This window comes from Protomyctophum bolini (assembly GCF_963924005.1).
Source record: "Protomyctophum bolini genome assembly, chromosome: 14".
Classification (NCBI taxonomy): domain Eukaryota; kingdom Metazoa; phylum Chordata; class Actinopteri; order Myctophiformes; family Myctophidae; genus Protomyctophum; species Protomyctophum bolini.
The window spans coordinates 38334969-38479147 of NC_137875.1; the positions used below are offsets into that span (position 1 = coordinate 38334969).

The following is a 144179-nucleotide window of genomic DNA, read 5'->3' on the forward strand; positions in this document are numbered from 1 at the left end:
TTCTTAGTAAGCAATATCAATCAAATAAATCATACTGTGAATTAAATCGACTTCTTTTGATTATAATCAATTCTCCTTTTAAATGTAATAATAATAACAATATGCAATGAGCACATTTGACTGTTATGCAATATAAATATTACACAAATGAACTGTAACCTAAATTAAGTTACAACATTCTTTGTTTCCCTCAAATGATTAAAAGTAGAGGTCATTCTGACAGGCAGGAAAACTTGACAGAAAAAGACTACCGGTGTATATATAGCACTGATGAAGGTCTTAGGACCGAAATATTTGCTACTTTTAATGTACTTTTATGTTATAATAAAAGAAAAAAAAATCTTAAGTCTCGGTCTGTTAGAGTTTTCTTTCATTTTTTATATATTAGTGAGCGAGTCTTTTTCTGTCAAGTTTTCCTCTATGTTTTTGAGACCACTGCTCCTGTAGTCAAGTTGGGGAAAAAAGGACGAAGACAAAAGGCGTAACAGTGCTTTCTCAGTGCTTCAGCATTCAGACAGACAGGCAGCAGTCTATGCTTTGTCGTACAACGGTCAACGGCGTGACGCGGCGGACATGGCAGATCTGGAGGAACTGATAATGCATTTTGAGCTTGTAGATCAGCTATGTTTGCTATATTTTAATTGAAATCCTGATTTATTCATTTATTTTTGCTATTTCTGAATTGGAATCCTGAAAAGTAACCTTTTAATTTAAAAAAGAAAATAGCATTTGAATTGTAGTAATTAGCTGAAATCAATAATATAGGAGTATTCTGCTATTAACCTGCGGGCCGCATTAAGTGAAGGTGGGGGCCGCATGTGGCCCCCGGGCCGCCATTTACCATGTATGGTGTCACGGGGCAACCCATGCCCTATAGACACTAGAAGACTCCACAATGTGAAACTGAACATTACAAACACACACTGCACAGCTGCTTCCATTAATTGACTGTCTTCAAGCTTCTTGGAGGTGTGGCTGTGTGTAGCATCATATACTACTTATCTGTGTTGCCTAATGCTATCATAATTGTTTTGTGTTTGATGTGATGCCATGGAAAACATTCAGACTCTATGAAGGAAATGTGTAATTGTATAGTGGGTCTAACTCATGGGTCATGGTTTACCTTGTTTGAGTAGATTGGTCCAATTACTAATCATTGTGGGTGGGGTCTCACCTGGTATATAAGGGAGGCTTGTGGAAATGTTTGGGAGGGAATCCTGAGTTTTGTTTGAGACTAAACAAAGGAGACAACTCCAGGGGAGAGCTGTCAGTCGTTCTCAAACATTTTCATGTCAAGGACCCCCAAAAATATATGTAACTGGCCGCTGACCCCCATCTGAAAATATGTTGCTCCAGGGACCCCCCCCCCCCCCCCCCAGTAGCAAAGATTTGAGTTAAAAAAACGTTCGTTCTGAAAGAATATATATATTCAAAGATTTGCGCCACATTTTCACTATTAAAAGAAAATAGCAGATCTACAAGCTCGGTGCTGTGCTATATGAGCTTGTAGATCTGCTATTTTTCAACAGCTAAAGAATAACATAATGCTTAATTCACCAAAAGGGGTTCCGGTCCAGAATGGGTTGCATGACACATACAGTATATGTACCCAGGCAGCGCGGCGCAGCGCAGCCGAGAACACAATACAAAATATAACATTAACACTAGTGGCAGTACAGCAGCCTGACCTTCAGAACACAATAGAAGACATAGGTCTATATTAACATTTATAGCAGCCAGCAGCACAACACCAGAATACAATCTGCTGACCTTCCACATTCACGACGTGAACATGTATTCCTTCTCCTCCTCCTCCTATACAACTCGATAACGTTCTCATGTTACTTATTTTCTGACTGAGCCATGAAAATAAACAACAACCCACTCTGACCGGAGAGGGAGAGGTTCATGCGTCCCGTGCGTAAAGCTAAACCAGAAACAGGACAGTCACTGCATCAGCAAGGAGGTGTGTGTGTGGGGGGGGGGGGGTCTATAGTCTGGGGATAAAGTTTGCACGCTTCTATCTGTTACTTCTCTGCCACAGTGCAGTTCAACATCAGCCATTCAGCCAGTCAATATAGGGACTTTAAGCAACGACTGTTTTCAGGACGGACACAGCATAAGAGAGGTGATGGAGCAATCGGCGTAAATGTATGACAGCTATCATTTCAATAAACATGGTTATGACATGGCGTTGTAGTGTAGGTTCTCCCGTAGTAAAAAGGGCTGCGACGGAGAGAAGGTTTATGCACAATTCATCATGACAATTCAATTCAATTCATTATTGGCTTCATTGGCATGAGAAAAGTGAACACTGCAGGATGTTTAAAGGGATATTTCACTTTCAAACATAGGTCTACCCCAGACAGTATTTAACCTATATTTTGATATTTGATGTGCATTTTATCCTTATTACTTCAATAAGATAAAAACAACAATTAATTGTCCCTCTAATTCTAGTTCATGAGGGGCTGTGTTTTTTCAATTATACCTTTTTTATTTATTTATAGAAAGAAAATGCATGGCCCCTGACGTGTTACAGTATTCAGTCACCTGAACCAAGGACGGATGTTTTAGATGAATCCATCATGGTATTCAAATTTGAGTTTGAAATTACAATTAGTGTTTGTAATTATTGAGGGGGCGTGTCTGATAAAATCTAATTATGAATCGAGCATCTCACATGTTTGAAATGCCCCTTTAATGAGTCACTGCTAATGATTTGTGGCCATATTATTGTAAAGTGTCACCAAATAATGTATCTATCGTCACTGTCGGGAATAGTCACAATATCAATTTTGATGAGGCAGTGTGCATTATTTAAAATTGTTTTTTTAATGAACATTTTGGAGTTGGTTTCTCCCCGACAGCAGAGATATCATAATAAATGTCCTATAGATCTAATATCTAGACGTCATGAACATGCGTCCTGCATACCCCAGGGACATGCAGAGAGTGTTATATGTTCAAGTTCAGGAGACTTCGTAAAAGAAAAGCAATTCTCATGCATTCCAGCATGTTGGAAAGGAAAGGAGTTGCACTTCTTTCACCACAGAAATTGCAGTTCTTTTACAGATGCACTGTTTCACACACTTTTCACACATCTAACATTATCTCGCACCGGCATTTTTCTCTTCTTGACTCTTATCTTTTCTGATGTGTTTCTCACATGTGTTCTTTGTTTCCCTCAAATGATTAAAAGTAGAGGTCATTCTGACAGGCAGGAAAACTTGACAGAAAAAGACTACCGGTATATATAGCACTGAGGTCTTAGGACGGAAATATTTGCTACTTTTAATGTACTTTTATGTTATAATAAAAGAAAAAAATGTTTTCTTAAGTCTCGGTCTGTTTTTTTATATATTAGTGAGCGAGTCTTTTTCTGTCAAGTTTTCCTCTATGTATTTGAGACCACTGCTCCTGTAGTCAAGTTGCGGAAAAAAGGACGAAGACAAAAGGCGTAACAGTGCTTTCTCAGTGCTTCAGCATTCTGACAGACAGACAGGCAGCAGTTTATGCTTTGTCGTACAACGGTCAACGGCGTGACGCGGCGGACATGGCAGATCTGGAGGAACTGATAATGCATTTTGAGCTTGTAGATCAGCTATGTTTGCTATATTTTAATTGAAATCCTGATTTATTCATTTATTTTTGCTATTTCTGAATTGGAATCCTGAAAAGTAACCTTTTAATTTAAAAAAGACAATAGCATTTGAATTGTAGTAATTAGCTGAAATCAATAATATAGGAGTATTCTGCTATTAACCTGCGGGCCACATTAAGTGAAGGTGGGGGCCGCATGTGGCCCCCGGGCCGCCATTTACCATGTATGGTTTAGTTAGTAGGACTCCTAATATGACATATTGTCGACTACAACCTATCTCAAACCCTCACCCTAACCCTAACCTCCCACAGGGCAGCACACCTAAACCTAACCTTAACCCATGTCTAACCAATAACTAGTCGCACCCCGACTGACTTTCAGTAATTGGGTCTTATGATAAAAATAAGAACATTATGTGTGTAAAAAGAAAAAAAAACTTTTGCCACTTCTGCTTTAATATAATATTGTAGCACAATTTGCGGAACAAAAGCATTCCACTGCTCCTACAAGTACAAGTTACTGGCAAATAAAAACTTGATTATTGATTCACAACAAATTCACAACAAAATTCAAACTAATTCACAACAAAACACAACAAATCCATGACATGTGGGCTTGTAGATCTGCTACGTTCGTCACGTGACACTGTCTTACGACTAAGTATAAACATGACTTGTGCTGCTGCCTGCAGGCCGCGTAAACTGACCGCTCTGCTTGTTACATCACAATCAAAACATGGGACTCACCAAACCTGGTGAGATATTTTAACATGAACGCATCTAGACTACGACCCTGACAGGAATAAACCTATATATTTCCCAGTACATATACAGGAATGTGTTCAAACTAGTCCTTGATGACAGGACACTTAAGGATTCACAATGTAAAAGCAAGTCAGAGGTATGCATTTTAGCCAAAAACCATTGAGTGAGTTTAGTAATCAATCAACGCATTAAACAAGTTAAAACAGAGTCCTACCTGAGGTCCAGAAAAAGGTGAACAGCATCAATATTTGGTAAAAATTCATATCTGTTTCTAGCTGTCAAAACAGATACATGGACGTTCAATCAGACTTTAGTCTTTAAATGGACATTCAGTCAACAAGAAGCAGTGTGGTCTGGTCTCTTTGGGGTCGGCACTTCGTGTTTTATCATGTTTTCTTCATCAGTCATGTGGTTTCTCTGTGACGTCACGCTGCTCTTACTGACACTCTGACAGGAAATGCTTATCAACGCGGCAGTTGGAAAACCCAACACATCACCATTCAGCATTCACCAGTAAGCCCAGTGCACACTGGGTCAGCGCCATTATTCAGACGCCATGTTGGTCCGACTCGCCCCATTATTAACCCTTTCCCTAAACCTAATCCTAACCCATTACTAACCCTGTTCCTAACCCTAATCCTAACCCATTACTAACCCTGTTCCTAACGCTAACCCTTATTACCCACTTCCTGGTGTCCCTTTTGGGGGGCTTGTCATTATAGGCATGCATGTCATTTATTATATTATTGTCAAAAATAGCTCATGTTACAATGTGATCCATCAGCAATTTTCACTTTTTTTGAGCACTGCTAATGTGTGGCTTTGTGTGTATGTCTGTACTATACTCTCTCCCTCCCTGTTTCCTGTCTGCATGTCTCCACTATACATACAATCGAAAAAAGGCATGAAAGCCCAAAACATTTCTTTAAAAATTGTTTTTGAAATGAGGCCTCTGGTAGACACACAGGACTATAATAGTAAAATGAGGCCTCTGGTAGCCACACCGGACTATTATAGTCTATTTTACGTCATGAATGATGATGCACGATGATGAGAGCGCCCCTCACTTCACACAGGTGTGATTTCTATACTTTTGTACAGCCATTTAAAAGTAACCAGTCATCAAGCTCTATACAAGCACAAGCTGTGAAACAAGAACAAACAAATTGATATAGAAAAAAATGTTATACCAATTATGAATTATTTGGTGATTTTTTACTTTTCACCTGACTGGGCCTCACACTGCTGCAGCTGGAACAGAGCTCACTTATTAATTGAGATATATTAATGAATGCCTTTAAGACAACTGGATGGTGAATATTAGGTCATTCAGGTTGAAGGCTGGCCTTGTGGTGGTAGTGTGCTTCTGTGACGGAGGCTCACAGCGCGCCACAGAGAGACACTAAATCCTGATTGGACAGATTACATTTCTGAAAAAAGGTTAAACTATTCTCAACTTTTAAAAGAACTCTGCTCAGCCTGCAGGAAAAGTGCTCTGAGCAGTGTCTAACTGGTCAACTTTTGTTCATTTCTCAAAGGATTTAATGTTTAAATGACCATAATGTGGATGCTAAGTTTGTGTCACAGACTACATGACACCAAAGAGACATGAAAAAACCTCAGTACACTGACTAAACCTGCACTGCTTAAACAAATTAATGGACGCCAGTCAGTCTTTATAGACACTACAGCGGTGCCCGTTGGGCACTGGACTACTTGGAACGATGCAAGTTGAAAATGGATGCCCCACCCATTATGTCTGCGTCCCTTTTCTGCCCAAATGTGGAGTCTTTGTGGCGGTTCTGGTCAACTGTGGGTAAGACCGACTCAAGGCCGGGTTTCGGTCGTTAGACCTTCATCAGGACGGAGTAAAGAGCAACATTTTTGTCACCAACTGTCACCAACTGTCACCAACCTTATGAGGTGTGCATTGGCCTTTATCTATAGGATCTTCATTTTATTTTTAAATTTAAATGTAATACACTCATTCTATAGATCAGAAGATAACATCTTCACTTTCAGGAAAACGCAAATGCTACACAGCAACAACAACAACAACATTACTGTCAATCTCCAATGAACATAGCCTCGGATTTGTCAATCTTGTTATTCAATCTTTGATATATGGACTCTGGGTCCATATATCACAAACACAATGGCAATGATACAGTCCAGTCTACCATCTCTCTTCTGTAAAACACCTCTATCAGTGTCTATCCCTCTGTCGTCTTCCCTCAGTGTCAGACAGCCTGGCTGGTGTGTGTGTGTGTGTGTGCGTGTGTGTGTGTGTGTGTGTGTGTGTGTGTGTGTGTGTGCGTGCGTGCGTGCGTGAGTGCGTGCGTGCGTGCGTGCGTGCGTGCGTGCGTGCGTGCGTGTGTGTGCTGCGTGCGTGCGTGCGTGCGCGTGAATATGTGTGAATGTTTTTTTTTATTAATCAGATTTTAAATCGACAAATAAAATATGTCAATCCACACCCATCATCTATAGCGGCGGGGGATTTCAATCAAGCTGACTTAAAGACACTCTTTCCATCGTAATGTAAAATGTGCTGCCAGATGGAGCAATATACTTGATCAGGTTTATACCATCATAGCCCATGAGCCCAGGTGTACCCCCATCTAGGTCTCTCTGATCATGTTTCGCTCCTCCTGCACCCTCAGTAGGACTACACACCAAAAATCAGATCTAGTAGGCCCAAACCCCAAAGTCAGGTATGTCAGGACGTGGCCTGAGGACGCTATCCCATGGGCTCCAGGACTGCTTCAGCACCACAGACTGAGATATTTTTAGTGGCCCGGCAGCGCTGACGTGTGGGTCTCTGAATTATTTCACAGACTCAGATCGGATTATATACATTTTTGGGAAGTTGTATTTGTATTTGTATTTATTTATTCAGCACAGTATAAAAACAACACAGTGAACATATAAATATGAGAAGGGTAAGGTGCTATAGGCTGAGGCAAAAAAGCCCAAGGGGCTACCTATAGATTATAATGAAACATTGTACATGAGATATAGAATATCCAGAAAACATGATTGCAGTATTATAAAACATAAACAAAACAACAAAACAAAAACACAACAAGAACATGATTAGAATCTTTGGTTATTTACATGATTAGAGAAAAGAATATAGATACAAAGAAATATAATTAGGTGATCTGGTCAATTAAGTGGGTCCTAAACTTATGTTTGAATTTTTTTAATGAAGTAGAATTTGTATTTGAAGTATAGTTTCGGGAGAAGAGACCTCCTTCCGCTTGACCTTAACCACTCCTCCCTCATTATCAACAACTCCTCCCTCCTCATCAAACTCACCTGCCTTTCATCACCTGGCCAATCCCCGGTGCAATCACCACAGCATAAATACACCTGCGATCTCTCAACCAAGTTGTTTGTTCTACTCCACGACAGACCAAACATGGGTTGTGAGTACTGCACTTGTAGATCGGCTATTTTCACTATTCTTCAAAATCGCCATCGCTTTATTCCTTGCTAGGAACTGTTATTTAACAGCTTATCAAATCATTGTTGTGTGCTTGCAGACCAGCTACTTCTGCTATTCATTGCTTTCAATTCATTGTCCACACTATGCTTATATGAGATTCATTATTTCATCAAGTGCCACTAACACTTGTCATGTTCCAGTCTAACTACCGTGAGTATCATGCTCTCAGTAGTTCCAATCTTACACACGTTTCTTTGAAACGTTCGCTATATTACTAAAGCTGTTGTACAAGTGTTCAAGTGCTCCAGCCATTTTCTAAACGCCTCAAGCAGTTCTCTCTGAGCTCCTCCTCTCTAAATGCCTCTGACGAAAAGCTCTTCTGAACAACAAAGCTCTTCTGCCAAGCGGGCGTACGCCCAGTCCAGAGCCTGCATAGGCGGAGGCCCTGTCCAGAGCCTGGGCAGAGCTAGCCTTTAGTGGCGGTTCTGGAAAACTGTGGGTCAGACCGACTCAAGGCCGTGCACTGCACTCCCCGTGGTGGAGTGGAGGAACGCATGTGTCTAATTTGAAGCATTTATGGATAGATGGTCCACTTTTGACACATTGGGCTGTATTTTGCGTGTCTTAAGTACCAGGTCTTATTCCCTAACTTGAGTAAACTAAAGACATGGAGGCGTGATCAATGCTCTTTGGCCACTCAGAATAGCCAAATGGCATTGATCACGCCTCCAGGTCTTTAGTTTACTCAAGTTAGGGAATAAGACCTGGTAGGCCTACTTAAGACACGCAAAATACAGCCCTTTGTTTGTTGCTCCTTAAACGACGTTTCGGTCGGCAGACCTTCATCAGGACGGAGTAAAGAGCAACATTTTTGCCAAGTTTCCGACAGTGTGCTTTTCTGCTTTTCAAAGATTCCCTAAATGCACTTTTGTCCTACGCAGTACACAACTGCAGTCAACAACCTTATGAGGTGTGCATTGGCCTTTATCTGTAGGATCTTATTATTTTTTTTAGGCCAACACACTCATTCTAGATCAGAAGATAACATCTTCACTTACAGGAAAACACAGCAGATCTATGAGAAATGACGTCTCTAACCACATCCTGCAGTTGACAAGTTTCCATTTTTCCAAAACTACTTTTTAGTTATTTACTAATACTAACATTACTGTCAATCTCCAATGAACATGGAGGGCTCGTCTGAGGACGACCTAGAGAGAGATTATTATGAATCTCCCTCCTAAGTCTTGTAAATATGGCGCTTACCGTCTCCAAGGGAAAAAATACTTAAATTGGAGGCTTAATTACTCTTCGATCTTCCCATTATAAGTCTATGGAGAACTAATTAATTAATATCAATTAAACTATACAACGGATCTCTTAGCGATGCAATGCAAGCATACCATTCCCGATGCAGCCGGTCGATTTGATATATGGCTCGAGTGCGTGCGGCAAAAACTGTGGGAGGAGTAGCGAATCAAAGTATTCCAAAGTAGGGGAACAATAGTATGGTCGCCATAGGCAACCACACTAACTACAAAAAGTACCAAGCAGTGTACAGTATGTGGAGTGTGTATCACACTGAGACAGCGAGAGTGAGCGTGTATGCAGTGCAGGGCTCTATACTGCTCTCTTCTCTCCGTTCTCACATGCACTCTGAAAAGTCTGACCACTGGCAAAGTTCTCTTGAACCCTGTTGGGACCTGTTGGGTAAGTAGTGTGTTATGGTGCTCAGCTGTGCCACGCATCAAAGGCCAATTTGGCCTCAGCACAAACATATCATGCGCAGCAGGGCAACCACATGGTCAGCAGCGTCCCTGAATGAGTGCATTTGGACTGGGGCTTGAGGGCTTCTGACACTTTGAATGTGCCAGGGCCTTTAGTGTTGATTTTCATGGGGATTTGTTGTATGTCTATGTGCAACATTGTGGTTGTGTAGCATATCTCTGCTATCGGGGAAGAAACCACCTAACTCCAAAATGGTCATTTTTCAGGAAATTAAGAAAACCTTATATTTTGAAAACAAAGCAATACTGCCTCATCGATGTTGGTTGTGTGGCTTTATATATTCCAAATGATGTGCATGAGAGGGGGAGAGGTGGTGGAGTTAGCTGTTTTCACTCTTTACTGAGCCAAGACATGGAGTGAGACCAAATGAACTGTGCTGAACATACACACGCGCGCACACACACGCAAGCTCACTGCATGTGGAACACAACACACCACACCGATACTAATACTAAAAGTATACGGTCAGAAATGTGCTCTGTTGCTGTCTCATCACAAACCTGTTTAGAAAAGAATGTTTACTTTAAACCTGAAGAAAAAAAACCCTAAAATAAACCGCACAGGGAGTGCTGATCGACGCAGTTACTGCCTCTGTGGTGTGTGTGTGTGTGTGTGTGTGTGTGTGTGTGTGTGTGTGTGTGTGTGTGTGTGTGTGCTCTCTACCAGTCTAATGGAAGGCGTGAAGCACTTATCTTGTCTTCTGATCTTCACAGCTCGAACAGCGTGTGGTCTCTTCATGCTCATCGGGGTTTGGCTGGTTTGGGCTGCACGGTTAGTGCAGGTAGTGACACCACACCACATGGAAATACAAGTGATTATACTCTGAATTTTGAACTTCTTGCCTGTATGGGGATGAGTGAAAAAAGCAGCCTTAAAAGTATTGCTGCACTGAGCACAATTGCCACAGGGATAGTTTCCCCTAATAAGTGTCAATTTGGGGGTCCTTTCCTTGGCATGAACAAGTTTGGGAACTTGCTATAGTAAATGGTGGGAGACCCTGAAAAAGAAAAGTATAGGCCTTATGCAAAACAAAGTTATTTCAGAAAGAAACAGGAGGAAAATGAACTGAGGGAAAAGCTATCAAGGGAAATTGAAAATGCTGGTAATAATATGAATTACAATGTTAAAACATATTTGAAAATAAAGCCTGAGTTAGATGAATATGAGAAAAACAAGTGTAGCCTATGCATGCAATTGTGAGGAGTAGGGCACAATATGCTGTAGCGGGTGAAACATGTACTTCCTTCTTCCTATAGTGCTTGAACTAAGCAAAAGAGAAATTATATTCATGAATTGTAAAATAAAATAAGAATGGTGAAAAGTAAATGTATTCTAGAAACGGTAGAATCATTTAATAGGGACGTTGACAATGAGTGTGTTGAGAATGCTTTGAACAAGGTGAAAATAAGTGAATCTGAGAAACAGCTACTGTATGTGATGATGATATATTGATTGATGCAGATGATATATTGATTGAAGCAGCTTAGAGAGGCTATATTATTCAGCCTAACAAGAGCCCAGCTGGGTCAGACTGGCTAACAGGGGACTTTTATAAAACCTTTTCAGAGGTGCTGGCACGGTGGCACCTAAGGCTTTACAGGCATATGGAGGATGCAGCTGGTGTCACAATCCATGTCGACTGGTGTAATCACAATTTTGTATAAGAATAAGGGTAGAAAACTGAAAGTAGAGAACTACAGACCAATCAGTCTCTTGAACAATGACTTTATTGCTATAAGATTCTGGCAAATAGGATAAAAAAGGTATTGGGTAGCATTATATCTTCTACACAGGCATACGGAGATATAGAAGATATAATATGCACAATGTGAGATGTGATTCCCCATATGAATAATGATGGAGAAGGTGGTATAATCTTAAATATAAAATATTATATATTATATACTATACAAGCACAAGCTGTGACACAAGAACAAACAAATTCAATTTCAATTCAGCAATGCATTGATATAGAAAAATGTTATACCAATTATGAATTATTTGGTGATTTTTACTTTTCACCTGACTGGGCCTCACACTGCTGCAGCTGGAACAGAGCTCACTTATTAATTGAGATATATTAATGAATGCCTTTAAGGCAACTGGATGGTGAATATTAGGTCATTCAGGTTGAAGGCTGGCCTTGTGGTGGTAGTGTGCTTCTGTGACGGAAGCTCACAGCGCGCCACAGAGAGACACTAAATCCTGATTGGACAGAACACAATTCTGAAAAAAGGTTAAACTATTCTCAACTTTTAAAAGAACTCTGCTCAGCCTGCAGGAAAAGTGCTCTGAGCAGTGTCTAACTGGTCAACTTTTGTTCATTTCTCAAAGGATTTAATGTTTAAATGACCATAATGTGGATGCTAAGTTTGTGTCACAGACTACATGACACCAAAGAGACATGAAAAAACCTCAGTACACTGACTAAACCTGCACTGCTTAAACAAATTAATGGACCTCAGTCAGTCTTTATAGACACTACAGCGGTGCCCGTTGGGCACTGGCCTACTTGGAACGATGCAAGTTGGAAATGGATGCCCCACCCATTATGTCTGCGTCCCTTTTCTGCCCAAATGTGGAGTCTTTATGCACGGTTCTGGTCAACTGTGGTATAAGACCGACTCAAGGCCGGGTTTCGGTCGTTAGACCTTCATCAGAGTAAAGAGCAACATTTTTGTCACCAACTGTCACCAACCATTGGCCTTTATCTATAGGATCTTAATTTTATTTTTAAGCCAATACACTCACTCTAGATCAGAAGATAACAACTTCACTTTCAGGAAAACCCAAATGCTACACAGCAGATCTATGAGAAATGACGTCTCTAACCACATCCTGCGGTTGACAAGTTTCCATTTAAATGCTTTTCTCCAAAACTACTTTTTAGTTATTTACTAATACTAACATTACTGTCAATCTCCAATGAATATAGCCTCGGGTTTGTCAAGACATTTGTTATTCAATCTTTATTTCAGACTCTGGGTCCATACAGTAGGCTATATCACAAACACAATGGCTGCGTGTGTGTGTGTATGTGTGTGTGTGTGTGTGTGTGTGTGTGTGTGTGTGTGTGTGTGTGTGTGTGTGTGTGTGTGTGTGTGTGTGTGTGTGTGCTATAGTCTAATAGAAGGCGTGAAGCACTTATCTTGTCTTCTGATCTTCACAGCTCGAGCAGCGTGTGGTTTCTTAATGCTCATATCTGGATTTGCACGGTTAGTGCAGGTATAGTGACACTTTACTATTATGGAGACTGTATGAACGGTGACCTTGTAGTTGGTCTTCATAAAAATGGCTAATCAAGACTGTTAAAGGATAATCCCATGCTCAAAGGTGTCCAAGTGTTTTTTTGTGCAAAAACTTGTATTGGCTATTTCCCCTAACAATGAAATGAATTGCATTGAATTAAATGGGAAGTGAATGGGGCTATGGGGTGTTGTGCTAATTCGCTTATTTCCATCGAAATAAGTAGTATAAAGTGTGCAGCTTGGGATATTATTAGAGGATATATACAAAAAAATATATCTTGAGCGATGGAAATAAGCGAATTAGCACAACACCCCATAGCCCCATTCAATTCAATGCAATTAATTTAGGGCTTATGGTGGAAATAGCCAATAAGGAGCTTTTGCTCAAAATAACACCTGGACCTCTTTGGTGGGGACGTAACAAGTAACAACTGGCTTACACCTTGTGATTGGTAGGTAAGAATAGATTTGATTCTGTCTGCTTTGCCTTATAATGTGGTTTTGGTAATATTGTCGTAAATCTCAATCGAGAGGAATAGATTACGGTATGTTATTATGTGGGACCTTGAGTGAGTCTGAAATTCCTCGATTCTAAATAGTAACATGGATGGTTAACCTAATTTAATTCTTAATGGCTAATCAACCTTTAACGGTTTGAAAAACATTCTAAATAGTCATATATGTATAGCCAACCTTCCAAGAATAGATACATTTAAACATTTATTCTTACAGTGGAATGTGTATTGTGTTCCAGCCTGGGGCCACAAGAAAGCTCAGAGGGGTCAGATTTGGGGCCACAAGTTGAATATCACTGCCCTAAACCAAAGCTCAACAAACCTCCACAGCTCAACAGCTCCATCTACAGCCTACACAGTAGTATTCCATGTCCAAGTGCTGGAGATGCATATAGGCCTACTACTATTAATTTGAGATCAAAGAGGAGCCCACTTTAATAAAGGAACATTAAAGCAATGGTTCATAACATTTTAATTTCAAGGACCCCTAGTTTGGTTTAGTATTTCCCTCCGTCTCTGAAATCTGAAATTATCTTGTATACAGATGTATTTGATTGTATAGTAGTCGATCTCTATACTAAGAGTACGGTATGTTATAATGTTATATAGAATAACATGAGACTGAGACGGTGACTGCTTAATTAAGTTAATTTAGGTTTTATTTCGTTTTTATTAAACACATTTCTTCCATGTAGCCCATGTTTTGTAATTGCATCATGCATGCTATTATTATGCCCATGGATATACAGAGTGAACTCAACAATAATAAATTAATATGATAATACCTTTTATAATAATCACCAACATTAATTATGTTTGTTATTTACACAGCTAGGTAGACTAGTGAGGCGAGATGGAAAAGGGGCGACCGTACCTGCATCACTTTGAGAACAACTGCCCCGATAGGCTTATTAGCTTTGGAATAAAGTGTGTGCCTGCCCTACTCACGTGGTGCACAAACTGGGTTGGGACCTTGGGACCCCTGGTTGGGATTTTTTACAGTCTATGGTTGGGACCCAGACTTTGGTTGCAGGAGACATGTTTTTGGCCTTTGAATTGTGCAGGAACATGAGCGTGGGCTAAATAATGGAGGGGAAAAAAGCACTAATACACATTTTGTACTACTTTCATTGTTCTGTATCTTTTTATTGTATGTCTACAGGTGCTAGGTATTATTATTTTTGCTTTCTGACTTTTATTATGCAATATTCTTTTTGTTTTGACATTTCTTTTAAATAATGTTGCACTTGCAATGCTGAGTCTCGACCGAGTCGGTTATGCGCTCTAACAACTGTAGAGGGCAGCATCCCGTTGTGTAATCATAGTACATTCGGTATCATTTATTTATCTTCCGGTACTAATCTTCCGGGTTCCGGCACAGTTTCGCTTTTTTTCCTGCCTAAAATACAACATTTAATACGCGTCGAAATGTCTAAAACTGAAATACTGAAAGCATTTGTCAATCAGCGACTGACAGCCACTGCTGTGGAGATATTTGGAGCATTTGAGAGGACCCTAATAGAGTACGAAAATGAGATTTTTCGGTCTAAACAGGAGATTGAACGTCAAAGAAAGCTGCTGTTGATTCAAAGTGCTCTGCAAACAGCAGCAGGTACGTTTACATTTGGCCCATGCAGCAATGTATCACGTAAATTATGATTAAATTGGGGAGTAATGTTTTTATATGCATATTTCAACAAGTGAAAACTTCTACCACTTTTATCCCCTTTTGACCTTTTACGTTGATTTAACTTAGACATATGGACTTTGGCTACAATCTACATTGTTGTGACAACATGCAGACAATATGAAGACATATAGCTCCGTTTGGAACCTCATATCTAAACGGAGCTAATGAAGACATTGATGAATATCGATTTACTGTAATTATGTAGTAACTAAGTGGGTAAATTAAGCAGTCAGTGATGGTGTCACTTCATAGGTCAATTTAATGACTTTTGCAGTAAAAGTAAAACTTAATTGTGACCATCCATTTCATTTCTTAAAGACCTGGATAAAACAATGTCACATTTAGTTCTATACCCCTGCTAGAAGAATAGGGCCATGACACGTGAATATTCATCAGAAAAGTCCACTTTTTGCTATTTCCGCTTATAATAATGCCATGCTTTTTTGTTGTTGTTGTGGTGAGTTACTTGATGGGTCAATTTAATAATGACTTTTGCAGTAAATGTAAAAGTTGTTGTGACAATCCATTTCATGAACAGGACATCCAGCTCCCTGGCTGGCTGCATCCCAGGAGCCACCATAAAAAAAACAAATACTACTAAGTAAGAAAGCTTATAGACCATTAGGTGCATTTAGTAGGTAAGCTAAGCTTATGTACAGCAGGTTGCTCTACAAAGACTTGTGAAGTGGGATATATACAAACAAATTCTGACACAATAACAAGAGGGTGGGCATCTCTTCAATCTGTGGAAAGCAATGGTGACTGTGAGCAAGATCCAACTCCGCTCCTGCAGCAACAAATTCAGAACACAGTAGGTTGAGGGAGACACAGAGCCACAATATCACACAACAGACTAAGTTATTTCCGCAGCAAAGTGTGTGGGAAGTCATTAAAACACAAAGGATCTTTTATAATAGTTCTCCGCCAAACCCACGCAGAAGAGAGAGAGATGGTTTGTGGCATGTCCAGATGCAGGGACAGTTTAATTTCCGTGGCGAGCCTCACAGGCCCGTCTGAATATTCACAATGGAAAGCATGTGCCACATCTTTGGCACTTATTTCACCACACCAGCTAGTGTGGTAGTGCCCACCACCTGCCGGAAAGAGGGCACTAACTGTACAACTACTGTACAACCCTACGCATGCAGGCAGTCAATCACTTTTGTATGTATAGCAGTCAGTAAGACAAAGGTGGAAAAGGTGTTGACAAAAGGCACACAATACAATATGCACACCAGAATGCTGCTGCCATCGTGCACACGACACCCAGTATTCTGGTGTGGTTTTATTTTTCATGTTGAATTTTTGATCCAGGACTTACAGTAGCCCGGAACAGGATGTGTGTGCCTTTTGTCACCTTTGTCTTACTGACTGCGGGTGCAGGTCTTTTTTCCGACATCACAGAAGAAGTAAAGGCGTCTTTATTTTAACCTACGAATCCCTGCGTGAAGCAACACGCAGAGCTTAAAATAGGATGCATTTTGCATTCCCAAAATGCTGTTTATTGTTAAGGGACGCAATAAAACAACAACCTCTGCATCCACGGCGGGATGCACTACTGTACTACTGTACTGTTTTTGATTCTAGTTTATTTTGCTAGCTTTAGTTGTATATAATCATTTCTTCTTCTGTTTTCTACATAAATATAACTACATTATAACCATATGAAATGAATTTAATGAGTTAAATGCTGCAATTTGTAAAAATTGCAAAATATGACTCCTAACGTCGTTGAAGTGGGACGCATAAAATGTCCCTGGGACTCATCTAAAAGACCCTGCATCCCGGGACTCATTACATTGAAAACCTACCGTACTTACATCACTGAACATGTTTGTGAATAACATTTAAGGCAGGTTTCTGAAGCCTTATATCCAAAGGAAGTTGTTTATATTCTTTCTCTCTCTCTCTCTCTCTCTCTCTCTCTCTCTCTCTCTCTCTCTCTCACCAGGCTCCTCTCAGGTCTCCATCTGTAAAGATGAGGTCATCCCTGAACAGCAACATTGTGAGCAGGAGCAGAGCCCCAAATCCCCAGGACCTCCTGACGTGAAAGAGGAACGTCAGGACCTCTGGAGCAGTGAACACGGAGAGCCCCTTCAAGAGGTTAGGGAAGCTACAACCCTCTACCTCTCTGCTTCAGTGAAAACTGAACAAGAAACAACTCAATCTTTGCCACCTCACGTGTCAAACTATGCAAACCAAGGGCAGTTTCATGAGATGCAGGAAACTGAGATGATACGCTACAGACTGCAGCCAATATCTGCTGCTTCTGAACCCCATGTTGAAAACGGTGATTGTGAGATTGAACGCTCGCCATCAAGTCTAAATCGATCTGAATTGGTGCAAGCTCAGATAGTGAATGGACAGAGGTCTCCTGGCACCGCTAGCAAATTGGTGGAGTTGCCCAGTGGAAGGTCAGACACATCTAATCATTGTTGCCATTTGTGCGGGAAGTCTTTCTCCTATAAACGGTACTTGGTAAATCATGTTAATCGCATACATTCAAATTACGGCGAGGTCCTTTGTGGCGTGTGCGGAAACAACTTTGAATCCACGGCCAATCTCGCTGCTCACGTTAAATCTCACATGGACACGAGAAATTGTCAAGTTTGCAACAGACATTTCCTCAGCATCACTGCTTTGACGGATCACATGGCCAGTCATGTAGGAGTAAAATTGCATTGCTGTCCTCTTTGTGGCAAAGAATGTAGCCGGAGCGGGGATCTGAAAATACACATGAGGATACATACAGGGGAGAAACCCTACTGCTGTACTTTGTGCAATAAAGGCTTCACCCACAGCGGGCATTTGAAGAAACACATGAGGACTCACACAGGAGAGAGACCCTACAAGTGTGAAGTCTGTGGCAGAGACTTTATTCAAAGTGTACACCTTAAGTACCATTTAATGACTCACAGTCAAACAAGATGAACATATACAGCATAAAGGGCTGCTTTGTCAAAACGGTTTACCTGAAACTTATCGTTCTCTTCCCCAATGTGTTCCGTGCGTCGAGCTCTTGCTCGGTTTTTGGTAGGCTGGCTGAAAGTTTTTTAACACTGGCACACATTAGGCAGTTTTATTTCAGATCTTTGCAGAATGACAGGATGGTGGTGCGCCCTACAGCTTTTGTGTTAAATGTTAGTTTATACATACCGGTACATCAAAAAAAACCTGTTCTGATTCTGAATAATGAAGTGAAACAAAATGAAAATTCAGTTGTCAGGCTAGTATGACTAGGTAAAAAATGGAAGACGATGCAAATTATTAAAAGAAAATAAGAATCAAATAATCAATTCAAGAATGACATAATAGGCCATTGGGGCTCCGTATTGGGTCTTTAAAACAACTGTATTGCTGAGTTTGAGAATTAGCTGTGGCATTCTAATCAGAGATTGATCTAATGGCTGGTAGCTTCTTTACCGCCGCCTTTTTCAAGAAAATATATTGTGTGGAAAATGTATTGTTACATTTTGTGTCAAATAAAGTTGCATGAATTATTTGCATCTGTCCTTGCTTGCGACAAGGAGCTGACTACGGATAAGTGGTTGAAGATGGATGGATGATGGATAACTTTGTAAAAAAAAATAGATGTCCAGAATCTCTAGGATACTTTGGGCAACAGTTGTTCTGTGCTATTTTCATATATATTTTTCAGGCATAACGCATAAATCAGCTCTTCATATCACCACTTGAACCACTCATTCATGGTCTTGTGAACTGTGTAAGGGGCCCTAAAAAGGGAAAACTATTAGAAGACCCGGGTGGTCTCATTTAAACGGGAGCCTGCCTATAGGAATGTGACAGTTTGGAAACATTCTCATTTTAGTTTGTGAAGCTAAACGGCTAATGATGGCGCTTGACCTTTTGTGAACCTGCAGCCAAAATGCTGAACCAACAATTGTGTTAAATCTGGTTACACAACCATTCCCATAGACACAAGACCACCAAGCACTCTGTTGACCCCCGGGAAGGGTTTTCCACATAATGGCTCAAATCTGGGCTTAGAAAAGACAATAAACTTATTTTAATTAGATGTCTCAATGGTTAAACTAATTTGAAACATAGGTCAAAGATTCAGAACTACTGTAGGCCTATCTCAAGGTCGATAAAAGATCATATCAGTTTATCTATTCTAAGGTATAGCTAAACCTTTCTGGGCTGAACTAGTTTGGGTTATCATTTATGCAACTAGATTATGTACTAACGGGGCATAAGAGGCGTGCTAAGCAGAATGGGTTGACACAGGTCCTAAGTCTGGCCAGACTGCCCCGCTTTCTTTCTGAGAGAAGGACAAAAAAAGGTTAATCTTATGTGAAATGAAGTTACTTGCTAATTATTGAAGTGAATTGAAGGGATTTTCTTCAATTGGGTCAGGCCAGAAACTGTGCTGTGTCACTTTGGATTAAAGGCAGGGGGTGGCAGGTCTGTGTGCATGTTGGAGAGGGAAAGAAAGAAAAAAACCACATGATGACATGTAGAGGAACAGGAATCCTTTTTTGCATTTCAACAATCATCAGGAATTCTGTTGTCACTCTCTTACATAACTCAATATTGAGTTATTCATATACAACACCCTAGGACTCCAAACAAACAGGCCAAGCTCTGAGAAATATTTGAGTGGATTCCAAATGCACTTTGGCTCATGCTTGGGTGTGGTGGTCCAGAGAATTGTGCATAGAGGCGAGGGTCTGGAATCAATCAAATTATTGCTATAGTGGATTTATCCCCTTGCTGAAGTGGGAGGTATGACATCCTCCGCCATGCACATGTCTCTCTGGCGTGGGTGGGAGTTATGGTGAACAAATATGTTTATTTTCTATTTATTTCTTAGCCCATCTATAATGAGTGCATTTTAGCTCATATCTTCTGTCATTTTTTTGACAATGAAGTATAGGCTATAGGGTTTAAGTAAAGTAAGTAGCCGTGACGAGGGCAGGAGCCTATCTCCTGTTTCTGTAGCGTGAGGCAGCTTGATGTACACTCCCTGGACATTTAGTAGCCTAGTATGTCGCAGGGACTTACCCCCAATCCAACCCTTGATGCTGAGTGTCAAGCAGGGAGGCACTGGGTCCCATTTTTAGAGTCTTTGGTATGACCCGGCCGGGGATCGAACCCCGACCTCCCAGTCTCAGGGCGGACACTCTAACCACAAGGCCACTGAGCTGGCCACTAGGGCTTAAGTGGTTAAACTATTTCAGCTAAACCACAAGTGATATGACAAATGTATTGTCTGCATGGCCATGGAACTCGAGCCCATTTGTCATGTCAAGCCTGTTTCTCAAATTTTAAGAGTCAAGGGGCTGTATTTTGCGTGTCTTAAGTACCAGGTCTTATTACCTAACTTGAGTAAACTAAAGACCTGGAGGCGCGATCAATGCCATTTGGCTATTCTGAGTGGCCAAAGAGCATTGGAAAAGTTGTTTTTAAAGTTGGAGCAATTACCAGCACACACATTGTCCTTCAGATACTTTTTTACATATATCTACATTTCTGCACAAAGCCTGTTATACAATAATGACATTATAAAGCACCGAAGAGGGCTTTGTGCTTCAAAAACAAACCAAAAAAACTGGCTCTCCATGGCAGGTTTTCATCATTGCACAACACGACACAAACTTCAAGACCGAGATATGCAGCATATCCATTCGTGACATCATGAACCGGTGGAAGTGTTGCGTGCTCGTGTTCCAGGCAAGAGGATTTAGTTTCTCACTGGTCATTTTCATAAACGCCAAGGCGTGAGCGGAGAACGTGGGGAGGTGGCGACTTGCGGTCGTTTCCATGCAAAGCCTTGTGTTGACGTGACGTTGCAGAATTGATTCCATTGTGTGTGCCTGTCCAGACTTGCCCGCCCGACTGGCCTAATCCGTATCCATCTCCCGCCGCACTGTCAAGTTGTCAGGGACAGATCTGACCAGCCTGTCACCTCTCTGGTCAACACATGCCAGTCAGAACTGCTTTAAACAGGCTTCAAATTGTTATCCAACTCAACCTTAACCCATGTTGACCTGGGAACGATTCTACAAATGTTCTAAATTATGACAGTTTTCTGAAAAACCTATGTTTCTATGTCCGTGGCGCTCTACAATTTCATGCCAAGGACCCCCAGAATTATCTGTATTTGGCCGCCGACCTCCATCTGAAAATATGTTGTTCCAGGGACTTCCCAGAAGCAAAAAAATATATATTCCAAATTTGCGACACATTTTCACGATAAAAAAAAAGAAAAGCAGACCTACAAGCTTGTAGATCTGCTATTTTTCAATAGCTAAATTCTAAAACACCAAAAGGGGTTCCCACCCAAAATGGGTTAATATCCAGTTTGCAGAATAGAACCAGTCAAGCTTGATGAGCGAAACTTTGCGTTGGCAGACACTTGCAGAGCTTGCCTGGGTTAATTGGCCTGTTAATATAACTAAGCTGTAATTTGAGTCATGGTTTTATTGTACTGTACACAACTGGAAGGTGTCAGGTCACCTAATGGATGTGATGCGCTGATGCGTGACAACAATTTCCAGGTCTTTAGTTTACTCAAGTTAGGTAATAAGACCTGGTACTTAAGACACGCAAAATACAGCCCCTAGGTCTCTAGGACTAGGTTAATTGCGACCTCAGGTCGCAGTCAACTATAGAATCTAGCATTTCCTGTCAGTGTGTATTTTGGTTGGTTGGTCATCCCAGGCAAGCCCCCCAGGTCATCGTGACATCAGCCCCTGGTCACCCCAGGCAAGATGGGCCTGGCACTATGACAGTATGACTTCAACTAACTTCAAAGGTTTTTACCTTCAGAATGAGAAGCAAATGATCTTGTCCAAATGGTATTGTCATGTTGGGTATACAAGGATTGAACATTTTAAAGGTATAGTGTAAGTGATATTTTTGGTTTAAAAAAGGTTTTTTATTAGAAGTTTAAATCACTATATTGTGATAGTAATCATTGCTGTTTGTTCAGTAACATGAGTCTCACTGTCAGTGTCTCTCCAGCTCTTTAATAAACAGCGGGGAATAAACATTTTCAGGTAGGTTACAACATTTCAGCCAATCAGGAGAGAGTCGCTATTTATGCTATTTTAATTTTTATGTTCCTGTTCCAATTTTGTCTGACCATTTCTTTGTGTCCTCTCCTCACCTACACTGGTTTAATCTGTGCCCTGACTGACTGTATCCTAATTGGATAAAATTGGTATCCCAGTTTCCGTTACTTATGAATATGCATTTTATGTTTAATAAGCTGGAGAGGAGACTCCTGTTAGGCTGTTACTGCAACAAACACTATATATGCATGCAATAGCTATGCAATGCATAGCTATTATCACAAGAGCTTATTAACACTTATTTTAACCAAAGAAAATCACTTACAGTTACATCAACATGCCAGACTCAACTTCGCAGCAACTCCTTAACCGGTATAATATATTCAATTTATAGACTAAGCCATATTTTATCACCTTTCATGTTATAGGCTATAGCCCTACTGTATTTATTACACAATACATAACCCTAAACCGATTGTCAGCTATTGTAGTTGCAGCCAGCCAGGCCTCAATTGACATGAATGATTAAATAACCCAGACTTGAATTGCGCTTTGTTTTCCAGAAAACTTTGACCTATATAGGCCTACACAATTATGAATGGCTCTGCACATTGTACAATGGCGTAATTCTCGTAGTACGGATTAAATTCCAGGATTTGTAAAAAGCTGGGTGGACTGACTGCACTGCCCTGGCTTCAAAACATCCCACTCCACTGACACATGCCTTCTCTATTTGAGCAACCACATTAAACATGAGGTGGATGCTGGCAAATACTGCGGCATGATCATGCTGGACCGTAAACCACTCCATACTGGTTAACAATCAAAAGCAATTGGTTTTGATAGCACATCAGTGAGCTGGATGCAATCCTACCTGGAGGGGAGAGAACAGATGGTGGAGGTGAATGGAACACTGTCGTCACCCCCCCCCCCCCCCTGAATCCATTCTCTTTGGATCTAATAGTAATCTCAGCAAGGCTTCTTGGTTAGAGTGGGTGACAATGTTATCACACGTAAAGATGAAATTACATCCTGGAGGCCAATCTTTGCGGTGATAAAATGGCCACCAACGTATACAAAAAGGTCAACCAAAGAACAAGATTCCTTTACAGGATCTCCTCACTGGTCAACAAAAACACCTTGAAGACCTTAACAGGAGCCCTCATACAAGGTTTCTTTGACTATGCATGCACCTCCTGGTACCACAGCACCTCAAAGGCCCTTAAAACTAGGCTCCAGACTTCCCAAAACAAACTGGTCAGGCTCCTACTTGGCCTCACCCCTGCCCACTTTGACAGGCTGGGATGGCTTAGGGTCGACGACAGAGTACAGCATCTTGCAATGGGTCTGGTCCACAAGATTCGATACACCACCAAGATACCCATGTACCTGTCTAGATACTTCATTAATGTTAGCGAAGTCCACACCCACAACACCAGAGGGAGTGCAACGAACTATGATGTACAACCCAGATTCGGCACAAACAAGGGACTAAATTATTTTCGCTCCTATGCCACCAAAATGTGGAACGCCCTATACCAACATGCATTAAGACATGCGAATCCCTTGACTTGGCTGCAATTAGAAACTGGCCCCCGTAAAATCTGAATCCCCCCCCATTTTTCCCCTCACTGTATATGTTTCTTTTCCCTTTTGACCTCCTTTATGATGAATTCCTGTTCTGTTCTGTCTATTTGTAGTCTCTAAATGTTTTGATGAATTGAACAAGGTGGACCCTCTTGTAAACAAGTGCAATGCTTAATTGGGTCGTCCACTCACAGTTAACAGTCTATGTATTGAGTTTGTGCTTGAAATGTACTGTAATTCTGCACTGTCAGTGTTAATAAATATTTCAATCAATCAAAAACTCTGAAAGTGTTGAATTTGAGACTGACAGCAGCTCAGTCAGAAGCCCCCCTATAGCTGCCTCTGCAGAGCTGCGCTTGCTGCCCGCTGAATGAATGCAGCATGATGAGTTTTGTCACCAACTGCATCGATAGAGAAGGGAAAATGTTCGCAGCCAGCTTGTTTCTTACGCAATGAAGCGGTGTGGGAAACGCGACGGACATTCCAGGGCAGAGTTTATGTGGGTAAGTCTGTCTGTTTTACGTCGGCGATAAGGAGGGCGGGAGAGCAAATTGTTTTGCGCTATTGCTGTGCTGACACAGCTGCGGTGCGTCGCTCTGCCTCTTCCATGCCAATTGTCAAACACTTTGCTCAGCTCAATATTACGGTTACAGAAACGACGGGGTTATCAGTTTTCAAGAATGTGTCCTACTGTCCTTCCTGATGACGTGATGCGGCAAGCCGCAGCAATATGGCTCAGATAGAAAAAGGTGACACGCTGGACCATATGAAGGTCAAATGGTCACAAAATCGCAGTGCGTTCGTTAAACTTGTTGTGGCCCGTAGTGACAGGTGGTGCGCGACTTGTCTTGTCTGAACCTGGACCAGGGCTAGTGCGTGTGACCATATACGTGTTTGGTGTTGAGCTATTTATCTCTCTCTCTCTCTGCGTCGTTTTGGTGATACAAATAGGCTGCTGCTACATGTTGTGATAGTTGACAGCTGTAGAGGAAGTTGAAAAGATAGTGATCTTGCAGATTGGAGTCAACTTTGCCAGTACGCCAGAAGTTGAAACTCTCGTACAAAATTTGACTGCATGTGTTTCACAGCAGGTTTAGAGTGCTACAACACGTACACGCGCACACACACGCACGCACACACACACACACACACACACACACACACACACACACACACACACACACACACACACACACACACACACACACACACACACACACACACACACACACACACGCACGCACACACCAGGGAATACCATGAAAGAGATCCACGAATAGACCCCACTGAACTATAAACTACTCGTATCATGTAAATAGCTCACATAGGCCTACACCATCTTTAAGTATTTGTGTTATCATTGTCGTATAAGTCTTGGCCTCTTGGGTATTTCATAGCTGCCTGTTTCTCAACCTGTGGGTCACGAGTCACGACCCCTCGGGGGTCACCAAATTATTTCAGTAACTTGTCCAGTAGAGTCTGCTGGACATGTTACCCATATCCTATCAAATATCAATCTCCCTCCTTGCACATTAAACTTGTCACACGCACGCGCGCGCGCACACACACACACACACACACACACACACACACACACACACACACACACACCATCATCATCATCGGCGGTCACTCGTATCCGAGTATGACTGTCCTCCTTATTGGTCCTTGTGGGTCGTCAGGTGGCGATGGAGGCCGATTCTGGACCCACACACACACACACACACACACACACACACACACACACATTGCGGATATTCTCAAGGTGACACACACTGATGATACTGGGCCTGCTGGCTGCTGCAGCATCACGTTACCTAGCTCAGCTCTGCATGGTCCAGAGCCTGTTCTCTAAAACTCACCAATGCTTCGTATTACCTAGATACTACTGTCCCCCTTTTTAAACAAAAAATAAAATATTTGGCTCAGGTTCTTATTATATACTTGAGGACCAGATGCTGTCTCACAGGTGGAGACAAAGGTATTTACAATATTTGAGACATTTGCTGACTGTGAAATGTTGCATCCAGCATTGAAGGTGATAAAAGGTGGTTAAAAGCGGGCAAAGTCGAAATCCAAGGTTGTTTCTATTTTGAGCCCAGACTCTCATGGAGTGAAGTAATGCTTTTTGGAAGGTCTCAACAGCATAGCCGATGGATGCAAGCAAGCCAAGGGAAACATGAGAATGGTGGCACTCTTGTCTTTGGTTGCAACTTGCAAGCCTGTTTGTCGTTAATATTGGACCTGGCCAACAGAATGACAGTTTCTGGAGGAGCCAACAGGATGTGTGAGGCCTCAGTGGGCCGTGGTCAGGAATTCTGATGGGGATCTTTTCCTAGGAGTGGCCAAGACACAAAGTCACAGGCATTGGATCCAGAGTAAGTTTATATTTGAGCCTCCGTCGTGTCCCACCGTGAGTCCATGGCAATTAAATATATAGTTAAAATGCACATAAGATCAACGTCATCATAGCATTTACACAATATGTTGACCATGGCGAAATGACCAAAGCAGTGATTTAAGATGATATGCACATTGCACACACATGCACTGCACACAAATGTACACGTGCACGTGCGTGCGCACACACACGCACGCGCACACACACACACACACACACACACACACACACACACACACACACACACACACACACACACACACACACACACACACACACACACACGTGCGCACACACACACACACACACACACACACACACACACACACACACACACACACACACACACAGTCCCACTCCTTATGTTATTAGCCTGTATGTAGCTGTTAGCCAAGAAGTACTACCAAGGTCAGACTGATACCGATGTGTTACATGAAGCAGGAATCAGCTGACTGGCATACAGATAACAGAAGCCATGATGCATAAATATACCCTGTGAATTCTGAAACGTGCTAAAGTTGATGTCATTCACAACACAGAAGTATTACTAGTCTGTAGATGACTCAATTTAGTCTTAATTTACTGTTAATTTATCAATTTGTTACTTTTGACAGTGTACATATTACATTTGTATGCTCACCCTCAGTGAGTTAAATTAACTGAGGATTGTTTGTGTGTACATGTTCTAGGTCACTGCACTGAAGCTACATAATTTAGTTAGGAGTCAATCATTCAAGCTAGCAAAGACAATAGCTTCTTATATGAGCCTCTGTACGTCTAAATTCATGACCAACATCATAACATGCCCAAGAGCAGAGCAGCATATCACTTTTACCCGATAACCAAGTTTACAATGCCACAAACAAAATACACAACACACATGATGCAATCTTACGAACTAAAAACTAATAGCTCCAGAGGGATTTCTGTGCAGATGTTGCCAGAGGCGAGAGTTGGGGAGAGAATTAAAACCTGCTGAAATGGATTGAAAGACTCATATCCCATCTGTTGCACTTAAAATATTCTGACATGCTTCTCTGGTGATCGATGGGGATTGGAACATAGTCTTATACATTATGTCACACTCACATTGGTTTCAACACGTTTCATTCATGGAAAATATTTTTGCACGTCTTAGATACAGTATAATGTAGTTGACTGCTATGAACATGTGGTTAGAGAGACCACCATGGAACAGAAAGGTTAATCCCCCAAATATTTTTGTATCCTGACCTAAAAGTGTCCTAAACCAAATGGGTGTGTCGTAACAGAAAACATGTGCCTCAGATTGTGCAAAGCATTTTGTATATCCATGATTTCTGTGTTGCTGGGAAGAATGTCCAAATAGCACAACGTGTCCCAATAAATGGGGTAAATCTGATTTTGGGTTCACAGAGTGCACTTTGGTGCCGTCACATATTTTCTGGGATTGAGACCTTGCTCCTGCTGTCCTACAGGTTGGCCTGTAGGAGTCACTATTGGGAGGGATAGTTTGTTCCTCTGCACATGGTATAAGCCGTCCTGGTGAAACTCCTCAGTGGCAGGTGAAAATAAGTGGCTGGTGACTATTAGTCTTACCTTATCTGACTTTCATGCTATAATAAACTGAATTTCCCTTGGGATCGATGATGTGTGATTGAATGTGTGAATCTGTGTATAAGAGGATCATTCCAGTTGTCTACAACCTCCCCAGACCAGCTGTACACCAGTACTGTCAGTACATGGGGGGAATTGGGCAGACCTTTTTTATTATTATTAAGAATTGTGGGTCCATCCAGGGAGACAGACCTGTCCAGTCTTGCAGTCCATTGGGCATTGAAGGGTGTGGTAAACAATAAAGGGGGGGGGGGGGGGGGGGGGATTTCATTCTCACAGACCTCCTTGGCTTGGTGGTGGCTTTTCTCTTTCTCATTTTCGTGTCTGTCAAATGTCAATTTTGAGGTTAATCCTAAAGCTAGAGGAATGACTCTTGGTTCTCCACAAGATTCTTTCTTTCTTTCTTTCTTTCTTTCTCTCTCACAGCTCATTTAGAGGTTAAAGAGGCCATCCATTGGAATTCCTTTCTCTCCCTGTCTTCTTAAATCTCAGTGTGTCGCCACAAAGCCACTTCCACCCCTTTTAATCTTATGCACTCCCCCTTTCCCCCACCACTTGCCTTTTATGCCACATATTTTACAGGATATTCTTGAATTAGACATTTGCTATGTTTATTTGTCTCATTTAGTTCCTTTAGTTATGTAAGAGCTAATTGTATGGGGCTAGCAGGAAGTGTACGGACGGGGTGGCAGCGGTACTGTAGGTACCTTAACAGAGTTATTTAGATGTAGATAACGATAATGTTAACTTAAACTTATATACCTGAAATTCCTGAATGCTAAAACATGACTATGGGAATGATGAGAGATTCTATCCCACAGGTGGCTACAGACTACAGATCGAGCCAAGAAATATTGGTGTCTATAGTTCTTCAGCCTTGGATGAGAGATGTACACTTTGAGATTCACATGTAGTTTCACACGCTGCATCTACCCTCATACTTCTTCTCTCTGGTTTGTTTCAAGTAGAATTAAATAAAAGCCAACTGCAACATTTGACGAGTCACAGCAGTGGTTACTTGTCTCTGTCTGTTGTCTGGCTCGCAGATGGGGAATAACAAGAGGAAGGGATAGGTCAAGTTGTCCGCAACTGTGGAAAACATGCAGCCACAGGTCCCGCTCCCTGCTTCCATCTCTGTCACACACATTGCACACTCTCACTTTCTCTCTCTGCTGCGTCTCTCTTCTATGGAATAACACGTCCAGGGTTGTGTCCTTTTTGTGTTGCCTGGGGTTCCCCTTCTTCAATCCAAGCCAATAAACAAGTCTGGGGAGAGAAAGAGAGCCAGAAACCATAAAGTGAGAGAATGACGTTAAATAGGCTTTAAACCAATTTGAAATCTCCAGTTGTTGTATACAGTAAATAAAGCACGTGTTTTGGTGCTGGCAAGAAGACAGTGGTGCTAAGTTTGCTGTGGTCCAGCTCCGGAAACTGGCTAGCCTCGCGCTCCCTCCGAAAACCACAGCCTTCTTAATATAGTCGGGGAGACAGGGTGTGGGGATTGTAGACCCACCACGGCTGCATGAGCAAGCGGACTTGCCCGACACACTCATAAAGTCATAATCCAGATTTCCATGACCCAGCAGCACAAACCAAAACGTAAACAACGCCTCTGCACCAACCGATTCCACTCACAGTAGTAGTAGTATACATAGAGTAGACTCATTTGAGACATGGATGTGTTTCACTGGCCTACGAGCCAAGTTGGACTTGAGTGTCACTTTTCTCAGCCGTGTACTAAATATAGTAAAGACATATTTATTATTTATATAATTTAATTTCGTTTTTAAGTGGTTGCACCACTTCCTTAAGTGACTATGTGGGTGGGTGGGTCTGAGCACGAAAACAGCATGGTTGTTTTTCACCATGCACCTAACACACACAAACACACGCACCTGTCATTTCTCAACCGTTTCGGACGCGGGGCGGCTCGCCGGAATCGGGCCGGCACCCTGGGTGCGTTCCTGTGGGTCTGGAACCTCCCCCCCTGGGGAACCCCACACGGAGTTGCACCACTTACTTCACACAGGTGTGATTTTTACATGTGAAGTACTTGTTTCCTTCCTTTCCTTCCTTTCAAAACAAAAGTTGTTTTGGGTCTCTCTTCCTTTTTCCTAAACTGGGCACATGATAGCTTAGATATTTGTTTCTCATCCATTGTGTGTTGTGTGTTATTTGGTAGCATTTCATTTTTATAATTCCATTATTACCCTGAAGAAGACTTTGTGTCGAAACTATTGGTGTCTTAGAAGTGAGTTGCGCAACTCCGTGTGGAGGTCATTGGGGGTCCCCGGAAGTTCCAGACCCACAGGAACGTGGCCAGGGTGCCGGCCCGGTTCCGGCGAGCCGCCCTGCATCCGAAGCGGTCTGGAAATGACAGAGTTCCCTCTACTGTACTGTATTGTACTGCCACTGTACTGTACTGTAACACCCCAAATCATCCAGTTAATATGTGTGTGTGTGTGTGTGTGTGTGTGTGTGTGGCTGTGCAACAGTGACACTTGGTTGTGAAAACCAAACAAATGCTATTTTCGTGGTCGGACAGACCTAGCCAGACGCACGCACGCACACACACACACACACACACACACACACACACACACACACACACACACACACACACACACACACACACACACACACACACACTCTCATACTCACTCACTCACTCACTCACTCACTCACTCAATAACTCACTCACTCACTCACTCTCATACTCACTCACTCTCATACTCACTCACTCACACACTCACTCTCTCGTCCTCTCTTCTTATCTTGTTGTCATCTGACAACATGTCTCAGAGTGGTTAATGACCTTTACCCCAAATCAACACGTCTCTGCATTTGGCAATGGCAAGTTGGCAACACAGTGGACAACGTGTAACTAAAATTAATATAGTGCCATGCTAGTCCTCTAGTGTCTGTGATTCTGATTCCTATACTAGAAGTAGACACCATGAAGGGGGTCTATACATGTTGCTTTACAATTTTGTTGTAATTAACCACATGAACCCTATAGTCCCGCCCCCTTTCATGTCGACGACAGGCCCATGCAGGTAAATAATTCCCCATGCATTTTTAATAGCCATGTTTGACGATATTAAGCTTTAAACCCTTAAACCCACATGTATATAGGCTACTTTGTCCTACGACAAATTGCGAAAATGGCCAATCTGCAAGCTCACTACGTGAGCTAAATGCATTTGGTTGGATAAGATTAGGTTGCTTCCTGTAAACCAGGTCATGTGTAGAAGATGCAGGGCATGAAAGGCGGACCTGCTGCTGAGCTATGTGCATGTCTACTCTACGAGTACAACTAGATGTTATCTGGCTAACTTCATTTTGACCTCTACTATCTTTTGCAGTGAACATCACAAGGCAGGCTTGTGACTCGTCGTGCCGAATCGCCTGGGAAATTGTAAAGAGATGGTAGAGATTTAATAGGTTGACAATCCCCCCCCCCCACCAGAGGCATGCACACACACACACGCACGCACACGCACACACACACACACACACACACACACACACACACACACACACACACACACACACACACACACACACACACACACACACACACACTTTTAGTGTGTGCATAAACTTTGTCCTACACAAACATTGAGATTCCCATTGACAATGAATAGAGCATTTTACGTCATAGTGTTGTATATTAGGCTTTTAACTGTCAGAAAGAACGTAGAAGTCTGCGATGATGATGTATGATGATAAGAGTGCCCCTCACTTCACACGGGTGTGATTTTTTTAATACACCAAATTAAAATCTTGGTATATAAATGCAACTACCGGTAATACAAAACAGCACTGATAAAAAAAAATCTCCTTGAATGTAAAGAAATATTACTTACTCACTTATACCTATCTATCTATCTATCTGTCTGTCTGTCTGTCTGTCTGTCTAAATCCAGATCTGCATTTACATGTGTATAGTCAGTCCTTTCAACTCCTTCCTCAACCCTCGTTTTGTTCTCTTCTTAATTTATTCCCTGTCATAAACCACGTCGATGCAGTGCCAACATGACTGTCAAACTCCTCCTCCGTTATTCCTGTGACGAGTAGTAGAAGTTGAAACACTAGTGTGACGATGTGTGTGTGCGCTCCACAGTTCACAGACACAGACAGTACACACACAAGAAGGCAAGGCTTGGGCACACAGACGGAAAGAAACACACTCTGACTTCAGGTAAGCTGCTGCATTGATGGTCAGTTTTAAATTTCATGAACGCGGCTGGATTATACATTTGAGAATTGTGTGTAGTTATTTTGAAAGGTATTTTAGAGAACTGCACAGTTAGTGCGGGAGCAGCTTGGAAGTGATCTTATGAGTTTTGAGTAATTTCTGCGTTTGTAAGCTGCTTTCAAGACTTGTGCGGCGGCAAGTCCGCTTCACAGAATGTATGTAACGTGCGCGTTATGTGGGGTTTTAAAGTTTATCTCGGAGAAACACAGCACGGGGTTATTGGACGTAAGCATGCCGCCTTTGTTTACCGCCTGTCGTAGTCCGCGGAATTAAATTTAGCGCCATCGCATGGTGTGTTACGCGGAAAAGTATGACCAAGGGAAGTTTTCCGAGGTTATCTACTAATGTTATCACATGTTCTGTGCCAATCAGCCTAACTCAGCCAGGTTGATTTAATTAATGAATATTGAATCATAGCAGTAAACGTGATGTATTAAAAGCGAAGATTGCTAAATGTTGTTGTATCACACCCTTAAGTTGTATTACGCAAAAAACAAAAGTGCTGAGCTAGGAAATGAAAGCGAACAACAGTTACATAATTCGATAGGCCACATGTTGTAGTGTAACTATTGAGTCATTTAACCGGGTGCTGCTGCCCAGTAGCCTTCCTTCCCACCGGCTGCTACCGTATGTCAGGTTGTAAAGTATTACCATTACCAAATTTATGACCACGTACGTTGTCCAGTCAAGAAAATGTAAATGGAGATTATGTGAAATTGGCTCCTATTGGAAATCATTCCATTCATGCCATCTCAAGGCAGGCTCCTTTATGAACGGATTCGGTTGTAAAACTTGATAAACTTGATCTTGAACCAACACAATATCCATTATCCTCCGCAATATCTATTAAAGTTATCAAACTACACTATACAACCAGGGCCAGACTAACATTTAACAGTTTTTTTGTATTTACACAACTTAAAAACGTTTGCTTGCATGTAACGTTTAAAAACCCCGGCTGATGAAATGTCCTGTGGCAGAATAGTAAATACTTTGAATGCATTTGCGCCCACGTGTTCAGCTTGCTAGCATGAATGCATTGACTGGCTGGCAGCTGCATGATGTGGCTGATGAGTCAAATGGAAATGACTAATGTCTCAAAATTGTAGTAAGCAAGGCACATTTTCCTTGTATGTGCGGCTTTGTTTTTTAATCGTCCCATCTATTTAATTCTTGTTTTTAGTTGTGGCATTGTTTCTTTGTTGTCAAAAGTACTATACAACTAGGGCATGGTTGTGTATTTCGCTGTATCTAAATTTAAGTATAGGTCAGATGTCTAACATGTTTCACTGTTTGTCCTCCTGGTTGGGATAGCATTTGCATGTGTCTGGGCTATTTGTGTGACTGTTAACCCTGCCCAGGAGAGGAGAGAACTAGAATGGTGGCTTTGTTTTCCATGTCAGCAAACAGTGGGTGTAAATGAACATCTGTCTTTTGTACCACAGGGAGTGTAGTGATTTTTAACACCTGTTGTTGGCTGTTTGTAGAGTACCATTACAGCTGAGCTAATACTACACATTTGTTTTAAAATGTGTACAGGACATTGACCTGTCCATGTCATTTTAGTAATTTCAACCCTGCTTCTGTTTCTCGTTGTGGTAATGGTATATACAGTATAACATTGAACTTCACAGTGATGTGAGTAGTCTTTGTCATGGTGATTGGGGGGGGGGGGGGGTTGCTCATTGCTGCCCAGTTCATCAGGCAGTCATTTACCCAGAGCACTTGAACTGACTTCAGAGGGGAAGCTAGTGCTCTCGGAAATTGGTATTGAGAGCATAATGGATGTGTGTGTCACTTGGAGGACAATGAGTTTGGGAACCACTTTCATCAACCCCTGGTTGTCATTTGGGGTTACTTACTTGAACATGTGATGCCCATTTAACTTGCACTTGTTTCATCCACATCATTTGGTGGATTTTGTCCTGTACTATGGCTGCATTCCTTTGTCTACCCAGTGTCCACCATGTTTTGACAGCCCTCACAGAGCAAATTCTATTTCTAGCACAACATTTCTTAGGCGTAAATCAATGGATTAAACTGTGTAAATGTAATGGTTGGGAGGCAAGCCAGTAGCTACCGACTTGGCGACTTGTCAGGTGCTTTTAGATCTGTTAAAGGCTTAGAGTAGCTATTGAAACAAGTAAAGGGAGGCACAATCTCTATCTGCATGTCACTCATCTGTGCTTCCCGTGACTAAGGATGAGACATCTGCTCTGAATGGGGTTAACTCCACAGAGTGGGCCCTATTCAGGTGTGTTTCGTGAAGAAGATGATGGTTCTATTCAGGTTTTCAGAATAATCCCGTGAGTCTTAAATTTCTGTGATTGTGAGTAGAGCACAGTTTGATCTGCATCTGTTTTGGTAAGACTTGCTCTACGACCACCACATACAGCCTGTTTCTCTGCCGACTCATGGCTATCTACCACTTTTTGAGTGTTGCAAGTGCAACCACTCCTATATACAGCTATGTGTATCCCTGGCTGGCTGTGTCCAAGCACGAAAATAGCGTTTTCACCACCAAGTGTCACTGTTGCACGCGCATGCACACACACACACACACTGTTTATATGATGATTTTGTGCGTGACAGTACAGTACAGTAGAGGGACCCCCTAGGGACCCCCACACTAACTGTAATTTCTCGACAAAAAATAGCTGATCTGCAAGTTAACAATGTATCATAACGTGTTGCAGGGGCCTAGGCTAGTATACAGCCCTCGGGCACTCTGGTCAACTAATTATAGGGTTCAAGTTGTTAATTCAAATGGCAGTTTTTGTGTGCTGATATTGTTATGGCTGTGAAGATATGTCAAGTCTCGGGAAGTCCGTTACGTTTGATCAATGCTGGAGACAATGATAGTGAACATGTGAAACATGTCCCAAATGGGAACTGTTATGTGGTTTATTTGGTTGCAGTCCTGTCCTCCAATGTTGTTGTAAACAAATTGCATTTAACTGTCATAAGTTTTTGATGGTCAATGTTGTCTCTCTGTGATTTAGTCTGGCAGACGGGCAGAGTATCAGAACCCCAACATTGTCACCTAGGCCTGCTGGGTTTGTTTGTTTTGGCTACAAAATGCCCATTGGCAAACCTCTCTCCAGCCATGTGGAAGATATCTGTCTATGTATGGCTATCTGTCTAGAATTTTCATTTGTGGTCTGTTTGTGGGGATACGTTCTAATTTATTATAGCTATTAGTTTGGGTTCATCAAATGTATATTTCAATGTCTCAAGTAAGTCTATCTAGCTCACATTTGTTCGTGTGAGGACAAGGCCAGATGATTGACATGAAGACTAACTCTGATGACAAGCTGTAGTGAGTGATTCAATCTACGAAATGCGGATTATAATTTATGTGATGATAAGTGTGAATGTGCACACATTTCTGGCACACGTCTGGCTTTTGAAATTACGTCATACCAGCCACTATGACGTCATCTTCACCTGTTAACCCACCACAGCTCAATAACCACACACTTCTGATCTCTACCCTTTTTAATCTAAAACTGGTAGAAACACTTTAACTCAATGTCTGCCAACGACCTAATTGACCTCTTTTTTAGCAACTCCCACAGCGCCAACGACGTCTTTATCGTCTTTTTCAGACGGGTATAACATTAGACCAAAAAAAAAAAAAAAATATATATATATATTTTTTTTTTTTAACAAAAAAATGAAAATTTAAATTAAATAAAAAAATGTATAGAGACTGGCGCTTAGGGACTTTTTGGCACTTCTTAAAAGCGATGGATGAGTTTTAAGAATGCTGCTTTTTTTTATTACCATCCCTTACAAAGCATACAGTTTTACAACATTTAACGTATAGTACATATTTCTTTATCAGATAACCATGGTGTAAGCTTTTACTCATTTCTGACTATTAAGTCTGTGATGTAATACTTATAAACTATTACATGTGGACGACATATAGTATTACCCACTGACCCCCCCTCCCCCATCCTCTCCTGGAGCCCAGAGCATTTTTATAAAAAATACTGATCTACATATTCTCCTTTTGGATTCACTCACGGCTTGCAAGAGTAATGGCAGGAGGAGACAAGCTGTGAAGTTGGAATTCAGCATCATAGGACATTGTCCATAAGGAATAAGGATAAATGAATATATTTAATATTATATGTCTTTCTAGGCAAAACAAACTCTACTAGTATACTATCAGGCACAGATGTGAAGGCCACGTGTTACATGCTATAGGAAAATTATACACTGCCATACTTCTGAAGCCTGCCTGCCTCGACCATGAGAGATAATCGGAAACAATCCTCCACAGTATATTGCACGAACATGGGAGAGACTGGCATCTGTAAAGTGCTTGTTTTTATTCAAACAGCCTGGGCCATGATCGCATTCTTGAAAATGTACTCGGGATCACACCAGTGCCTATAGTCACCAGTACATTAGCAAATTCATAAAACAAGAGTTTTTATGCCATGTGTGGTTGTGTACAGTACAGGCTTGCATAATGATCAATGGTCATATTTCAGTGGAGGTCGTGGATGGCAGATACTGTTGTGCATACGTGAAGGACACAGCCAGAGATGAGACCAAAAGAAGCCTGTGCAATTTCACGTCTGGTGTCCGCAGTCAATATACCTGCTGCTAGTGCACTGATGTGTGTAATTGGCTTGTGTGTGACTGTGACTGTCCTGTCCTGTCTTGACTGGGATGGGATCTGTGTATAGCGTCCTCCCAGCCCCAAGATTATTGTTTGCGACTCTCCTACAGATTTAGCCCCTAAACTAAAGGGAACCGGTCCTCTGGCTTCAGTAAATCAGTGTGGTGGCTTCAAGCGTTCACCATGTTCTCTAAATAACATTCTCTTGGTGGTTGTTCTTGTTTATTAACCTGGTGGTGAAGCCTCCTGTCTGTGGCTTAGCCCGTCTAAACTTAAAAGACTAGGTATGTGGTCATGGCAGAACTGAAGTACTGTCTGGTTTGTTTAAAGCTGTGGTACCAACACGCTGTCTCATTTTCTCAGTTTGCTCGTGCTGCTGAACCAACAGAATACCTCTCCCAGTTGTGTCAATATTATATGTCTCAATCTTAACTATACTTCAACCTAATGTCTGCATTTTGGGTGACAAAAGTTTCCGTTTTATTTTATATGATTTATCTCCCCCCCCCCCCGAGCTTTTTTCACATTTTCTATTTAACTACATTGCAAAAGAAGTAGCATTACTTAATTGCAGTTCAAAATTGCCTTCCTTGATGTATTAATGAGCATCACCTGCAGTGATGTAAATAGGTTTTCAATGTAATGAGTCCCGGGATACAGGGATGGTCTTTTAGATGAGTCCCACGACGTTAGGAGTCATATTTTGCCATTTTTACAAATTGCAGCATTTAACTCTAATCTCATTTTATATTGTTATAATGTGGTTATATTCATGTAGACAACAGAAGAAGAAATGATTATTATAACTAAAGCTAGCAAAATAAACTAGAATAAAAAAAAACAGTAGGCTACAGTAGTGCATCCCGTGGATGCAGAGGTCGTTGTTTTAGTTCTATAAACTGCATTTTGGGATGCAAAATGCACCCTATTTTAATCTCTGCACCTGGGCAGTGTGGGCACAGTCACAGACACACAGCTCCCCTCTACAGAACTCCACTGAAAGTGACTGCATGGAGTCTGTCTCATTTCTGTAAAATTACTTAATTTGTAAACATGCATTCTTGTTAATATCGATATACGATATATCGTTACATGCCTAATGCGATACGTACAGTATCTATCGTGAGGTTGTGTATGTAATGTTTTCATTTTTCTGTACATGTAAACATTGTCAATAAACATATCAATCAATCAATACCCAGTTCTAATCAGTTGGGTTCTAATACTGATTTATTTCTGCTTAAGGCTTCAGGAGAAGCTTCTGCTTCAGGTTAAGAGTAGGACACAGATGCAGTTTACAAAGTAGTAAGTACTATAGTGTACATATACACTACAGGACAAGCAGGAATATTTGCTGTTTACTTGTTTGAACTTGTTCACTTATTCAATTGAATGTTTGCTATGCTTAATTCTAAAAGGTGTTGGTGATCTGTGGCAGTGCCTTTTATGACCTGGTGTGTGTCTCTGGTGCTGGGAGTCTGGTGCAACGCACAGGTCCTGCACTGCACCTGGTGAGAGCAGGAGTGGACCTGGTGAGACGTAGGAGGGGCCCGGACAGGAGTCAACCCACAGAGCCTAGTCCTTCCACGTGCCAGACCTCCCAGTCCCGGCAGAGTAGTTCGGGAGAGGCGGACTGTGTGTCTTTCCCTAATGGGACTGATTGTGGGTAGCTAGCCAGTAGCCACTGGGACTTAAGTCAGGACTTTCTCACTCCGGCTGGGTCACCTGAATGAGGGGTATGATGTTGTGAGACCCGAAACCCAGATGACCTTGGGATACATCACTGAGGATGGTTCCCAGACATCTGCTTTACCTCCTGAGCCACTGCTGCCGCTGACACTTAAGTACTTAACGTGTGTGTGTGTGTGTGTGTGTGTGTGTGTGTGTGTTATGTAGGTCAACCTGTTACATATATTCTCTGGCTATGCCCTCATGTCATCTTTAATCAGGACTGAGCCTTGTGATCAAGCTGCTGTAGGCTGAGACCTTTATGTAAAAAAAAAAAAAAAAAAAAAAAAGACGTCTGTGCTCGGCCCTCTTTTGTTGAACTCTATGTAATTTAGTTGAGTTTGGCTTTTTTCCTTCTGAATACTAGTAGTGTGCTAGAAGGAAATGATGAATTACTGTCTGCTGCTTGGTACCATTTTACATTTCTATTGCAGTTCTCAAGCAGTTGGTTTGGTTTTTATGTGCGTGTCGTCAATGTGGACAAACTGCATAATAGAACTGGACCCCTCACTCTCATGCCAGCTGGCATTTACCTGATGGCACGTTTTTAGCAGAGCTAGGACGGATGAACGGCAACTGGTTACTGGACCAGTGGCTGCCGCTGCCAGACGGGGCAGGTCGGCATCCGTCAGCCTTAGGACACACTCTGCGGCATCTCTTAATTCCATTGGCTGTAATAAATGTTGGCCTTATTGGATTGCTCTGCTGGATTGGACTGACTGTCATGAGGGCCAGAGAGGGAGAACTGAGGGCATGTTGAACAATAAAAGTGCTTTATAGGAAAGGGGGAGAGAGGGGACAAAATCCTATCCACTTTGGTAGGCTGACTTAACACAAACTGCTCATGATGGAGCGTTCCGCCAATTAAAATCCAACTGTCCTGCTCCTGGAAGAAAACTCTGTCAAATAAGCTTTATTATTGATATCAGACGGGGTCGCTGTATTTAAAAAAATATCATTTTAGCTTGCTAGCATTGACGCTAAATATTTAGCATCTAAAATGGATGCCAAAAATGATATACATAAATATATTGAGTTGACTATATTATGATATATTTGATTTGATGTTCAATCTTTCAAAAGATTAAAGGAAAATATTTCACCAAAATATCTGTAATTTCTTTATTTGGAAGTATAATTTCAGTAAATAAACATAAAACATTGATTTATGTCATTAAGGAGATTTAGAGAAAAGTTAACATAATACCAGTAAGGGCTAGAAGCAACCTCGCCCGAGAACTGGCCATATATGGAGCGTGTCTTGACTCTTGAGTGTACAGAGTTTGATGAGGTCAGATGATCAACATGGAATGTCAGAACAGGTCAGCTCCATATATGGAGATATAAGGGTGGCAGTGGTGGCAGTGTCTTGAGTGTACATGTTTTGATGAGGGCCCAGGTAAGCGCCGGGCCTTAATTTTCGGGCCTGTTGAGAACTCTAGTTTTCGCTGGCTGCCGGGCGCGGCTTCACTAATAACTTTGGGGGCAGGCCCGTCTAGAGTTTGAATGGACAGGTATCAGTCAAAAGGGAGACATCGAAAAGGAAGGAAGGATGGAGAAGGATCAACACATGGAATGTCAGAACAGGTTCTGACATATCCATATACTAATATTGATGACATCAGGGATCTCCATATATGGGCTTAATTTGCGACAGCAGGTCCCTTTTACTATTATGATCCCTTGCTATATGATCCCTGATTTACTATCATCCCTGATGATGTCACGAGACCTATGTCATAATGATGTCACGACCTGTGCACAAATTCACAATATATGGGAGCTTTCCCCATGTATGGGGATTGTGAGTGACGTGACAAAAACGCAAGGTTTCATAGTTAACACAAAATATACCCATAGATTTATTTAGAATAGATATTTAGCACCCAGCCTTTATTGGACGATTTAAAAAAAAAAAGAAAGAAAAGAAAAATAAATTATTTAATTCAGTTAAAAGAATCCAACAATCCGAATCCAGGCTGGTCAAAAGACAATTTCCATGCTTTCTAAAGTTCCTAGTCACATTAATCTCACAGGGAGGATCATCTGTAGTAGAGAGGTCAGGTGTGCGTCCATGTGACATAGGTAATTGAGTAATTTCCTGCTACACGGGAACCATTTACCATCGAATCATGTGGGGATTCTATTGTACATGAACTGGAAGCCTCTGCTCGGCAGTCTGCACTCCATGGCTTCATTGGCATGCCAGAAGGCATGTATTGTGCAGTAATGTATTCTCTCATGACCTCCTGCCTTTCTGTCTCTCTCTCTCTCTCTCTCTTGCACACAACATAGGCCTCCTCCTGGTCGCCAATGTTGGGCCACCTTCTCAATCGGGCTCCTGTTTTCACAAAATTACACATAGCACAACCCTCCCCCCTCCCCATATACAAACCCACAGACAAAAGTTAAAGCATAATGAAGATAAAAATAAAATGATACAAAAAACAGAAGAGACAAATCTACTGTATAGAAATTAAGTAGTTTGAAGACTGTGAATAACCATGGGTAACTAACCTATAACGTCTCTGATACAGGACAATGTTTATCCATATTATTCAAATAAGGTTGCCAAATCTTCAGAAATGTTCCAAGCCCATTTCTCAAAAGATCTTCTCAAGAGGAACACAAGACAACTGTTCATTTCTGAGAACCGTCTTGCAATAAAAATAAACGTATGAAGAATAAGATTGAAGAATCAACTGGCGGCAGAAAAAGCTAATGTTACTGCCGAATTAGTGAAACATTAGTGAAATGTTCGCCAGAAACTGACTATCTCAAATATGAGTGACTAGAGCCACTAGAGACAATATAGCAGTGTGTTTATTTTTGGACCACGATGCATATATGAGACGATTTTAAGATGATCCAATGTTATTTCTAACCTGACTCCGCCAGATGGGGGCGCTAATATCGATTCAGTAGTTCGAAATACAGCCACCATCTGGACTCGGCGATTGGCGTTGATTGACATCCAATCACCTGCCAAGATGGAAGTACGTTGTGAAGCAAGCGTCTCTTCCATATGGCGGAGTCAGTCAGGTTAATGTTTTTCTCCATGGATGAAAAACCTCCGCGACCCAGTGCTTTCAGGAATCTATTGCCACCCATGGCATGAACAGAGTTGTCACGTTTGCACACATTTCAGGAGTGGGAATGCTCACAATTGTTAGTTTTGTAGTTCGAGTGTATTGTGCAGCACTGCTTAGGCCACGCCACAGACTACAGCAGTGTTTGGAAAGTATCTGGATGGTGCCGTTTCTTGGCGATTGGAAACATGTTGATCCACAGCCTCCACATAGTGTACCCAAACTAAACTTTGCCTGGCCTGACAGGATGCCAAATGGCTGTAAGTGTATTCATCCTTGTGTACAATAAAGGAGATTATTTGTTTAAAAAGGGAGGGAGGGACATTATGAACAGCTATTCTGTTTGGGGAAGTTGTCACTTAACTATCTGAGCGCATGTGTGTTCCATCACAACAAAGCGAGGGGAGGAGAAAGAAAAGGGGATAAAAGTCAGTGATGATGGGTGGTTGTGATGAATTGAGTGAAGAAATTTGGGATGAGAGATGGAGACGAGGCAGGGGAGAAGTTAGCATAAGAAAGAAGAGCTGTGCTGTTGTGCGTACCCGGTGGTTCAGCCATTTGGTGCACAGCCACACAGACCATGCGCTGTGAGCACAAGAACCCAGGTTTGAATCGGGCCCCCTTGTCTCACAATTAACCTCTTGGTTAAACAGTATCTGAAATAAAGCATAAAGAAAATGCTTTTATGCCCCGTCCCTCCGAAAAAAGAGAACTAAAATGTTAGAGGCAAGTTGTGCAGGGAAGGCGATGAGACGACCTGTGACAAGAGCAATATTTATTTAACATGCATGCAGGGGAGAGAAGAAGAGGAAGACGTTTAGGGACTAGGAGAAGAAATGAATGTGGAAAAAAACATGATGAATGTCATGATGGAGAAGAAGGGACTCGAGGGAGCATAATGTGGAGACTGGGATCACGGGTGAGAGGAGGGAGGTTGAAGGAAGGGCAGAAGGGGAAACTGGGATAAGGGGGTGGAACTGGAAGAAGAGAGATGGGTGGAGGGGCAGGTCTGATGCAAGGCTGTGAAGTGGGTTTGCCTCCCATTTAGATCTCTGCAGTATCTAGTATTGAAAAGAAAATCATATAGCTCCCAGACTTTTGGTTTTGGTGGTCTACCCCAGGCAATCCATAGGAATCACTCAGGCCTCCTCCTCCCAAGTAAGTTTACAAAGAATATTGACAAAAGGGGAAAAAAATTGTTTATGAAAGATGTGTTGTTGTAGAGACTGCTTGCAACAAATCTTAATTTTAATTTTGATGTCTCCACTGGAGAGAGTGATGCAATGTTTCATTTGTCTGGATGTTTGAAGGTTGTTTGGTGACTCCACACATGGTGATGCAACGTTACCAGCAAAATGCCAGGATTCATTTGTTTATTTGAGGCTCACTGTCTGCGGTAGTTTTTAATCACATGGGATTTCTTTGTTCACGTTTGTTTCACTCTGAGTAAGATGCATTGAGTTCACCAGTGTTGGAGAGTTTGAGTCCCATGACTGTCAGCATTGTACCTTTTTATGATTTAATCATCTTACCAGTGATAGTATTGCCATTGGGCTGCAAATTAATCATAGTTTAATCTGTGTATTTTTATTGTATTGTAAAATAAGGTGTACATCATTATAGTAAATGTTCATCGGAAGTTATCCAATTCCGGATCTTTACGGATATCTTTATACAATTCTTTACCCAGCAGTCATAAATAACTTTAGGTCTATTTGTAACAAAGAGCATTCAAATTTAATTTCAAGTTGTAAATGTCAATTAATTATTCATTTTTGCATTTCGCCCAGATGAAGATCTCCCAATGTCTAAACGGTTTATTTTAATTAAATAAAGGCGCCCCGTTGTTTTTTCAAATAATTATTCATTCAGTTAATTGTTTCACCCCTAATGGTATCCGCTTGCAAATACAGTTTGCCGATTATAATAAATATCTACAAGTTGCAAGAATATTTCCAATATCCTAATGAGACATTTGTTACTCTGCTGTGATTTCAGACCCGGTGCCAACCTCTGATTGAAGACGTGCCTCACACCGTGCAGGAGAAAACATGACGGCTATCAATGCACAGAGGGACAAGTAAGACGGGCCGTTTTTACAAGCCTAATGGCTTTCCCTTCGCCACTCATTATTGCTACCGTGATGAACGTGCGTTTCTCGTGAAATGCTTACTTTAGGAGAGGACTATTCCTCCTCGTGTGCCTTACTCCTGTTCATTTACCAACTAAACAATGAACTTTTCTTAATCTGTGACCTGGTTAGCATCCAAAACTAGAGTGATACTATTTATACTGTAGCTGGAATCCAATGCGCCGTCACGTTGTTTGCTAGCCTAGTAACTACAGTATGCTGTATGTGATGTGATCCAACGATAACTGTTTAAATCATGACATAGAGGTACTTATGAAATCCTCTTGGTTTGCTTTGTCTTTTCCCTATAGATACCATGCAGTGTGGATCATTTTCTTCATCCTTGGCCTGGGAACTCTGTTGCCATGGAATTTTTTCATGACTGCAACGATGGTAATTATGACAGTGACTGGACAAAAACGAGTTTTCATTTGCATGTTGCTGTTAATTGACTGTTTAAAGGGGCTCCCGTTGGCCTAGCTGTCCAGACGCATACCACACACATAGGCTCTAATCCTGATCCCCTTGCTGCGTGTCTCTCCCCATCTCTCTCCCTGTTTCCTGTCCATCTCGACTGTATAGTCACTATAGCAGTGGTTCCCAAACTTGTTCGTGTCAAGGACCCCCAAAAATAAATGTATTAGGCCACGGACCCCCCATTTGAAAACATATGCCAGTGACCCCGATAAGGGAGGATTTTTACGGCTATAGCTGTTTTTCCGAATCATATTAATTTCATGGACCCCCAGTTTCACACGCATTATGCTACGGACCCCCGCTTTTAATGGCATTTCTATCTCTGGTACCCCAATTTATATTGTAAAACCACTGTTAATTTAACTCTTGAGAGTGTACAAATGTGTTCCATTTGTACACTCTGAGTTACAGACACATAAGGGTCCATTTGTTTCCTAACTATCTCTAGCTAGGTACCCCCTGGAACTCCCTCAAGTACCCCTAGGCGTCCCCGGAACCCATGCACTATAGTGTATCAATAAAGGAAGAAAAGCAAATATATTATTATTATTCTTTACTGTTTTTAAACAGAATAGACCAATGAACCTGGGGTTAGCCATGAGGTTATTGGTAGTTAAAAGCTTAAAAGGTCAGGCTGTATTCGTGGGGCAGGGTCATCTCATTTCAGTTTTTAAAAGGATCAATTGTTTGTTTACGCTCCCACCCAAAACCACCTGGTCCCACTCAGGATCATGGATCTGTCTGGAGAATGTGCCTAGCTTCTCAAATCCACCATTACCCATTCTCCTTCCTCTACAAGCTCATAGCGCGCCACCGAGTTGGACACTACGAGCTTGTAGGTCTGCTATTTTTGAAAAACCGAAGAACGACTGACATAGAAACACAGCTTTTTCAGAAAACTGTCATTTTCAAACAGACATTTTTAGAATCTGATCTCAGGTCAAATTTGGTCAAGTGACTTGTGTCAATCTAAACGTGTCAAACGTCATGAATGACTATATATGTCGATTCTCTGCCCCAGTACTTCACCAGCAGGCTTAAGGACCCGTCCACTGACGGCGTCGACGCCGTCAACGGCACGCTCAACGGGACTGCGGTGGGCGGGGACACGCGGAACGTTCTGGAGTCCAAGTTCAACAATGTGATGACGCTGTGTGCCATGGTGCCCCTGCTCATCTTCACCTGCCTGAACTCTTTCATACACCAAAGGTACTTCTCCATACAGCACACGTACAGTACACACCGGAGATGTGAACGGTCCTCAGCAGGATTCTTTCTTTTATCCTGACATATTAGAGAAGCGTTCCCTATAGTGCAGATCCTGTGTGGTTCTCATCCAGAGATCACAGTGACGTGACGATTGAAGGACTTTTAATACATTTTTAATACCTAAAGAGACGATTACTGCACCAAAAGTAATCGACAAACCACTATAAAATCTGGTCAGATATTACAGTAGGCTATAATGTATACCATTCACTAGCCCCTCTCGGAACCCTATAAAGCTTTTATGAAATTTGATTGTCGCTTTATTGTAGGGTCCCTAAACATTACTTTATTTTAGTGTGTAAATGTTGGAACGCGGACATAAACAAACTCCTCATTAAGTCGGTCTGCGCACTCTGACGATTTTTTTCTTGTGGTGGCTTCTGAATGTGCGAACTATAAGTACCTATACATACCTCTGAGAATATCTCCTGTGTCGCGGAAGCCGTTAAGTATTTTTAATCCATGTTTGATTAAAAATGTCGCTTTGATTCTTCTTGTTTATTTACCGTTTTATTGTACCGCCTCCCGATGTGCGGTTGGCTTTGCAGGCTACGTCCCTGCCTCTGATCTGCTCCGTCATAGCTATAGCGCCACTAGCTAGCCAGATAGGCGGTACAATGAGGTGTCAATAAACAAGGTAGGAAGAAGCGACATTTTTAATCAAACATAGATTAAAAATACTTAACGGCTTCCGCGACACAGGAGATATTCTCAGAGGTATGTTTAGGTAGTTCAAATATGATTATTTTGGGGGTCACGGCCTGAAACGGTTGAGAACCACTGGTGTAGAGCAGTGGTTCTCAAACACACTGGTCTGCTGTGAGACAAGCGCAGGTGTGACTTATTGGCATTGTGTCTGTGACAACCATACATTATTATTATTATTATTATTATTATTATTGCAATATATATTATACTGATAGTTGTGAATTATTTTAAAATGTACTATATCAATACTTAGTGCACACTCATTTTTCAAGTACAGACTGAGGCAACCACACTTAATTAATGAGAGGAAGAGAAACTGCAGAAGCAGGAAACCTGCAACACTCCACATTAGAAGAGTATTCTTGTAGGTGCAAGGCTCAAAGGTACTACAAATGGAACTGAAGGAACAGCCAGCACACAATAAATGTCCTTTTCCCATGGTTTTATTACCTCCGATGAACTCAGCGTTGGCAGCTTAGGCAACCATATCTTAATGTAATTGTTCCGCCCTAATGCTCATTAGATGCCAGCATGCTACGATCTTTGTCTCCCCTCTCTGCGTCTGCATTGCTGTGCTGTGTACACTTCAGAAACCTGCCAATCAATGACAACATTGATGGGCATTCCAAGTGAATATGAAAGTACATCCTTTGTTGTGTAAATGCAAAGATGCCCCTAACTACAATGCATCTAGTGTCCAGTCCGGTGTGCATTATATATATATATTTTGATTAGATTAGATTAAATTTATTGTCGCTGTACAGAGTATACAAATACTTAGACAATGAAATGAAGGGTGTACAAAGAGTGCACTGAGCCGCTGCAACGGAGTGCGCCGCCACTAGTTTCTTCCTTGTGTCTGTTCTAATAACTATTTACAGTGTCCTACCAGAGTCAAGGGTAGGACAGAATTCCTCAATGGGGGGGGAAAAGTATGGAGAAAACCTCCAAACACTGCAGATATGCTAGTATTGAATCAACAATCTACCTTTACTTTATTGGTTGAAATGTTTTTATTTTTATGTAATTAAAATAAAGTAGCTTTAACCACCCTAGAGGGGCCAGGGGTTAAGGATTAAACTCCTGGAGTTACAGTATATGATGTTGCGTTTTGTTGTCTATATTCTGCATCTGTAGGCTTCTGGTATGTTGTCTTTAATTAGAGTTCGATAGAGAGATCGTGGGTGGCAGACCCATCCCTGACCTACCCCAGACCCACATCGCCCCCCCCCCCCTGCACAAACACACCCAGGAATGCTATAAATAATAATAATAATAATAATAATATTAGGAATGCTATTCATCTACTTGCTTTCATCCCCAAAAACCACCTCCTTCTGCGCTTCACTGTTGCTACTCCTTTAGTGTGTTGTAACGGTTAACGGAACTTAATATCTGATACGAGGGTTAGTTTTCATATACATGTGGCGTGATGTTGTGGAGGGGAGCCTCCAATCAGACGGAGAAACTGACTAATCATGTATTTAATTGGTAATGGTTCAGTGACTTTCCCGCTTGATTAATGTTGGCACTGCTCACTTGTTCTGCGAAAGTAAAGCCTTTTTTTCCCCCTCATGCAGCATTGCTCTACACGGCAACATCCTCAGTGTTAAATGAACTCTTGAGAGTGTAGAAACGCAAGGAAGGCAATGTTATTCTTCAGAGTGTATAAATGTATACATTTGTACACTCCTGAGTTATTTAAACACATTGTACTGTGCATTATACATGGTCCCGTCCTTGGTTTGTAGCCCGTCGCCATACAATTGATCAATTGTAAGGCTGCCTGGTGAAGTTGGATCCAAAAAATAAATATCATGCTAGTGGTGCATCTATGAATCCAGTGACTTCTGTCTGCGACTCTGCGTGTCTCTCTCAATTGGCTTCGCTCATTGGTTAAAACACAGTCTTGGGGATATGGGGAAGTGGTTAGCAGCACCCTCTGGCACTCTGACCTTTTGAATTATGCACAATGAATGAATGTATACACGTGTGTGTGTGTGTGTGTCTGTGTCTGTCTGTCTCAATCGGCTAACCATGTGTCTTCTGTCTCTTTCCGTGCATTTCTTTCAGGATCCCTCAGAAGCTGCGCATCTCGGGCAGTCTGACGGTCATCCTGGTCGTGTTCCTGATGACGGCCGTGCTGGTGAAGGTGGACATAGCGCCACTTCCCTTCTTCTCTCTCACCATGATCAAAATAGTCTGCATCAACTGTGAGTGGAGCGACCCCAAAGGGCCCCCTTTTCCGCTGCATTCATTAATTTACGCCAGGGGTTTTCAACTGATTGTGAACCAGGGACCACCACCCTGACTTAGAATCAACCTGGGGACCACCGTTGCGTTGGGTGGGGATCATATGGGCTAAGATTAGTGCTTGTGTAAGTTAACCCTTGCTACGCGTCCCATGTGTATACATCCCAACCGTTGACTACTACTGGTAAAATGTCCCAATTATAATGACTCAACCAGACAATACGGTGCACTTCCCCCTTCTTGAGATTCTGACTCCCTTTTTCTGTTGAATGTCTTGAACTTCCAAGTTGTCAGTAAATGACTACATGGATGGACTCATCATAAGGTCACCAGGTCATTCAGTTCACGGTTTCTCAACTAGTGGAAAGAACATTTAAAACAAATCCTACATTACCAAATGCATGGTCAGGGACCACATGTAATACCTCCACGGACCACCAGTGGTCCACGGACCACCTGTTGAAAACCCATGATTTACGCAGTCACACATGTATGTAGGTGTGTATGCTGCGCTCGCTTCTCATTTTCCCCACTCACAATATTAAGTCGGGAGGAGTGGAACTCTATTCCGCCAGCTTAGTACATAACATGTTTGAACAAAGTTGGTACACCACAAAGCACACACACACACACACTCGCAGACATGTGCCCTCGCGTATCTCCATTTTTACTCACTGTGATCAACTGGGACAGGAAATTCCCATCTTACACATACATGCGCGCGCACACACACACACACACACACACACACACACACACACACACACACACACACACACACACACACACACACACACACACACACACACACACACACACACACACACACACACACACACACACACACACACACAGAGAGAGAGATCTGGCTGTGCCGTACTGAGCTTTAGAACACAGATTCTTCAGTCTTACCACGTTGGTTTATTTGGAGTGACTTACAACGCAGCAGGGATAAACTTTACCTCCCCCCTTCTCTTTTCACCCTCCTGGGCCGGCCCTGACCCACAGATCAGAGCCTAACGGAAAACAGCCCGTTTTGTTTTTAAAGGGGAGGATGCTGTGAGCCCAAAAGCTTTGATATAGATACCAGCACATTTTTTGGAGAGTAGTGTGAGAGCACACGCACACCAACATGACTTCCTGGGCTAATTGAGTACCAAGTATCTCCGTAGACAACGCCCTGGTAAAGTCTGTCCCGACAGCCAGGAACCTTGGTGTTGTCCTGGACAGTCGGCTCTCGTTCAAAACACACATCACCGCTGTCACTCGATCCTGTAGGTTTACGCTCTATAACATACGACGAATCAGACCGTTCCTCACCCAAGAGTCAGCCCAGCTCCTAGTCTTGTCAAAACTTGACTATTGTAACTCCCTCCTTACTGGCCTAACGGGATGTGCACTTAAGCCCCTCCAACTGATCCAAAATGCAGAGGCTCGCTTGGTCTTCAACCAGCCAAAATTCTCACACGTCTCCCCCCTTTTTCCGCTCCCTCCATTGGCTCCCAGTCGCTGCCCGCACAGAATACAAAACTCTGATGCTGGCATTCAAAGCAACCAAAGGCATGGCTCCCCCATATCTCACAAGTATGATCGTACCCTACAAACCCTCCCGCGCACTCAGATCAGCCAGCTGAGGTACCTTCACTAAAAACGCCGGGACAACGCTCCACACGTCCCAAACTCTTCTCCCTTCTGGCTCCAAAACTATGGAATGCACTTCCCATCACAGTCAGAACTGCAGCCTCACTCCCAATCTTCCGCCGTAGTCTGACTCTTCAGACTCCACCATGGCCCGTAGCACTTGCCCTAGCCTAGCCCCTTAGATCATGGGTTTTCAACAGGTGGTCCGTGGACCACTGGTGGTCTCTCTCTGCATTTGGTAATGTAGGATTTGTTTTAAATGTTCTTTCCACTAGTTGAGAAACCGTGAACTGAATGACCTGGTGACCTATGATGAGTCCATCCATGTAGTCATTTACTGACAACTTGGAGTTCAAGAAATTCAACAGAAAAAGGGAGTTGGAATCTCAAGAAGGGGGGAGTGCACCGTATTGTCTGGTTGAGTCATTATAATTAGGACATTTTACCAGTAGTAGTCAACGGTTGGGATGTATACACATGGAACGCGTAGCAAGGGTTAACTTACAAAAGCACTAATCTTAGCCCATATCCCCACCCAACGCAACAGTAGTCCCCAGGTTGATTCTAAGGGCCGATTCATACTCCTATTTTAGAGCCGAATAAAAGTCGGTTCGGCTCTGTAGAGCCTACAATTTGACGTCATTTGAGGTTCGGGGGGGCGGGTACCGTCCTAAAGTCGGCTCTTCGGTGCTACTGAAATTTTCTGACGAGCCGAAATGATTTCGGCACTACAGCGCCGAAACAGCGGTAAAATAGGATTATGAATCGGCCCTTAGTCAGGGTGGTGGTCCCTGGTTCACAATCAGTTGAAAACCCCTGCCTTAGATAGCACTTTATGTAGACATGGATAGTATTTTAGACAGACTTATAGCTCGTTACGTAGACGGCACTAGAATTGCATTTTATGTAGTCATAGCACTTTATAGTACACATAGTGACATGGATACTCCACTGTTACGTTCTTAGTTTATACGTGATTCATGATAACTGCTTTTTATATATGTGATGTATGCCATGCTTTTTGTTTTTGCTTAAATGTAAGTCGCCCTGGATCAAGAGCGTCTGCTAAATGCCTAAATTGTAAATTGTAAATTGCAAGAATAATTTAATCTGTAAAGCTATAATGTTTTTGAATGAATGAATGGTTACGTAACCGTTAAATAAATAAATTACCCGAGGCGGGGGTTGGCGATAGGGCCTTTCTGTGTGGAGTTTGCATGTTCTCCCCGTGTCCCCTAGGGTAGATACCCTCACAAAAACATGCCGTAATCCTGGTCTCTAAAACTACCTCCCCCTGGCCAGCCGGGGCGCCTGATGGAGGGGAAAGGAACTGGTCGGAATAACGTGTCCCTTCCACGCGCTACGTCCGGCCGGGGAAAATTCCCCTCTGTCAGGTGAAAAGAAGCAGCTTGGACTCCTCATGCATAGAAGGAGGCATGAGGTCAGTCCGCTGCCCCCCCAGGTTGGCAGAGGAAGTGTAGCGCCCAGGATTACATTAGATAATTGGCACTGGGTGAAAAGAAAACTGGGTTACAAAATCGTGGGATAAAAATTAAAATATTTAAATAAATTAATTACTGCTTGTTTCCTGTTATGGTGTTGTCCCTTCACAATAAGGCACCTTCTTTTCTCCGTTGTTCCGTGGACAATTTGTCTTTAATTTCACATTGGGGGGGGGGGGAAACTTTCACTCATGACTTTATTTCTTTTCTGTGGGCCTCTTTCCCCAAACATAGAGATTTGATACTAAAGCGGGCATGAAAGTGTTTCCACAAGCTTAGACTAATTCACAGGTCTTCCAAGAGGGATATTTCTTTTGTTTTTTATAGATTTGTTTTTCTTGACTATGAATATTTATGTCCTTAATTAATCTCGTCCGTCCTTCCCTCCAGCGTTTGGTGCGATTCTCCAGAGCAGTCTGTTCGGACTGGCAGGGATGCTGCCTGCGTCTTATACCACACCCATCATGAGTGGACAAGGGCTTGCCGGCACATTCGCCGCCTTCTCCATGATATGTGCACTGGCCAGTACGTCTCTCTCTCTCTCTCTCTCTCACACACACGCACACGTTTGGCTTACTATCAAAGATGGGACCTTAAAATAAAATGTCCATGAAAAAGATCTGAACTTTTTTTTTTGTCAAATATGTTTTTATTGAACAGATAAATTATTAATAAAGACAAAAAAGATAAAGAAATCCCTTAACCCTCCCACCCATACTGCTATAGTGACACTGCATACTATATAATAAGATGATAGAAAGCTCATGGAAAACATCTGAAAAGAAAATGGCGTACAGTCAACCATATCAATGGTATCCTGTCTATTAATCGTTTCTACTCAGGTAATGGACAAGGGGGCAGCCAAATCTTATCAAACTGTCTCTCCCTGTTTCTCAGGAAATACCTTAATCTCTCAAGATGAAGTGTACTAGTCATTTCATTTAACCAGTGCTTAAATGTAGGAGCCTCTTCCTTCTTCCAGTGTGTCAGAATTGGTTTTTTCGCTGTGATCAGACCATATGAGAAGAGTTGTTTCTGTGCTCTCGTCAACATAGGCATGGAGTCTGACAAACCCAGAATTATTAGTACAGGATCGGGGTCAATATGAATACTCAAAATATCAGAGAGCGTCTCAAGATCTGAACTTTGTATAAGACTGTTCTCAGAGACCAGTACACTGTCCCCAGTCGGGACTATCTTTTCTGTCCAAACCAAGGGAGTAAAACTTGGTATACACAGACAAAATGTTTTGTTGGCGTGTCAAATAATTGTCCCTGCAGTTCCTTACATTTGCATGAATGTTGCATGAACATGATGATCAGAATATTGGTCTAAAATGGGAGCACAGACATGCAACACAGGGAAATATGCAGTGCATTATATTCATATATGTCTGTGACCTCACCTGTCTCTTGTTGTCTCTGCAGCTGGCTCAGAACTGCAGGACAGTGCCTTTGGCTACTTCATCACAGCCAGCGTTGTCATCCTGCTGTCCATCGTCTCCTACCTCTTACTGCCCAAGATGGTGAGGTTGCCATATGTCTCCTTTCCTCACAGTGTAGACGTATCCCATACTCATACTGTCTCCTTTCCTCACAGTGTAGACATATCCCATACTCATACTGTCTCCTTTCCTCACAGTGTAGACATATCCCATACTCATACTGTCTCCTTTCCTCACAGTGTAGACATATCCCATACTCATACTGTCTCCTTTCCTCACAGTGTAGACGTATCCCATACTCATACTGTCTCCTTTCCTCACAGTGTAGACATATCCCATACTCATACTGTCTCCTTTCCTCACAGTGTAGACATATCCCATACTCATACTGTCTCCTTTCCTCACAGTGTAGACGTATCCCATACTCATACTGTCTCCTTTCCTCACAGTGTAGACATATCCCATACTCATACTGTCTCCTTTCCTCACAGTGTAGACGTATCCCATACTCATACTGTCTCCTTTCCTCACAGTGTAGACATATCCCATACTCATACTGTCTCCTTTCCTCAGTGTATAAACATGAACACATTGTATTCCTCGCATATATATATATAGTGTGTATATATATATATATATATATATATAATATATTTATTTTTTTTCTTCTTTTTGCTTTGACATTATTATAGCCTATAATTTGGGACCGTCTGGTATTATTTATTTATTTTTACAATTTTATTTTCTGGGCCAGATATTCTCACTGGCGGGGCAATTATAGCCCACAGTCCACCTGTTGCACACCACCGGTCTAATAGCTCACCACAATACAGGGGTTGACTTGCCCGTATATGAAATTATAACTAGAATTACCGTTACATTTAACACTTATTTCTTTTACTTTCTGGGGCTGTGCAAAGGAAAAGTCTCACAGACCAGAAGACAGAGCGTTCTGGCCACATTCAGGTGTTTAGACAGATACCGTATCTCGCGTTGTGTTTATATAACCAACATAACCCTAATTCTGTGTCAAAGATGACATTCAGTCCCCATCCGTGACACATGGGGGGGGGGGGGGGGGAGGTGGAAACACTATATTTTCTTTGGCAAAACCTTTTGTCAAATAGGTATAGGTCCCTTACTGGCTTACTGGAGAGAGTGTTCATGGTAGTTGCTGTTTTATTATGCAGGAGTTTTTCCAGTACTACACGGAGAGCAACGGATCCAGGACACTCACTGATGAGGAGAACAAGCTGGACTTGCTAAAGAAAGGTATACGATTAATGTATTTAGGCCTGACCTAAAAAAAAAAAAAAAAAAAAATCTGAAATAAATATTTTCACGATTCTTCAAAAATAGCAGACCTACAAGCTCGAGTGGCGCGCTACGAGCTTGTATGAGCTTGTACGAGTCTTGTACAGTATTGTGATCTTTGAATGCATGTATTTCATAAATGTTATTGATGATCTAATTGTAATGGAATGCAAAACTGACAATTTGACAATGTTCAACAATAACGATGGACGATATGCATCATTCGCTGCGTCTTAAAACGGCTTCTTATTTTAATAAAAAATGTTATCGTTTCCCCCAAATCAAGGCAACCGATTGTGATTTTGAGCCCACAACATTTAGCATAATAAACACAAAAACGTGGTTCCCGTCGAGACAGTTTTTTTAATCTGCAATAATGTGTGTGTTCCAGAGAAGCGACCAGCGGTCGGTTCGACAGAAGAGGAGGTTAGGCCTGTTGTTTCAGTTTTTGCCATCTTCAAACAGGTAAACGCATGCATCAAGTCTGGCATCGCTATTTTGTGCAAGTTTTCAACATTGCAGGGGGGAAAAAAATCACATTTGAAATTACATTATTTAGTGAAAATGGCTGATCGACATTGTATGTAGATTGTCTTTTTTTTCCGCTGTTATTTGAACAACACGGTATATAGGGCACACGTGGGTTTAGGACGGTCCTCCCTCTGTGCACATTGCAACAACGCTACCTTGAAGTGTGACTTGGATTGTATTTTGTGGTGTCTGCGAGTCGTTTCAGCCCAAGTTTGTTTAGGCATTTTCAGCACCCTCCGAGGGGAAATATTTGTGGGCAGAGTGACAAGCATAGTGCATACGCAGACATGAAAATAGCTGATCTACAAGCTCGAAAGACGGACCTTTATTTTCATGAAACAATTTTTAGACCGTTGTGCTATTTACATGGGACAAGTAGAAGGCAAACGACATCAATGTTTCTCCAGGCCAAGATGTGCTGGGAGACATCACAATGTTGTGATTACCACAGATCCCTTCCCCGGGGGATACAGTTTAATGGCAGCTTTAGGCTATACCTGTACATCCAGGTGTCATGCCCAACATACCTTAACCCATTTAGGCCCCGAAAAAAACGTTTGCTCTGAAAGAATATATATTCAAAGATTTGTGCCGCATTTTTAAGATTTTTCAAAAATAGCAGACCTATACAAGCTCGTAGCGCGCCACTCGGTGGCGCGCTATGAGCTTGTAGAACTGCTATTTTTCAATAGCTAAAGCATAACATAATGCTGGGGTTCCCACCCAAAATGGGTTAAACTCCACCCTCTGTGGACTAATGGGAGGTATAATAGGTTATGGCCTGCTATTTCCCAATATTTATATAGTCTGTCCTTTCAGTCATCTTGGGCAACCTTCCTCTTCCCCAAAACCCACCCTAGTCCGGCAGCCAACAGGGTTCTTTTGTTTTAAAGTGGGAAATGTGGCTGTTTTTAGCCCAAGGGGCTTTTTTTTTTGGCAAAACTAATACTTGGAATGGATTCAGAGCAGATGTTTTTTATAAGTACAAATGTTTGTGTATGTTCACATGCCCTGATGAAGATCAAATAGATGAAAACGTTGTCAGATTGCTCAATAAAGAAAGTATCTTTGTACCTATGGTGTGTGTGCTGGGCTCCATCCATCTACTGGAATGGACTCATCAAATCATCAAAACCTCCTAGTTTGACACGTCCGTCACATGCTACTTAAAGCATAATGACATTTTGACATTCACATTCTACTTGAAGCATAATGAAATGTTGACTTTTTTTCCCTCCCCTATAAAACAAATTGCTCAATAACGACAGCCGGTCAGCAAGTGGATTCATGAATGTATGTACTGTGTATATAGACCATGTTTTAGGCCAATAAACAAAACCCGGCTGCCGGACTACCCTGTGCTCTGTTCAGTATTCGACAGAAAAAGGAGTGTTACTCACCCTCGGTTCAAAAACATGATAAATGGAGTGTTGCTCAACCTCAGCCCAAAACTATGATAAATAGAACGTGTTTGTGTTAAGTATTGCCACACAAGGCAATATTTAACACACATCTGTTACGCACATGGTGAAAGCACTCCTGCCACTAATTACATCACCAAACACGGTTGAGAAGACAAAGAAAATACTCTCTCGCTCACTATCTTTTGCTGTCATCACTCTGGGAAGCACTGCGGATAGCCAATAGTCTTTCTTAAATGACAGCTTTTTCCCCTTTCTGGAACATAGACAGGATTCCCTCACATCCATCCGGCTGGAATCAAACTGGGACATTGTGATTTATGCGGGTGACTCATCTAATCAGCTACCCCAAGACAGATTTGCTCACACTGTTATTTTTGTAACTGCTGCATAAGTAGTATATATAAGGGGTGGAAAATAAAATCGATTGATAGATTAATTGCGATACGGACATGGACAATTATGAATCAATTCACAATCGTCATTTTTGTATGTTACAGATTTTTATTTTATTTTAAAGAATGTCTTTGTTTCTTCGTAGTGTAATGAAAGATAATGGAAGCTGTTTTCATTATGGATCATTAGGCAAGCCCTTTGTTTATTAGTCACAAAGTGACGAGGAACTAAATCATGTTTTGGAGTTGTGATGTATTGGTAATCGATTTTTATAATGGAATCGTAGCCCTTTGAATCGGAAATCGAACCAAGACTACCGTATATTTACTTGTCATTTGTACGTTCACTAAAATCACATCAAACCAATAACATTTTTGTACACTAGATGAGGGCAACTTGCCCCAAATTTCAAGCATGCTTTGGCTCTTGTTATTAATGGTTATTTTAACACCTGTCACCTGTGGGGAAAAAAACTTGATTCAATAATGTTTGTGTTTAGTAGAGCTTTCACAATATTTCTTTATTTTCTGTCTTTATTTTTTTAACTGTTATCTATTTAAACATTATTTTTTTAAATTCATGCGGTATATCCTGTTCCCCTCTAACCAGATCTGGGTGATGGCCGGGTCTGTGTGTTTAATCTTCACCATTACCATTGGAACGTTCCCTGCAGTCACAGTGGATGTCAAGTCCACGCTAGCTAACAACGGGTCCTGGGGTAAGGCTCGCTTCTTACTGGTGTACATCTCTGTACCATGATGAGGCTTAGAAATCTTAAGTTCTAACGTCTTCAATGCATGTCCCATTCTTGGTAACCTAACTATAGATATTCTTTCATTTCTGACTGATATGGTGCATTTTTCATAAATCTAGCTCCTTACAATTATGTCTGACGCGCAGAGCTAAGATTAGCCCATTTTGGGCGGGAACCCCTTTTGGTGTTTTAAACATTGTTATAATTTAGCTATTGAAAAATTGCAGATCTACAAGCTCATCTACAAGCTCGTAGCGCGCCACCGAGTGGGGCGCTACGAGCTTGTAGGTCTGCTATATTTGAAAAATCGTGAAAATGTGGCGCAAATTTGGAATATATATTTTTTAGTTTTTAACTCAAATCTTTGCTTCTGAGGGGTCCCTGGAACAGCATATTTTCAGATGGGGGTCGGAGGCCAATTACATATCATTTTTGGGGTCCTTGACATGAAATATTGAGCACCACTGAAACATGGGTACTTCAGAAAGCTGGAGGATTTAGACGAGACATTTTTTAAATTTCGACGTCGAGCCTAAATGGGTTAAGGCTCACCATGTAACCAGCCTGTCTGTGAACCAGAAATGTTTACTGTGCCTACTGCTCATTTTCTCTAATTGGATGCACATTCTGGAGCACAGTGGCCTGCGGTGCAGTCTCGCTGCCGCTTGATGATGACATTTTTTTTGTTTTGTGTTCCGCCCCATTGCAGACACGTACTTCATCCCTGTCTCATGTTTCCTGCTCTTCAATGTGATGGACTGGGTTGGAAGGAGCCTGACGGCCGTCTGTATGTGGGTCAGTATAGCAATGGCATGACACACCAGAGCACAAACGCTACCAATATAGTAGCAATAGCTAGCGCTGGGCGAGAACACTTGTTGGTGTAAACGCTTACTTACAGACAAAGGCTGTACATATCACTATACAAGAGATGTACTTGATGTACAAGATGCATCTACAGTACGCTCATCCAGCTGTGTCAACAAGTTGACCCCCGACACAGTTATCAAAAAGCAAACAATATCTTTGCTCTTTGAGTTTCAGGCAAAGCCACTTGTCAACCAGTAGGGGTCCTACTATTCACAAGCATACACTATATGCCTGGGTACTATAACAACAGTACTATATGCCTGCCCTGTACTATTGTTTTTATTCATGTGTTATTACTTGCGCAAGCAGAGTGTGCAAGTAATGTTATCAGTCAGGTGCTACGATGCGTATGTCCCTTAGCAGCATGTGATATGACGTCATATGCTGGCACGAAGCTGACCGTGCAGGTTTGTTTTCCGTCATGCTACGAAGCATATGTCCCATGACGTGATGAAGATTATGTACCAATGCCAGGGTTTAATTGGTTTACGATGGTGACGTAATGATGATATGTTTCAGTGTCAGGTGGGTCATGTATGTAATCTGACACCACTGCCATAACGGGCATATGTAATCATTACCATACTTAAAAATACTACTTTTTCTCCTCCAAAAGCATGAAGGTACGTAGCTAAACCTAATAATTCAATATTGCAAACGTTCTTTCACAGAGAGAGGCTGAGATTTGAAGTTTGTAGCGGTCTACAGTACTTGCACGCTCTGCTTGCGCACTAGTTGGCCATTTATGGCCTACTTGTGTGCAACAAGCAAGTAGGCACTCGACAGAGTGTTCTAGTTGTGTCTGTTGTTAACCACTGCACAAATTAAGTTCCGAAAGTAAAATAATGTAATTTGTAGTTTGAAATTGGTACCCAATCGCAGCTAGTTGTATTGTATTAACATACATCTACCGTACAGATTAGGCAAATTGGTGTGCTAGATAACAATATGTAAGCTGATTCTGCCATAGAGGTTCTTCTTCATATTTATCTTCATATACACATGCAGTCAACTTTGTGCAGTCAACTGGCTCTGGCAGTTGCAGGATTACGGTAGTTATGTCACTGGGAGGAACGCTGGAATCATGGAAAAATGTGTACACATGCAGTCTCTGGAGAAGAACAACAAGCAAACCACAAGTGTAGGCCAGAGATTTGTTTTGGAAAGAGGATGCAACAGAACTGCTTTGTGAAGGAGTGACTGGTCAAGGAAGTGGTTTTTGTATGGGATGTTTGTGTATGGGGAGAGAGTAGAGCTTTCACACATGATAGTGTTTTCTTTTCTTTTAGCAAAGCATAACATTCCAGAAATGGTACAAATAAAATGTCATGGTTTCAAATCAATTCATCATTTAATTATCCATGTCTTGCTGCTGTCCGCTAGAGTTTCGAGACCATTTAATTAATTCCCGACCAGTTATGTTCTGGAGCAAGGATGAATGAAGGATTTTCAAGGTCTCTGGTCAGAACGACCTTGCTGACTGATGACCTTTCGCTCAGTTGATCTCTCTGTTGCTTTGTGTGGGAATTGAACACTCAATGTATTCCACTCTTGCTATAAATATAGGCTACCATTCTCCAGTTTTGGGAAACATTTGATTAAACACTGAAAGTTCTTACAGTAGTTTCCCCATAACCTAACTGTGGAATTAAAAATAAACCCATGACGTTGGGTCTGTTGAGAACGTCTGCCTCAAAGTGGGTAGTTTGTTAGCCTAGCCTACTCTTCATTGTGCAGGAGTAGAGAGGATTAATATTAAGGCAGTTACTGAGTTGGTAGTTGAAGTCCAGGGCAGAGCTGTTCTCTACTGAGGCATCTCGGTCTACAAGTGCAGACAACAAAATGCCAACAGTCAGCTGTTCCACATCCATTGTGAGCTGATTTAAATCCTCAGTCTTTTTTTAAAAATAATATTTATTTAATTTGGAAAAAGCAGTACAGTATAGACGGCATTTCTATATATACTGTACATAGGACACAAGTGCAATTCCCAATTCCAAGTGGCTCCATCTCCAAAGTCTCTGCATAATCCTCGCTTTCTTCAGATGGACTACTGTGTATGGCATCAAGTCAACACTTAACAGGGGCAACATTTCAGAAGGAGAGTGTACATTTCAGAAGGAGAAAAAGAAAGACAAAAAAAACCAAGAAACGAAAGTATTTACATTTTCTACAAAGATCATAAAGCAGGCAATTAGGACCAGTGAGATCACACAAAGTCTGCTCTCAGGGGGGCAATGTGTACTATCCAGTTGTTCCAAATTTGGTAGAAATTGTCTAGTCTAGTTCTGAGGACGTTAATGTAAATTTTTCCATTTTGAAAATATTCAGGACTATTCCGTGCCAATCGTCCATTGTGGGTGTGATTGGGGTTAGCCATCTTCTTGTTATTGATTTTTTGCTGGCCGCCAAGAGCACCTGCAGTAGCTTTGTGTATCTTGTCTGGTTAAGACATTCAATGTGGCCCAGGTACAAGGTTGTGAAGTTAAAAGGTATTGGAGTATTAAATACTGAGCACGGTGATTTGTGAATATTGTTCCAAAACACCCTTCACTTGGGGCACCCCCAGAAAATGTGAAAGTGGTTGGCTTTCTTTTCCCCACACTGCCTCCAGCACGGCCTATAATCACCTTTGTATTTTTCCTGATACGGGGTCTTAAAATATCTAATAATATTTTTCCAACAATGCTCTCTCCAGTCCATAGAACAGGTTGAGGTAGACCGGAACTCCCAGATCCCTCCCCATACTTCCTCTGAGAGTACAATTCCCGCATCCCTCTCCCATCTCTCTTTGGTGTACAACGTGCTTTCATTTTTAGCATCTGAAATGGCACTATATAACTCAGAGATGACTTTACTTGGCTCCACCCTAAGGGCTGACTTCAGCATGAGAAAGAACTCTGATTCAACTGCAGAAAACTCTTTGAATTTACATTCTTGATTGATATAGTGCGTAAATCCTCACTCTTATCGCTTAATTGGTAAATGCATGGGTGTCCGTGGTGTTAAAAGATAGGCCTACAATTTCACAAGAGATGGATATATTTATTGTCGTTCAGCAGATACATAAAATGCATAAGTGAATGGAATTTCGTGTGGCTTCACCGCGTAATGTTGCGACATATTGCATGTTTGTATAATATACAAACATGCAATATGTATAGTCTTTCACTCTACACCAACAATATTATTGTTGGTGTAGAGTGAAAGACTAGAGTATTTAGTAGAGATCCCTGGAGGACCCCAGTCAATGAAGTAGGTAGGGTTTTAGTGGTTAAAAGCAATGCAGTTATATTTATTTTCCTACATGGAAAGAGAAAGAATTGCATTTGCATGGATCATTGTTATCTCAGACACCTCTTTCAAAAGACACTTTAAATCTAAGAAATATTAACAAACCTGTGTATAGACAGAATGAGTCTCTAAAACACCAATTTGTAGATTTTGGTGTTTTCACATTTTCTTTTGAAATAACTGAAAAACGGCACAGCAATGAAAACCTAACCTTTTCTATCGCTGTCTCTCTTTCCAGCCGGGTAAGGACAGTATCTGGCTACCCATCCTGGTCGCTCTTCGGGTGGTCTTTGTACCTCTGTTCATGCTGTGTAACGTGCAGCCTCGTCACTACCTGCCTGTGTGGTTTGGCCACGACGCCTGGTACATCATCTTCATCATCGTGTTCGCCTTTTCCAATGGATACCTGGCCAGCCTATGCATGTGCTTTGGACCCAAGTAAGTGCAAAACAAACTTTGCCAGAATTGAGCCCGATTTTATAAACATTTGTGGATTTATTTAATCACTGGAATAATATGCAGTTTAGATGATCACTGGCAAATGTGTGCGGCAAGGGGAATTATATAATTTACAGACTGTAACAAGTTTATCTGTAATGTTGCTTTAAGCCATTTCCTCACTCTCACATACGTACATGACTGTTAAAGTCAACAGAAAATATCAAATGGCTGAATAACAGTAAATGGCGCATGGCAGGGATGGATCCCAACCCAGACTGACTTCTTCGCGCACCATATGAGATTCATGAAATCCACTAGAGGATGCTTTGTCAGATTTATTTTTGTCATATTTAGATGGCATGTTATGTAGACAGATGCCAGGTCGTTATTCTATTTCTATAGCATTCTACAGTGTTTCTGTTTATAGTTTCAATGTACATACATATATTCTTTTGCTAGATGGATGATAGGTTCTTAGTTTACTCATGATCCTCTATGCATTTGATGTATTACATCGTGGTGCTTATTGTAAAAGTCGCTCTGGATTAAGAAAAATGCCTGGCCCTAAATTGTAGATGATACCGTCCACTGATCATTATATTATCTAAGCTTGTTTAAAAACCTCAGGCCCACCGAGGTCTTTCCAGGCCCAGTCATTAAACACGTTGTGTATTCGCCAATGACGGGCAGATACGGAACCGTGGTGTAATGTTAACGTTGGCAGCGGTGCAAAAAGGACTGCTACCAAAAAAAAGGGTGCAGACTAAAATTAAATGGGGTTTCACGATGCCGTCTTGATGCCATCTTGACAAAATGCTCTAGGAAACTTCTGCTTCAAGTGTTTGCATAGAAGGTGTACCACTTCGATACGCCAGTTTACCGTCCCCCACTCCCCCCCTCCCTTTTCTTCTCCCTTTCTGAAAAACGACAAAATGATGGATCTTGCACCAAAAAAACGAAAAAACGTCTTTAACCAGTGATGTGACAATATAGTATGAATTGCCCAGGCCTAATGAGTTTGTCCCTCTTGTGGTACAGGAAGGTGGCGCAGCACGAAGCAGAGACTGCAGGGGCCATCATGGCCTTCTTCCTGTCCCTTGGATTGGCACTGGGTGCGGCACTGTCATTTGCCTTTAGGACCATGATCTAGAGAACAATTACAACCCAATCGGAGAGCTCTGCCCAACATTTTGTGATCTCACACACGCACACACGCGCACACACACACACACACACACACACACACACACACACACACACACACACCTAAAAGGACAAGCTTGAAATGATTTTAAGTAAAGGTCCACGGCCACAATCTAAACTCACAGTAACTATTTAATTCAGACCCCATGGAACTGACATAAGTTGAACTTTGTTTTTGTTTTATATTTTTTTTATGCACTCACACACGCTTCCTACTATGGCTGCACACAGAATATCGGCTGTAAAGCGGCAAAAGGAACCATCAGTATTTGCTTTCCATTTTAGGAGAGCTGCAGAGTTTCAGCCGTTCCCCGGCTGCCTGATGTTATGCTTATGTTTAGTTTTTAGTTTTTTAATGGAGAAACTGGAGATGGTAATGCAGCACAGGTGTTTTTTTTAATGGAGAAACTGGAGAGGGTAATGCAGCACAGGTGTGGCATGAAATATTTGTGGTAGTTTTGTCACATTAACAGTGGTTGGAATTCTTGATGTGTGTTGGATAAAGTTCACCAGCTGCAAAACAAATCAGCAAAAATAGATCTTCAAGCTCTCAATGCATCGCAAAACACACTGTGAGCTTGTAGATTGGCTATTTTCGGAGCACGCAACTAAGTATAAATCACAAAATGTGCGCAAAGCTTCTGTTAAAGTATTGGACTGAATTGAAACTAAAGCGGTTTCTAATATCAACCTTTTTTATTTATTTTTTTTGCAACTAGTACAGTGATACCAAAAATGTAAACTCCATTTAAAGGTGCAGCAACTTGTATTTTAATGTTCAATAGAATAACTATATTTTGATAGTAATCAATTGCAATAGACTGTTCAGTTACATTCTCCCTGTCTCTCCAGCTCTTTAGCAAACATGATAAACAAGTCAAATTGGAAGTGGTGGCACAAAACTGGCACTCGAAACCTATACAATGTAACCTCACAAAGAAATCTTTAAAAAAAAGGAAAAAAAAGAACTCACGGAAATGCATGTCCATTAAGGCACTTTATTCGTTATTATAAATGGGCATAGTATGCTGCAGAGCAGACGGCACAACGTACACGTTTCGGCTTATCGCCTTCGTTGGGGAGACCCCTGTTACCGAACAAACTATATAGCAATGATTACTATCGGAATATAAACTTATTGTTTTAACCTTGAAATATTACCGGTACTTAAACCTTTTTTCCTTTCTTTTTTTTTTTTTTTTAATATCATAAATATGTGCTAGTTCAAGAAAACTTCATCGGTTATGTGGCAGACATTTAACATTTTGTGGTGAGGAATACATTTTAACAAGGCTTCGTGATGCAACAGGGAGAACCAAACCTCTGTACTATTGATATTTATGCTCGGTAATACCATTACAATGGAAACCAAGCGCTCTCAAACGGTTTAATTTCAAGGACCCCCAATTTGACATGCATTAGTAACCTTGGGAGGGTCCATTGGTTTCCATTTGTACGTGCTCAGAACTACACACACTCCTGTAGGAACCGCGTCTACCCTGTAAAAACCTTAGTGAACTCTAGTTGAGTACAAATAGAGTTCCAGACCCATAAGGGTTAATTTGGTTCTTACCTATCAATTTGTTGGGGACTCTCTGGAATGCCCTCAGAGACCCCTTGGGGGCCCCAGGCCCCACTTTTGAGAACCACTAATTCAAACTTAAATCCACCAATGATTTTGCATGTAAAAAAATCTGATCAAATATAAATGCGTCTCTCCCTTTTAGTAGTCACCGAATGCAAACCTCATACATGTACAGTATGTGTGTCTTTGTTGCCTGGAGGTAGAGGACACTGCCTTTTTCTTGCCACTTCTTCTCAGTGTTTTCTCAGAGTGGAAGGTTGTGTCAGTTCAGTTTCACAGATGGCTTCCCACCGAAAGACGAGGTTTCCGGTGTCTTACCCCTTGGGGGTTGTCATGTTTGTACCTATCGTGTCTGTTCTGTTAGTCGTTTGTAGTTTTAGCTGAAGCTTCGCCACTTTCTGTCTGGAATTGTTCTGTGTTTAATATTCCTTTTGATTTGGAAGGAAGTAAGGAACGCTGATGAGGGTACAGGTATTGAAGAGAGGTCATGTTTTCTGTCTAGTGAATCTGATTCCAGTCCTTGTGTCAGTTGCAATGTTCTATAGTCAAGTGTCTTCCTGATAGATATTTAGTATCAGACAATTGTCTTTGTAAATGGTAAACAAAACAAGAGCAGCTGTTGACATGAATTGTGCCAGTGAAGTTGTTCATTGCAAACTGTTGGTGCCATATCCTATCGAAAAGAAAGTTGAAGTAGATTTTTTTTTAAAGACTGTTTTCAATATGTTTTTTTAGTAAAAGATTTGCCACTTATCACTTGATTAGTTTGAGTCCATTTTAGTTGTTTGTATGAATAGAAATGTATGACACCTGTCAGTGTTACGTATTTTATTTTTTTATTTTGTGCATTTGAATGCCTTTTTAAAGGCTGCTTTTGTTGTATACTATATTATGCTTTATATCAGCTGTATATACTCTTAACATTGCAAGCACAACTTTGGTCCTGTTGTTTTTTGTTTTTTTCTCCATCCTGTGATTTGGGGTGGTGTAATACGAGGTTGGCTCAGACCAATGAAATGTTACTGATATTGCATAAAACAGTTTAATGAGGAGGAAATAAACCTTGTGTATTTGTAATAATCTGTCTTCCTCTGTTGGTCATTTTTGGTAATGCAACTTTCGTTTATGGGTATGTTCCAACTTTTTAATTGAGTTATGCCACCCGTTGCCAATGCAAAACTAGCTGTTATGAATGCAGTACTTTTCAGCACACTGTAACAAACGCTCCTGTCTTTGGTAGTGTCCTGCTAGTCTCATTCCCCCTGTTGCTATTTTCTAGTTCAACCTTGGCATTCCATCATACAGTCAAAACACTAGACTTATCTTGTGTTGTTAACTGGTTTCGCTTGCTGGACCACTACAGCATGGCGTCAAATGCACATTATATGGAGCATTGGAGATCAATATGCACTCGTGTCAGACACAACATAAACTGTCTGACTGTGTCAAATGGAAATGCACATAAATAGAGATTCCAACATGCACTGATGTCTGACACGTCAAACCATTCTACATGCACTTATGTCAGAAGGGCCCAGACCGGTGTGTGTGTGTGTGTGTGTGTGTGTGTGTGTGTGTGTGTGTGTGTGTGTTTTGGGATGCACATTGAGTTTATCTGAAATGTGCTACTGTACGTTTACTCTTCAGGCTGAAATGATCCCTCTCCTACACCTTGCCATCTGCTTGAAGGATGCTCTGCTCCATTCGCAGCATGTGAGCAGGGCCAAATTAGCCATTGGGCCAGTGGGGCCGTGGCCCAGGGGCCCTTGGATCTCAGGGGTCCTTTGGGGCAATAGGACCGCACAGTACTGGGTTTATGGCCCTGAAAAGAGCTCCTGAGACCTTCATTGGCCATTGATTGTGTTAAATTTAGGTCCAAAATGTGATAAAAACATGAAAATTCCGCGCACACACGGGCTATGGGGGCCCCAGAAAATGTACCGGCCCCGGGGCCCTCATGGGGATTAATCCGTCCCTGCATGTGAGACTGTTTCATTCTCAGCATGTGACCCAGACATCTCAAACATCTGTGTGTAATCTTCTTGGTGTTGTTGGTCTGGCTAACTCTTATCTTGTACAGTTTGGTGTTTGGAAGTTGCATCATATTCATCTGAGGCCTCCAATTGTAGAAAACATCTAATTTACTATAGTTTTCCTTGATTTTATGTATAAATTGTATTCATTGTATCCATTGCATTGTATGAATGGATCTCATTGTTCTTTTAATTTGTAATTGTTTAATCCGTTATATTTCAGAAGATATTGTGTCTGATGTATTGTTATTTCACTTTGAATCCACTAGATGGCACACTTTAAATATACAATGACCTCTTTCTGGTGTCACTGGGAAGCCAACCAAAGGTTCAAGCGTGTTTAAATGGCTCTTATTTGGGCCATGACAAAGCCAAAAAAACATTGTCACAGGTATTAATGTTATAATAAAAATCACAGTGAAGGGGAGAAGAACTAGGCAAAAATAATTATAGAAAGGCTGCAATTAAGACATATAAAATACTCCCTAAAAAACGTATAAGAACCCAGGTACAACTCAGCAAGCACGGTCAGGACCTGGACGAATTTAATAGTGACGTCTCGATTGGGGCCAGATCAAGTCAAACCGAGACTAGTCACCCAGAATATCACCTGATTTCAACCAACATACATTTGACCCACTATAAGACGGACGTCCCTGGATGAATCAGAGAGAGTCTGATCGAGGCCAGATCGACTTAAGTCATATCATAACTAGTCAGATCTGGCCCAGAATAAGCTATATTATTTCAACCGGTGAAGACGTCCTGGAAATGACGTAAAGATCATCCCCCTATGTGCTGTGATCTGGCCTATAGTTCGGAACGTCACCGGAGGACGTCATCATGACGTCATTTGGCCTGCTGGGAAGGTTCAATGTTTTTGGAGAGGAAACGATCGCAATGATGCAGGTGAGTGCTTTAATAGCGCACATGAACACCCCAAACCCCCCCCCAAACACACACACACACACACACACACACACACACACACACACACGTGTACAGTACACACACACACACACACACACACACACACCTGTCTTTTTCACTTGTTCTTCCCCAACCATCTATTTAGAAAGGCACACCTGGTCACAGGGCTAGATTTGGGGATTTTGTCACTGTTCTCTCACCCTTCTAAATTTATCCCAGCTTGTTGCTGTCCTCGTGTCTCTCATATTTCTTCTAGCTACTGGGACAAGCTAAGAATAGAGGAGCTGTGACATAGATTAGCCCAACCTCTCACACCGATACTGTAACCCCCCCCCCCCCCCCTCCCCCTTTCCCTCTCTTTCTCTGTCAAACTTACAACCCATTTAATTATCTAGATAAGAGATAGATTTTGCATATCATTAAAAATCTATTCCTCAAACAAATATTAGTATTCGCATCTGGTGCCATTTGTGTCCCCATGACATAGTACAGTATAGTAAATTCACAAGATACACATAACAAAAACACAAATTGCAAAAAGCTTATCTTGTACTATTAATATTAAAACTTCTCTACCATAGAACACAATGATTTTTTTTTACCTCAGGGTGAAATAAATATAAAATAATCCCTTTGATTTGAGGTATGCTAAAATGCTATGTCCCCATCATGTTTATTCAGCTTTAGTTACAAATATAAAGTAATCAAATTCTATATAGTTCTAATGTTTCTTACCAAATGTTATTCATTGTGAATTTTTATTTTTAATGCTTAAAATCTGACTTGAATTTCACACTGTCCCCTGTTACACTGACACAAATCCACCTGTAAATGTCCCCCAATCTGTCACTCCCCCCACCCCCCCCCCCCCCCCTTTAAAAAAATAAAGAGTGACAGGAAACATGCAGTGTGACATGCAGTAAAGGCTGCCAGGTTTGGGAATCGAACCTGAGACTTGCACATCTCTCTGCCTTTTGTTTGCAACATCATAGTGTTTTGAAAGATGCACAAAGTGAGGAGCCGTTCTGTGCATGTTTTTACTCCCTGTTTATTATGTTTGTCTTTCTGGACAATGGTCAGGTATACATGCTGAATTTAGTCCATCATAGCGGGGTGGCATGCCCTTTTGTATGCTCATATACACAGTTCCCTGACCCCATGGGCCTTCATCCTCTCATACTCCTCTCCCCCTGTGTCCTCTGCAGGAAAGTCAAAACATTGCCATATTTGGATTACTGAAGAATAGTTTCTGTTCGTTTCATTAGACAAGTGTGATTTAACGGAAAGGATTTCAAACTATATTACTTGGACCTAAAAGAGTACCCTCTGCAAAAGCATCGGACCCATGTGCCAATTCTTCCAAAGTCCAAATGAAAACAATTATTTTATATATTTTATTTTCACCAAGTCTTTGGAAACAAATCAGGTCCAATTAGAAAATGCACTGATGCACACAATTCAATAAAACTACTCACTAGCAGAACTAGGGCACTACTGCCCTCTATTCCTAAAAGAAATGTTCTATGATCACTGAGTATGACTCTAAATGTAGCACAGATACTTTATAAATGTCATATCTAATCCCAGGATGGAGTATGATGCCCGGGATATGTGTGTGGGCTGTGGGGCAGCCCCTCACTCGTGAGTGAGTGTGATCCACACTGTCCATTAGGGTCCAGTAAAACAGTCAGACCTACAGCACATAATTATTAATTATGGGCTACAGACTAGTATGATGCTATTTGGGGGCAATTGTGTGAGTCTGTATTACCGACCTGTGTATGTGTGCATCATGCAAGTTTGGGTCATGTTTTTATGGTACGTCATTTTATTTAACTTGTTTTGTTGCTGTGTTATGTGTTCTTATAATTGTGCCTGCATTATACGCAGTGCCTTTGTTTATATTTGTATTTGTTCAACACCATGACATGAAGTTAGTTAGTTAGTTAGTTAGTTGCTGCGAGAGTGAGGTCTAGCCAACACCAACTCAGGATTCCTGGATCGCTGCCCTCCACAATTTCCTATCCAACATCAGGTTCTTGACATGACATCAAGTATAAAATAAGTAGTGTAGGCTATATGAAATTACCATTAAGTTGAATTTAATTTAATTGAAAATCTGCATAAACGTTAGGGTTGGGATTATTGAAATAAAAAAAGAAAACATGCAGAGCGACAAAAACAAAACCTTTGTTTCCAGGGACTAAAATAATAAAAGGGATCTACTTCCTTTGTTTTCTTACTTGTTCTTGGGGGCGGGCCAACTTTCCAGCATGGTGGGAAAGTGACAGACTGGGTTCATCCTGTCAAGAGTGAACCACCCCTCTGCTCGTTCATTTTAAGTTATTCCAGATAAAAGCACCAACAACAACAACTAAAAAGCCAAGCGAACAGAATACTTAAATATTAGTATTAGAAATACATTCACCTACCTGCTCCACCACACATCAGGTAGTCTTTTCAGCAGATTTGTAAACATCATTATGTCATGTCACGGGTTCACATGGGTTGTTTGAGGGTAGTAAAACACTATAAAGTGATTAGATGAAGCTGACCTTATCTCTTTGATACAGCTATTTAGCAATGGACAGGACAACGTTTTATTCAATAGAGCTACATGCCAGTAGTTTTCATTGTCAAAATTTTGAAGAAACACGGATTATGATTTAGAAGATAACAGTAACCCCATGATGAGTCAATAAAGAAAGCCCATGTTTTTTAATGAACCATCACATAGTTTTGAAAGGTTCATGTGCAATGAACCTCAGTGTTACATAATGATAAGTTCAAATGTTTCTTCATTTAAGCCCCCAACCTCACCATCTCTCTCTCTCTCTCTCTCTCTCTCTCTCTCTCTCTCTCTCTCTCTCTCTCTCTGTCTCTCTCTCTCTCAGAATAGAATAGAATAATCAAAATACATCAAAGCTAGACATAAACATGGAGGAGGAAATGTCTAATTTCCTCTCCCATTCCTGCATGCCACACATGTTTGGCCAGGGTTAGGCCTACTGGACAGAGGAGACTTTATAAAATCCCTCAATGATGCAAGGGTTGATAGATTACATTTATTGCATGACATCTAATAGTTTCCTATCCTGTTTATGATTTTGCCAATGATGCCTGTGTGGCAGTAAAGTACAATTTTCTCCAGCATCCCAGCATCTGTTGAAATAATTCCCTAGATGATAATAAGATGTTATTAACACACTATCACGCTGTTATTAATATTCTATCAAAATCATATAAAAATCACATGTTCATTATTTGCTCTTCTTGAATGTATTTCATCATTCAGTGAAGGTATTGCATGCTGCCCCTGGCTGCTGACCATGCATTTAGTAATGTAGCAAAGTGAATAGCCTATTTTGTATTTTCTTCCATGGAACGGTGCACTAAACCTTTTGTGCACTGTTCCGTGGAAGTGCGTCAAGTTTGTCAGTTACTGGGAAGTCTGAGGTTAAGACATTTCACAGAAAAGAGTTAGAATCTCAGGAAGGTATAAGTGTGCCGGCTTGCCTGATTGAGTCATCATTGTTAGGAAAGGTGCCCATAATATAATGATGTCATCATGTGTCTAGACGCTCTATCAGTTAATAGTATTAGTATTAGTTAACCTGAGTTTAATGGAAGGTTGGATAAAGTAAGAGAATGGAATAAGGGTAACACTGTGGGATAGGAATAAGTCTTGCATTTACAGACTGTTGCCTCTCACAGATTGTGGAATACTTGTCTGGCTACGCAAGACTATAGATAGGAATTGAAAAGTGGTTCTAAAAAATAAGAAGAAGAAGAAAGAAAGACAAAAAGGCTCTAAGGACCACTCATATATTTCAGTTAAATAAGGCCCGGGCTTGATTGATATAATATGTTGCATGTAGTATCGTGCAATGACTGAAATCAAGCCCTTAACAGTCATGATTTAATTTCAATCTTTTTATAGGTATTAATTCAAATATCTTTGCGACCGAAGGTCGCAGTTAACTATGGAATCGCGCATTTCCCGTCAGTTTGTGTGTCGGGCACGTGACATCATCAGGGATGGAGCATGTGACATGCCGTGACATCATCAGGGATGGAGCATGTGACATGACGTGACATCATCAGGGATGGAGCATGTGACATGACGTGACATCATCAGGGATGGAGCACTTGACATCATGTGACATCATCAGGGATGTACAGTAGATCCCATATATGGAAAATAATTAATCTTTTGGGCGACATCGACCGGCGATATAGTGGGCGATTAGGCGATAGCCATTGAAATTCAAGTGTCGCTCGCCGCTCTACCGCTGTTAAAACGCACTGTTAAATCTCCATATATGGAGCTGACCTGTTCTAACATTCCATATGTTGATCCTTCCCCATCCATCCTTCCTCTTCGATGTCTCCCTTTTGACTGATACCTGTCCATTCAAACTCTAAATGGGCCTGGCCCAAAGTAATTAGTGCAGTTGCGCCCGGCAGCCGTTCTCAACAGGCCCAGAAATTAAAAAAGATCTTACCCCCATGCCAAAGCACCAGCGCTCGCCCAGCAGTCTGCTGTCACCCAGGCGGATATGTTGATCTGACCCCCCATTCCAAAGCGCCAGCGCTCGCCCAGCAGTCTGCTGTCAGCCAGGCGGATGTGTGCACGCCCTAAAGGGCGAGGTCGCTTCTCGCCCTCAGGCGTCTTACTGGTCTTACATTGATTGACTTTTGAAATACTGTATTATTTCAACATATTTAATTACATTTAACAAAGGCATTTTATTTATATTTTAAAACATTTCCCCCTGGACCACCTGCAGGCCTATTATTCCATGTACGGTACCAGTAGTCAGTGGACCATCGGTTGAGAAACAGTGTAAATTGTATCCATGCATTACTAGCAAGTGTTATGAAAGCCCTAATCTTAGCCCATATCGATATCCCATCCCAACACAAGCACTGGTGACTCCCCAGAGTGGTGGTCCCTGCGGGTAGCCTAGTCCCTGATTCACAATGAGTAGGCTTGAAAACCCCTGATATAAAGTAAACGTTTAGAAAAATAAATAAATAAATATGTGCAGTAAGATACAGCATAAACAAGAGAAATTGGAAGTGACGAAGAAGAAAAAACTAGCAGACAATTTTTGAATTAGCACGCTATCAAATTTAAACTAATAAAAGGGTTCTCTCTCTCTCCTGATTGGATGACATTTGTGACCCATCTGAAAATGTTTCACTCTGTTTATAAGAGCTCTAGAGACGGGGGATCTTCTTTAACTTAACAAACACACCAGGCTACCATCGCTAACATTTTAACAAAATATTGATATTGCTGCGATATTAAAAGATATTACTGTTTTATTTCGGAGCAGCTATGTGAACTTGAGCCAGGAGGAGGGTAAAAAGAAATTATCTCTGACGTCAGCCACGTTCAATTTCAGTTACAGCAAGATGGCGGAGGTAAGCGGGCTGAGAAACCGAAATCACTTCGAACCAAAAAGCAAAAGCCGCGTCTTCAAAGAAGGTGAGTTGAACATTTCATTGACTGAAATAATCTACGTTATTGTGTTGCGAAAAATTTGGAATCGACTACAGTCGTCGTAGTTGTGTCAGTGGCAAATTGTCGCTATTTCGTTAGCCTATGTTTTCACTAGTAAGACACTCTGCGGTACACATTCGGGTACACCGAATTTAGTGCCCTATCAAATCCAGTGACTCTGGTTCTTGTTTACCTTTTCAACAAAGCGATGCTTTTCCGTTACACAAATATCCCGATGGTTGTTACGAAACGGGGCGAAAGGGACTCAATCTAGCTCTCGATTGTTTGACGAATTTCGACAGATTCTCTGCTAATCTGTGGAAAAAAGCGACCCCTGCCGTCACAGAACCCGATGGGTCAAACTTTCTGGTGTAATACACACCGTCAGCTGACTGAACGATTCGTTGTATTTTTCTGTTACAATGTTGTAGCTTCGACAGTCACTTTTGTTTTCACCCTCGGTCCACTGGCGGATGACGGACCATCCACATGCTTCAGCTCACCTCGGTCTCTATCTGAACTAACCTCTACTAGTTTACACTACAGTAGCTGTTTTCTTTAGACCAACGGTCTTCTTGACTTTGCTCCAGTAAAGCCTGAGCTCAAGCTCATCCTGGTAATGACCTGGTTTATTTTTATGTGCTCTATTATTGGTGGTCCTGCTTATCGACTTTAAAGCTAATTTACAAGCTAGTTTGGTCCAAAGGATGCAGCCTAAAGCAGCCTCTTTTGGGAGTCCTTGTTTGTTATTTGTTGGCATAAAATTATCGTGTGCGACTGTGCGTGCCGTGACTGTGTTGGTTGATGCTGTAGATTCTGTCAGAGAGAGGGCACATTCAACCAGATGCTCATTTCGCCTGCTGAAGTGCATTATAGGCCTGCTCCAAATCCTAAATGATAAACATGAAGTTCAACTGTTCAATATCAAGTATTGATATAAAACAATACATTGTATCAGCCAATGTTGTAAAGGAATAAAGGGTTCACACTAAGCATCTCTAACCTGCTGTTGCTCCCCCCTGTATTAGTCAGAAGCCTGGTTTCAGTAAATAAAGACATAAAAACCGTTGTTGAATAATTGTGTAATTTATGAAGGCTAGAGAACGTTAATTGCACATCAAATATTGATCGTTGCAATATAAAATACCAAGATTCTGCACTATAATTTTTATTTTAATCTATTTACATGGTTTCATTGCATGCACAAATGTAAAAGGGAATGGATTTGAATCATGTGCCTCTATTTTCCAGTTAAGCTGAACTTGAAACATTAATCTACTCACACTCATAATCGGCTTTTATGTTATGTTTCATTTCAGTTGCAAACAGGCTAGGAAATGAACACTAGCCACCAGCCAAATGCTGATACATTTTAACTGTGGCTACTTGGCTCGTAGGCTGCTATGCTAGTCTATCAGCCATCATGGCTGAAAAGCTAGTATAATGCAACAATCTACGTAAACCTATTTGTGTGGCTGCTGTATGTCGGAATCATTCATAAAAAATTAAAAATAAGTTTCTTATGATAATTGCATGATGGCCATTCTGTTCAAATCTCGCCCCTAGCATCCCTTTTACGGGGGAAACATTTGCCAAAGATGGCAGATCTAACGGCTAACAATGTGTTGTATGTTTTGCGATGTGAGCTTGTAGATCAGCTATTTTCTCCATGGAGATTTAGTGTAGATCAGCTATTTTCTCCAAGGAGATTGGTGTAGATCAGCTATTTTCTCCAAGGAGATTTGGTGTAGAGGGGGGAAAAAAGGAGCAGACCTAGTACAGAGCTTGGGGGGAGGGGGGGCCCCTAATGAACCATTATGTATAGGGTTTAAGTGGTTAGTTGGCATACAATGGTGAATTGATTAAATTCATTCCTGAGCTTAGTGCCTCCTTAATACGTAGTCTGCTATTGACATATACCCGTTTACATGTTTTAATAGCCATCTGTTGTCTGCAATTGACGTGCATATATACATGTTGTGTCGCTTTATATGGATCTGAAATGGCACCGCTGAAAAAAACCCAACTTTTTGCCCTGAACCGGTTGCTAGGCAACGGCTTGCTCTCCCTGGCACACGTGGGACGTGCTCACCATGCGTAGACTACTGTTCTAATTAGGATCTTCTATGGCTCTCTTTTTTCAAACTACGTCACTTCTCCGTTGTGCAGATCAGACATCTGAAGGTTGGATCTGATTTCTGGTTTTTCATCGCATCGCGATCGAAATATAAACATTTCTCGAGAAATGCTAACATTAGCCTTTTCTTACGATGAGCCAGGAAATGGAAGTCGTTGAGTAGTGATCTCCTGGCCCCGTGCAAGCTACTGTATTTACCACAGTGGCCACCAGGCTGCAGTCACTGGAAGACGGTTTCTAAACTACCCACAGCCGTCCGATGAGACACAGACTGAGTAGAAAAAAATCGTGCCATTTTATCATGATTATTAGTGAGGACCTATTATATGAAGATATGTTGAAAAGTGGTGAAGTGGTCCTTTAGGAGGTGATAACTGAGAAAACATTATCTGCAGGATACCAATCAGCATTTATGACAATGCATTGTTTATGTAGGCGCAGAGTTGTCCATTATATTCTAACCGCGTAATTGTCTCGTGGTATTAATATTGAAGTTGCACAGTAGGTTTGCTATATAACCATTTGGAAATGGCTAATCTCTAACTCCAGACTGTTATGGAAAGAGTTGATAAACAATCTCTACCCTACCGTGCATATCACTGAGATATGATCCTGAGTCCCATATCTAAGGTTGAGTACCGAACTTGGTACCTTTACTGAGAGTCAGAAATCAGAGAGTTAGGCCTGGGCCGTGGCTCAGCGGTCCAGGCACCTTGGCTGGTAATCCAGTCTGGCAGTGTGCCGCGGGTTCGACTCCCGATCCCGACGGCCTTTACTGCATGTCTTCCCCCCCCCACCATCTCTCTCCCCATTTCCTGTCGGCCTACTGTCTGTCCCTCCATAAAATATATAAAATAAAGGCGAAAGCCACAAAAAAAAAAATTAAAAAAAAGAAAATAAAAATAAATCAGAATTGCCCCTGTAGACTCGGTACTACAGAGTACCTATTCACATATTATATTAATAATAGGCTCTGTGCATAACTGTAGTCCCAGGTTACATTTTCCAATAGCTTCTTCTGATTGGCTCAGCAGCAGGTTCGAACGGGAAACAAAGGATGTGGGACTTTACATCATTATGGCTCGAGCTGCTCAATTAATCAATTATTTTCAGGTATTCTGGCTTTCAATGATTATGAAAACATGATAATGAAGACAGGATGTTTGCGCTTTATTATGTTTGGCAATGATGCTCTCATTTTGTCTTGTTAAATCCATTACATACACCCCCCCCCCCCCCCCCCCCCAACCCCGGTTTAATTTACAGTGGTTTGTTTGAACCACTCTCTAAATCCAAATAGACTGGGATGTATTGTTTAGTCCAGTTTGAGCCAAAAAAGGTAAAACCAATTCAGTTGTTTGCGTTTGGGCCACTGGCCACTGTGGGAAAAACAACAAATATTGTTAATCCAGCAGCCCTAATCTGTGCTTCATTTTCGTACCTCGAGAATTCTCTGAATTTGGGTTTCAAGGAGTCTGACAAATCTTGTTATTGTTACATGGTGTGTGTCTGGAGTCACCTCAAGGCAATACGAAGAAAAAACAGTTTACATGTACTCATATTAAATAATCATGGTCTCAGTATTTACCAAAATAATACTGTGATATATATATATATATTTGTTTTCTTTAATTCCATTAGCTCTAATCTGTGCTTAATTGTGGTACCTCGAAAATGTGTTAAAACAAATTTCTCTGAATGGCTGTACGTGATGCTCAACACTGTCTTGCAATTGCATCACTCTCTTAACCTGAAATCAAAAGTTTACCCCATAAAGGAATGTGTATAAATTGACAGAGGGTAATGGTGTTGGAAAACGCACAGTTTGACACCATTTGGGTCCTTGAGCAAAGCTATGTGCTTCCACCATCGTTTGTTTGGATAAATAGTGTAATTCCAAGTGAAAATTATTTCCATACAGGCGTGTTACAATAGAATTTACATTTGAAATAACTATATTTAATTGATTTGCCCATATATATATATATGTATATTAAAAAACTGAAAATTACGTTTTAGAGGGGTGCTAGCCCCTCCTTATCCAGCTTTTGGTAGTGTGTCCACAAACTTTGTACCAGGAAAAGCTACTGTTGTTGCGTACTGGTACCAAATCCCAAGTACCATATTGTTTCAACAACAGTACCCCATAACCCTGCCCATATCGTAATACCACTTTTGTCTTGTTTTGTACAGGCCTGCTGGCTCTGTCGTAACAGCCACTGTAACACACACTCACTCTGGCCGTTCTTAATTTGCACTTTGTCCTCTGAGCACAGACTCAAATCTCTCTTAGCTTGGCGCAGTTGAAGTTTGCCCTGCTTGACTTGCATCCAGAGAAGCCGAATCAAGTCGACCACGTGTGTGTGTGTGTGTGTGGGGCAAGGAATTGTGTGCCTGCATCTCAATAGGCTGTAGTTGCTCCCTTGCGCTCTTTCACAACCTCATTCTCCAGAGGCCTGTGGCTAAGTAAAAGTAGCCTTGAAAACATCCATATGATTTGCTTTCAGCCTGTTGTTCAAATGAGTTTAACTTGACAATCCATGAGGCTGCAGGAGCCCAGTTAATGGAAACCCTTTGATTTAGCATTGATCTTCATCTGCAACAGAGGAGGGGGCCAGTGCATGAGCAGAAGAAGCAGTTGATTGTTTTTTGCTTAATGGCAGTGTTCTCTTTACCTACAAAATTGCCAGACTACCCCTGTTTTGAATAGCAATGAAAACGTGAAACGAGGTCTGGTGTCGTGTCGTCAGTCATGCATACTATATTTTATGTTTTCCTAGAATAACTTGAGTACTGAGAATCTGCATCCTCACAACAGTTGATGAGTGCACATTTTAAATTCACCTACAAAAATCTAATGACTGGTGAATTATTGTACCAACCTAGCCTCATACAAATCAGTGGAAAAGTACCCTTAAAACTGGTGGAACATAACATATTTAGATAGCTGACTTAACAGTGGTGGGTGGACCTGGCCTTCAACAAGATCTGCCTCAGATATAGTGCACGAGTCTGGGGAGGAGAGCTGTTTTGGGATACAGAGCTGAGATGTAGGCTAGCTTGCCCAGTCGCTCTCTCACTCTACTTGGCCTGCATAGTTAAAGATAGACACTGCTTAGAAAAGGAAGGGACAATGCAAGATAGATTGTAGCACAGGGTCCACTCCTGTAGTAGTGTACCCATCCCTGATAATGTAGGGCTCCAGTCTATGGATTCTATTTTTACTTTTTGAGGGGCACTAGCGCCTCCTATATACAGCTTTAATGTTTGTCTTTCAAGTTCAACGATGCTTGTTTAAGAAAACGCCATAGACAATAAAGAGAAATGTAGTGTTTGTTTTGAGGACTAAAACAAACATTAGCACGCGTTGCTTAAACAAACATTATGTTGTAATTGCTGTTGTAAGATGATAAGAGTGCCCCTCACTTCACACGGGTGTGATATTTTCCTCCCCCATTTTTATCTGAGTGATTCAGATAATTACATTTCTAAACTGTATTAGATCAAACCTCACGTCATAGGTTTGTTTTCTTACTCTTTATTAAAGTGTATTTAATAGTATATATTATATATATATATATATTTTTTAAGATTAGTTTTTTGACTTTTGTGCCTTCATTGATAGTTACAGTGAAGACGGACAGGAAAGGGGGAGAGACATGCAGCAAAGGTTGTGATGAACGGGACTCGAACACGCGACACGCTGCCAGGCCAGAGCCTATATGTGGCATCCGCCTGGACCACTAAGCCAGCGGGTGTGGCATGGGCGCCCATTTAATAGTATTTCAATAAATAATAAAACGGGTTTAATATTGTTAACTGAACCTCTCAACCTTAAGATGACTTGAGGTGCACTATTCAGTATTTGTAGACTGGTGTAAAGAGTGCAGGCCTATCGTGAACGGGCCTTCTCTGATTTAAGCCCCCAAACCTTTGAGCAAGTTGCCCACCCACATCAGGCTGGCCTCCACCACTTTTTAAAACACATTTGTATTCCACTTTTAACCCATGTTTGTAACTCAGTATTTTTGTTTATTGTGCTTCACCGGGCTTTTATTGTTGGTACAGCGCTTTGCTTTTGTGTTTTTTGCTCGACACCAAATCTCTTCATTGAGAATAACCAATCTACAAGCCCACATTATGTAGCAAAGCCACTGATGGTGACGAGTTTCACCGGCTGTCCCACAGCCTTGTATCATTCCCTTGACCTGTGTGTGTGTGTGTGTGTGTGTGTGTGTGTGGAACTTCTGTTGCGTTCACATGGGCAGATGCATTCAATGTAAGTGGAAGCCAGCGACGTGTAGCTACGAAGAAAATCGACATTTGTAGCTGCTGCAAAAGATACAAATTGAAGCTGAGCTGGGTTCAACTTCCGGATGCAAAGCTACATGCTTGATGTTGTTTTTTTTTCTTCTTCTCAACTCCCCCGCCAGCTGCCGAGCCTCCGACACACGTCACTACGGACGCACGCTTGATGCCGTTGGCGACCGCGTGAGCAGTGATATACGAACGAAAGCGACAAATATTCTGTCTTCTGTGATCTTTGCATCTTTGCATATGCCTCGTGTGAACGCACCATTAGGGCAGCCAGGAAAAACATCTGCTCAATGCTTCAACAAGATAAGAAATGAAGCATCTAATTTTAACTTGTAGCCCAAATTAGTACAAGCTGACGGATAGGACAGTCATAGCCTTGCGCTCGATATATCACACATGAGTTCAATGAGTAGGTATTGGGGGGGGAAAAACTAATAGTCGTTTATGATTTAGAGGGGTGGAGTTTATAGCTAACATACTGGCTTGTATACTCAACTGGCTTGTATCGCGCTCACTCTGTCTCTCTCTCTCTCTCTCTCTCTCTCTCTCTCTCTCTCTCTGCTGCTGCAATACAGAATGCTTGCAATCCCAGCAGAATGGTGTCTTTGTGTTTATCCTCTCTGTGGCTACAGTGCCACTTCATCATGCTGAGGGTTGCTCTGGCCATGACGGCAACCTGTGACATGCTGCCTCACACTCGGGGAAATGTCCAGGCCTAATTGGTGTGCTGAGCAGAATAGTCATGCTGTTTTTGTAGGTGCAGACCACAGACCACAGGCAGCATTGCTTTGCCTGTCCGGCTTTGTGCTTTTATAGCACCAGCACATTTTCCAGCACATTCAATTTGTTAAAATGAATCAAATTTAGGTAATGGTGGACTACTTTAGTGTGTGTGTGTGTGTGTGTGTGTGTGTGTGTACACACACTCCAGAGACCCTCAGAACAAGATTATATTTTCTTCATTTAAAAAATAATAATTGCACGACACGTTTCGCTGTGTAGGCTTCGTCAAAATGCTTTATATATATACTCACTATTTCTATCTTTCTAAATCACAATCTATTTAGAACTGATCATAAGTAATGATTGCTACTACTTTTTCAAGGTGGTGCATGCTGCCTAATAAGCTACAATGCAAAAGAAACTGCTTAAAATTGCAATATTATGTTAAGCCCTATTAATCTTACAGATGGGATCAGGGCGTCCCTAATTGTCCATATTTTGGAGAGACACCTTGTTTAACTTTGGATATCGGATTCTAATGTCTCGTTTTCTATATGAGACTAATGCCTAAAAGTCAGAAGTCGTGAAGCCTAATTTATGTTCTGAGCAGGCTTGTAGAACAAGCATACCTGCCTTGGGCGACATTATCAGTTGACAGACCGATGGGCTGTTTATGTCTGACTTGCTTTATAATTAATGACAATTATGTTTGCCAGAGGGTTGCGATATAATATTTCAGGTATATCAGGGGTGGAAAACTAGATGGCCACTATAGTTCCACACTCACTCCAGAGTGCATAAACCTAATAATATGTCATAGCACTGCGACACGTTTTGAGCTTGTAGATCAGCTATTTTTGCTATTTAATTGAAATCCTGAATTTGTTTTTGCTATTTTTTTTTAATTGGAATCCTGAAAAGTAAAAATTCTTTAATTTCAAATGCATTTAGTTATAATGGTTAACTTTATGAACTAAATGCTGAATACATTGGATATAAAAAAAGACTAACATTTTAATACTAGTCATTAAGCTACATATAGACTTAACCGTCTTGCCGCAAATCGCGTATTGCCAAGGTTTTATCGCCCGCAACACTTATTTTGAAGAGCCAAATATCCGTAATGTTACAATGACAAAAAAAAGAATATTGGTATCACAGCGCCTGCTGTCGGCAAAACCTTGTTTTCACGACATTACAGGCATTTGAACGCGGACCATTGAATGCAAGTGAATGTGCGCGCATCTTCAAAATGGCTGCAGGCTAGACGATTAATTTAACGGGCTGCATGTTAAGTAATTAAAGCGGGTCATGTTTGCATATTTGGAATTGTAACCGCTGAAATCGATAATATATCGGTATTCTGATATTAACCTGCGGGTCGCATTAAGTGATGGTTGGGTCACATGGGCCGTATGAGGTATATGAACACTTCAGTGATGCTAATGGGGTGCATTTTGCATCAACTGGACCCATCTGTGGACCTTTCTGGGGGTTCCATCATGCACTACTGTACTCAATAGGTCTTAAGATTATCTAAAATGGTTTTAGCCTAACTTTTTGTGCAGTTGTGCTTGTGCATGACATCACAGGGAGTGGCGTGTCAAACTCAACATACTGTGTACAGGCACTCGCCAATCCAGCCACTCCCACTCTGTGGAGCTGTGGTTTGCGACAGGTGGTGTTTTTGTTTGTGTGTCATCCTGATATCTGTCCAGGATCACAGCACCCTTTTGGCCCTATAGGCCCGGTTAGAACTGGCAGAGAGGGAAAATAACATCAACAGCAGAAGGTGTCCCACTCTGCGTGAAGTGAACATTACTGTAGCCTTGTCTCCAGAATGGACTAGGGGCCTGTGGACGAAACCACTGACTTTGTAAACCACTAAAAACGAGTCCGGACCGTCCGCGAGCCATTTTGCCATCCATTTGCCCATCAGTGATTTTAAGGACACACAACCAGACTGTGTGGGGTTTTGACCCCTAAGTTCTCTTTCACTTACTAGGCCGATGAGCTTTGGAATGAGACCGGTGCCTGTGGAATGAATGCACCGTCTGGTTATGCAACAATCAATCGTTGTACCCGTTGTACTTCCAAGTCTGACATCGGTACTATGATGTCGTATTGACGTCCTACCATGAATATTAAAATGTATATTGCCCATTGATCTCAGGTTTCTGTTGTATTAAAAAAGGTCGATTAAAAAATTTAAAAAGGCTTCTAAATCCTAAAATAAATCTGAAAAAAAAAATTCTATCTCAGTTGTGCTCAACCTTTTTCATGTCAAGGACCTATTTGGCCACGGACCCCCATCTCAAAATATGTAGTTTCAGGGACCCCCCAGAAGCAAATATTTTAGTTAAAAATGTTCTGAAATATATATTCAATGATTTGCGCCACATTTGAGAGATTTTTCAAAAATGGCATACCTACAAGCTGCGCTATGAGCTTGTAGATCTGCCATTTTTCAATGGCTAAATTATAATGCTTATAATGGTTAAGGATGTCTTGGTACTTGGTCATATAAACACCACAGTAAAGGGCGCTGTTTTTATACTTTGTTTAGCAGAAGCTGAGTTTTTGGGTTGGTTGGTAGTGGTGCCACCCCACACATTGCTACAATCACACACGCTCGAGTGCCAGTGTGTGGCTCAATGAGCAGTGTGTGATACTTGTCCTACCTGTTCAGTGGATAGCCTAGTCATGTACAGGCTTGCTGTTTTTTATATTGCACTTTTATTAGGGAGTGCTGGCTTTATTCAAGTCAACATTAGAGTACAGTATCATTTTAATATTGTGATGCTGCTACATAGAATATTGACGTCTTCCATGTTGATAAATATTTGCTGGTTGTTACAGACAACAATGTAAAATGTTCCTTTTTTTTGTGTTAACGTTGACTACGGCGGTATACAGTAGCTATTGAAAAATAGCAGATCTACAAGCTCATAGCGTGCCACTCTGGCGAGCTACAAGCTTGTAGGTCTGCTATTTGTATTTTTTTGTAATCGTTAAAATGTGGCGCAAATCATTGAAATGATTGCATACTGTATATATATTTCAGTCTTTTCAGAGCGAACATTTTTAACTAAAATATTTGCTTCTGGGGGGTCCCTCGAACTACATATTTTGAGATGGGGTTCCGTGGCCCAATAGATAATAATAATTCTGGGGGTCCTTGAAATGAAAAAGATTGAGCACCACTGACATAGAAACGTTTTTCAGATTTTCTTTTTTTTTTAGGATTTAGAATCCTTTTTTTCCAGTCCAAAATGGGTTAAGCATAAAGCCTCTGCCACCTGGCCATGTATAGCGTTGTTCTTCAGACTCTTCATTTCACAGAAAGCAAAGGGAAAAACTACAGAAGATGTGAAACGTTATCGTTATCCCTTTTCATAACGTCCCGTTCCCATCCCTTTCTCTGCCCCCTTTTTTGGATTTCCATTCAGTGCTATTTCAGAATCTGACCTAGATGGATAACAACCAATGTAGCCCTAGTGCAGAATGTTGTTTGTTTTGGAATCATTCCCAACAACAACATGACCCAACTAATTCCAGACTGCTGCACGGTTTCAAAAAAATTAAACACGATAAACCATCTTTTTTTACTATTGGGGTCAGACGAGTCTCCTGTTCTCTCTCTCTCTCTCTTTTCTTTTGTGACCGACAAATTTCCCTTTGATGCCATGCAGTATATTCCCTAAGTTGTCGTTGTCGTCGTCGTCTTATCCATCTCACTTTGTTGTTTTGTTCTGGCAGGCGTGAGCGGGGTGGAGGATGTCCCCGTTGCCCGGCGCAAGCAGAGGGCTCCGCTGGCGCGGCCCGAGGACGTGGACGGGGATGAGGGGCGCAAGCGCAAGCGGCTACTGCTCACACTGGACTCTGACTCGGGCACGGACGCAGGGTTGACCCCCTCGCCAGACGAAGAGGTCCAGGAGGAAGAGGTGATGCTTTCTACTAAAGGACACTGCTCTATTCTTACCACCTTCCCTTGTGTTCTCTTTATGGGACTTCCCCCCCAACCAACTTGGGACCAAATGACAATGGACTGACACAGTCCATTGTCACAGTGTTTAGCAACCAAAACATTTGTAAACGAATGTCCCGTTCAGAGCATTTCTAGGGAACATCGCTTCATTGCCATAGACCACAATGGACCAACAGCTATTTTAGTTAAAAAAGAAAGAAAAAAAAGCGAAACGCACTCATTTCAGCAGAATGAACAACGACGACCAAACACACACGGTACAGGGATTTAAATTTGATTGTGTTCCCCTTGACTTGACATGACTTCCAATTTCACTCGTTTAATCTCTGTATCAAGTTCTCTCTCCTGATTTGGATAAAATTGGTACCCCAACCTGCAAATACATTTTATGTTTAATAAAGATCTGGAGAGACATGGAGACTCCCGTTACTGAACAAACGCACTATCGCAGTAAATGCTATCGGAATATAGCGCCGTTTAAACATAACATTTTATTTATTCAAATCATTTTTTTCTTTATGAGCAGCTAAACTGTTTCTAGGTGGTCAGAACTGGCACATAAAGCCTCTTCGCAGGAACTGCACAAATGTAGAGAATGTAAAATGGAAAGAATATCTTCATTTTTTTTTTGTCTTTTGGCCTCTTTTGGTTTCTTTATCTCACAATCCAAAGCACACGCTGTGCTCAAGCCAAGGCACAAATATAGGCTAAAGGCTCTCAAAGCATATACAAAGCATGTAGCCCTATAAGTCAAAGTAACAATTGCTTCCTTTTTAAAGGGATATTTCACTTTCAAATAGAAGAAAGAAAGAAATGGGGAAAAAAGTACCGGTAATGGAAAAATCGCAGCCCTTCCTGCATTAGAATGTTCTAAAGCAGTGGTTCCCAAACTGTGGTGCGTGAGCGCCTTCTAGGGGGTGTGCGACATGAAAAGTCTTAATGGTGGCGCTATGGTTTCATTTTAAACATATTGACTTATTACGCCAATATATGGCAAGTTATGCAGAATATAGCCTCTTCTGCATAATATATGCCATATTCGCGTTCAAACGTCTCAAGCGTGAAGCAACCAAATGGTCCTGTACCCCCTGATTCACTTACAGCAGCTTTAACCCATTTTGGGGCGGGAACCCCTTTTGGTGTTAGCATCATATTATGCTTTAGCTATTTAAAAATAGCAGATCTACAAGCTCATAGCGCGCCACCGAGTGGCGCGCTACGAGCTTGTAGGTCTGCTATTTTTTGAACGGCTGACACAAACATAGCTTTTTCAGAAAACTGTCAGGATGTAGAAGACATTTGTATAGAATCTGATCTCGGGTCAGAATGGGTTAAATATGTCTCCACAAGAGGACTCGAATGATAACAGAAAAATGTGAATGCATTTTAATAATTCAATGCCTTTTCGGAATATACAGGACAAAAATCGGCTATGATTTAGAATGCTGCATGTGTTTAAAAAAAAAAAAAAAAACGACATTTTCATAACCGTGTTTTCCCCTCAGATGAGGGTGGTGGAGGAGGAGGCGCCGCCCAAGCCCGGGCCCGTCCAGATCGTGCTGGCCGACGAAGACGAGCACAACTTTGAGCTGGACACGGCGGCGCTGGAGAAGATCCTGCTCCAGGACCACGTGAAGGACCTCAACGTGGTGGTGGTGTCTGTGGCCGGAGCCTTCCGCAAGGGCAAGTCCTTCCTGCTGGACTTCATGCTGCGCTACATGCTCAACCAGGTCAGACGCTTCACACGCGCACACACACACACACACACACACACACACACACACACACACACACACACACACACACACACACACACACACACACACACACACACACACACAGTAATCACTGGTGTTGCCAGATTTAGTTTTCTATGGAAACAAGCCCCTAAAGAAGCCACCACATGAGCACTTTACTACTTTTTTTTTTCCACTTAATTTTTATTGAAGGAAGAACAGACAAGAAAACACAACAAACTAAACTATACGGAAAGGAAAAGAAAAGAAAAAGACAAAAAGTAAAAGAAAAAAGGCTGCATTTTTCATATTACAACAAACATTCAATGAAATCCTATTGCAATATCGCTAGGCTGAGGGAAGAGATTCCACTTTTCCCATTTTTTTTAATAGAATTTATCCTCTTGTAGTCTCAGTATGAATGTTAGTTTTTCCATAGAATACAGTTCCTCAATAATGTCCATCCATTGATCTTTCGTTGGTGGGTCCTGTTAACCCATTTAGGCCTGACGTCGAAATAAAAAAAAACGTTCGCTCTGAAAGAATATATACATATTCAAAGATTTGTGCCGCATTTTTAAGATGTTTCAAAAATGGCAGACTTACAAGTTCATAGCTCGCCACTCTGTGGCGCGCTATGAGCTTGTAGATCTGCTATGTTTCAATAGCTAAAGTATAACAGAATGCTTGAACCACCAAAAGGGGTTCCTGCCCAAAATGGGTTAAACCCATTACATTGGATATTTGAAATTAGACTGTCTACTCTACAAGGTGCGATGCGTTGTGAGCTTGTAGATTATTTGTTTTATGTTAACACAAATGATAATAATCAGTGCTTAATTTCTAAATTCTTAGGTGCCGGAGCTCGGGTGCGTGCACGCGCAAAATTAGTTTTTTATCCAGTTTTTTTTTTTTACATTTTTTTTTAGCACAACCAACAGCCAGCCCACCCATCGGAACACAATAGAGTAGGCATACAGACGTTTTTATACGTCTTTAAATGTTCTGATGAATTGAAAATGGAAGACCCTGAAGTAACGAGTCTTTTTCTTTTTCTGGTTTCATACCAGAAAACTCGTAGCAGCAGATTTTGTATTGACCTGTGTAGGCTACTTTAGTTTGAACTGTACCCATTCTACATAAACTGAATAAAATGTCCAATCAGTCAATCGATAACATTTGCAGCAGCAGTTTACACAAGGGGCCTGCCGGCTCACAACACACAACTACAGTAGGCATTTCAAGATTCAAGACTTTATTGCCATGTCAACAGAGTTGATTGGAATTTGTTTCAGTGCACTAAAAACAGACATTCAAAAAGACACATATACACATTACATAATCAGACAGTAGAACAAGATACAAACATCATATGAGGGGGACCAATAAATAAGAAGAATGCAAAACGTTACAATTCATGTTGAACAAATAAATAGCAATTCATCGCAGTTCATCGTTTTTACAAAGCATCTTCACGCTGTAAAGTGAGTGAGTGAGTGAAAAGGGGGTCAGCATTCAGGAGGCGAACAGCCTCGGGATAAGTGCTGTTCTTAAAGCGGGAGGTATTGCACTTTAGAGACCGGAGAGTCTCTTACCTGAGGGCAGGGGTGCGAAAAGACTGCAGGCAGGGTGGGAGGGGTCGGCAATCACCTTCTGCATCCTACGCTTAGTTTTTTCGCAGTTCAGTTGGCACAGCGGCTCAACGTTATATTACATACTGTATAAAATGCAGTATAACAAGTTAGGGTGGCCCATCATCAGAACAAGTATGCAATGCTAAATACCTGCATGTTGTTGTTGTCCTTATCCAAGTTCCTCCTCCGGCCTCCTCCTCCGATGACAAGTCAATAATGCTACTGCTACTTAATTCTGTACTAGTCTTTTTTTCTTTCTTTCCTGGGCCCATCAAAGCAAGCGTTATGATATTCTGATCCAGCCATGTTGTAAAGCCGAGTGTCTTTGCGAGATTTGGCAATGCAGTCAGTTCTGTGCACAATAACTGTTACTCAACTCACCATTTTGTATTGAAAACAAAACGCATGCTGTCCCCAAGGCTATAAACTCCAAGTAGCAGTGAATCTATTGCTCCATAAAAGTATCAAAGTTCCATATTCCATGTGCAACGAACGACAACCGATGCAAATTGCAAAAGTCGAGACGAGACGTTTTTTTTTTTTTTTACGCACCCGGCACCGTCAACAGTGAGGCGTCAAGCCTCACACCGGGGTTCTATAGCCACCTATTTCCTCTCAAAACGGGCACACATTTCAAAATAAGAGTGTTTTTTTTTGTTTGTACATATTTTATTTTGGAATCGTACTGGAAATAGAAGTAACTATGACGAGGACGAAGCCTAGTTGACAATGAAAATGAAACTAAAAATAATAATAGAGACTTATTGTATATTGTAATGTGCATTTGGGGTGGCGGAACGCCCTCTACAGCTACCGGAGAAATGTAAGCACTGATAATAATGATAGCTCAGATTTATATAGCGCTTTTCTAAGTACCCAAAACGCTTTACATAAAACGGTAGGAACAAGTTTAATTCAAGAAACAAAAACTAAAAAAAAGGCAAGTAAAATGTCAGTGCTAGGTTAAAAACAGACCAGACCAGACCTCAGCTGGGGAAGGCTATCTTGAAGAGGTGGGTTTTGAGGGAGTTTTTGAAGGAGAGGAGGGAGGGGGCAACTCTGAGATTATTGAGTTAATTCCAGAGGTTGACATGAAAATGTTTTAAAACCATTGGTTTATACAACATTAGGAAGCAAGCCCAACTACACTTGACTACACTTAAGAAACAAGCCCAAAAAAACACAACCTGGGCCACAACTACCAATATTTACAAGCGTCTTAACAGAAAAACAAGCCCAATGTCGCTTATTATACGCATACATGGTAATATGGCGTAACACTGGTCTGGTAATAACCTAAAATGTCGTCGTGAATTGCGTCACCTCGCTAAGTGCTTCAACAATCATGTGGTAGTAGCATAGTTGCAAGAAATGGGAACAATGCTAATTACTATGGCCACAAATAGTTTGGAGCGCTGGGATAGTTTTAACCCATTTAAACCTGAGGCAGATTATGTTTTTTTTTTAACTCCTTCTAAATCCTGTCCCAAGTTTTCTGAAAAACTTCACATTTTAATTAAAGATTGGAATATAGAAAAAGTGCTCCTCGGACGGCAGGTCTCCGCCATGTCAAGTGTGTTATTGTGGCCTCCGGGTGCTGCTATAATGGGACAATAATGAAAAGGGAGCCATTTGATTGCCTTTCACGGCAATCGGACACTGCATTTATGATTTTCAAAAATCGACCTCCTTGCCTTTGGCCTGGCGGAGACAATGAATAGGTGTTCCAGGTCTAAATGGGTTCAGTAGACGTGTGCTAATCTTGGGACAGTCTTGTTGATTGTCAAAATGACATTTCCAAAGATCGTCAATGTGGGTTTCGTCTTTGAAAGGAAATCTTTGTGCCGCAAGCAGTTCAGTGGAAATAATGCTTGGCCAGTTACAATTTGGCCAGTTTTACTAGAGTGCATGTGCTCACTGAAGTGCATACTGTCTGTCTCCCCCCCCCCAGGCCAGGTGTCCAGTCTATGATGTGTCATTTACTGTATGATGTGTGAGTCCATATTTGGGCATGGTTTCAGCCTGATCCCACCAAAATATTTCCAAAACACTGATCAGTTCAGTAGTTTGCAGGATTAGCCACATTATTGTCCCCCCCTTGCCTTCAGCCAAGCTGAGATAATTAGGGTTAGGCAAGATTAGGCACGTGTGGCGTTTTTAAAAATGAAATCTTAAGACATAAATGACCTCCTGCACGTAATCCATCCTCCTGTTCACACAGCCAATCCTATTCACTTTTGTGTCAAACACTGAGCCTGTAGGCCCTAGATCACACATCGGCTCGCAATGATCATGCTTGCATAATCGTGCAAAAACAATAAACATTTAGCTTCCCTTGTCCTATTTTAACATCCGGACATTCCAACCCGTTTTGAAAATACTGACTGATGAGTGAGAAGATTTTGATTCCAGTGGACATTACAACGTCCTGATGTGAAAGAAAATGTTGTTACAAACTTACCGTATATGGATGTAGACATCCAAAATCAGTTGGAAATATTTAATTTTGATGTGGTGTCATAATCAACAACTGGAAGTATTAACTTGTCCTTCAGACCTTATAAGAGCAGCTGGACACACACACACACACACACACACACACACACACACACACACACACACACACACACACACACACAGTGTTGCACAACTGAAAGTCTGAACCTGCCATTATGTTAAGCTGCTCAGTTGTTTGTGAGGAGGAGCAGCAGCTTTCATCTAATTCTGAGAAGACTACGTGCATTTCATAAAACTATGCTTTAGTTGACAATTTGCTTATTCTACCTATGCAAGTAGGACTTGTTTGTTATGCTTAGTATAACAAAACAAAAGTTAACCACTGTAGAGGTCATACAAGCTGGTACTAAAACGTTTTTTCTCTACTTGCCACACAGTCACTGAGAAATAGCCCTGTCTAAGCCAGTCACCAGGAATCATTGTTCAGACAGACATACTTTGCATTGTAAATCAGTGCTTTGATTTTGAGGGCAGTTTAAACATTTTCATAGTGTGGTCAGTCTGGTCCCTTGTCACCTTTTGTAAACATTGTGGTCGTGCTTGCCTTTCCCTTTTGCCATTATACGTCCTTATTTGAAGTGATGAGAAATCTGCCCAGGAGAGCGGCAGACAATAATGGTGGATGCAGTGTTCACAGATGGAAGCTTTTCTCTTGTGGCACCCAATGTATATGTTGTGTAATACTTGATTCTATACCAGGGGTTTTCAACTGATTGTGAACCAGGGACCACCACCTTGACTAAGGATCAACCTGGGGACCACTGTTGTGTTGTATTGGGATGTGGGCTAAGATTAGTGCTTTCGTAACACTCTTATACTGTTTCTCAAACGATGGTCCACGGACTTAACTGATATACAGTACTGACACATGTCGCCCTATCTTGGGCGTGCCTTAACCTTTATCCCTAAACCTTTTTCCATATTTTACTACAGTATCTTGAAAAATATTTTAAAATAGTTCAACTAGCAGATCTACATCCATACATTATGGCTATAATCGGCTATTTGAACTATTTTAATAATAGTAATAGTAATATATATATATATATATAAATCATGGCAAATCATGACAACACACACAATATTTCGGACCAAACAAAGAATTAGAAAGTAGAAAAAAACGGCAGGTTACTTGCAACCCTTTTTTTGTTGTTTTTCTTCTTTGTAATTCTTTGTTTGGTCCAAAATATTGTGTGCGTCGTACGACGCTTAAAAGGTCTTTAAATAAATAAAGCACGGAATGCCTATGGGACAAATGCATTGGGATTCATTTCCTGGGCCACTCGTTGTTCTGAAAGGGGGAGGGACTGCGACGCTCTATCGGTTGAAAGTTTGTGTCATTTAATGTTCTCCACTCCACTATGAAAACATTTTTATACATTTTTGTATAGGCAAATAATCTTTTGCCTTCTTTCCACTTGAGATCGTCTGAGATTGGTTACTGGTGGTTGTGAATGACATCATAGGCATACATACAGTACATCCCACAGTGTAGTCTAGCAATTGTGTTTACATTGCTCCTTTGACTAAATTGCTGCTTCAGTGAATAAAAGGGCCATATTATAATTGGTATCCAATCCATCCAACTTCAACCGAAGTAGTGACGCAACCCTTAGCCCACTGAACCGTATCGTATACCCTCTCCACCACGACATTGCCTCGAGATCCTGTCCATGAAAAACATAATCGGCATGTGTGGCTTAACCACAGTGTGAAACACTAATCTTATTTTGGGAGAGATACTTTTTTCTTGCCATAACCGTCCACCATTTTTGTTCTACAAAAGTGAGAATATGGCTAGTCCGCTCTACACCGTAAAATCCTTAATGTTAATTTAACTCGAATGTATTTTCTCACCTCTCTCTCCTTCACAGCAGCAGCAGCAGCAGCAGCAGAACAATGTGTGGATAGGAGGGGAGGATGAGCCCCTGACAGGGTTCACCTGGAGGGGAGGCTGCGAGAGGGAGACGACCGGCATCCAGGTGTGGAGTGAGGTCTTTGTGGTCGAAAAGCCAGACGGCACTAAGGTAGGCGCCAACTGTCGCCAGACACAAAGTTCTTCAGAGAATGGAAGAACTGGTATTGACATTTGAACCAATTAAATATAACTTTGTCAGAGACATATATATATATATATATGGGCCCAACCAGTTGGAAGCTTCAGGACCACAGTTGTGGGTACCCTTGTGTTCAACCCGTTAAATCCGGTTTAGTATCTGTGTCATTTAGATTTTGGCTACCGTATATAACTACATATGTTTTTAAGAACTCTGCATCTGGCCTAAATGGTGGTAAAGGGATACTCCAAAATATACTTTTTTCTGTCTGCGGGGGTTCCCTATGGAGACACACAGGAGACGCTTTGTGTCTCCATAAGTAACCACTGCTGCTCATCAAATGATTGGCTAAAGAATGCGACTAAAACACAAATCTCCATGAATTCAAGTATCCATGGGGGTGAGAAATCGATAGAAAAAGATGTGGGGTTGAACTATCCCTTTTAAGTAGAGTAGTGCCAATTTTTTGGACGGTCTGTCTTGCTCTCATTAAGATTGTAATCCTTGAGATTGTGTGGTGGTTGTTTTTGTCTTTTGAAATGAAATTGTTGCAGCGACGAGTAGTTAAGTTAAGTAGGCAATGCATGATGTCGCAAAGATAGCGATGTAATGAATACGGAGAGCAGCAATGACACATAAGCGGCACACAGATAAAATGCTGCACGTGCTGTTGATGAAGCAGCTGGGTGTTGAGCTCCATGCAGACAGCTGGAAGTCTGAACAACCAAACCTTTACCGTCATGGTGCAGCTGGGCACAACATGACCCTATGTGATGATTTATTATAGGCAGGTTTTCCCCCACTCTTTAGTTATTATTAAATGGATACATTTACTAAGAGTTGCGTCTAGTGATGCGTGATATAATCGGTAGCATGTCGAATCGGCCGTCTCGGCCATAAAAATGCCGCATCGGATCGGTCTAAAAAAATGTAATCCGGATTATTTTCACAGATATCGATGATGCTATAATTATGTGACCGTCAATGACTTTGTTTTGTGTATTTCTAATCTTTCTAATTTCGGAATCGGTCAGAATCGGTATCAGCAGATATGACTTTGCAAATAATTTGATGTCTGTCATAATTTCATAATCGTGCATTCCTAGTTAAGTGCTACTGTACATGACAGTCAGAATTAAAAAATAAAATCTGGGTCATTTTGAGATTTTAAAGGGAGGTTTTCTTCCATTTTCACCAGTACTTTTCTGACACGGATTGTGTCTGAAATGCATTTTACATTACTACCAGAGTAAATGAATAAATATTGCAGTCCCTGTCCGTGATGTTTCGTTTTTAATTAAGCAGAGGTTTTCCGCGTGCTTCCGCATTTATTATTTAATTAATTATTTTTGTCATTTTGATCCTCTGTTCTCTAATTATTGTCTGTTGAAAATGGCATGTCTGGCCCAAAAATAGAGAGGAGAAGAAGCAAGGCGAGACATTTAGTTTTTCTTTTATTCAAGAACAAGAAGGTCAACGGCGAATGAGATCGTTTCCCTGTATGACTGAGGGTTATGTTGGCGAAGAGCGCCATCTAAACACTGGAAACGCCAAGACTCCGGGTGTGGACATGTCCTTGGTCAGTCAATGGGTTGAGCTACTCTCCCTTTTGTCCCTCCCAGGTTGCAGTGCTGCTAGTCGACACACAGGGAGCATTTGACAGCCAATCTACCATCAAGGATTGTGCTACTGTGTTCGCCCTCAGCACCATGACCAGCTCTGTACAGGTGTGATTTAAAAAAAAGCCTCTCTGTGTTTCTATGCATGTTATTTTTATTTTTATATTCTTTCATAAAAAAATGAGTCTCTCTCTCTCTCTCTCACGGCACATTTTTTCTATCCGTTTTTCAGGTCTACAATCTGTCCCAGAACATACAGGAAGACGACCTCCAACATCTGCAGGTCAGTATCATGTTGTACCATAAGGTTCAAAGTACAGAATGCATGCAGTCAATCACCCGAGCATTTGTTGAGTGTATTAACCCATTTTGACCTTTAAAAAAAAAAGTCTTCTAAATCCTGACCGTTTTCTGAAAAACCTCATGTTTCTATGTCAGTCGTTCTCAAACATTTTCATGCCAAGGACCCCCAAGATTATATGTAATTGGCCGCCGACCCCCATCTGAAAAGATGTTGTTCCAGGGACGACCCCCCCCCCCCCCCCCTCAGAAGCAAAGATTTGAGTTAAAAACGTTCGTTCTGAAAAAAAATATATTCAAAGAGCTTGTAGATTTACCGGCTGTACAGTCGTACAGGGGTCTCTTTTCCACAAGAAGAATTACACACAGTACCAAAGATAATATGTGTATATATATATAATATATATATGGTGCATAGCAGCCGCTGTGCACTGTGCAATATGGTGCAGGACGTTATTCAAGGTGCCACAAGACGAGGATACATTTACATTTGATTAACATTGGGTTGAAGGACGTGGTAGGCACTGGGACCCCTACTGTCCAGTGTAAGGAGGTGGCTGAGAGAAGAGAAGAGAACACCACAGGTGCTGCTGGCAGTCTGCGTCTTGTTGTCATGGTCCGCAGCTGGATGAACGCTGGCGTCTCCTCAGCCGTGACTTGTACCAAATCGTGCAGGAAATAACAATAACAATCTTCAAATCAATGCGGCAACGTAAATCTATTGCTATTGATGGATTAATGCTGCACAGTGCACTGCACAGAGACCCCTTGGGGTGATTTCTGTACTATAAATAAAAGTAAACTGAAACCCGAGCTGAGCCATGTTTGGTGGACGAGTTTCATCCACATGGCTCCATAGCGAGGTCATATCATGAGGCCCGGCTGAGCCATGCGGACCATGGGGCAGGAGCCTATCTCCTGTTTCTGTAGCGTGAGCCAACTTTGTTGCACAAGTATGTGCTGGACATGACGCCAGTATGTCGCAGGGACTTAGGGCCGATTCATACTCCTATTTTAGAGCCGAATAAAAGTCGGTTCGGCTCTGTAGTGCCTACAATGTGACGTCATTTGAGGTTCGGGGGGGGGGAATTAAAAAACTTCAGTGCACTGTGCCTACACAAGGCAAGGAATAAATGCATTCGCCATGTATCCGAAGGAAGTCTGATCCAATCACTTATAGATTTCTCCAGTTTAATCTTGAGTTTAAGTTTTGTTGTGTTCAAGATCTGATTTTAGGCATGTTTAAGCCTCCAGGAAAATCCGTGTTGAGGTTCTTAATCCACTGTTTTTCATTAAAACGTCTTTGTCCTGCTGTCCAGTTGGGATTGTGTTGAAGTCCAGCGCATTTTAGAACAAGAGAAATGTTGCACAAATCTTGTGGTTGTCTTTTTGGCATTGTTAATATTGTATCTGTGTTGTCCCAGCCTAGTACCTATTGTTTTACCCGTTTCTCCGACATATTGTAAACCACATTTTTCACATGTGATTAAGTAAATGCAGTTGCTGGTTCTGGCTGTTATTTGTTGTTTAATCTCTAACACGCGTTTTGTGGTTCTATTTTTTACTAATTGTTTGGCTTTGAAGTATTCTGGTCCCTGGCGTGCTGGTGTGTTGATTTCTTATAGCTTGCTGTGTACTAGATAATCTTTAAGTTTTTTTTTTTTTTTTCTTCGGTGCTACTGAAAATATCTGTCGAGCCGAAATTATTTCGGCACTACAGCGCCGAAACAGCGGTAAAATAGGAGTATGAATCGGCCCTTACCCCCAAATCCAACCCTTGATGCTGGGTGCCAAGCAGGGTCCCGTTTTAGTCTCCCCGGCCCGGGGATCGAACCCTCGACCTCCCAGTCTCAGGGCGGACCATAGACTGTAAAAAATATGGACAAAGCGTTCCGCGGGTCTAACATGAATGTAAAATGAAGCCTCTCTCTATGTGTCAGTAAGCAGCCATCTTTCTATATCCGGGCCCAGGCCAAAGAGATTCTATATAAAGAGGCGACACTCTCATTAAACCCCATAGTAACAACCAGCGCCCAGTGCCTCCGCCATATTGGTGTGATGACGCAACTTCCGGTTGCTCTAAAAAACATGGGTGCGTTCGCAAATGCTCACCGGGAGCTCTCTCTCGTATTAGTTTGCATTGCACAGTGCGCTCTTTCCGAACGCTTCCAAAAAGAGTCTTTGAAGTCATTCTATTCCACTTCTAAGATTATCCTTTCCCGCCGCCATCTTGGTGTGATGACGTCAAAGCGCTACCGATGCGCCATCTAGTGGTGATTCCAAATATTTGAGAGTGTCGCCTCTTTATATAGAATCTCTTTGCCCAGGCCCAGCTGGCCCATTGGCTGGCCCAGACAACGAGGCGAGACTTCCCCCCCCTTCTTCTTCGTTGGTTTTTATTTTGACTCGAGTGGGTGGGGGATCCCGTTCATAGACTGTAACGGTAGCCACGCCCCTCAGAACATGCGCGACTTTATGGTCATTTTTTTTATACATGGGACCATAATTTTCCAAAAAGAATATTATGACATTAGAAATGAGACTTTAAACTAGTGACTGGAAGCAAAAAGTATTCATGACCATGTTTATTAAGGTAATACAGTATAGGTGAAGTTGGGCCAAAATACATGGACTTCTATGGGGCTATGGGTTTTTCTGGGTCCAGTGATAGCGCCACAACAGGCCATTATATGAACTTTCATTTCCTTAGTGGCTTCACAAAATATCTGTCTGACTGCCCCCCTGGGGCGGACGCTCTAACCACAATTGATTAGAATTTATTTAAAGTATTGAAGAATCTTATGGAACCAATTACGCATCATTTTCATATTCAGCCCCGTGTGGTGCACGTTGGCCACTTTGCTGGCTGCCGTGTAGCTATAAGCAATAATATGTCAACATTTTAATGACCTTTTTATTTGTATTTATTTTTTGAGGGGCGCTAGCCTCCTATATACAGCTTCAATGTTTGTCTTTCAACGATGCTTGTTTAAGAAAACGCCATAGACAATAAAGAGAAATGTAATGTTTGCTTTGAGGACTAAAACAAACATTAGCACCCGTTGCTTAAACTAGTTATGTTGTAATTGATGTAAGATGATAAGAGCGCCCCTCACTTCACACAGGTGTGATTTTTGATATTCAGACAGCCAGCAATGAGTAAAACGCTCCCAAAAGAATCTAGGGGCCACAATCTGCATTCAGAGATTTTCCTAGAAGCTTTGCCATTGGTCGAAAAACCCTGCAGAAATGACCAATCAGGAAGTAGACAAACAGAAAACCAATCGTGAAGTAGACAAACAAACCAATGACAAAGCTTCTAGGAAAACCTTTGAATGCAGATTTTTCTTTTTTAATTAAGAATTTGACAAAATATTGCTTATTGCAGCTTTAAGTAAAGGGACACATAAAAAACGTTGGAGGTATGTTGTTGAATTACATCAATATCATATTCTCTGTCATACATTCCAGCTCTTGATATTGTCTCTGTTCTGTAGCTCTTCACAGAATATGGACGCCTGGCTATGGAAGAGATCTACCTGAAACCTTTCCAGGTACTGCTCTCATTCTGCTGACGTTTGATTTGTGTTCCTAGTGTGTAGTATATTTACCCACAAGCTCCGGCATTGACCCAAGATAAATAAATCACGCGTTAAACTACTCTTGAGTCTGACCTGTAAACTCTATGGGGTGGGTGTGTGTGTGTGTGTGTGTTCCAGTCCCTGATGTTCCTGATTCGAGACTGGAGCTATCCTTATGAGCATGACTATGGTCTGGAGGGAGGCAAAGCCTTCCTGGAGAAACGGCTACAGGTAAGGAGCTGGGAAGAAAAGTCCTATAATCACCACTGTTTTTTTGGAGGTGCGCTAGCCCCTCCTATGTCCGGCTTTGAGGGTGTGTGTAAACATAAACGTTGTCTTAAACCATTTTGACATGAAGTGTCTTCTACATCCTGACAGTTTTCTGAAAAAGCTATGTTTCTATGTCAGTGGGTCTTCGAAAAATAGCAGACCTCGAGTGGCGCGCTACGAGCTTGTAGATCTGCTATTTTTCAATAGCTAAAGCATAACATGATGACGCGCGCTATGAGCTTGTAGATTAGCTATTTTTCAATAGCTAAAGCATAACATGATGACGCCAAAAGGGGTTCCCGCCCCAAAATGGCTTAACACAAACATTAAATGCTATTGATAAAGAATGGCCAGTTTTATGTCATTGTCCCAAAACCAAGTGTATGTTTTGTGTAACCGCAAACATTACGTAAACACCAACATTGAAGACAAAAGTGAGGACGCAATTGATTGGCCGGAATGAGATGAGGTATGATGATAAGAGTGCCCCTCACTTCACACAGGTGTGATTAAAAAAAATCTGAAATGCATAATCCAAAGGGCATGTCTTTTTTCAAGGTGGGCTATCCCCCTCCTATGCCCAGCTTTGTCTGTTTGTGTGAACACAAACACGATTTGTAGAGCACCCCTCACTTCACATGAGTGTGATGCGTTTTCCTCAGCATAAAGATGGGGCAAAGGGCACAAATTCACAGAGTGCCATAAATCGCCCTTTTTATATCCTGCTGAAATGTTAATAATTCAGATTCATATCTTTTCCATATGCATTTTAAGTGCACCTGAAATTCTAGAAAGTCCTAGATTTTGGGGAAAATATACCTCCCTACATTTTCTGAACCACACATCATGTTCAACAGAGAATCGGCTCAAGAGTTTCAAATGCCCACAGGAAGGCAGTTGACACACTCCATACAAACACAGTATATGTCCAGTTGACACAAACACAGTATATGTCCCTTCAACCTGTCCTCTCCAGGTGAAACAGAACCAACACGAGGAGCTTCAGAACGTGCGGAAACACATCCACTCCTGTTTCTCCAACATCGGCTGCTTCCTGCTGCCCCACCCCGGCCTCAAGGTGGCCACTAACCCATACTTTGATGGCCGACTCAAAGGTGGGTATGACACGCATGGATGTTACGTATGCCTCATTGGCCGCTGCAGCGTAAGGCGAAAGTGACCCTGTGTCACTGCGACTCCTAGTGACTATTGGTCAATCACAGCGCATCTTTTCCGGGACTTATCAATTCATTTGAGGGTATGCTCGTGACATCATCGTACCTGGAAGTTATGTGGGAACGCCCACTGAGTGTCAGAAAACGACTTTCTGGCCTTGAGAGCTCATTCGTCCAAACAGGACATTCAGACAGGACAAAAGTCCTGTCTGAATGCATTAAACCATGTTAAACTCGCCAACATTGCAGCCGTTACGAAAAGCTTCAATTATCCTCTTTCTATCTGCAAAGTTTTTGTTTCATAAAAATCCAACCATAGAAACGTTATGAGCTACTTTCTGTCAAGAAATTCCCTGCATTTGATTATTGTTCCAAGTGTCGGAGTTTGGAAGTGCTTGTTTTCAATAACGCATCATTTCGCTGCCTCCTGCATTATGTGACATTTAGAAACGGGTGGTACGCAGGCGTGTCCTGATGGAAAAATCATGCATGTGCATACTCTCTATCCAAAGGAGCTTTATTGGCATGAGAAAACAAATGTTTACATTGCCTCTGATTGGCCTACCGAACATCCCCTTCTGTGACGCACCGTTACATTCCTTGGAAGCACACGGAAGCTTCTGCTATCCTTCCGCAAAAGCTTGCCTCCATGTGTTCCATGTCGGATTCACAATCGGAACTATTTATGTCATTATGCTCATTTGGAAAACAAAATTCTACTTCAAAAGTTGTGGATATCATGCCATAAAGAATAAGTTGAAGGGAAACATCAACTTATTGCTTCAACTTATTGCTTCAACTTATTGCTTCAACCTATTGCTTCAACTTCTTGCTTCAACTTATTGCCGGCCTTGCCGCACACACCTGCGCCGCAAGGCTGCGGCAGGTGTAAAGAGTGTCCCTTATTTCAAGGTCTCAAAGGTGGCAGCCCTAATGACAACCAGTGGTACACAAAGTACTCAACTCCAGTACAGTACAGTACAGTACTTGAGTCAATGTATAGATACTCCTGGTCAAATATTACTCAACTTTAAGTGAAGGTTGCTTAGTCAAATTTGTATTTGTACAACTAGTCGAGTTGAGCCTGTTCTATGCAATGGAAAAGTTGTCGGTTTTGTACTGAAATTTCCCATCATAGACTCTTGACTCCAATCAATGCTGAGGAGCAAGGATACTTGGCGAGTGCACACTTAAATATATTAAAGGACAAATCATATATTTTGTGTTAACATGGTATCAAAAACATATTTTCACCCTTTGCGGTATAGAAGAGGATACTTTCATGAATATATATATATATATATATACCCTACAATATTTTTATTTATTTTGCTGTCACTTGATAGTGAGATTAAAGAATCCAAGCCCTTTAACTTTAAATATAACGTCCTGTTCCCATCATGTGCATTTGTGTGTTTGTCTTGACAAAGATATCGACGGGGACTTCACACGGCAGCTGGCCAAACTGGTTCCTCTGTTGCTGGCACCAGACCGCCTGGTGGAGAAGGAGATCGGAGGGAACAAAGTCACATGCAGAGACCTCGTAGAGTATTTCAAGGTCCCAGCATTTTCACGTCATATTCTACTTGGTTTACGGTTTAACCCATTTTAGGCCTGACGTCGAAATTTAAAAAGAATCTTCTCTAAATCCTCCAGTTTTCTGAAATAAATATTTTCACGATTTTCTCAAAAATAGCAGACCTACAAGCTTGTGAGCTTGTAGATCTGCTATTTTTCAATAGCTAAAGCATAACATAATGCTAACACCAAAAGGGGTTTCCGCCCAAAATGGGTTAACTCATTTAGGCCTTTTTTTTTAATGTATTCTTTTCTGAAAAACCTCATGTTTCTGTATCAGTGGTGCTCAATATTTCATGTCAAGAACCCCAAAAAATATATGTAAAATGCCGCCGACCCCCTTCCCCATCTGAAAATATGTTATTCCAGGCAGGGACCCTCCAGAAGCAAAGATTTGAGTTAAAAACTGAAACTCTGAAAGAATATATATATTCAGATTTGATTTTCACGATTTTTCAAAAATAGCAAAACTACAAGTTCTTGTAGATCTGCTATTTTTCAATAGCTAAAGTATAACATAACAACCCCCCGCCCCAAAATGGGTTAATTGACAGCAGTAATCAATCAACCAATCAATCAATCAATATTTATTTATATAGCACATTTACACAACCGAAGTTGACCAAAGTGCTTCACAGTAGACAAAGTATAGAAACGAAAAAAACATGGTATAAGAACATGATAAAATAATTACATTGAGAAAGTACTAGAATAACAGAAGAATTGGAATCAAAAAACAAATGCGTTGCTATCTAGATCAAACAACATTAAAGGCGAGCGAGAGAAAAGGTGGGCTTTGAGAAGTAATCAGACAATTGGCTTAAATGGTTACCATTCTACACCAAGAAATAGAACTCTAGAATCTTGAACCATTATTAACAATATATTGAGCACCACATTTTCACGACTTTTCAAAAATAGCAGACTATTTTTCAATAGATAAAGCATGACCTTATGCTTAAAACACCAACAGGGGTTTCCCGTCCAGGACTGGTTAAGGTGTATACATGTCAAAATTGTCCTGCAATAATGTTACTACAATTGGAATACTTGACATCTTAATTCAATTAGGCTTTACTCTGATTTTGACCGGACCTGGATAAAGACACAATGTTCTGTGTGTGTTCATTTCAGAACATTGCTGTCGATAGAAACATAGTCAATCAGGCACACAAAGATGCCCCCCCCCCCCCCCTAAACTAAATAAATAATTCTAATATCCATGATTCCACCTTCCTGCAGGCCTACATCAAGATCTACCAAGGAGAAGAGCTGCCTCATCCGAAGTCTATGCTCCAGGTCTGTTCTCCTAAAAGAGTGTCTAATGCAGTGATTCTCAACTTGTGGGAGGGTATTGCAAGTGGACCCCCAAATAATTGGCAAAACATTCAGATTTAAATGATAATTTAACATTCATATTACTATTTATTTATAATGGCATTTATATTATTTCTTTAAAACCTTAAACGGTGTGTTCCCACAGCCATACCATCAAATAAGAACTTAAAATATAGTATGTTGGTATGGTATACTAAGTGGGACTTTTGTTGTGGCAGATTTTATTTGTCAAGCTTGGGAAAGAAGACAAGAGTACTCTGTATAAATCTGAGTTGTAATATAATGAATTATGTAATGTAAACATGCTGTAAATGCGTGGATTATGTAATGTAAACATGCTGTAAATGCAACTGTGAAATGGTGTCTTATAAACCCACGAGGGTTGGGCACATTGTGTGCAGGACACGGAAATAAAAAAACGATCAATCAATCATGTTAAGTGGTCATATGGGTGAGCCACAAACCCTTTTTTTCCCCTTCTTTACAAGTGGGGCCCTTATCAAGAGGTTGAATACTCTAATGTATTTTTAACAAGGCTACATTTCTACGATTTCACGTTCCATTTCCTCCCATTCTGCTTCGTAAGAGCTTTCCTTTCTTCCCAGGCGACCGCAGAAGCCAATAACCTAACTGCTGTGGCCGGAGCCAAGGACTTGTACAGCAAGAACATGGAGCAGGTGAAGGACTAAACACTCCATTTTTTATTGGTGGTGGAATGACATTAAAACCCATTTTGACCTAAGGCCGATTCTACACATGCCTTCTAAATCATGACAGTTTTCTGAAAAAACCCTATGTTTCTATCTCAGTCGTCCTCAAACTATTTCACGGCAAGGACCCCCAGAAATATCTGCATTTGGCCACGGACCCCCATCTGAAAATATGTAGTTCCATGTACCCCCCCCCCCCCCCCACCCCACCACCTCCAGCATCAAAGACTTGAGTTAAAAACGTTCGCTCTGAAAGAATATATATTCAAAGCTTTGCACTACATTTCCATGATCTTTCAAAAATAGCAGACCTACAGGCTCGTAGCGCGGCACTTGTGCTACGACCGGCTCAACAACATTGCAAATTGTTACTGTATTTCCACTTTTTTAATTTCCCAATTGTTTGGCAACTGCAATAAAGCAATTTCCTGAAGCATAAATACAATACCATTCAATCCTCACCCCCAAAACTCCACAGATCTGCGGCGGGGACAAGCCGTACATCGCGCCGACCGACCTGGAGCGCTGCCACGACGAGGCCCGCGACTGTTCGGTGCGCCAGTTCCGCTCGGTGAAGAAGATGGGCGGCGAGGAGTTCTGCCAGCGCTACCAGAGCCAGCTGGAAGCGGAGCTCGACGAGGCGTACGGCAACTTCTCCAAGCACAACGACGGCAAGAACATCTTCTACGCGGCGCGCACGCCCGCCACGCTGTTTGCCGTCATGTTCGTCACCTACGTGGTGTCGGCCGTGACGGGCTTCATTGGCCTCACCGGGCTGGCGGTGCTCGCCAACCTGGTCATGGGCGTGGCGCTGATGTCTCTCTGTGCCTGGGCCTACGTCAAGTACTCTGGAGAGTTCCGCGAGTTGGGCACGATAATAGACCTGGTGGCGGAGACGCTCTGGGAACAGGTGGGTCGTCATGGGCAGCAGATTGAATGGTTTGTGTGTGTTTGTGTGTGTGTGCTTAAGAACTCGGAATAAACGCACCGTAACAAATTGACTGCTCGTGACGGAACGATCCGCCAATTGCAATCCAACCGCTATTGGCGGAATGTTACGTCAGATAAGTATTATTATTGACATCAAACCGGATCGCTGATTTATTTATTTATTTTGGCTTGTCCTTTCCTCCTTCAGTGATCCTAGGCCGGTTTCGCGCATCCGCAGTGCCGTTCACTTCCACAGCCGGACTAAAAAGCTTGAATAACTCTAAATCTACGGAGCTCTCCATGGTTTTGATAAAACGTGCGATGTTCGGAGGTCTTCCCTGATTATCCGTTGATCCCGATTGGAACATTGGCGGTTTCTAGAGCAAAAGGATGGCTTCATTTTAGCTCGCTAAAATCTAAGATGGCCGCCCAGGCCAGTGTGCAACACACTAAAACAAAGTAGTTGCTGGTCGGCAGTCTAGCGTTAGCTCTTGCCTCCACCAGGTGGCAGTCAACTTGTTTTAATACTGGCAAAATGGTCAAAACGGTGGTTAGAATGACATTTACAGGTCAGACACAATTTACATGGATCTGTTGACGATCAGTGGTTATAGTAGTGCTATAGTGTGTAAGGTCCTGGTACTATGATTAGGTTTGTGTGTGTGTGTGTGTGTGTGTGTGTGTGTGTGTGTGTGTGTGCGCGTGCGTGCAGTTATGTACCGTCTACCTCATGTTATACTATGGTTGTCTACTTGTATACAGCAGTTTGAATTTACTCCTGTGTCCCTTTCAGCCTGGTTGCAGCAAATGATTTGACGATTCTCTGAAATCACCTCACATATTATGACTTTATAGATGTAGTCTATGCTTTTGTATAGTTACGTTAGTTCTGATTTTTTTTGTTTAACAGACTTTAAACCCAATCATCCGTCCTCGATCAGTTCTTTGATTTCCTGTCAATCACCAACTTTTCAGCCTGCCAGCGATCCCCTTTCACTCTGAGCCAGTCGGCTCCTACTTTCTCCCTTCATCTCACCTGTTCCTCCAATAGGCTCCTGGGTTAACCCTAGGAAGCGGCAGGGGGTCCACATGTTCTGAACATAGACTTGGAAGAAATTGTTGTTAGATTTGTGTTGTGCACTAAAGGCAAAAAAAATAAGTTGTATAATATAATGTCACCTGAACTCTCCTACCCCCCTTAAGGTCTTTACACACCAGAAGCAGTTTATTTTTTCTTCATGCAATTAACGCGCCCCGAAAATTACGTTTTCAAAGTGTCGTTTGTAATCATAGAACAAAAGTATTACACAGCGAAACGAGATCAAATAAAAGCATCATCCTACATGAATAAGGTATAAACTCTATAAATGATGCAAATATTATTATTAACACATTTATTATAGGATTATTATTCTCCCAGTGTATAAAGACCTTTATCCTCCTAGCTCCTTCTTTACTCCCTTCCCTCTCTCACTCCCTCCTCTGCTCCTTCCTCCCTGCTCCCCTACTTAACAGAGGACTCCCAGAAAGGTGAGAGGCGTTTCGGCTCCTGTTTAATTGATGTTACCTTTTAAAATTTGCCTGCAAATACTTCCTGTGTCCCGACCACTCGACCTTTTTTTTATTTCTTCCACAAACCATTTTTCTTCCTAACCCGCCGCCGGTATCCTTCCGTCCTTCTTTCTTTCTCCCTTTCTTTGTACGATTATTTCTCCGTCCCGCAACTCCTTAAATCTCTACACCCTTCTTGCACCCTTCCCCCCCCCCCCCCCCCGACACATTCCACCTAGCCACCTCTCTGTGTCCAGCTGCCAGTGTTCTAACTCCTCTGACCCCCCATTCCCCGCTGTCTCTCAGGTGATTTCCAAGCTATGGGCGCCCTTCAGCAGTCGCCTGCCCTGGCCGGCCTCTCTCCTCCTCCCTTCGTTACTACCAGGAGCCGCAGCTGCGCCGCATGGCCTCGGAGGGCCGGCCCCTCTCAACCGCGGCTTCAAGAAGAAGAAATACTAAAAAAAAAAAACGGCTCGTTGGCCGGCCCTTTATCGACTTAGCCGTCAAACTTAAGTTTTTCTCGCATCGAATCCTCAGCAAACTTTTTATTCATCCACGGTCCCCCCCAACAGGTTTCAGTACGTGCCCACGCCAGGCAGGCCTGGCTCCGCTAGGATCTCAGGGACACACAAGGACACATGGAGCTTTACCCCCACTGGCCTTTAAATGTCTTATTCCCTAGTTTATGATGGATGGATGCGTTGTCTGGCTCCTCTTCCAGTCACGGCGACTGTGAGTCAAGAGGGTGGGGTTGTGTCTGGGTTTTTCTTTTTTTTTTTTGTGCGGTGTAATATTGTTTTTTTTGGTTTTCGTCTTGACCGGTCATATTGAGTTTCCATCCCCAGCATGTTTGGAGAGTATATCCTGTTATGTTCCTCACCTTTTACCCCCCTTTCACCTTTTTTTCCTCCTTTTCTTTCAGTTCCTTTTTTTTGGTGTCGTGTATTGGGTGTTTGTATCTGTCCATTTGATCGTTTCTCACATAAGACTCTCCTCCATGTCTCCCCTCACCCACCCCACCCCCTTTTCTGCTTCTTACCCCCACTCCCCCCCCCCCCCCTCCGACACCCCTCTATCCTCTTGCAGGTGTTGAAGCCGCTAAGCGAACAATATATGGAAGATAACGTCAGGCAGACGGTGGTCAACTCCATCCGAGCCAGTTTGCAAGAACAGGTGTCGCAGAACACCAGGCTAAAGTCCCACTGACCCTCCCTGTTCCCCGCTGCTTCTCGCTCTCCCTCCCATCTTCCCCCTGCCTCCCACCCACTCGCTCCATGTGCTGAGGTCCTACAAGTTAACTGTGGAACTGTTTTCGAAAAGCAAAGTTGAACGCCCGCCCGCCAGCCGTCTCCCCTTGTCCTCCTGTTCGGTCTGCCGTTAGTGGACCTGAACACACACACACAGCCACCTCCCCCTGGTGGCCAGGAGGACAAACCGCAAAATGTTACAAGGAGAAGAGGACATTTTTAAGTTGTCCAGCGTTGTGTGTTTAGCAAAACGGGACCTGAACAATGTGTCATCTTCTCCCAATGTGCCATGTTGCGTTAGATGCGGCGACACATCCCATCAAATCACGTTGTGATATATGTAACTGTATGCTGACAGATATAATACACACACACACACACGCACACAAGATTGTACACTACTGACATGTACATAATGTGTCTGACGTTCAGCAATAAGCTTAACTGCACTTCGTTGAGGATTCAGCAGTCTTTCAGGGATAACTGTCACAGCCCCCAGCAGCTGTATAAAATAAGGAATGCATTCTGAAAGCCTTCCTCTCCGCGGTTTTAAACGGTCACACAGGAAACCTGTCTCGTCTGGAAATGACCATAATGCCACCAGAGAGTTCAGAGCCCTTGACCTCAATTCACTTATTGTTCAGCATATTCGACAGGGCCTCATCCAAGAATTGTAAGTAAATGAAATGATGGAACTCGGAAGTAATTTAGTTTGTCGAAATATGGAAATATTTCCTGAATCTGTTGAACTGTAAGCAAATTGACACCAACCTTTGCCATGGACGTTGAAGTTGGGGAATTATTCCCCTTGACTCTGAACATTATGGATTTGACCAGGTACTGTATGAAGGTGGATGATCCCTCCATTTAACCCTTTGTTGTCCTCTGACACTGTTTGAGAGGAGTCCCAACTATGGCATAATTAAGAACTTGGCATAATGGCATTGTGGTATAATTCTGGGACTGTGATTTTATATTGTCATGACTGTAACCCCCAAGGAGCTCTGCAGGGAAGTCTTGAAGCCTCTAAAAGCTGAAGTTTTTCCTTTATTTTATTTGTTGTTTTAGAGGAACTGACACATTTTATCTGCCCTTTAGTGTTATAAGTAGTGGGCCAGTGAGGACCCTCTGCATGCTTGTTGAGAGAGCTGCTGTACAGCATTAAAGCTAGCTAGGCCCTTTTAAAGCCCAGAGAGGATTGTCATTTCATACCATATTTCTGTTCCACTTGCCTTTTGCTAAAAGCCTCTCATCCTGGGTTTCCCCCGACGTATATTTACCGGCAAAGGCATCGTAATTCATTAGTCTGTACAATGAAAGTGGTTTTTACTTTTTGGAAGCTCATAGTGATTGGACAGTGTTTGTCTGAACGTATAGAAGAAGATCCGTCGGTATGTGATGTTTCTTGGATGTGTAATTATAACCAGTTGTTTGGCAATCTTGAGTTCTCTTTAATCCAACTATTGCAGCCCTCTTTAGGGGGATTGTAGCCTAATCATGAACTCAAAAATGACAGACCGATTTCCCCAAATTGTTAGAAATTTGTCTCGCTGAGCTGGGATTTCTTGAAAGCCTTTGTAGCAATAAGGTCGACTCTGATTCTGTCCAAGTCAGAGGAAACCGTCTGTGAAATTATCCATTACTGTTAGAAGTCCATGAACTTGAGAAACCCAACACGGCACTACTGGTAATGGTACAGTTATGTCAAAGCTGCTCTATCAAACCAATTCCATCCACAGCTGTCTTCCATCAAGCGCCAGTCTTGTACAGTCTCATTTTCTGTGTATGACAAACAGGGCATGTATGTGACATTGAATATTTAAATAAAGTTTGTATACATTTTATAGTGAAATTGACGGTGGCTTTTTTTTCCTGATTTAAATCGAGTGGTACGTTAGAGGATATTACTTTTGTTGCTGTACAATTTTCAGTAGCACCCTCCTTTCATCATGTTGGACGTTGGTGTAGAAACCTGGCCTGAACACATGGATTCCATCGTGCGGCGTAAGCATTTTATTGAATGTGGTGAGGGGGTTGGAGTCGGAGATACCTTGTCTTTTCAAGAAGAAGAAAAAAAAACAATTTACTGTAATTTATTTTTCAATAAAAATCATGTATGTTTAAAAATAAACCATGTACCCATCACTGGTCTTTGTCTCTCTTTGTAGACACACTGGCACGACAGCAGAGCTCAATACCCTGATGGTAGACAGGAGGGTGTGGAGGGCAGAGATCCAGGTCAGTCTAGTTGGTGTTTGCTACTCTACTCTTGATGCCATTGCTTGGAAAATGTCCATTCCCCATTTAAATCCTATGGGCTTAAAGATTTAGTCGTTGATGTCTTCCATGTGTAAACGGAAGGTTTAGGGTTCAAAGCTGCTGTTCGATGTTAGAACTAAACTAAACTGAATTCTAAAAGGGTAAAGGACCACTTCACCCACTCTAAGCACAATAAATCATGTCTGGTTTATAAACCAAGCGTTCTAGGTTCAAAACTCCAACTCAACAATATTAAAACGACTGAAGTCAATTGGAAGAGAAACGGGTTCAAATGCCTCAACAAAAAAGTAAAACGGACACCAAATCAAACTGATAAATAGAAAGTCAATGGGATAAATCATTCCTCAAATCTGAAGAGCCGTCAACTAATTATGTAAATCAATAGGAGGAAAAAAATAACTTGTTATAGAAAATTTGACCGGTGGTGAAAAATATCCATGCTATTTTCGTGCTCATACCCAGGCAGCCACACACAGCTCTGTAAGGGAGTGGTTGCACCACTCAAAAACTGTGCCCTCGGAATATGTTCTGTTCCTGAGAGAATAAGACAATACATTACATGATACCGACATCTATGGTGCTGTGTATGTGTTCAACAATGATACTAATATCAACATCATGATTGACATCAAAGGCCACACTCGGGTCTAACAGTACTACAATGCGTGTCTGTTTGCATCTGTCTGCTAAATAACTAACAATAAGTTAACTATTTTGAGGAGGGCTTTTCCAGTGCTGTGGTTAGATAAAATATATAGCTCTTGATCTAGTTATATCCATATCAATCATACATATCGTTGATCAATTTGTGTCATTTAAGCAGATCTACTTCCCAGTTCCCACTAGGCTACAGCACTTGGCATGCATTTAGTGTGCAAGATGGCAGACGAGAAACCAGAAGAGCTACTGTTTGGAGAGGTGGAGAAGAAGAGAGTATCAGATGTTGCAGTTCAGATTTCTCACAGTTCAAAAAGGTACGATTAATTGTCACACAAGCAGAGGCTGTGAAACCAGGGATGGTCCATTTTCAAAACTGGACAAAGAATTTGCAAACATACAATATAGCATATGACCACCACACAAGTATTTCCTTTACATAATATAGTTGTGTAAATCATCATAAATAAGACCAATTCGAACACACACACATACGTACAACATGGATAAACATTTGTTTATGATCTAATCATCACATCAGAAAATGACAGATTTGGTTATTGATTTGGCATACAGTATGCTGATTGCATCCCTTTTGTGACCAGGACAGGAGAGATCCAAGGAGAAGAGAACAGGAGGAGAGAGAGCAGATGCCAAAAGTGCTACTGGAGAGGTGAAGAGGAGGGGAGTATCGGATAGATAAGAGATGGAGTTAACGTTGTTTGCCACAGTTCAAATTTCTCATAGTTCAAAAGGTCACACAGAGGAAGCTAGGAGACCAGAGTTAGTCCGTTTTTGTCACTCACAACATTTTCAAATAAAATGTTCAAATACATGCACATTTCATCCTCTTATGTACCTTTCGTTCACAGAACAGCAATAGATACCAGCAACAGTTGTCCCACTATAGCTGTAAAAATATATGATATAATGTATATATAAAATAATATAATACGTTTACAGAATATAGATAGTTGAGCTCTAAGATGACACAGTGTAATAATTGAACACTACAGATGAAAAACAGTTTTAAGTCCAAATTTTATTCTGACCCCTCCACGAAAAGGCCTCGTTGTCCTGACCCCTTATCATTCATACATTATGGATAATTAGTGTGGACTTAAACTGTTTTTCGTCTGTAGCCTACTCAATTTACGTTTTCATTTATTAAACCCATACAGCTCCAGTTTGAACATTATAATATATGTAACGTACTTTAAATGATGATTTGTCTACTGATCCTTTATAGCCAGAAATATAAAGGACACTTTGGGCCAAGTTTTGCCCAGCATCTTATGCCTTATGACTAATATTATAGTTTTTCAATAAACTGGTAATAATGGCTATGTTGACTGACCTAAGCAATACTACTGCCTTGTGGTCAGAGTTAGGCATTGCACACAGTGTATGACACTGACAGCAGTCACAGCTAGCACCCATTGAAACCACCACAATAATTTAATATTACTTGAACATACATTTTACATTATGTTTGAACAGAACCAGAAATGTTTAGTTTGTCAAATTGTGATATTTATACATGATGAACTATGATTGTGTTTTCTGTTTGGGTTTAATGCTGTAAACTAGTTCAGGCCCTTTTCTTTTTCGCAGGACAAGCCTGGGACCGAGGCTAGTTCAGGCCAGGGATGGATTAACCGCTACGAGGGTCCTCATTAACCTCTTTCGCCATCAATAGTTTTCAGCTGGTCCTGGGTTAATTAGTCTACTCCCTGGAGTAAGCTTGTGTATCCAACCAGACAAGATGGAACATACAAAATCAAGTAGGTAGGCTATACATGCACTTTCCTAAACGTATAGTTAATATGCTTGAATTTAAAACACCACAAGAAGACACACGGACAATAACAGAGAGCTTTGTTGGTTCATTACAATGGCATGTTGCCTAGGCTAATTCATCAAAACTTCACAGAATCTTTTGGCTGTTCTGAACAACTTCTTCTTTAAAACAAATATAATGCTTTTTATTATTCATTATCGTTAATGGTTTATTATAGTTAATGCAATATCAGATATTCTTTATTTACCTCAGTTTTTGACATTGGAATGAATGAGACGCCGGTGTCTCTCACTGGACGAACGTCTCCACCTAGTGGCCAATCTGTTTATTATTTTGTCACCAATGTTCTCAATCTATTCTACACTATTGTGCAAGTGCAGTAACGACGGCAATGCTGTGGGGCAAACTGATTTATGCTTATATATTCTAATATTTAAATATTTTACTGTTACAGCAAAGGACACACAGACACAATGTAGTGTCCAAACTTGTTCATGTCAAGGACCCCCAAACTGACTATAATTAATTAGCCCCGTGGGCCCCCATTTGAAAATATATGCCAGGGGCCCCCATAAGAGAGAACTTGTATGGCTCTAGCAGTGATTTTTCAACCCGTTTAATTTAAAGGACCCCCAGTTTGACATGCATTAGACTATAGGACCCCCATTTAATAGCATTTCTACCTCTAGGACCCCCAATTTATATTGTAAAATCAATGCTAATTTAACTCTGAGAGCGTACAAATCCAAATGATCATTTAGCTTAACTCCCTCAAGTATACCCCTGGGGGTCCCCGGACCACACTTTAACCCATTCTGACCTGAGATCAGATTCTAAAAATGTCTTCTACATCCTGACAGTTTTCTGAAAAAGCTATGTTTCTATGTCAGTCGTTCTTCGATTTTTCAAAAATAGCAGACCTACAAGCTCGTGGCGCGCTATGAGCTTGTAGATCTGCTATTTTTCAATAGCTAAAACATAACGTAATGCTAACACCAAAAAGGGGTTCCCGCCTAGAATGGCTTAAGAACCACTGCACTATAGTATAGTGTCATATATATATATATATATATATAGAATATATGTATGCTGCTGCACCTTGATCATACTGTATGATCTACAGTATGAATGAAAACATGAGGAGAATGGAGTCATGGAGACACTCCTCCGCGTGCAATACATAGAGTCGAAGCTCTCCAGTCTCCATGTCCATAAAAGGCTTACAAAACAGCCATAAAGGCTTTGTAAGGCTTTGAGTTTAAATAAATGCCTTAGGTTCAAGGTTCTTTATTGTTTGTCTCCCGAGGAATATACATTTGTCTTAGACATAAGCGTATAGCCCTTATGTCCATGCCGCCCGCAGTGCAGCGCCAAAATACATCTTTCTTGCAGAATGTACACACTCAATGCCAGAGAAACAGAGAACAGCTCGATGAATGTCTGTTTCAATTTACAAAATGTGATAGGCAAAAATTAGCTCCTCCTATTAATCTCGAACATGTATATAACCTTACAGCAGGTGTTCCCAAACTTTTTTGGACCAGGTACCCCTTTTGGGGTAGATATTTTTCCAGGTACCCCCTCATCCTCGCAACACGGATAACAATATATAATTTGTAATAATATAATATTTACAACCACAAGCAGTGTTTCCTGCAGGAAAAAGCGTCTAAATGTAGACGTCTAAATGTATACAGACGTCTAAATGTGTACGTCTAAATGTGTACGTCTAAATGTGTACGTTATTATTGTGTACCTCAGGTACCCCTGGGGGTCCCCGGACCCCACTTTGGGAACCACTGCCTTACAGCACACAGCTTATTGACAAAGAAATTATGTTGCACTGTTTGAACGGAAAACCATGGTGGGTTGGGAACTTGGAAATGCAGGGAACTGATCAAAATTATCTCCACAGTGACTGGTAACTGGTAAGACCACCAAAACAGAAACACACACTGCAGTGCACCTCGGCCTAGAGTGGACAGTTATGCACTGTACCACAAAACTGTAACTCTGTTAAATGCAATTGCAAATGATGTCAAACACAGATCTAACTAGAACTGCACTCTGTCGAGTGCCTACTTGCTTGTTGCACACTAGTAGGCCATAAATGTACTGTCGACCGCTACAAACTGTCAAATCTCAGCTTCTCTGTGAAGGAACGTTTGAAATGTTGAATTATTAGGTTTAGCTATTTGCTACCTACCTACTTTATGCATGTAAGAAAGTAGTATTATGAACTTGAAGTATGGTACAAGTTTCTATCTATAAAAGAAATACAGTTTTATCGATTTAGAATTATTCTGGGTCTCTTTTTAGTTTCTCAAAGAAAAATAAATCATCTATCAGATGAAAAAAAAGGTATATAAACTGAAATAAAATATGTTATCACGTATACAGTATAATTATTTAATTATTTATTTTAAATTGTCAATTGCTTTAAATTTAGTTAATCTTGGACTATAGTGATATTAATACTATAAATGCCTCTGTGTATATGTATATTGTAAGTTGATTAGCGGTATACTGTGGTTACTTTGCGCCACTTTTGATGCGTATATGCACCGTCCCAGCATATGACGTCAGGGTATAACTGGCTCTCAATGATGTGGATTAAAGGCATGGTGACGTAATGACGATATGTTTTAGTGTCGGGAGGATTAAAGGTAATGCTCCTGTGTATACATGTATGTAATCTGGCACCAATGCCGTATCAGGCACAAGTAGTCATTACGTCATTTGCTGGGACGGTGCATATACGCATCGAATATCGCCCTGGTGCGAAACTAGTAGGCTAATTGCGTGCTCTGATTGCTCAAGTAAATACTCAACACCTGGGCAGTCAGCGTTTCAAGAAGATGAATGTGGAACAACAAAAATAACCATCTGCAGCCACCTCAGTGGTGTTTGTCTGGAATGGATGTACTTGAATCAATATCATTTGATGTACAGTAATTAAGTTGATCGAGGTCACATTTTTCTTCCGTTTCACCCTCTTGATCCTTAGAGATGCTGACTCAGAAACAGTCAAATGGAACATCATAAAACTGAACAGGCACTCGGTTTAGAGGTTCCATATGTGGACCCTTTTCATGTTCAGTTTAAATATCTCAATATTGTGATTTGCACTGTATTCAAAGCAGGTATTGCTGCACTAATAAAGCACAATAAAGCTGTATTACACTAGCTAACAGTTAAGCCATATGGTATATCAAAGCTTTGGTTTTCAATATCTCAAAACTGCTCCTGAAAAATATAATAATAATAATATTCAATGAATTAGGGCTATCATTTGATTGTTTCCTGCTGATCGTACCGTTTTAGAACACATGGGCAGACTGTTCAAAGTACGTTTTATTGACTATCCAGTTCTAAGTGAATAGGCTTTGTCATGATTACTTACAATTATATTATTGTCATGCGTTTTGCTTGCTCCCTTTACATACCAACGGTTAAATTATCACACTGCTACAGTAAGTCCATATGGGCTTGGTGGTGTGTTGAGAGGCGAGGTCATTAGCCAATGTTAAGGGGCCGAGAAATCTTCCTTTGGTTCTGGTGGGCCACAGATGTCTCCACAGCTATTGGCTGACCCCCAACACAGGTGAAGCTCCAGGGATCTTCTAGACTGTCACATCCCATCTCGTCACTAGCTGCTTGTTCCATATGTTTCTAAGGCAGGTGTCCTAACCCTCTGTTACCCTCTCTCCCCGGAACCCCCTTTCAAACTGGAATCTACATCCTGTCCCATTGCAGATGGGGGCATTCGCTAATAGAGGAAGAGGCTATTTTAAGGCTGTTCGCGTGTGTGGAGATAATGTTTTATTTTATTTTTTATATATATATATTTAAAGGAGCAAAATATGGGTTGTCTTAATTCATGGGCATTTGCAATACGTTAATAGGGTTTCACTGTTTATCTTTCAAAAGCATTCTTGTGCTAACTAAATTGTTATGCTTGTCTTAAATGTAAATGTACATTTATGCTAAGCCTATAGGAGAAATTAAATGTGACGATTGTATTTTCATTAAGCTGTGTATTTCTTCATAGAACAAGTCATCTTGAAGCACCGGACGAGTGCTGGACGAGCGCTGGCACTTTGGCATGGGGGGGTCAGATCAACATATATGGAATGAATTTCTGCACTGGCCATATATGAAGCGTGTCATGAGTGTACAGGGTTTGATGAGGTCAGATCAACATATGGAATGTCAGAACAACAGGTCAGCTCCATATATGGAGATCTAATTAGGGTTTGAGGTTTGAAGTCAGATGTAGATTTGCTAGCCGGCTCCGTATAATATGCAGATCTAGGTGATGATCCAGTCTTCTGATCTATGTATGGTTATCCAGGGTTACATCAGGTCAGTGTCGTGATCTTCATAAGGAGATGCCACATATGGTGGTGTGACGTGTCACGAGGTGTGATGTCATGGAGATCTATAAGGGTCACCATGATGTCACGTGATGTCATGAGCTGATGTCAAGGCGTGACCACATAATGTAGACGTGATGTCACGAGGCTTGACCATATATGGAGGTGTGGGACAGACTTACGGACGGACGGACGGGAGATGCAGGTTTTCATAGTAAATGCGACCACTTTAACATTGAATTAAAGCATTTTCATTCAGTTTACTTGAAGACAATACTCCTCCTCTGTTTCTGTTTCATACAGTATTTGCCAGGGACCATTCTGTACCCTCTCACCCTCCTGGTTATATATGTTCGCTTGTTTTCGTGTGTGGTTCTTAACTCTGCTGGCTGATGGATTGAAAGGCTGGTGGTAAGCCCTGAACAAAAATGGATTTCTGTTCAGGACTGAGATGGTTTATCGAGTGGTATTTTCTACCTGCTGGTCAGCTGTCAATACAGCAAAAGCTGGAAGACTACCTTTGATTTCCACAATTAGTGCATTCAACCTGTTAGTATAAGGAGAAGGTCATCTCTCCCCCTCTCTCTGTGTGTGTGTGTGTGTGTGTGTGTGTGTGTGTGTGTGTGTGTGTGTGTGTGTGTGTGTGTGTGTGTGTGTGTGTGTGTGTGTGTGTGTGTGTGTGTGTGTGTGTGTGTGTGTGTGTGTGTGTGTGTGTGTGTGTGTCACATGGAGGCATGCTTTCATCTGACGCTGTGCATCACATTGCAACAATGAAAGGGACCTTTCGGGGCAAGGTCATAGTCTGCAGAGAGAGCATCTGCCCATGGTGAAGGAATGAACTGAAAACCTGTTTCAGTGTGCATTGCTGAGACCATAATGATAGACAAAGCAAACTTTTGTTTATGGTCAGTTCTCATGGAGTCACATTCTGTGTGTGTGTGTGTGTGTGTGTGTGTGTGTGTGTGTGTGTGTGTGTGTGTGTGTGTGTGTGTGTGTGTGTGTGTGTGTGTGTGTGTGTGTGTGTGTGTGTGTGTGTGTGTGTGTGTGTGTGTGTGTGTGTGTGTGTGTGTGTGTGTGTGTGTGTGTGTCAGGCCAGAACCGCTGATCCGACCGCTATGCTCATATTATGGGCTTATGGAGATCCCTGATGTCAAACTGATGTCATAGACTATAGCCTGTAACTACTATGGTTGTGTGGGTACCACATTAGGTACTCTTGACAACAGGTACCTGACGAAGACCCACAAGGGTCGAAAAGCTGTTCAATAAATCAAGAATGTTCCTGGGAGCAGTGAAACAGTGCGCGGACATCCCTTCCTTTTCATTGTACGTATATTTTTGACCAGCACCTGTGGAATTTCCGGAGACGTGCGTGCTTCCCGTTGGATCCTTTCTACAGATGACAACGGGTATTGAATAACTGGGTGAAGAAGCATGCTTTCCCGTTCCCGACTCGCATCCAGTCACGTAAAAAAAACCCATAAACTAAATATGGAGATTACAAGCGATAGTTTAGATGGCATAGGAGGGGTTACAGGTGGCAGAGATGTGTCACTGGGGCCGGGGGGGTCATCAAGAGGGCACCTGATATCACAGATGTTTTATTTAAAGTGCTGTCGAGATTTATTTTCCCCTTGGAAAGGTGGAGGCGGTCTCAGCTGCCACAGTGCTGATATTCGCTGCAGACTGTAGGGGAGGCTTGAGCTCTCTCTGTAATAGATTTTAGGTGGTAAGAAATCAAAACCATTTGTCAACATCAACAGCTGTGCCATGGCAGTGAAAGCGCACTATACCTCCTGACTCACTGGATTTGAGTTATGAGTCGTTTCCTCTTTCAAGGAAGAAGATAAAAAAGAAAACAGACTTTTTCTTTTTACTTCTCCCCTGGTCTCCCTTTGTTCACTAGAGTCCCGGCCCTTACTTTCTCTCTCTTCCTCCTCCTCCTCATCGTCACTCTTTTTTAAGACGTGTAATCACTCATCTCTGCTAAATAAAAGCATATAGTGAGAATAAGACAGACATGGTGAAAATGTACTTTTTGTTCCTACATCAGAATCAGAGTCGCTGAAGCCTATATTCAAACTCTTAGTATATATCACAGTCTTTTCTTCTTTTAGATCACACTCCTTGTGAAGTAATCCCAATGTAATGAACGTGTGCTTCTGTTTAAAACCGCAGCATAAAGTGCACTGTTACTATGGGCTCCATCTCGCACCAGGAGCCCTAGATCCTTCATTTTGGGATGTTGTATTGTGTAAGAGGCGTTCCCCCGTAAAACACCTCCGCTACCCTATAGTGGGGTTGGCCAAAATGGCCTTTCTGTGTGGAATTTGCATGTTTTCCCCATGTCCCCTACATACAGTATACACTCACAAAAAACATGCAGTAATACTGGTTGCGAATGCAGTGAGCACTTACTATGAGACCTAGCAGATCATGTCTGTGTGTCTGTGTGTGTGTCTGTCCCGCTTTTGTGCCCATATATGGAGCTGAGTGATTACGTCACCATGACTCAGCCATAACCATATAAGGAGTCCCCAAAGCAGCTATACGTCCAAAACCCAAATATGTACGAGCTGCGTTCGCTTCCCGCGTTTGCGCGTCTTACTGGTCTCTATACTGCCTCCCCCTGGTCAGCCGTGTCACCTGATGGAAGGGGAAAGGAACTGGTAGGAATGTGTTCCTTCCGCGTGCTACAGTATGTCCGTCACTCCTCATGCATTGAGGGAAGCAGAGAGAGAGAGTAGCACACAGGATTACAGTTTAGGAAATAGGCACTGGGTGAAGAAAATGGGTTACAAAATTGTGGGATAACAACTTTTGAAGTAAAAAAATAAAATAATCGGCTCTTTCAGTGCTGAGAAGATGCTACTGTCCAGAGGGTTAAAGGCAGTACAGATTGCTGCTTGCTTACAGTATACGTCACATCATCTTCTGGCCTTGCAAACTTTGTGTCCTCGATCTGGACTTCGCGGGACTGTTTTCTTAATCCCACTTTCTGTCCATTACCGGCCATGTGTATTTTTTTACCGCCCACAGCAAAGTTAAACTTTATTTTTAAACTGCCTGCTCCCACGAGATTTGCATTGTGTCCTGTGGGAACCAAATGCGAATGACTCACCACCACTTATATAGAGCATTAGGGAATAGCCATAAACGATATGGATCCAGAGACACTGTAGTGTGTAGAATTTAGAAAGAAATGAGAAACACTGCATTGAATTAATCCTTCTAAATCCCAAGACCGTTATTTTTGACTGCATGTTCCTGCCCCGCAACAAATTAATAACCACTCACGCCTGTGATATTTGCATTGGGTCCCGTGGGACCCACTACATCCCAGTCTTAATTAGGGCTCTATACCAATTGTACTATACCAATTTGTAGTATTTGCGGTTCTAATGCCGAATAAATGGAAGTATTACAAAAGTACCATTGCCCTCGTCTTTCTATGAAAGGATGGTTACAAAAAAAACCCTCAACACTATCAAATCTCAGAATGCAGATCTACTATTTGGAATAGAGGCATCAGGGCACGGGCCAGCCTAGCGGTCTGGGCACAGAGGCTGGAAAGCCTGACAGGCGTGTTGCGGGTTTGACTCCTGATCCCGGCGACCGCCATCTCCTCTCTCCCCATTTACCCGTCAACCTACTTTCAATCTATCAATAAAGTCAGAAAAAGCCCCAGAAATATCTTTAAAAAAAGGAATAGAGGCATCAGAAGCCCATGTGCAGTACATTTAAATGAAGCACAATATTTCCTCTGCCAATGTGTGTGGTAATGTAACATGTAAAAGGTCCTAGTCATGGTGGAGATATGAACTCCCAGCTACTTAGAAGGGAAGCCTTTTCTTTCTTCTTTTTAGATCTACCCACTTTATTTAGACCTTAGCGCCAAAAGGTCTAAATTAAGACTCTTGTAGATCATCATTTCTTGCTATTCATCATACGAGTCTAGGGCTTAATGGTAAGAATGTCATAAAAATACATGCAGTGTGTGCCTGCATGCGCACATGTGGGGGATCTCAGCTTTGTCCAATGTATGATCGAAGGGGCTCCAAGGACCTTTTTTAACGTTCTGTTTATTAAAGTTTAGATGCACTGCTCTACCATTAAATTAGTTTAATAACCTCTGGGAGACTTGAGTTTTTTATGATTAATATATGGCCTATAGGCATATTATTCATGTCCTCCTAGGTCATTTGAAAGGTACGGTAAATATGTATTGCCTCCAAAGGGGACATTTGTCTTCTTGGGCAAAATTATACAGCATACAAAATAATACAATAAGGATTATGCTACACATATAGAACAATATGTGCATGAGGGCAGGGTAATAAATGAAAGCAGTACACCAATCAAAATGTTTGGATATGTATCTTGAATTAACATCACTTCAAACTATATAGTAAGAAGTGGGATGGCTTAGGGTCGACGACAGAGTACAGCATCTTGCAATGGGTCTGGTCCACAAGATTAGATACACCACCAAGATACCCATGTACCTGTCTAAATACTTCCTTAATGTAAACGAAGTCCACACCCACAACACCAGAGGGAGTGCAACAAACCATGTACAACCCAGATTCGGCACAAACAAGGGACTAAATTCTTTTCGCTCCTATGCGACCAAAATGTGGAACGCCCTACCAACAGTCATTAAGACATGTGAATCCCTTGGCTCCTTCAAAACTGCTCTCAAAGGGCACCTACGGATGGCTGCAATTCGAAACTGGCCTCTGTAAAAGCTGAATTTGTATCTGGATTGTACTATGTTTTTGTATGGACGTGGTGTTGGGTGCCTGCACATATGCACACATGGCATCAACGCATGGTGTTGTGTGCAGGCGCCCTACACTCTGTCTTTCGTTTTCTTTTCTTTTATCCCCCTGTTCCCCTCACTGTATATATACTTTTTTTTTTTTTTTTCCTTTTCGCTTCCTATATGATGAATTCCTGTTCTGTTCTTTAACTACATAGAAGTGTCTATTTGTTTGTCTCTAAATGTTTTGATGAATTGAACAATGTGGACCCTGTTGTAAACAAGTGTAAGGCTTAATTGGGTCGTCCACTCACAGTTAACAGTCTTTGTATTGAGTTTGTGCTTGAAATGTACTGTAATTCTGCAAACTGTTAATAAAGATTTCAATCAATCAATCAAAAAGTATTGTGACTGAGTTTCATAGTGTGCGTTCAGTCATTTTGTTAGCTAAATATAAAACTTTCTCCTGCCAATATCCCATTTTAGTGGGAATCTTCCTATACCGTAAAATCCTTTCACTTATTACACATTGATCCGTAAAGAGCTCTTTAATGTGCCGTTCAATAACAGTGGTCAACCTTTATACATCAATTTGACTTTGTATGAAATAATTATCTCTGCAATCACTTTAACTAACTACATTATTTACTCATTAAATACCAGGCTGCAGATTGATAATTGAGGCTTTTTTTAAAATTTATTTCAAGGAGCAAACTTCATTATCATATTCTGAACACAATTGGTTATTGGCACTATGGCACATGGCATGTGGTCTGAACCTTCATGGTCTTACATGATGAGTTGCAGGCTCAGGGAATGGGGATTGATCCTGCTAGACACCTGTATGGATCAGAACAGCAACAGTGGGACGGGAGCAAATATTCCCACAACAAATGGGTTGCAATTGATTCAGTGAATGAGCATCAGAAGTGCTATTGATTTGTTTGAGCCGCTATAGCATTCAGTTTGAAGGAGATACTCCTTTCACCAAAACGTTATATCCTGTCTGAAGTTCATGGCTTGAAGCAGGTTTTCTCAGGATTTTCTCCTAGAACAAACCAGACAAATCTGCCACAGGAAAAGAAAATTCCCCTTGGGGGAGATTGCATGGTCTGGCACTCCTCACTTTGAATTATATTTCGCTCACCCCAAACTTGTGGGTGACCAATCAGAGTCCACTATTCAAAGTGAGACCTTTTTGCTGTGACGTTGGAATCTGTTTGTAATCGCCCCTTGTAAATAAATCTTCCACACCGAAGTTACAGACAAATTTCTATACGCACTGTACGCAGTGATATTCGTCTGGCCATGGCCCATGCCAGGCTAGGATTTCTCATTTTCCTTTGCGTAACTAAGTATATTGTTCTGCTAAACAGCGTGAGGTTTTATCAGAACGTTGTGTTGCACCTCTGGGTATGGACTGCACCTTATACTAGTAAACATTGATTTTATTTTTATGCCCCATCAACCTCAAGTTTCTTGTCATGTAAATGTCAGCCAAGCTTTAGGAATGCACAGGGTCTTTTCTCCTGAACATCCCAGGCACGTAACAAAGCATTTTCTTACTTTTATAATCCCATCGTCGTTGCTGTTCAAATTCCCTGTGGGTGCCAAGAGGAATGGAAATTCTGCTGTCCTGTCAATGCGAAATGGTCTCTTACGTGGTGATATTGAGCTAGCGTGAAGCAAGCTCGCTGGCTGTGATACCACAGGAGAGTATAGGAAGGGAGGGGGGGGGGGAGACGCAAGTGGAGGAGGGCATATGGGAGCAAGTAGCAACCCATGCTGAGGCGAAGAGACAGCATAGCAGCAAAGACAGCATGATGCGTTGCAGAGTGAGCAGGCAGGAAGGGAATTCAAATGGAAGAACAGAGGAAACAGGAGGAGAGAGAAAGATCGATGAGTGGAGAAGAGGAAGAAGAGGCAAAGAGAGGAGAACAGGAATCAAAGATGCGCAGCAGGACGTGGTCATGATGCTAATCCACTGAAGTCCCTCAGGAACCATGCTAATGTCACTGCCGGCCCACATGTCCCACAGTCTCACTGCTCTTCACTGAAAATCCATACAAAAACTAAGAAAACACATTATTATACCATTTTCTGCCAACAATATATATATACTATCAAATATTATTCTTTGTTGGTTGTTTTGTTTTCTATGTCAGCACACACTTCTTTGTATTCCCAAACTAGCTTTGCTAGTGGCAGGGCTCTAAGGGTGTCAAGTCTGTTCGTTCACCACTTTAGTCCCAAATTAAATATATTCAATACTGGCTGGATTGTCATGGGATTACCCTATAGCAGATTGCCCCCTATAGTGATTTAAGCATAATTCACAGTTATTCATCATGTTATTTTTAAATGTGTTACTTTGTCATGTTGTCTCTTTGTAAAAATCTGTCGCTCACACGCTCATTGACGTCACCAAGCGTGTGTCCATATAGTGATGTGTGTCATTGCAGTTACAGTTACAGTAACTCAGTATAGCTTTTGAAGTAGCTAGAAATGTCGGATGCATCTTTGTATCTTCATGTCGCTGCATGGCTTCCAATGACAATGAATTGGAGACTGTATCTTTTGCATCTGCCCGTGTGAACGCAGCGTACTAATCATAATACTAGACAACCTCGTAGAGGTCGCAATTAAAAAAAATTGCAGAGTGTGGTTGCCGCAGTGGCTTACATATATACCCCTCCCACTGATATTGCCAGCCTGTTACAGTTTCAAGTCACACCTTCGATCGTGTGTAAGTAATTCGGAGGGGATTTAACCCCCAAAATTCATGTTTTTCCGACAAACGGTTAAATTTATCGCGTTTGCGGCGCCCCCTATGGATGAAAATGGAATTGCTTTTGGAACTCGGTTGAACGAACCACCCCGGACATGTGATTCAAATTTGGGATGGATTGGACATTCCGTTTGTGATTTATGGACCTTGGGCTATAGCCTATATCGTACGGCATAACCCCCAACCGTTACTTTTCAGGAAACAGGGGGAGAGAGCACCGTCTCCCGATGGTCCTTCCCAGCACCTTGATGTCATGACATGGGACTTGAACCGGCCAACTGTCTGAAGCAGAGGCAACGGGTCAAGCGCTCCACACCATTGAGCCAAGGCGCGCTTGGTCGAGTTCCATCTTCGTCCTTTTTTTGTTCCAAGTGTTTCAACAATGTTGCAACTTCCGGGCCACCGATTGGCCGGTGCCCGGATCGTGCAGGCTACCATTGGCTGGTTCCAACTGGGGTTCCAACCCAGGAGCCAATGGGGGCATGGTCCCGCCCCTACCTCTCAGTAATTCCAAAACAGCACGGCGGCGGCCATCTTGTTACAGTGTGTGGTGGATGGAGGTATTCATAATTTTAATAAATCGTACAAGGTGTTTGGAAAATATTTAAAGGCAGCAGGGCTTTCTCCAGGGGCCAATAAGGGAACGATTTTAATTTGGAACATTTCTGTCCATTTTTGGCTTAGTTATGGACATGTAGTATCTGTTAGCATGTTAGCTAGCTGCTGGATGATGATGATGATGATGGGTTCTTAATATTATGTGTGAATATTTCATATTTTTTTATTAAATCGTACAAGGCGTTTGGAAAATATTTAAAGGCAGCAGGGCTTTCTCCAGGGGCCAATAAGGGAACGATTTTAATTTGGAACATTTCTGTCCATTTTTGGCTTAGTTATGGACATGTAGTATCTGTTAGCATGTTAGCTAGCTGCTGGATGATGATGATGATGATGGGTTCTTCTTATTATGTGTGAATATTTCATATTTTTTTATTAAATCGTACAAGGCGTTTGGAAATTAGTGAAAGGCACCGTGGCGTCAACCAGGTCTCACCAAGGAATCGACTTTAATTTGGAACATTTTTGGTTCATTTTGGCATAGACATGGACATTGCAGCATATGTTAGCATTAGCTGCAATGGGTTCTTCTCATTATTGCGAACGCAGTGATTGCGAACCCAGTGAGCACTTACTATGAGACCTAGCAGATCATGTCTGTCTGTCTGTCTGTGTGTGTCTGTCCCGCTATCCAAATATGGAGTGTGTTGCATCAGCAATCACTCAGCTCCATATATGGCCACAAAAGGGGCCAGGTCCACTCAGCTCCATATATGGGCACAAAATGTGAAAATTATGTAATATGAGCCAGATTGTAGATTGGCTATTTTAGTATTTTTCTTGTTTTATTTATTTAACTGTCTAGGCCTATTCACATGCAATGAACTCAAGTGTCACAAAGCAAAGCAACACGAAAAGCGATGGTAATAGTACTATTAGCCAGCTTCTGCTGACCTATATGGGGTGCGAGGCCCTGCATTGCTCAATAACCTGCTTTGATGACACCTTTTGTATGTTTAAATCAAATGTCAAATGATAGTTCAAAGACACCAAGAAGATAGTCTGTGATTACAATATCAATTTAAAATGTATTACCCATTTCTTGTTTCCTGTTTTCCACTTCATGATAAATGCTTTTATGTGATGTATTCCCATGCTTTTGTTCTTGCTTAATGTAAATCGCTCTGGATTAAGAGCGTCTGCTAAATGCCTAAATTGTAAAATTGTAAATTGTCCCCTTGCGCGCAGGGTCCGGCCCATTCCTCTCTGTTATGTCATATGACGAGCATTTAACTTTTAATATCACAATTATTGTAGCTAATCTTTAACTGAATCTGGAAGTATTCCTTTATTAAATGATTCTTCATAGTCTGGAATTATAACTGATCAATTTTCTTTTGTGACTTTCGCCTTTATTTTATATGGAGGGACAGTCAGTGGTGTAAACTTTATTTATATAGCACATTTCATACATAAAATGCAACTCTGTCACATTCTGTCTCTCCCTCAGTCTCCACACTGGCCTCCCATATCCCATTCCAGCACACCCAGTTCCATTTACACACCTGTCAACTACCTAATCAGCCCAGCAGTGAACACTTCTCCAATCAACCTGCTCACTATAAAACTGGACTCAGTACAAACACTCATTGTCAGTTCATAACCTGTGTCACAGATGTCCTGCCTGTTCATGTGTTGACTTTGATGTCATTCTGATTCATGCCTGATTCCTACCTGCATTCCCCTGTGTAAGATATCTCGTAATTCTTTATTAAATACTTTATTATTATACTCTAGTTTGTTGTGACTTTGCTCCTGGCTTCAACTCTGTCTGCATCCTTGACAACTAAAGTACTTCACATATTAAACTTTATTTATATAGCACATGTCATACATAAAATGCAACTCAAAGTACTTCACATGAAAATTAAATAAAAAATAACAAGCAGCGGAATGCCAGAAACAAAAAGCAGGTCAATCTACAATTAGCAAATAAAAATAGCAATACAAAACTAAAACATTAAAAATGGTAAGGAAATTTGTATTGGATAATACATTTTAAATTGATATTATTAGATATTCAACTTTATTGACATTTATAATTAAATTGGTGTCTTTACACTGTAGAATCCATTGTTGTTTGTTTCTGTTGCTTAACTCTGTTGCTTTAACTACATATAAGTGTCTATTTGTTTGTCTCTAAATGTTTTGATGAATTGAACAATGCCCTTTGTTCAATTCATGCCATACTATAGCACGCCGTTTTTCATCATTTTTGAGGATTTGAAGAAAATTAAAAATTTCAAAAAACATGGGTTATAGCCCATCGTTTTTTGAATTTTTGAAAAAAATGTTATCCTCATTTTTCATCATTTTTGAACATGGGCTATAGCCCCTACCGTACGGCATACTATAGCACGCCGTTTTTCATAATTTTTGAGGATTTGAAGAAAATTCAAAATTTCAAAAAACATGGGTTATAGCCCATCGTTTTTTGAATTTTTGAAAAAAATGTTATCCTCATTTTTCATCATTTTTGAACATGGGCTATAGCCCCTACCGTACGGCATACTATAGCACGCCGTTTTTCATCATTTTTGAGGATTTGAAGAAAATTCAAAATTTCAAAAAACATGGGTTATAGCCCATCGTTTTTTGAATTTTTGAAAAAAATGTTATCCTCATTTTTCATCATTTTTGAACATGGGCTATAGCCCCTACCGTACGGCATACTATAGCACGCCGTTTTTCATCATTTTTGAGGATTTGAAGAAAATTCAAAATTTCAAAAAACATGGGTTATAGCCCATTGTTTTTTGAATTTTTGAAAAAAATGTTATCCTCATTTTTCATCATTTTTGAACATGGGCTATAGCCCCTACCATACGGCATACTATAGCACGCCGTTTTTCATCATTTTTGAGGATTTGAAGAAAATTCAAAATTTCAAAAAACATGGGTTATAGCCCATCGTTTTTTGAATTTTTGAAAAAAATGTTATCCTCATTTTTCATCATTTTTGAACATGGGCTATAGCCCCTACCGTACGGCATACTATAGCACGCCGTTTTTCATCATTTTTGAGGATTTGAAGAAAATTCAAAATTTCAAAAAACATGGGTTATAGCCCATCTTTTTTGAATTTTTGAAAAAAATGTTATCCTCATTTTTCATCATTTTTGAACATGGGCTATAGCCCCTACCGTACGGCATACTATAGCACGCCGTTTTTCATCATTTTTGAGGATTTGAAGAAAATTCAAAATTTCAAAAAACATGGGTTATAGCCCATTGTTTTTTGAATTTTTGAAAAAAATGTTATCCTAATTTTTCATCATTTTTGAACATGGGCTATAGCCCCTACCGTACGGCATACTATAGCACGCCGTTTTTCATCATTTTTGAGGATTTGAAGAAAATTCAAAATTTCTAAAAACATGGGTTATAGCCCATCGTTTTTTGAATTTTTGAAAAAAATGTTATCCTCATTTTTCATCATTTTTGAACATGGGCTATAGCCCCTACCGTACGGCATACTATAGCACGCCGTTTTTCATCATTTTTGAGGATTTGAAGAAAATTCAAAATTTCAAAAAACATGGGTTATAGCCCATCGTTTTTTTAATTTTTGAAAAAAATGTTATCCTCATTTTTCATCATTTTTGAACATGGGCTATAGCCCCTACCGTAAGGCATACTATAGCACGCCGTTTTTCATCATTTTTGAGGATTTGAAGAAAATTCAAAATTTCAAAAAACATGGGTTATAGCCCATTGTTTTTTGAATTTTTGAAAAAAATGTTATCCTCATTTTTCATCATTTTTGAACATGGGCTATAGCCCCTACCGTACGGCATACTATAGCACGCCGTTTTTCATCATTTTTGAGGATTTGAAGAAATTTCTAAATTTAAAAAAACATGGGTTATAGCTAGAGATGCACCGATCACGTTTTTTTGCTCCCGATCCGATCCCGATCATTTGAGTTTGAGTATCTGCCGATCCCGATATTTCCCGATCCGATCACTTTTTTTTGCTCCCGATACAATTCCGATCATTTCCGATAATTCTTCCCGATCAGATACATTTTGGCAATGCAGTAAGAAAAAAAAAGGGACTAAAACGGTTCCGAACTGCCACCCCGTGTCCGAAACGGTTGAGAAATGACAGAGTTACTGTGTGCCGGTCCCTCTACTGTACCCTCTACTGTACTGTACTGGCACACACGAAATCATCATATACAGTTAATATGGGCATGTGTTTGTGTGCGTGTGTTAGGTTGCACACAGGTGGTGAAAAACAACCATGCTGTTTTCATGCTCATACCCAGCCAGCCAGGCAGGCACCCACACACATAAGTCCAAGGGACTGGCTTGCACCACTCAAAAAGTTTATTTATAGCATTATCTTTTATTCTTTTTTTAGCATATATTATTTTATTAGACATTTCTGCCTTTTCATTATTTAAAGGGGGAAAAAAAACCTTATATTGCTATTTTAATGTGCCTCATCATTATGTTCAAGGGAAAAATAATGCACCTATGCGCTCACACGTGGTGCAGAGTCGCAGCACATGCAGGGAGGAGAGGAGAGCTCACTGGGGAGAGGAGGGATTCCGTGTCGCACAGAAACATTTACAAAAGTTTACAATAAAGATCTCTGCATGAGATATTATGCTTATATTATTAGAAGAAGGGTTTCTATCTACAGTCATGGATTGGACATAGAGTATTTTGTTGGGACTTTTCAGACGGAATGTTCTTCTCCTGCTCCGGGTGGACAGAGCAACAACAACGAGTTGTTTTTGCTCTCTCTCTCCCTTTTTAGCACTCAAACAGCGAGTGCAGATGCAGAAGCAGATCTGAACAAGACGGTGCTTAGAAGCCTGTTGATTCGAGGTTACTCCGCTGTGTGTGTCTCTGTGTATGACGATCAATAATTATTCCACCGAGTGGTCTTTACGAGGGCTGGATTCTCCTCATCATCTCTCTCTCTCTCTCTCTCTGTGGTTCCTTCTTTTTAAAAGTCGCTTTAAGCGTCGGTTGTTTCAGTGCAGCCGCTGCCGCTTGTTGTCGTTAGCTTTCTGCTATTAGCCTACTAGCCACGCAAGTTACACGAACGTCGCCATTCGTCGCCCAATAGCAAATCTACAAGATCACAGCGCGTTGCGAAAGCAACTCTTTGTGAGCTTGCAGATCTGCTGTTTAGGGCCAACGTCACTGTCGTGCAACAAGTTTTCCTAGGAGCAGCAGCAAGAGGCTGTTTCGACTCAGAGGAGGATGTTTTGTTGTTATTATGAACCAATCTGTATTAAAAAACAAAACAAAAGACTCGGGAGGATGACTTTAAGACTTATAGATGGTCACGTTTCTTCTGTAACGTTAAATACAATTATGAAATGATTTAATAAAAATAAAAATAAAAAATATTTAATAAATAAATATTTCCCGATATTTTTTTCCCGATCCCGATCTTTTGAAAATGACGTGATCGGGCCCGATCGATCGGGAGGCCGATCGATCGGTGCATCTCTAGTTATAGCCCATCGTTTTTTGAATTTTTGAAAAAAATGTTATCCTCATCTTTCATCATTTTTGAACATGGGCTATAGCCCCTACCGTACGGCATACTATAGCACGCCGTTTTTCATCATTTTTGAGGATTTGAAGAAAATTCAAAATTTCAAAAAACATGGGTTATAGCCCATCGTTTTTTGAATTTTTGAAAAAAATGTTATCCTCATTTTTCATCATTTTTGAACATGGGCTATAGCCCCTACCGTACGGCATACTATAGCACGCCGTTTTTCATCATTTTTGAGGATTTGAAGAAAATTCAAAATTTCAAAAAACATGGGTTATAGCCCATCGTTTTTTGAATTTTTTGAAAAAAATGATACCCTCATTTTTCATCATTTTTGAACATGGGCTATAGCCCCTACCGTACGGCATACTATAGCACGCCGTTTTTCATAATTTTTGAGGATTTGAAGAAAATTCAAAATTTCAAAAAACATGGGTTATAGCCCATCGTTTTTTGAATTTTTGAAAAAAATGTTATCCTAATTTTTCATCATTTTTGAACATGGGCTATAGCTCCTACCGTACGGCATACTATAGCACGCCGTTTTTCATCATTTTTGAGGATTTGAAGAAAATTCAAAATTTCAAAAAACATGGGTTATAGCCCATCGTTTTTTGAATTTTTGAAAAAAATGTTATCCTCATTTTTCATCATTTTTGAACATGGGCTATAGCCCCTACCGTACGGCATACTATAGCACGCCGTTTTTCATCATTTTTGAGGATTTGAAGAAAATTCAAAATTTCAAAAAACATGGGTTATAGCCCATCGTTTTTTGAATTTTTGAAAAAAATGTTATCCTCATTTTTCATCATTTTTGAACATGGGCTATAGCCCCTACCGTACGGCATACTATAGCACGCCGTTTTTCATCATTTTTGAGGATTTGAAGAAAATTCAAAATTTCAAAAAACATGGGTTATAGCCCATCGTTTTTTGAATTTTTGAAAAAAATGTTATCCTCATTTTTCATCATTTTTGAACATGGGCTATAGCCCCTACCGTACGGCATACTATAGCACGCCGTTTTTCATCATTTTTGAGGATTTGAAGAAAATTCAAAATTTCAAAAAACATGGGTTATAGCCCATCGTTTTTTGAATTTTTGAAAAAAATGTTATCCTCATTTTTCATCATTTTTGAACATGGGCTATAGCCCCTACCGTACGGCATACTATAGCACGCCGTTTTTCATCATTTTTGAGGATTTGAAGAAAATTCAAAATTTCAAAAAACATGGGTTATAGCCCATCGTTTTTTGAATTTTTGAAAAAAATGTTATCCTCATTTTTCATCATTTTTGAACATGGGCTATAGCCCCTACCGTACGGCATACTATAGCACGCCGTTTTTCATCATTTTTGAGGATTTGAAGAAAATTCAAAATTTCAAAAAACATGGGTTATAGCCCATCGTTTTTTGAATTTTTGAAAAAAATGTTATCCTCATTTTTCATCATTTTTGAACATGGGCTATAGCCCCTACCGTACGGCATACTATAGCACGCCGTTTTTCATCATTTTTGAGGATTTGAAGAAAATTCAAAATTTCAAAAAACATGGGTTATAGCCCATCGTTTTTTGAATTTTTGAAAAAAATGTTATCCTCATTTTTCATCATTTTTGAACATGGGCTATAGCCCCTACCGTACGGCATACTATAGCATGCCGTTTTTCATCATTTTTGAGGATTTGAAGAAAATTCAAAATTTCAAAAAACATGGGTTATAGCCCATCGTTTTTTGAATTTTTGAAAAAAATGTTATCCTCATTTTTCATCATTTTTGAACATGGGCTATAGCCCCTACCGTACGGCATACTATAGCACGCCGTTTTTCATCATTTTTGAGGATTTGAAGAAAATTCAAAATTTCAAAAAACATGTGTTATAGCCCATCGTTTTTTGAATTTTTGAAAAAAATGTTATCCTCATTTTTCATCATTTTTGAACATGGGCTATAGCCCCTACCGTACGGCATACTATAGCACGCCGTTTTTCATCATTTTTGAGGATTTGAAGAAAATTCAAAATTTCAAAAAACATGGGTTATAGCCCATCGTTTTTTGAATTTTTGAAAAAAATGTTATCCTCATTTTTCATCATTTTTGAACATGGGCTATAGCCCCTACCGTACGGCATACTATAGCACGCCGTTTTTCATCATTTTTGAGGATTTGAAGAAAATTCAAAATTTCAAAAAACATGGGTTATAGCCCATTGTTTTTTGAATTTTTGAAAAAAATGTTATCCTCATTTTTCATCATTTTTGAACATGGGCTATAGCCCCTACCGTACGGCATACTATAGCACGCCGTTTTTCATCATTTTTGAGGATTTGAAGAAAATTCAAAATTTCAAAAAACATGGGTTATAGCCCATCGTTTTTTGAATTTTTGAAAAAAATGTTATCCTCATTTTTCATCATTTTTGAACATGGGCTATAGCCCCTACCGTACGGCATACTATAGCACGCCGTTTTTCATCATTTTTGAGGATTTGAAGAAAATTCAAAATTTCAAAAAACATGGGTTATAGCCCATCTTTTTTGAATTTTTGAAAAAAATGTTATCCTCATTTTTCATCATTTTTGAACATGGGCTATAGCCCCTACCGTACGGCATACTATAGCACGCCGTTTTTCATCATTTTTGAGGATTTGAAGAAAATTCAAAATTTCAAAAAACATGGGTTATAGCCCATTGTTTTTTGAATTTTTGAAAAAAATGTTATCCTCATTTTTCATCATTTTTGAACATGGGCTATAGCCCCTACCGTACGGCATACTATAGCACGCCGTTTTTCATCATTTTTGAGGATTTGAAGAAATTTCAAAATTTCAAAAAACATGGGTTATAGCCCATCGTTTTTTGAATTTTTGAAAAAAATGTTATCCTCATTTTTCATCATTTTTGAACATGGGCTATAGCCCCTACCGTACGGCATACTATAGCACGCCGTTTTTCATCATTTTTGAGGATTTGAAGAAATTTCTAAATTAAAAAAAACATGGGTTATAGCCCATCGTTTTTTGAATTTTTGAAAAAAATGTTATCCTCATCTTTCATCATTTTTGAACATGGGCTATAGCCCCTACCGTACGGCATACTATAGCACGCCGTTTTTCATCATTTTTGAGGATTTGAAGAAAATTCAAAATTTCAAAAAACATGGGTTATAGCCCATCGTTTTTTGAATTTTTGAAAAAAATGTTATCCTCATTTTTCATCATTTTTGAACATGGGCTATAGCCCCTACCGTACGGCATACTATAGCACGCCGTTTTTCATCATTTTTGAGGATTTGAAGAAAATTCAAAATTTCAAAAAACATGGGTTATAGCCCATCGTTTTTTGAATTTTTTGAAAAAAATGATATCCTCATTTTTCATCATTTTTGAACATGGGCTATAGCCCCTACCGTACGGCATACTATAGCACGCCGTTTTTCATAATGTTTGAGGATTTGAAGAAAATTCAAAATTTCAAAAAACATGGGTTATAGCCCATCGTTTTTTGAATTTTTGAAAAAAATGTTATCCTAATTTTTCATCATTTTTGAACATGGGCTATAGCTCCTACCGTACGGCATACTATAGCACGCCGTTTTTCATCATTTTTGAGGATTTGAAGAAAATTCAAAATTTCAAAAAACATGGGTTATAGCCCATCGTTTTTTGATTTTTTGAAAAAAATGTTATCCTCATTTTTCATCATTTTTGAACATGGGCTATAGCCCCTACCGTACGGCATACTATAGCACGCCGTTTTTCATCATTTTTGAGGATTTGAAGAAAATTCAAAATTTCAAAAAACATGGGTTATAGCCCATCGTTTTTTGAATTTTTGAAAAAAAAATTATCCTCATTTTTCATCATTTTTGAACATGGGCTATAGCCCCTACCGTACGGCATACTATAGCACGCCGTTTTTCATCATTTTTGAGGATTTGAAGAAAATTCAAAATTTCAAAAAACATGGGTTATAGCCCATCGTTTTTTGAATTTTTGAAAAAAATGTTATCCTCATTTTTCATCATTTTTGAACATGGGCTATAGCCCCTACCGTACGGCATACTATAGCACGCCGTTTTTCATCATTTTTGAGGATTTGAAGAAAATTCAAAATTTCAAAAAACATGGGTTATAGCCCATCGTTTTTTGAATTTTTGAAAAAAATGTTATCCTCATTTTTCATCATTTTTGAACATGGGCTATAGCCCCTACCGTACGGCATACTATAGCACGCCGTTTTTCATCATTTTTGAGGATTTGAAGAAAATTCAAAATTTCAAAAAACATGGGTTATAGCCCATCGTTTTTTGAATTTTTGAAAAAAATGTTATCCTCATTTTTCATCATTTTTGAACATGGGCTATAGCCCCTACCGTACGGCATACTATAGCACGCCGTTTTTCATCATTTTTGAGGATTTGAAGAAAATTCAAAATTTCATAAAACATGGGTTATAGCCCATTGTTTTTTGAATTTTTGAAAAAAATGTTATCCTCATTTTTCATCATTTTTGAACATGGGCTATAGCCCCTACCGTACGGCATACTATAGCACGCCGTTTTTCATCATTTTTGAGGATTTGAAGAAAATTCAAAATTTCAAAAAACATGGGTTATAGCCCATCGTTTTTTGAATTTTTGAAAAAAATGTTATCCTCATTTTTCATCATTTTTGAACATGGGCTATAGCCCCTACCGTACGGCATACTATAGCACGCCGTTTTTCATCATTTTTGAGGATTTGAAGAAAATTCAAAATTTCAAAAAACATGGGTTATAGCCCATTGTTTTTTGAATTTTTGAAAAAAATGTTATCCTCATTTTTCATCATTTTTGAACATGGGCTATAGCCCCTACCGTACGGCATACTATAGCACGCCGTTTTTCATCATTTTTGAGGATTTGAAGAAAATTCAAAATTTCAAAAAACATGGGTTATAGCCCATCGTTTTTTGAATTTTTGAAAAAAATGTTATCCTCATTTTTCATCATTTTTGAACATGGGCTATAGCCCCTACCGTACGGCATACTATAGCACGCCGTTTTTCATCATTTTTGAGGATTTGAAGAAAATTCAAAATTTCAAAAAACATGGGTTATAGCCCATCGTTTTTTGAATTTTTGAAAAAAATGTTATCCTCATTTTTCATCATTTTTGAACATGGGCTATAGCCCCTACCGTACGGCATACTATAGCACGCCGTTTTTCATCATTTTTGAGGATTTGAAGAAAATTCAAAATTTCAAAAAACATGGGTTATAGCCCATTGTTTTTTGAATTTTTGAAAAAAATGTTATCCTCATTTTTCATCATTTTTGAACATGGGCTATAGCCCCTACCGTACGGCATACTATAGCACGCCGTTTTTCATCATTTTTGAGGATTTGAAGAAAATTCAAAATTTCAAAAAACATGGGTTATAGCCCATCGTTTTTTGAATTTTTGAAAAAAATGTTATCCTCATTTTTCATCATTTTTGAACATGGGCTATAGCCCCTACCGTACGGCATACTATAGCACGCCGTTTTTCATCATTTTTGAGGATTTGAAGAAAATTCAAAATTTCAAAAAACATGGGTTATAGCCCATCTTTTTTGAATTTTTGAAAAAAATGTTATCCTCATTTTTCATCATTTTTGAACATGGGCTATAGCCCCTACCGTACGGCATACTATAGCACGCCGTTTTTCATCATTTTTGAGGATTTGAAGAAAATTCAAAATTTCAAAAAACATGGGTTATAGCCCATCGTTTTTTGAAATTTTGAAAAAAATGTTATCCTAATTTTTCATCATTTTTGAACATGGGCTATAGCCCCTACCGTACGGCATACTATAGCACGCCGTTTTTCATCATTTTTGAGGATTTGAAGAAAATTCAAAATTTCAAAAAACATGGGTTATAGCCCATCGTTTTTTGAATTTTTGAAAAAAATGTTATCCTCATTTTTCATCATTTTTGAACATGGGCTATAGCCCCTACCGTACGGCATACTATAGCACGCCGTTTTTCATCATTTTTGAGGATTTGAAGAAAATTCAAAATTTCAAAAAACATGGGTTATAGCCCATCGTTTTTTGAATTTTTGAAAAAAATGTTATCCTCATTTTTCATCATTTTTGAACATGGGCTATAGCCCCTACCGTAAGGCATACTATAGCACGCCGTTTTTCATCATTTTTGAGGATTTGAAGAAAATTCAAAATTTCAAAAAACATGGGTTATAGCCCATCGTTTTTTGAATTTTTGAAAAAAATGTTATCCTCATTTTTCATCATTTTTGAACATGGGCTATAGCCCCTACCGTACGGCATACTATAGCACGCCGTTTTTCATCATTTTTGAGGATTTGAAGAAATTTCTAAATTTAAAAAAACATGGGTTATAGCCCATCGTTTTTTGAATTTTTGAAAAAAATGTTATCCTCATCTTTCATCATTTTTGAACATGGGCTATAGCCCCTACCGTACGGCATACTATAGCACGCCGTTTTTCATCATTTTTGAGGATTTGAAGAAAATTCAAAATTTCAAAAAACATGGGTTATAGCCCATCGTTTTTTGAATTTTTTGAAAAAAATGATATCCTCATTTTTCATCATTTTTGAACATGGGCTATAGCCCCTACCGTACGGCATACTATAGCACGCCGTTTTTCATAATGTTTGAGGATTTGAAGAAAATTCAAAATTTCAAAAAACATGGGTTATAGCCCATCGTTTTTTGAATTTTTGAAAAAAATGTTATCCTAATTTTTCATCATTTTTGAACATGGGCTATAGCTCCTACCGTACGGCATACTATAGCACGCCGTTTTTCATCATTTTTGAGGATTTGAAGAAAATTCAAAATTTCAAAAAACATGGGTTATAGCCCATCGTTTTTTGAATTTTTGAAAAAAATGTTATCCTCATTTTTCATCATTTTTGAACATGGGCTATAGCCCCTACCGTACGGCATACTATAGCACGCCGTTTTTCATCATTTTTGAGGATTTGAAGAAAATTCAAAATTTCAAAAAACATGGGTTATAGCCCATCGTTTTTTGAATTTTTGAAAAAAATGTTATCCTCATTTTTCATCATTTTTGAACATGGGCTATAGCCCCTACCGTACGGCATACTATAGCACGCCGTTTTTCATCATTTTTGAGGATTTGAAGAAAATTCAAAATTTCAAAAAACATGGGTTATAGCCCATCGTTTTTTGAATTTTTGAAAAAAATGTTATCCTCATTTTTCATCATTTTTGAACATGGGCTATAGCCCCTACCGTACGGCATACTATAGCACGCCGTTTTTCATCATTTTTGAGGATTTGAAGAAAATTCAAAATTTCAAAAAACATGGGTTATAGCCCATCGTTTTTTGAATTTTTGAAAAAAATGTTATCCTCATTTTTCATCATTTTTGAACATGGGCTATAGCCCCTACCGTACGGCATACTATAGCACGCCGTTTTTCATCATTTTTGAGGATTTGAAGAAAATTCAAAATTTCAAAAAACATGGGTTATAGCCCATCGTTTTTTGAATTTTTGAAAAAAATGTTATCCTCATTTTTCATCATTTTTGAACATGGGCTATAGCCCCTACCGTACGGCATACTATAGCACGCCGTTTTTCATCATTTTTGAGGATTTGAAGAAAATTCAAAATTTCAAAAAACATGGGTTATAGCCCATCGTTTTTTGAATTTTTGAAAAAAATGTTATCCTCATTTTTCATCATTTTTGAACATGGGCTATAGCCCCTACCGTACGGCATACTATAGCACGCCGTTTTTCATCATTTTTGAGGATTTGAAGAAAATTCAAAATTTCAAAAAACATGGGTTATAGCCCATCGTTTTTTGAATTTTTGAAAAAAATGTTATCCTCATTTTTCATCATTTTTGAACATGGGCTATAGCCCCTACCGTACGGCATACTATAGCATGCCGTTTTTCATCATTTTTGAGGATTTGAAGAAAATTCAAAATTTCAAAAAACATGGGTTATAGCCCATCGTTTTTTGAATTTTTGAAAAAAATGTTATCCTCATTTTTCATCATTTTTGAACATGGGCTATAGCCCCTACCGTACGGCATACTATAGCACGCCGTTTTTCATCATTTTTGAGGATTTGAAGAAAATTCAAAATTTCAAAAAACATGGGTTATAGCCCATCGTTTTTTGAATTTTTGAAAAAAATGTTATCCTCATTTTTCATCATTTTTGAACATGGGCTATAGCCCCTACCGTACGGCATACTATAGCACGCCGTTTTTCATCATTTTTGAGGATTTGAAGAAAATTCAAAATTTCAAAAAACATGGGTTATAGCCCATCGTTTTTTGAATTTTTGAAAAAAATGTTATCCTCATTTTTCATCATTTTTGAACATGGGCTATAGCCCCTACCGTACGGCATACTATAGCACGCCGTTTTTCATCATTTTTGAGGATTTGAAGAAAATTCAAAATTTCAAACAACATGGGTTATAGCCCATCGTTTTTTGAATTTTTGAAAAAAATGTTATCCTCATTTTTCATCATTTTTGAACATGGGCTATAGCCCCTACCGTACGGCATACTATAGCACGCCGTTTTTTTATCATTTTTGAGGATTTGAAGAAAATTCAAAATTTCAAAAAACATGGGTTATAGCCCATTGTTTTTTGAATTTTTGAAAAAAATGTTATCCTCATTTTTCATCATTTTTGAACATGGGCTATAGCCCCTACCGTACGGCATACTATAGCACGCCGTTTTTCATCATTTTTGAGGATTTGAAGAAAATTCAAAATTTCAAAAAACATGGGTTATAGCCCATCGTTTTTTGAATTTTTGAATAAAATGTTATCCTCATTTTTCATCATTTTTGAACATGGGCTATAGCCCCTACCGTACGGCATACTATAGCACGCCGTTTTTCATCATTTTTGAGGATTTGAAGAAAATTCAAAATTTCAAAAAACATGGGTTATAGCCCATCGTTTTTTGAATTTTTGAAAAAAATGTTATCCTCATTTTTCATCATTTTTGAACATGGGCTATAGCCCCTACCGTACGGCATACTATAGCACGCCGTTTTTCATCATTTTTGAGGATTTGAAGAAAATTCAAAATTTAAAAAAACATGGGTTATAGCCCATCGTTTTTTGAATTTTTGAAAAAAATGTTATCCTCATTTTTCATCATTTTTGAACATGGGCTATAGCCCCTACCGTACGGCATACTATAGCACGCCGTTTTTCATCATTTTTGAGGATTTGAAGAAAATTCAAAATTAAAAAAAACATGGGTTATAGCCCATCGTTTTTTGAATTTTTGAAAAAAATGTTATCCTCATTTTTCATCATTTTTGAACATGGGCTATAGCCCCTACCGTACGGCATACTATAGCACGCCGTTTTTCATCATTTTTGAGGATTTGAAGAAAATTCAAAATTTCAAAAAACATGGGTTATAGCCCATCGTTTTTTGAATTTTTGAAAAAAAAAATTTCCTCATTTTTCATCATTTTTGAACATGGGCTATAGCCCCTACCGTACGGCATACTATAGCACGCCGTTTTTCATCATTTTTGAGGATTTGAAGAAAATTCAAAATTTCAAAAAACATGGGTTAATGCCCATTGTTTTTTGAATTTTTGAAAAAAAAATTATCCTCATTTTTCATCATTTTTGAACATGGGCTATAGCCCCTACCATACGGCATACTATAGCACGCCGTTTTTCATCATTTTTGAGGATTTGAAGAAAATTCAAAATTTAAAAAAACATGGGTTATAGCCCATCGTTTTTTGAATTTTTGAAAAAAATGTTATCCTAATTTTTCATCATTTTTGAACATGGGCTATAGCTCCTACCGTACGGCATACTATAGCACGCCGTTTTTCATCATTTTTGAGGATTTGAAGAAAATTCAAAATTTCAAAAAACATGGGTTATAGCCCATCGTTTTTTGAATTTTTGAAAAAAATGTTATCCTCATTTTTCATCATTTTTGAACATGGGCTATAGCCCCTACCGTACGGCATACTATAGCACGCCGTTTTTCATCATTTTTGAGGATTTGAAGAAATTTCTAAATTTAAAAAAACATGGGTTATAGCCCATCGTTTTTTGAATTTTTGAAAAAAATGTTATCCTCATCTTTCATCATTTTTGAACATGGGCTATAGCCCCTACCGTACGGCATACTATAGCACGCCGTTTTTCATCATTTTTGAGGATTTGAAGAAAATTCAAAATTTCAAAAAACATGGGTTATAGCCCATCGTTTTTTGAATTTTTTGAAAAAAATGATATCCTCATTTTTCATCATTTTTGAACATGGGCTATAGCCCCTACCGTACGGCATACTATAGCACGCCGTTTTTCATAATGTTTGAGGATTTGAAGAAAATTCAAAATTTCAAAAAACATGGGTTATAGCCCATCGTTTTTTGAATTTTTGAAAAAAATGTTATCCTAATTTTTCATCATTTTTGAACATGGGCTATAGCTCCTACCGTACGGCATACTATAGCACGCCGTTTTTCATCATTTTTGAGGATTTGAAGAAAATTCAAAATTTCAAAAAACATGGGTTATAGCCCATCGTTTTTTGAATTTTTGAAAAAAAAATTATCCTCATTTTTCATCATTTTTGAACATGGGCTATAGCCCCTACCGTACGGCATACTATAGCACGCCGTTTTTCATCATTTTTGAGGATTTGAAGAAAATTCAAAATTTCAAAAAACATGGGTTATAGCCCATCGTTTTTTGAATTTTTGAAAAAAATGTTATCCTCATTTTTCATCATTTTTGAACATGGGCTATAGCCCCTACCGTACGGCATACTATAGCACGCCGTTTTTCATCATTTTTGAGGATTTGAAGAAAATTCAAAATTTCAAAAAACATGGGTTATAGCCCATCGTTTTTTGAATTTTTGAAAAAAATGTTATCCTCATTTTTCATCATTTTTGAACATGGGCTATAGCCCCTACCGTACGGCATACTATAGCACGCCGTTTTTCATCATTTTTGAGGATTTGAAGAAAATTCAAAATTTCAAAAAACATGGGTTATAGCCCATCGTTTTTTGAATTTTTGAAAAAAATGTTATCCTCATTTTTCATCATTTTTGAACATGGGCTATAGCCCCTACCGTACGGCATACTATAGCACGCCGTTTTTCATCATTTTTGAGGATTTGAAGAAAATTCAAAATTTCAAAAAACATGGGTTATAGCCCATCGTTTTTTGAATTTTTGAAAAAAATGTTATCCTCATTTTTCATCATTTTTGAACATGGGCTATAGCCCCTACCGTACGGCATACTATAGCACGCCGTTTTTCATCATTTTTGAGGATTTGAAGAAAATTCAAAATTTCAAACAACATGGGTTATAGCCCATCGTTTTTTGAATTTTTGAAAAAAATGTTATCCTCATTTTTCATCATTTTTGAACATGGGCTATAGCCCCTACCGTACGGCATACTATAGCACGCCGTTTTTTTATCATTTTTGAGGATTTGAAGAAAATTCAAAATTTCAAAAAACATGGGTTATAGCCCATTGTTTTTTGAATTTTTGAAAAAAATGTTATCCTCATTTTTCATCATTTTTGAACATGGGCTATAGCCCCTACCGTACGGCATACTATAGCACGCCGTTTTTCATCATTTTTGAGGATTTGAAGAAAATTCAAAATTTCAAAAAACATGGGTTATAGCCCATCGTTTTTTGAATTTTTGAATAAAATGTTATCCTCATTTTTCATCATTTTTGAACATGGGCTATAGCCCCTACCGTACGGCATACTATAGCACGCCGTTTTTCATCATTTTTGAGGATTTGAAGAAAATTCAAAATTTCAAAAAACATGGGTTATAGCCCATCGTTTTTTGAATTTTTGAAAAAAATGTTATCCTCATTTTTCATCATTTTTGAACATGGGCTATAGCCCCTACCGTACGGCATACTATAGCACGCCGTTTTTCATCATTTTTGAGGATTTGAAGAAAATTCAAAATTTAAAAAAACATGGGTTATAGCCCATCGTTTTTTGAATTTTTGAAAAAAATGTTATCCTCATTTTTCATCATTTTTGAACATGGGCTATAGCCCCTACCGTACGGCATACTATAGCACGCCGTTTTTCATCATTTTTGAGGATTTGAAGAAAATTCAAAATTAAAAAAAACATGGGTTATAGCCCATCGTTTTTTGAATTTTTGAAAAAAATGTTATCCTCATTTTTCATCATTTTTGAACATGGGCTATAGCCCCTACCGTACGGCATACTATAGCACGCCGTTTTTCATCATTTTTGAGGATTTGAAGAAAATTCAAAATTTCAAAAAACATGGGTTATAGCCCATCGTTTTTTGAATTTTTGAAAAAAAAATTATCCTCATTTTTCATCATTTTTGAACATGGGCTATAGCCCCTACCGTACGGCATACTATAGCACGCCGTTTTTCATCATTTTTGAGGATTTGAAGAAAATTCAAAATTTCAAAAAACATGGGTTATAGCCCATTGTTTTTTGAATTTTTGAAAAAAATGTTATCCTCATTTTTCATCATTTTTGAACATGGGCTATAGCCCCTACCGTACGGCATACTATAGCACGCCGTTTTTCATCATTTTTGAGGATTTGAAGAAAATTCAAAATTTCAAAAAACATGGGTTATAGCCCATCGTTTTTTGAATTTTTGAATAAAATGTTATCCTCATTTTTCATCATTTTTGAACATGGGCTATAGCCCCTACCGTACGGCATACTATAGCACGCCGTTTTTCATCATTTTTGAGGATTTGAAGAAAATTCAAAATTTCAAAAAACATGGGTTATAGCCCATCGTTTTTTGAATTTTTGAAAAAAATGTTATCCTCATTTTTCATCATTTTTGAACATGGGCTATAGCCCCTACCGTACGGCATACTATAGCACGCCGTTTTTCATCATTTTTGAGGATTTGAAGAAAATTCAAAATTTAAAAAAACATGGGTTATAGCCCATCGTTTTTTGAATTTTTGAAAAAAATGTTATCCTCATTTTTCATCATTTTTGAACATGGGCTATAGCCCCTACCGTACGGCATACTATAGCACGCCGTTTTTCATCATTTTTGAGGATTTGAAGAAAATTCAAAATTAAAAAAAACATGGGTTATAGCCCATCGTTTTTTGAATTTTTGAAAAAAATGTTATCCTCATTTTTCATCATTTTTGAACATGGGCTATAGCCCCTACCGTACGGCATACTATAGCACGCCGTTTTTCATCATTTTTGAGGATTTGAAGAAAATTCAAAATTTCAAAAAACATGGGTTATAGCCCATCGTTTTTTGAATTTTTGAAAAAAAAATTATCCTCATTTTTCATCATTTTTGAACATGGGCTATAGCCCCTACCGTACGGCATACTATAGCACGCCGTTTTTCATCATTTTTGAGGATTTGAAGAAAATTCAAAATTTCAAAAAACATGGGTTATAGCCCATTGTTTTTTGAATTTTTGAAAAAAATGTTATCCTCATTTTTCATCATTTTTGAACATGGGCTATAGCCCCTACCGTACGGCATACTATAGCACGCCGTTTTTCATCATTTTTGAGGATTTGAAGAAAATTCAAAATTTCAAAAAACATGGGTTATAGCCCATCGTTTTTTGAATTTTTGAATAAAATGTTATCCTCATTTTTCATCATTTTTGAACATGGGCTATAGCCCCTACCGTACGGCATACTATAGCACGCCGTTTTTCATCATTTTTGAGGATTTGAAGAAAATTCAAAATTTCAAAAAACATGGGTTATAGCCCATCGTTTTTTGAATTTTTGAAAAAAATGTTATCCTCATTTTTCATCATTTTTGAACATGGGCTATAGCCCCTACCGTACGGCATACTATAGCACGCCGTTTTTCATCATTTTTGAGGATTTGAAGAAAATTCAAAATTTAAAAAAACATGGGTTATAGCCCATCGTTTTTTGAATTTTTGAAAAAAATGTTATCCTCATTTTTCATCATTTTTGAACATGGGCTATAGCCCCTACCGTACGGCATACTATAGCACGCCGTTTTTCATCATTTTTGAGGATTTGAAGAAAATTCAAAATTAAAAAAAACATGGGTTATAGCCCATCGTTTTTTGAATTTTTGAAAAAAATGTTATCCTCATTTTTCATCATTTTTGAACATGGGCTATAGCCCCTACCGTACGGCATACTATAGCACGCCGTTTTTCATCATTTTTGAGGATTTGAAGAAAATTCAAAATTTCAAAAAACATGGGTTATAGCCCATCGTTTTTTGAATTTTTGAAAAAAAAATTATCCTCATTTTTCATCATTTTTGAACATGGGCTATAGCCCCTACCGTACGGCATACTATAGCACGCCGTTTTTCATCATTTTTGAGGATTTGAAGAAAATTCAAAATTTCAAAAAACATGGGTTATAGCCCATTGTTTTTTGAATTTTTGAAAAAAAAATTATCCTCATTTTTCATCATTTTTGAACATGGGCTATAGCCCCTACCATACGGCATACTATAGCACGCCGTTTTTCATCATTTTTGAGGATTTGAAGAAAATTCAAAATTAAAAAAAACATGGGTTATAGCCCATCGTTTTTTGAATTTTTGAAAAAAATGTTATCCTAATTTTTCATCATTTTTGAACATGGGCTATAGCTCCTACCGTACGGCATACTATAGCACGCCGTTTTTCATCATTTTTGAGATTTGAAGAAAATTCAAAATTTCAAAAAACATGGGTTATAGCCCATCGTTTTTTGAATTTTTGAAAAAAATGTTATCCTCATTTTTCATCATTTTTGAACATGGGCTATAGCCCCTACCGTACGGCATACTATAGC

General features: G+C 40.5%; 2 protein-coding genes across 11 annotated transcripts; both read left to right on the plus strand.

The window, feature by feature from the left end:
* Nucleotides 1–14753: 14753 nt before the first annotated feature.
* On the plus strand, nt 14754–65706 carry LOC308328224 (equilibrative nucleoside transporter 1-like). Of its 8 annotated transcripts, none has more exons than XM_080781977.1 (13): nt 14754–14979; nt 43391–43472; nt 43835–43916; nt 45022–45209; nt 48051–48190; nt 51764–51898; nt 52801–52898; nt 54008–54089; nt 54523–54596; nt 57089–57197; nt 57943–58028; nt 61636–61835; nt 62877–65706. In XM_080781977.1, exons 2-13 carry the CDS (start codon nt 43444–43446, stop codon nt 62986–62988), a joined length of 1335 nt encoding a protein of 444 aa, XP_080638103.1. In that variant the 5' UTR covers nt 14754–14979; nt 43391–43443; the 3' UTR covers nt 62989–65706. The 8 variants fall into 8 exon arrangements, with proteins under 8 accessions (XP_080638103.1, XP_080638106.1, XP_080638100.1 ...); XM_080781974.1 differs by lacking the exon at nt 14754–14979 and adding an exon at nt 24067–24184; XM_080781979.1 differs by lacking the exon at nt 14754–14979 and adding an exon at nt 24160–24180.
* A 7272-nt stretch (nt 65707–72978) lies between these two features.
* On the plus strand, nt 72979–108350 carry LOC308327971 (atlastin-2-like). Of its 3 annotated transcripts, none has more exons than XM_080781629.1 (14): nt 72979–73083; nt 84035–84219; nt 85769–85993; nt 92025–92177; nt 93830–93934; nt 94059–94109; nt 97624–97680; nt 97846–97938; nt 98954–99092; nt 100583–100710; nt 101973–102029; nt 102674–102745; nt 103257–103688; nt 106346–108350. In XM_080781629.1, the coding sequence occupies exons 1-14, from the start codon at nt 73011–73013 to the stop codon at nt 106463–106465; spliced, it is 1890 nt and encodes a 629-aa protein (XP_080637755.1). In that variant the 5' UTR covers nt 72979–73010; the 3' UTR covers nt 106466–108350. The 3 variants fall into 3 exon arrangements, with proteins under 3 accessions (XP_080637755.1, XP_080637754.1, XP_080637753.1); XM_080781628.1 differs by lacking the exon at nt 106346–108350 and adding an exon at nt 105566–106327 and having other exon boundaries at nt 92028–92177; XM_080781627.1 differs by lacking the exon at nt 106346–108350 and adding an exon at nt 105566–106326.
* Nucleotides 108351–144179: the final 35829 nt, after the last annotated feature.

Excerpts from the sequence above, each read along its gene's own strand:
- LOC308328224 (XM_080781977.1), top strand. The coding sequence starts at position 43,444 with ATGACGGCTATCAATGCACAGAGGGACAA. Across the intron at positions 57,198-57,942 it reads AGCTAACAACGGGTCCTGGG|ACACGTACTTCATCCCTGTC; the intron begins GTAAGGCTCGCT and ends GCCCCATTGCAG. Across the intron at positions 61,836-62,876 it reads TGCATGTGCTTTGGACCCAA|GAAGGTGGCGCAGCACGAAG; the intron begins GTAAGTGCAAAA and ends CTTGTGGTACAG.
- LOC308327971 (XM_080781627.1), top strand. The coding sequence starts at position 73,011 with ATGGCGGAGGTAAGCGGGCTGAGAAACCGAAATCACTTCGAACCAAAA. Across the intron at positions 97,681-97,845 it reads TCTACCTGAAACCTTTCCAG|TCCCTGATGTTCCTGATTCG; the intron begins GTACTGCTCTCA and ends TGTGTGTTCCAG. Across the intron at positions 102,030-102,673 it reads ATCCGAAGTCTATGCTCCAG|GCGACCGCAGAAGCCAATAA; the intron begins GTCTGTTCTCCT and ends CTTTCTTCCCAG.